We start from the raw sequence: 135,495 nt of genomic DNA on the forward strand, positions 1-135,495 counted from the left end.
GATATGGGCATTATGAGTTCGTGGTGATGCCTTTCGGGCTCACCAATGCCCCGGCGGTATTCATGGACCTCATGAACAGAGTATGCAGGCCGATGCTGGATCGGTCTGTGATTGTATTTATCGATGACATCCTGGTGTATTCGCGATCTAGAGAGCAGCATGAGGGACATTTGAGGGAGGTCCTTGGGGTACTGAGGTCGGAGAAGCTATATGCAAAATTCTCCAAATGTGACTTCTGGTTGCGGGAGGTCCAATTTCTTGGACATATTGTTAATCAGGCAGGGATATTGGTCGATCCGGCCAAGGTTGAGGCAGTGATGAGTTGGGAGGTACCGAAGTCACCTTCCGAGATCAGGAGTTTCCTTGGGTTGGCGGGGTACTATCGGAGGTTTATTAGAGACTTCTCCAAGATCGCAGTACCGCTCACCAGACTGACCCGGAAGGGTGTTGCATTCTCATGGGGACCCGAGCAACAAATTTCTTTCGAGACACTTCGCCAGAGATTGTGTGAAGCCCCGGTATTAGCTCTCCCGGAAGGGATGGAAGATTTTGTCGTATATTGCGACGCATCGATTTCGGGACTGGGTGCAGTGTTGATGCGGAGAGGTCATGTGATAGCTTATGCATCGAGGCAGCTAAAGCGTCACAAGGCGAGATATCCCACGCATGACTTAGAGTTGGGGGCAGTAGTGTTCGCTCTCAAGATTTGGCATCACTACCTGTATGGGGTTCGATGTACGATATATACGGACCATAAGAGTTTGAAGTATTTGATGGATCAACCCAACCTAAATATGCATCAGAGGAGATGGTTGGATGTGGTCAAGGATTATGACTGTGAAATCCTATACCACCCGGGCAAGGCTAATGTGGTAGCCGATGCATTGAGCCGCAGGGCGGAGAGCACTCCATTGCGAGATGTATGTCTGAGACTGACGGTGATGACTCCGGTATTGGATGCTATTCGTGGGGTACAGGCCGAGGCTGTGAGATCTGAGATGCAGAAGAAAGAACGGGTCGTTGGGTTAATTTCAGAGTTCGTTAAGGATGGACGAGGACTTCTGACGTTTCAGGGTCGGGTTTGGGTACCGTTCGTGGGCGGTACGCGTGTTACTTTGATGGAGGAGGCTCACAGATCGAAATTCTCGATCCATCCCGGTGCTACGAAGATGTATTTGGACTTGAGGAAGGAATACTGGTGGCCCTGTATGAAGAGAGACGTCGCCTGGTTCGTTGAGAGGTGCTTGACCTGCCGTAGAGTTATGGCCGAGCACCAGAGACCGCATGGCAAGTTGCAGCCTTTGGAGATTCCTGAGTGGAAGTGGGAACAGATTACCATGGACTTCATCACTAAATTGCCGAAAACTGCCAAAGGAGTCAATGCAATTTGGGTGATTGTGGATAGATTGACGAAGAGTGCACACTTCCTTGCCATCAGCGAGAGTTCATCAGCGGAGAAGTTGGCGGATTTATATGTGAGAGAGGTGGTATCTCGGCATGGAGTGCCGATCTCGATTGTTTCGGACCATGATGTACGCTTCACTTCCAGGTTCTGGAAGAAATTCCACGAGGAGCTGGGTACTAAACTGCATTTTAGTACCACATACCACCCCCAGACATACGGCCAGAGCGAGCGGACGATTCAGACATTGGAGGACATGCTTCGAGCGTGTGTGTTAGACTTCGGGGGTAGCTGGGATGCGCATTTACCCTTGGCAGAGTTTTCCTAAAACAACAGCCATCATTCGAGCATTGGTATGCCACCTTTTGAGTTGTTGTATGGTAGGAGGTGTCGGACCCCCATTTGCTGGGGAGAGGTGGGACAGAGAGTGATGGGCAGTACAGAGATCGTACTTCAGACGATAGAACAGATTCAGCAGGTTAGACAGAGGTTATTGATCGCCCAGAGCCGACAGAAGAGTTATGCGGACAGACGCCGGTCCGAGCTTGAATTTCAGGTTGGCGACTTCGTTCTCCTGAAGGTTTCTCCTTGGAAGGGAGTGATCCGGTTCAGGAAGAGGGGCAAGTTGGGGCCCCGGTTCATAGGTCCATTTCGTGTGATTGCAAGGGTAGGCCGGGTAGCTTATCGGTTGGAGTTGCCAGCAGAGTTGGGACAGATCCACAATACCTTTCACGTATCGCAGTTGAGGAAGTGTATAGCCGATGAATCAGCAGTAGTTCCATTAGAGGATATTCAGGTGGATGCGAGCCTGAATTTCACCGAGAGACCAGTAGCCATCAGGGATCGGAAGATCAAGGTTCTGAGGAACAAGGAGGTACCTCTGGTGTTGGTTCAGTGGCAACACCGGAAAGGATCGGAGATGACTTGGGAGCCAGAGCGTGAGATGCGGGAGCAACATCCGGAGTTATTTGCAGAGTGAGACTTCGAGGGCGAAGTCTAGTACTAGTGGGGGAGAGTTGTAACAGCCCGAAATTTCAGGTATTGTTATAATATTGTTTTTGGGGTTTTAGGAGGGGACTCGGCGAGTTGGAGCCAGACTCGCCGAGTAGGACCACAGACTTGGTCGCGGGTTCGCGACTGGACTCGACGAGTCCATTATGGACTCGGCGAGTCTACGCTGGCTGATCGTACACACGTTTCCTCCTGGAAAATCTTTTACTCTTAGAAAATTTTGGTTTTATTTTGAAAACATCTCTTCAATTCCTCAGTTTGAGTTCAAATACCCCCGAAGGTGTACCCGAATCCCTCAAACCAAGGCTCTGATACCAATTTGTAACACCGAAAATTTTCAAACAAATTTTTCAATTTATATAAAACATAATTCCATTGATATTCATAAAACAACCATTTTAATTATCCAAACAAGACAATACAAAATCCCAAGATCATGATATCAAGCTCCGAATATGTGTGTGTACGGATCAAGCCGGCGCCTTCCCGCGGTCGTCACTAGTACCTGAAACAATAACATCAACACTGTAAGCACAAGGCTTAGTGAGTTCCCCAAAATACTACATATAACACATATTAGCCACTCGAGGCTATAACTCTGTGGGTCCGTGCACCCAAACTCTGTGAACCCTCAGGTTCTAACTCTGTGAACCCTCAGGTTCTAACTCTGTGAACCTTCCGGTTCTAACTCTGTAATCATGCACAGCATCAATCACATAGAAGTAATGCAGTACAACACATAACATACATGGCATACAAATACTCTATCACATAACTCTGGTTACCTACTCAAGGTAAAGTATAGTGAGAAGACTCACCTCGCGTGTCTCGGTAAATCGTAAACCTGAAATCGCTAATCGCTCGACCTGTCGAGCTGTCGTCCCCCTATAGCACAATACACCTCTAATTAACACTTTCCCAACTAGGGTTGACCACACTATAACAAGTCAATCTAGGTCAACGATGGTCAACGGTCAACGGTCAACTTTGACCGGACTCGGCGAGTGCACTATAGCGACTCGGCGAGTCTGAGCGCATGCACCAATTTCCCTGGAACCCTCCCCTGACACGTCGAGCATTTCCTTCAACTCGACGAGTTCCACCTGGCACAAGTTGTGGGGCCACCACGACTCAACTCGCCGAGTCTCAAGAACAACTCGGCGAGTCCAGTTTGACTCGGTCCACCTGTCCATTCTGACTCCCCCTTGACCCACTGAGTTCACCTTTCCCAACTCGGCGAGGCCACTCACAGAGTGGTCGGGCAACATTCATGCTACTCGTCGAGTCTGTTCTTCGGACTCGGCGAGTCCATGCCATGCACTGACTCAATCTTGCTCTAAAGGTCAGATCCAGTTCATTAATCCATAGATCCAGTCCCTCCAAGCTCATTTAGCACGTAAAGTTACAATCTTGATGCACATACAATCTCTATATGACTATATATGATGTTTATGACTCAAATATTACAACACAAGGTCAAAGACTCTATTGCCACTCATAAAGCTTGATGAGTGAGGCTCTCTGGACCTCTATGGATCCAGATCCATGGCCTCAACTCAAAGAGGGAACCAATGGGCATCAAATCATCCCATAAATGACCATCACAAGCCCTAAATTGCATCATGCTTCATTAAACAGAAAATGGTCCGAGATAATACCTCTAGAGTGATGATCTAAGCTCCAAACCCACGAAATAGCAACCTCCTTTGCTTCCTCTTGCCTAGGGTCTTCTTCTTCTTGCTAAACAACACACACAAGATCAAGAAGCTCTCTTCTCTTCACAAATCGCTCAAGAACTCTAGGGACACTCACTGAGGGTTGGGTGAGCACAAATGACGGCCATAAGGCCCTTTAAATAGGCCTCAAACCCGGAGATTTAGGGTTTCATTACCCAGTGCAGACTCGCCGAGTCCATATCCTGGACTCGCCGAGTCCAGGCGCGCTCCATTGCCCAAACCCGCGTCCCTACTTGGCGAGTCTGAGCTCCAACTCGCCGAGTCCCCTCTCACAAAACAACAAAATTAGATTTACAAGATACCTGGTAAAATCCGGATGTTACAACTCTCCCCCACTAGAACTAGACTTCGCCCTTGAAGTCTCGCTCTAAAACAGCTCTGGATGCTGCTCCCGCATCATACCCTCCGGCTCCCAGGTCATTTCTGAACCCTTCCGATGTTGCCACTGAACCAATACCAGAGGTACCTCCTTGTTCCTCAAAACCTTGATCTTCCGATCCCTAATGGCCACTGGTCTCTCAGCATAATTCAGGCTTGCATCTACCTGAATATCCTCTAATGGAACCACTGCCGACTCATCGGCTATACATTTCCTCAACTGCGATACATGAAAAGTGTTGTGAATCTGCCCCAACTCTGCTGGTAACTCCAGCCGATAGGCTACCCGGCCTACCCTTTCGATCACACGAAACAGACCTATAAACCGGTGCCCCAATTTGCCCCTCTTCCTGAACCGGATCACTCCTTTCCAAGGAGAAACCTTCAGGAGAACAAAGTCGCCGACTTGAAATTCCAGCTCGGACCGGCGTCTATCCGCGTAACTCTTTTGTCGGCTCTGAGCGGTCAATAACCTTTGTCTGACCAGCTGTATCTGCTCTGTCGTCTGATTCACGATCTCTGTACTGCCCATTACCCTTTGCCCAACCTCTCCCCAACATATGGGAGTCCGACACCTCCTACCATACAACAGCTCAAAGGGCGGCATACCGATGCTCGAATGATGGCTGTTATTGTAGGAAAACTCTGCCAAAGGAAAATACGTATCCCAACTACCCCCAAAGTCCAATACACATGCCCGAAGCATGTCCTCAAGTGTCTGAATCGTCCGCTCACTCTGGCCGTCGGTCTGGGGGTGGTATGCGGTACTAAAATGCAGCTTAGTACCCAGCTCTTCATGAAATTTCTTCCAAAAACGGGAAGTGAAACGCACATCGCGGTTTGAAACGATCGAGATCGGCACCCCATGCCGAGATACAACCTCCCTCACATAAATCTCTGCCAACTTCTCCGCTGAAGAACTCTCACTGATGGCAAGAAAGTGAGCGCTCTTCGTCAACCTATCCACAATCACCCAAATTGCATCGAATCCTCTGGCAGTCCTCGGCAATTTGGTGATGAAATCCATAGTGATCTGTTCCCACTTCCATTCGGGAACCTCCAATGGCTGCAACTTGCCATGCGGTCTCTGGTGTTCGGCCTTTACCCTTCGACAGGTCAAACACCTCTCGACAAACCATGCGACATCCCTCTTCATACAAGGCCACCAATACTCCTTCCTTAGGTCCAAATACATCTTTGTAGCCCCGGGATCGATCGAAAATTTCGATCTATGAGCCTCCTCCATCAATGAAGTACGTGTACCGCCTACAAACGGTACCCAGATCCGGCCCTGATAAGTCATAAGGCCTCGACTATCCGATACGAACTCCGAAACCAACCCAACGACCCGCTCTCTCTTCTGCATCTCTGGACGCACAGCCTCGGCCTGTGCCCCACGAATGGCGTCCAGAACTGGAGCTATCACAGTCAATCGCAAACATACATTTCGCAGTGGAGCACTCTCCGCCCTGCGACTCAATGCGTCGGCTACCACATTAACCTTGCCCGGGTGGTACAAAATCACGCAATCATAATCCTTGACCACATCTAACCACCTTCTTTGCCGCATGTTTAGGTTAGGCTGATCCATCAAGTACTTCAAGCTCTTATGGTCCGTGTAAATCGTACAACGAACCCCATACAGGTAGTGCCGCCAAATCTTGAGGGCGAACACCACTGCCCCCAACTCCAAATCATGTGTGGGGTACCTCGTCTCGTGAGGCTTCAACTGCCTCGATGCATATGCTATCACATGACCCTTCTGCATCAATACCGCTCCCAGCCCTAGAATCGATGCATCACAGAATACCACAAAACCTTCCATTCCTTCCGGAAGGGCTAATACTGGAGCTTCACACAACCTCTGGCGAAGCGTCTCAAAGGAGGTTTGCTGCTCGGGACCCCATAGAAATGTAACACCCTTCCGGGTCAATCTGGTGAGTGGAACCGCAATCTTGGAGAAATCCTTAATAAACCTCCAATAATACCCTGCCAACCCAAGGAAACTCCGGATCTCAGAAGGTGACCTTGGCACCTCCCACCTCATCACTGCGTCAACCTTGGCCGGATCGACCAATATCCCCTTCTGGTTAACGAGATGTCCCAGAAACTGGACCTCCCGCAACCAAAAATCGCACTTGGAAAACTTTGCATACAGTTTCTCCGATCTCAAAACTCCAAGAACCTCCCTCAAATGCTCCTCGTGCTGCTCTCTAGATCTCGAATATACCAGAATATCATCAATGAACACAATCACCGACCGATCCAACATCGGCCGACATACCCTGTTCATGAGGTCCATGAACACAGCCGGGGCATTGGTGAGCCCAAAAGGCATCACCACAAACTCATAATGCCCATAACGCGTCCTGAATGCTGTCTTCTGGACGTCCTCGTCCCGAACTCTCACCTGATGATAGCCCGACCTCAAATCAATCTTGGAGAACCAAGATGCTCCCTGTAACTGATCGAATAAATCGTCGATCCTCGGCAACGGGTAACGGTTCTTGACCGTCAACTTATTCAGTTCCCGATAATCAATACACATGCGATGCGAGCCATCTTTCTTCTTCACAAACAGGATGGGTGCTCCCCACGGCGAGCTACTCGGCCGAATAAACCCCTTCCCCAGCAACTCCTGAAGTTGCGAGGATAACTCTTGCATCTCGGGAGGCGCAAGGCGATATGGCACCTTAGCGATAGGCGCGGCTCCCGGAATCAAATCAATACTGAACTCCACTTGCCTCACGGGAGGCACACCTGGTAACTCTTCGGGAAAGACATCTGGAAATTCACGCACCACCGGGACTTCATCCACTGAACTCGATCTCTCGGCGATCACCCGTGTATCCATCACATACGCCACAAAACCTTTACAGCCCTGCTGTAAACACTGTCTCGCCCTAGCAGCCGAACAAAAGGCAGATCCAGAACGTGTACCCTCGCCGTAAACCGATAGAACTCCCCCACTAGGATCTCGTATCGTCACCAGCTGACGCTCGCAATCGATAACCGCACCGAATCGGCTCAACCAGTCCATGCCCACTATAACACAGACATCACCCATCGCAATAGGAATCAGGTCGATTGGGAACTCAACCCCAAAAATCTCCAATACACATCCCCGGAGGACCTCTGTGGCACGAATCACTCTGTCGGCGGCTATGGAGACCCGCAGGGGACGACTCAGTGCCCCACGACTAACACTGATATGCTGACTAAATGTCAAAGATACAAAAGATCGACTCGCACCCGAGTCAAATAACACTAAAGCAGGTACAGAATTCACAAGGAAGGTACCTATGCATAGCTTAATATAAGCATAATATCTCAACACCATAAATAAATAAATAATAAAAAGGAAACGTACCAGCCACAACGTTGGGTGCAACGCGGACCTCTTCCGCAGTCAGCTGAAAGGCTCTCCCCCGAGCCCTCGGTGCCTCGGCCTTCACGGGTCGACTCTCTGTAGCAGTAGCTCTGATGGCGGCGGGAGCAGACCCCTGAGATGCTCCGCGCAGCAGCGGACACTCTGCCTTCCGGTGTCCGGTCTGGTTACAGTGGAAGCACACCGTAAACCCCTTGGGGAAGTCCTTGGCCATATGCCCCTCCTTGCCACATTTGTAGCAAGACCCCGCTCGACAGACTCCATCGTGACCCTTGCCGCACTTTCCACAAGTGCGGCCCTTCTAGCTCCCGTGTCGGGGATCAGCGGGCTTGGCCCGCTTGGCTGCCGGTTGGGACTGTGCCGGCCGCCGATCCCTCCCTAGAGACTCCGCCTCCTCCCTGGCCTGAGTCTCAAGCTCAATCTCCCTCTTCCGAGCATTTGCCTGAAGCTCGGCAAATGTCCGATACGAGGAGTTCGCAGCGAACTCCCGAATATCCCGTCTCAGAATGCTAAGGTAACGGCTCATACGTGCCTGCTCAGTGGACACGTGCTCAGGGCAGAACATCGCCCTCTCATGAAACATCCTCGTAATCGCTGTAACTGACTCGATACCCTGCTTGAGGGTCAGAAACTCCTGTGCCAGACGTTCCCTCTCCACCTGAGGAACGTACTCATCTCGGAACATGGTAGTGAACCTCTCCCAGGTCACTGCCGAAAGCTCAGTCGGTGTGAAATGTGCCGTCACAAACTTCCACCAGTCCTTCGCTCCCAAGCGAAGCTAGTTCAGCGCGAACCGAACCTTCAAATGCTCAAGGGACGAGCAAGTGAAGAAGCATCCCTCCATATCAGATATCCATTTCATAGCTGCCACCGGGTCCTGCGTACCATCAAACTCTGGTGGTTTGGTGTTGCTGAACTCCCTAAACAATGACGCATCACCTCCCTGGGGCCTTGCCGCAGCAATCGCTGCGGTAGCTGCTGCAATCGCAGCCTCAGAAAGAGCGGCATAGCGCTCGTCAAATGTCTCAATCAACGCGGTCTTAATAGACCCGAACATCTCTGGTAACTCAGCTCTGATGACCGCAGCCACCTCCTCATGAATGATCTGTCGAATCTCCTCATCGCTAGTTCCGGCATCCTCCGGCATGTGACGTGTCCTCACCATGATCAACCTCTGAAATACAACATGCGATAATTAGAATTTACTCGGACACTCTTACATTCGACAATCCACCCCTCCTTGATTCTCGGTATCCCAAGATTCTTATTTGGACTGTGTACCGCACCGGTGCCTTCAGTAGTACGGGCCCAATACTACTGTCCGCACCGTCTCAGTACACACCCCAAATCTTCCTCTTCGGATCCCAATCCCCAAGTACTCTACTACTCTTAAATCACTTTGTAACAGATTTCACACAAAGTCCTAGCTGCTACCTAGATACTCTCAACACCTCATAGCAGCTCACCCTTTCCTAGGCTAAGGCATCACAAAACAGGCCACTCTAGTCCTATTAGCAATACCTCGCCTAATCTAGCATGCAAATACATCACATTAATAATAATTATCACATAATATAAAGGTATTTTGGGAATTCACCGTTCGGGCGCTGGCTGATCGTACACACGTTTCCTCCTGGAAAATCTTTTACTCTTAGAAAATTTTGGTTTTATTTTGAAAACATCTCTTCAATTCCTCAGTTTGAGTTCAAATACCCCCGAAGGTGTACCCGAATCCCTCAAACCAAGGCTCTGATACCAATTTGAAACACCGAAAATTTTCAAACAAATTTTTCAATTTATATAAAACATAATCCCATTGATATTCATAAAACAACCATTTTAATTATCCAAACAAGACAATACAAAATCCCAAGATCATGATATCAAGCTCCGAATATGTGTGTGTACGGATCAAGCCGGCGCCTTCCCGCGGTCGTCACTAGTACCTGAAACAATAACATCAACACTGTAAGCACAAGGCTTAGTGAGTTCCCCAAAATACTACATATAACACATATTAGCCACTCGAGGCTATAACTCTGTGGGTCCGTGCACCCAAACTCTGTGAACCCTCAGGTTCTAACTCTGTGAACCCTCAGGTTCTAACTCTGTGAACCTTCCGGTTCTAACTCTGTAATCATGCACAGCATCAATCACATAGAAGTAATGCAGTACAACACATAACATACATGGCATACAAATACTCTATCACATAACTCTGGTTACCTACTCAAGGTAAAGTATAGTGAGAAGACTCACCTCGCGTGTCTCGGTAAATCGTAAACCTGAAATCGCTAATCGCTCGACCTGTCGAGCTGTCGTCCCCCTATAGCACAATACACCTCTAATTAACACTTTCCCAACTAGGGTTGACCACACTATAACAAGTCAATCTAGGTCAACGATGGTCAACGGTCAACGGTCAACTTTGACCGGACTCGGCGAGTCTGAGCGCATGCACCAATTTCCCTGGAACCCTCCCCTGACACGTCGAGCATTTCCTTCAACTCGACGAGTTCCACCTGGCACGAGTTGTGGGGCCAGCACGACTCAACTCGCCGAGTCTCAAGAACAACTCGGCGAGTCCAGTTTGACTCGGTCCACCTGTCCATTCTGACTCCCCCTTGACCCACTGAGTTCACCTTTCCCAACTCGGCGAGGCCACTCACAGAGTGGTCGGGCAACATTCATGCTACTCGTCGAGTCTGTTCTTCGGACTCGGCGAGTCCATGCCATGCACTGACTCAATCTTGCTCTAAAGGTCAGATCCAGTTCATTAATCCATAGATCCAGTCCCTCCAAGCTCATTTAGCACGTAAAGTTACAATCTTGATGCACATACAATCTCTATATGACTATATATGATGTTTATGACTCAAATATTACAACACAAGGTCAAAGACTCTATTGCCACTCATAAAGCTTGATGAGTGAGGCTCTCTGGACCTCTATGGATCCAGATCCATGGCCTCAACTCAAAGAGGGAACCAATGGGCATCAAATCATCCCATAAATGACCATCACAAGCCCTAAATTGCATCATGCTTCATTAAACAGAAAATGGTCCGAGATAATACCTCTAGAGTGATGATCTAAGCTCCAAACCCACGAAATAGCAACCTCCTTTGCTTCCTCTTGCCTAGGGTCTTCTTCTTCTTGCTAAACAACACACACAAGATCAAGAATGGCTCTCTTCTCTTCACAAATCGCTCAAGAACTCTAGGGACACTCACTGAGGGTTGGGTGAGCACAAATGACGACCTTAAGGCCCTTTAAATAGGCCTCAAACCCGGAGATTTAGGGTTTCATTACCCAGCGCAGACTCGCCGAGTCCATATCCTGGACTCGCCGAGTCCAGGCGCGCTCCATTGCCCAAACCCGCATCCCTACTCGGCGAGTCTGAGCTCCAACTCGCCGAGTCCCCTCTCACAAAACAACAAAATTAGATTTACAAGATACCTGGTAAAATCCGGATGTTACAAGTATATTGGGGAACTCAATAAGCATTTATGCTTACAGTTGTTATGTTATGGGCCGGAAGGTCAGGGCCTAGAAAGGCGTATATGCGTAAGTAGTATACTGGGGAACTCAATAAGCATTTATGCTTACAGTTGTTATGTATGTGTTTCAGGTACTAGCGAGGACCGTGGGAAGGCGCCGGCATGACGCGTACACACTGTTGATGTTTTGAGATCTTGGGGATGTTATGATTGTATTTTGATATGAAATTTGGAATAATTATATTTGGTTGAAATAAATCACTTTATTTTAAATGAAAATTTTGTTTGAAAATTTGCGTTGTTACAACTAACCAGGGACTTGCCCTCTGCATCGGACCGAAGTTCGGAAACTGCATCGGACCGAAGGCCGGAACTGACTGGGACCTTGTCCCTTGCATCGGACCGAAGTCCGGAAAAAAAAGCATCGGACCGAAATCCGAAACTGACTGGGACCTTGTCCCCTGCATCGGACCGAAGTCCGGAAACTAACTGAGCATAACATAGCATAGCATAAACATATCAACTAGCATAAGCACATATACTGCATAATGCATCAGACCGCAGTCCGGAACACATATCACAAAACATGCTTGAATCACAAAGACATCAAGCAATCTAACTACTGCATCGGACCGAAGTCCAGAAACCGACTGCTAACTAAACGGGTCGGCATTGTGGCCGTAGAATCGTTCCTACTGGAAGGAAAACTCACCTCATGATGCTGACTGCTGAACTCCTGAATGAGAAATCCCTGACTGCTGCTTCCCAACTATCATGGGAAATAAAATACTAAATCAGAATAGGGATTCCATTTTACCCCTGCTATGGCATGGGTCACAACATGGCCCAAAACCCTCAATTCCTTCTAAGTCCATCCATGGCCCCACTATAGGCCTACTAATGGCCCAATTTGCTATATTGGCCTAGGACCCCTTCATTGGGCCTTACTCAAGCCCAATACTAAATCCTTGGTCCTTAGCAACTGAATTCTGATGGGCCATAAAGGCCTAAGGACCCTAAGCCTGAAACCTAGCCCACATCAAGGTCCAACACTCGAAGCCCAAACTGGCAGCGTACGCGGGGCGTACACCAAGGTACGCTGAGCATACTGGCTGCTGGCTTGTACGCGGCGCGTACCTCCTTGTACGCCCAGCGTATAGCTCTGTTAAGCCAAAATCTCATAAAGTGCTTAATAATCCAATCCAGAAGCTACAAATCAAGATCCTAAGCTTATTCCATGACTTAATCCATAAAGTTGCTTACTTGATGTCTTACAAGTCTCATAAAGGCTCAAACTTTCACAAATAACATTCTACTTCCATGTAGCTAACTAGATCTCATGCATGGTTCCATATAAGCCACAAAGATAGAAACTTTATTGATAGGAAGATGTTTCTGAGCCTTAAGGATGGCAACCCAAGCTCCAAATCCGACTTACAAGATCAAGACTCAACCTTTGGACCTGAAAAGTTCCAAACTTCCACAACCTAGATCTAGAAGGAAAGAGGAAGAAAGTTCAGAACTTTATACCTTCCTTTGATGACCAAGAGGGTGCTAAGTCCAAATCTCTGAGCTCAAGCTTCTTCTCCAACTTCTTCCCTTTCTTCTTCACTACTTCCTTTCCTTGAAACACTCACAAAAGCTTCTTCACACACAAAGAGAGGATAATAACGAATTAGGTTTTTCTTAAGAGTAAGGAGGCTGATGGGGAAATAGTGAAGGAGGCTATAATGGGGTTTATATATCCTTAAACCCCTAAAATTAGGGTTTTTCTTCTGGCCGCGTACGCTGGGCGTACCATATGGTACGTTGCGCATACGCTTCTCCTCCCCGCGCTTCATTTAACCATTATGCCCAACGTACTACGAGTTACGGCCCGCGTACCATTTATGGGCAGGCTATGACTTGGCCTAAAACAGAAGACCCACTCCCATATACAATTCAATTATAGCCCAAAAATAAAACTTGAGAATTTAAATAAACTTATACCTCGGAAGACGATCGTTACAAATCTCCCCCACTTGAATCAGACTTCGTCCTCGAAGTCCGCTGCTACTGAATCTGAAAAAAAAAATTCCGGATAATGCTCCTGTATCTCCTCCTCTGATTCCCACGTCCACTCTGAACCCTTCCGGTGCTGCCACTGCACCTTCACTAGCTGAACTACCTTGTTCCTCAAGGTCTTTGTCTTCCGGTCCAAAATTACGACCGGTCTCTCAATATAATTCAGGCTGCTATCAACTTGAATGTCCTCTAAGGGTATAATTGCTGACTCGTCCACCAAACACCTCCTCAACTGGGAAACATGGAAAGTGTTGTGGATCTGGCCAAGCTCTACCGGAAGATCCAATCGATAAGTGACCCGATCCACCCGGGCCAAAACCCTAAAAGGACCGATGAACCTGGGGCCCAGCTTTCCCGTCTTCCGAAACCTAATGACACCCTTCCAGGGTGATACCTTCAGGAGGACCATGTCGCCTACCTGAAACTCCAAGTCTGATCGCCTCCTGTCGGCGTAGCTCTTCTGCGCAGTCTGCAGTCTACTGCGAACCTGTTGGATCAACTATGTTGTCTTGAGCACCACTTCCGTGCTCCCAATGACATACTGAATGACCTCTCCCCAACAAATCGGGGTTCTACACTTTCTCCTATAGAGCATCTCGAGTTGAGGCGATCAATACTCGCATGATAACTGTTGTTATATGAAAATTCCGCTAACAGAAGATATGTATCCCAACTGCCACCGAAACCTAGGACACATGCCTAGAGAATGTCCTCATGAGTCTGAATCGTCCTCTCGCTATGCCCGTCCGTCTGAGGGTGGAAAGCAGTGCTGAAATGGAGACGAGTACCCATCTCATCATGAAACCGCTTCCAAAATCTGTAAGTAAAATGGACATCTCGGTCTGACACAACTGAAACAGGCACTCCATGCCGTGCCACAACCTCTCGCACATAAATATAGGCTAGCTTCTCAGCCGATATGCTCTCCTGGATCGGTATAAAATGAGCACTCTTCGTCAACCGATCCACTATAACCCAAATTCAATCCACTCCACGTGCGGTCCTGGGGAGCTTAGTGATAAAGTCCATAGTGATATCCTCCCATTTCCACACTGGAATGTCTAATGGCTACATCTTGCTGTGAGGCCTCTGGTGCTCCACCTTAACCTTCCTGCAGTTCAGGCACCTCTCCACATACCAGGTGACATCCCGCTTCATGCAGGGCCACCAATAGTCAGGTCGAAGATCTCTATACATCTTCGTTGCCCCTGGGTGGATGGAAAATCAAGACTTATGAGCCTCGTTCATCAACACTTTCTGTACTCCACCCCAGTACGGTACCCAAAATCTCCCATGAAGGGTCAAAAATCCTCGACTATCATAGTCGAAGGAAGCTACTCGGCCCACAATCCTATCACACTCCTGCCTCTCCTCCTTGAGGCCCTCGACCTCAGCCTCTCTGATCTGCTCCAATAATGGAGTAATTACTCCCATCCTCATACATATGTCCCTGATCGGGGCCGCTGCCGCCTTGCGGCTCAGGGTGTCGGCCACTACGTTGGCCTTCCCTAGGTGATAAAGGATCTCACAATCATAATCCTTTACCACATCTAACCACTACCGCTGCCTCATGTTAAGATTCGGATGATCCATGAGGTACCTCAGACTCTTATGATCCGTGTAGATGGTACAACGGACCCCATAAAGGTAGTGCCTCCAAATCTTGAGAGCAAACACCACTGCCCCCAGTTCTAAATCGTGCGTATGATAGTTAGCCTCGTGAGGCTTCAACTGTCTCGAGGCTTAAGCTATCACACGGCCTCGCTGCATCAACACTGCTCCCATACCTGTGATTGAAGCATCACAGTAGACTAAAAAATCCTCCACACCCTCTGGCAGGGTAAGGATCGGTGCCTCGCACAATCTCTGCATGAGGGTCTCAAATGCTGCTTGCTACTCAGGCCCCCAGCGAAACACCACCGACTTCTTAGTCAGTCGGGTGAGCGGTACTGCTATCTTGTAGAAATCCTGGATGAATCTCCTGTAGTACCCTGCTAAACCTAGGAAGCTCCAAATCTCATATGGATATCTCGGGACCTCCCACTTCATCACGACTTCTATCTTGGCTGGATCTACCAAAATACCCTTCTGGTTGATGAGGTGTCCAAGTAACTGCACCTCACGCAACCAGAACTCGCACTTGGAGAACTTTGCGAAAAGTCTCTCCCTCCTTAAAATCTCTAGCACCTCCCTCAGGTGCTCCTCATGTTGCTCCTGGGTCTTGGAATAAATCAAGATGTCATCAATAAATACTATTACCGACCGATCCAACAATGTCCTACATACGTGGTTCATGATATCCATGAACGTGGCTGGAGTGTTGGTGAGCCCAAACGGCATCACCATGAACTCATAATGACCATACCGGGTCCTGAAAGCAGTCTTCTACACATCCTCATCTTTGACTCGCATTTGATGATACCCGGAGCATAAATCAATCTTGGAAAACCAAGATGCTCCCTGCAGATGATCAAACAAATCATCTATTCTCGGGAGAGGGTAACGGTTCTTCACCGTTACCTTATTCAACTCCTGGTAATCTATACACATACGGTGCGACCCGTCCTTCTTCTTTACGAACAGAATCGATGCTCCCCAGGGCGAACTGCTCGACCTGATAAAACCCTTGTCTAGCAGCTCATGCAGCTGCGTAGACAACTCCTGCATCTCTGGGGGAGCCAACTGATACGATGCCTTAACTATCAGAGCCGCACTAGGGATCAGGTTAATCCTGAACTCGACCTGTCTCTCGGGAGGTATTCCTAGCAAATCCTTTGGAAATACATCCGAGTAATCTCGCACTACCGGAACATCATCAATTGTCGTCTTACCGTTCTCCCGAGCATCTAAAACATAAGCAATATAACCGGTGCAACCCTACTGGAAATAACGGCTCACTCTCACTGTTGAACACAGAACTGGTCCACATTGTGGCCTCTCGCCCTGAATCACTAACTCTCCCCCACTGGGAGTGCAAACCCTCACTAACTGCAGCTCACAATCTATCACTGCCCCATTGGGGCTCAGCCAATCCATGCCTACTATGACCTTATTCCATCGCAGGGGAATAAGGACCAAGTCTACCAGAAACTGCTCATCGAATAACTGTAGAGAACATCCTCTGTGTACTCTCGCCACCCTAACGGTCCTGTCAGCTTCTATCTCAACCTCAAGTGGACAATCTTGCTCCCCTGGAGCTTAGCTAAACCTCTTGCTAAGCGCAAGAGAGATGAATGATCGGGTAGCCCCCGAATCAAACAATATTGTGGTTGAAATTTCGTTCACTGAGAATGACCTTATACAAAACATATAACCATAAGAAACAATCAATAATAAATGCAGAGATAAGAGAAAAATACATAGCCATCACCACGTCAGGAGTCGCTCGCGCCTCCTCTGCTGTTAACTGAAAAGCCCTACTCTTCGCCACTAGCGTCTCAGCTCGGCCCTGACGGCCATCTGTAATCCTCAAGGTAGCAGGAGCAGGTGCTGACACCTTCCCTGCAGCAGCTAAACTCGGATACTGGGACTTTTTATATCCCCTCTGATTGCACTAGAAGCAAATCAGATCTGATGTCGCAATGGCGGTAGTAGTGGTTGTATAATCTCTGCTCATATGCCCAGTCCAACCACACTTGTAGCAGCCAGAACTCCCTGCCTTGCACGCCCCGTCGTGCAATCTCCCACACTTGCCACACCCACCGTGGCTCTGCTGACTCCTGGATTTGTGATCTGAAACCTTGGGCTTTTTGCCCGAACTCCCGGAACCCGAAGCCACCTCCGGCTTCCTTTTTCTCTCCATCTCAAGGTCAATCTCTCTCTCTCGAGCCCTAGCTATCATGTCATCCGCCGTTTTAGAGCTGGACTGGCTCACAAACTGGCTGAAGTCACTTCGCAGCATCTCATGATAACGGGCCTTCTTCATTTCCTCATCAACTGCGTACTGAGGAACAAGAAGCGCCCTCTCCCTGAACTTGGCGGTATTCTCCACTACTATCTCTGTAGTCTGGGTGAGATCCTGAAACTCCCTGGATAACTGTTGCACCTCAATAACCGGTGCGAACTTAGCTTTGAACCTGGCAGTAAAGTCATCCCAGGTCATAGCATCCAAAGTTGTGCCATCTGCAATGACATGTCCGACCTCCTCCCACCAATCCCGTGCACTGTCCTTCAGAAGACAGGATGCCAATCTGACCTTGTCCCCCTCAGGACACCCGCTCGTGCGGAAAGTGTTGGCCACATCCGCCAACCATCTAGTACTCGCTATGGGGTCCCGCGCCCCGTGATAATCTTGAGCTCCACATGCCCGGAACTCCCTAAATGTAAGCGTGTGCGACCCCATCATGGCCGCCACCTCAGCACGAAATGTGCCTAGTTTCTCCTCCATCAACTCTAGTATACCCTCCTTGATCGAACCAAATATCACTGGAGTCTACTCAAGAATGATATGGGTCACCTCTAAAGTGAAAAACTCTCTAGTCTGCTCATCTAGATGCTCGGCTCCCGAGCCTGATCCTGATCCCTCTCCGGCACCTGAACTGTCAGCTGCTGGTCTAGGTCGCAAAACCACCATTCTGAAAACATATCATGGCAAACGTTAGTACACTCGAATATCTCAAGGGATCGCTGCTACTACAAGCTTCCCAGTCTCATCTCAGCCTTCCTTGATTCGAGTATGCATCCTCTTCTTTCAGTAGTACGAGCCCATACTACCTTTCAGTAGTACGGGCCCATACTACCTTCCACATCTATCCATACTTTCCTCAAGAACTACCATGACTCCACCAAGTCACTCTACTGCTACTGAATTCTACTACTCACATCCTAGGCTTGCCCTAGGCAAACCTTTGACTCCACCCAAACCAGTCCTCAGCTGATGAAGGCCTCCTTGTAATGCCAATTAGCCACCACCTGAATACCATCACATGCAATGAGGCTCAGATAATCCTTCAAGTAAAAGACTCATCCCTACAACGGTTAGACTCAAACGAGAGCTGCGCAATAGGGTCAAATCTGGCACTCTGATATTATTCAAACATGACCACATGTGATGTGATGTATTCACCTAATGGCTAACTCCCATCACTCAGAGTCCCACAAAGCACAAAGCAAGCAACATTCGGATAAAGGGAACATACTCATGCAAACTATTCTCATAAAAAGAAATTGTACTAGCATATAATGCTAAGATCATACTATCAGGCATAACCTACACAGGCTATCCTACTATTGTCTACTCACTACTATCATGCAATTCTCATCAAGCTGAAACACATAAAGCAAGCACATAAGGCATCCTCCTAAATCCTTAGTCCTATACTAGCATGTTGTTCTACTAAAACTGAAACTCGATAATATAAACTTGCATGGGTAATTTGGGAGTACTTACTTAAGCTCGGCTGATCGCACGCACCACACCTTTTTCTCTTTATCAAAACACTTTTTCTTTCTAAGTTCTTTTCCAAAAATTCTTTTCAAAAATGTTTTTCCTTTCAAAATCTTTTACTGTTTCCTTAGTTTGAGTTCAGACACACCCGAAAGTGTATCTGAATCCCTCAAACCAAGGCTTTGATACCAACTTGTAACGTCCCAAAATACGACCCAAAAATTTTTGTTTAATAATTACTAAAACCATCATATCAATATCATAAAATAAAAACCCATGCGTCAATATCTCAAAAACCATAACAAAGTATCACGAGAAAACTGTATCAAGACTATATCAAATCATATCTAGGAAAAGCTAAATCAACTCCCAGGACAAAACTGAAGCTGCGGTGTGTGTGATGCCATCATCCCAAGCTCTTCCCTTTACTTGCGAAAGTACCTAAAACCAAAACTGAAACTGTAAGCATGAAGCTTAGTGAGCTCCCCCAGACTACTACATACCGTACAATAACATATAAACACATACTATGCCTACCCATTGCATCAAACCGAAATCCGGAACTAACCAGGGCCTTGCCCACTGCATCGAACCGAAGTCCGGAAACTGCATCGGACCGAAGTACGGAACTGACTGGGACCTTATCCCGTGCATCGGCCGAAGTCCGAAACTAACTGCATCGGAACGAAATCCGGAACTGACTGGGACCTTGTCCCCTGCATCGGACCGAAGTTCGGAAACTGACTGAGCATAACATAGCATAGCATCAACATATCAACTAGCATAAGCACATATACTACATACTACATCGGACCGCAGTCCGGAACATATAACACAAAACATGCTTGAATCACAAAGCCATCAAGCAATCTAACTATTGCATTGGACCGAAGTCCGGAAACTGACTACTAACTAAACGGGTCGGCATTGTGGTCGTAGACCCATTCCTACTGGAAGGAAAACTCACCTCGTGATGCTGACTGCTGAACTCCTGAATGAGAAATCCCTAACTGTTGCTTCGGCTGCTTCCCAACTATCATGGGAAATAAAATATTAAATCAGAATAGGGATTCTCCTTTGGGTAAAATGACCATTTTACCCCTGCTGTGGCATGGGTCACAACATGGCCCAAAACTCTCAATTCCATCTAAGTCCATCCATGGCCCCACTATAGGCCCACTAATAGCCCAATTTCCTATATTGGCCCAGGACCCCTTCATTGGGCCTTACTCAAGCCCAATACTAAATCCTTGGTCCTTAGCAACTAAATTCTGATGGGCCATAAAGGCCTAAGGACCCTAAGCTTGAAACCCAGCCCACACCGAGGCCCAAAACTCGAAGCCCAAACTGGCAGCGTACGCGGGGCGTACACCAAGGTACATTGAGCGTGCTGGCTGCTGGCTTATACGCGCCGCGTACCTCCTTGTACGCCCAGCGTACAGCTCTATTAAGCCAAAATCTCATAAAGTGCTTAATAATCTGATCTAGAAGCTATAAATCCAGATCCTAAGCTTATTCCATGACTTAAACCATAAAGTTGCTTACTTGATGTCTTACAAGTCTCATAAAGGCTCAAACTTTCACAAATAACATTCTACTTCCATCTAGCTAACTAGATCTCATGCATGGTTCCATATAAGCCACAAAGATTGAAACTTTATTGCTAGGAAGATGTTTCTGAGCCTTAAGGATGGCAACCTAAGCTCCAAATCCGACTTACAAGATCAAGACTCAACCTTTGGACCTAAAAAGTTCCAAACTTCCACAACCTAGATCTAAAAGGAAAGAGGAAGAAAGTTCAGAACTGTATACCTTCCTTTGATAACCAAGAGGGTGCTAAGTCCAAATCTCTGAGCTCAAGCTTCTTCTCCAACTTCTTCCCTTCATTCTTCACTACTTCCTTTCCTTGAAACACTCACAAAAGCTTCTTCCCACACAAAGAGAGGATAAGAACGAATTAGGGTTTTCTTGAGAGTAAGGAGGCTGATGGGGAAACAGGGAAGGAGCCAATAATGGGGTTTATATAGCCTTAAACCCCTAAAATTAGGGTTTTTCTTCTGGCCGCATACGTTGGGCGTACCATATGGTACGTTGCGTGTACGCTTCTCCTCCCCTCGCTTCATTTAACCATTACGCCCAGCGTACAACGGGTTACGCCCCGCGTACGGCTTATGGGCAGGCTATGACTTGGCCCAAAACAAAAGGACCACTCCCATATACAATTCTATTATAGCCCAAAATAAAACTTAAGAATTTAAATAAATTTATACCTCGGAAGACGATCGTTACATGTGGATGCCATATGGGTGATTCTGGACAGACTGTCGAAGAGTGCCCATTTCATTTTGATATCCGAAAGAATATCTGGAGAGAATTTTGTGGATATTTACGAAGGTCCTTCGGAATAAGGAGGTAAGACTGGTGAAAGTGCAATGGCAGCATCGAAAGGGTTCCGAGTGGACTTGGGAACTGGAAGAAGAGATGTGAGAGCATTACCCCAATTTGTTCGAGTCAGCAGACTTCGAGGATGAAGTCTAGTTAAAGTGGGGGAAACTTGTAACACCCCGTTTGAATTGGAAAGGATTTATGCATGGACTCGGCGAGTTGGGAGGTCAACTCGCCAAGTAAGATCGTAAGATCATGAAACACAGAACGGGACCGACTCGACGAGTCCGAGCTGCTTAAAGAAAACCCTAAATTTTGGGTTTGCCGCCTATATAAAGATCATTATCCGCCCCAGTAGCCTCCCTTAGCACCATAGAAGAACGTTTACGGTTGCACACCCCCTTGTGAGTGAAGTAAGACCCATTGGGATCTTATGCTTGAGATTTTTGGGAGGATTCCAAGCTTGAAGAAGAAGCATCAAGGGGAAAACACTAGATCTAGCATCTAGTTCGTCTTGGGAATTGATTTGAGGTATGAATCTGTTACCTTAAGCATAAATTCTATTATAGAGTTATGACCAACTTTGAGGAAATGGATGCAAGCTTAGATCTAGACCTATCACAATGATATGGTTCCAGATCTAGACCTTTTTAGGCCCCAAGTATCATAAAGTTGCATCTTTTATTGAGCTCATTCCCTCTCCATGAATAAGAACCTTGTTTGAATGTTAGTTTTAGTGTTATGGCCATGTGAGACTATGCATGCACGTAAAGTTTGCAACTTTATATGATATCTTCACTAGGAGAGTATGGATTTGAAGTTTGAAACCTTAAAACCCACTAGAAAGAACTGATTACGTGAGAACTCATCAAGTCCCTCTGGTGACTCGGCGAGTTGAGAAGGTTCACAGCCAAGGGTTCATGGTCAGGGTGTACGGTTAGTGGTTTACGACTGTGAATGTCAAGGAACTCGATGAGTCTCTCGAGCAACTCGGCGAGTCGAAGAGTTAAGCAGGGAACTCGGCGAGTAGCCGATTGTACTCGATGAGTCAAGGTCAATATGGACTGTTGACCTTGACTATAGACTTTAACTTTGGCCAGGGTTGATCCCAGGGGTATTCTTAGGATTATGTTGAGTTATTTATTCATCGAATATGGGCAGTTGAGAAGGACCAGTGTGTGGGATATACTTAACTTCAGCTTGTCAGTTCAACTTTTGAGAGGTGAGTATTCTTACCATACCAATGGGTCTAAGGCACCAAGGCCGACCCATTTTATGATAGTTGGTATACTTGTTATTTAGAGGTGTGTGATATATATGTATGTGTGATATGCGGTAAAGATAGCCTTTGTGGCTAACGGTAGAGACAGCCTTTATGGCTGATGGTAGAGATAGCTTTGTGGCTAATGGTAGAGACAGCCTTTATAGCTGATTGTAGATATAGCCTTGTGGATAATGGTAGAGATAGCCTTTGTGGCTAACGGTAGAGATAGCTTGTATAACTAATTGATATGTACCAATGGTAGAGATAGCTTTTATATCAAAATTAACATGTGATATGTGGTAGAGGTAGCTTTATAGCCAATGTGATATGTGGTTTGTGTGGGGTATGCTCTAGGGGACTCACTAAGCTTTCAGCTTACCGTTTATGGATTTGTTTCAGGTACACCGGAGCCCAAGGGAAAAGGCAAGGCGTGATGATGCAGTGTGCACTCTATCTCTGTTTTCCGATTTGAAAACAAAAAAATACTGTAATGTTGGTGGTTTGACAATAACTATTGGAATCTTCATGTTTTATGAAATATGGTTGACTATTTAAAAATGAAAATTTTCTTTGTAAAAATTTTGGGTCGTTTCAAATCATGTGATTCCAGATTCAAACCATAGATCTGAATATCTTAACAAATCTCTTTAAGAAAAAAACTATATTCAAAAGAAAAAAATGTGATGTGTACAGTCAGCCAAAGCTCGGAAAGGAAAGTGATTCCCAAAATATACATATATTATATGTTTAAATATTTATGAAATGTTAGAAATACATGCTAGTATCTAGCCTAGCGATCTTTTTGGGGATTTCCGGTTAGAATTCCCTGAGAAATTAGATGCCTTATAACCTAGGGATTTACTTGTTATTTGTTTCTTAGAACCTATATCAGTATTAATTATTTATATGACGAATACATTGGGTTACATGCTCCCATAATTAAATAGTTTTAAGTTGCCTGATTTGGCGCTATTACACAGCTCTTGTTTAAGTTTAACCGTTATAGTGTCAGATCATTAAGTCAATAGATTGTTTGATCTTAGGGTGTGTTTGGTAAAAGTAGTTGTTAGCTGGAAGCGGGTAGCAGGTAGCTGGTAGTGGATAGCGGGTAGAGGGTAGCTGATAGCGGGAAGTTGTAACTTTTATTTGTTATATGAGTTTTTGCCAAAAGTAGTTGGAAGCTTCTGAAAGATATAAAATTACATAAAAGGACAATTGATTAAAAATAAATAAATAAATAAATAAAATTTTAAGGGTAATTATGGAAATTGATTTCAAAAGCTCATCAGCGTTTTGTTAAACGCTACATGAAGTAGCTTTTAGATTTGGAGCGTTTTGTTTACACTAAAAGCTAAACGCTCTACCTACCAAACAAAGCTTTTTGTTTAAACTATGGCGTTTTCTCAAAAGCTAAAAGCTAGAAGCTCCCAAAGGCTTCCAAGAGCTCTGTGACAAACACGCCCTTAGAGGCATGCAATTGTATTCATAAGATAATTAGTTAGTATTGGTAGAAGTTATTCATCGAAAAGTAGTAGGGTAGTGTAGAAGTAATCCAAGAAAGAGAGTCCAGGGAATTTAATAGATGCTCATTAGGCGTAACACTTGTACTATGGTATGTACCATATTGTAACAACCCGTTATTTCAAGTCAGTAAAAATCGAGTCCTGTAACCTCTTTGAGAAAAGAATTAGAATATCATCGAAAAATGAAGTATTCAAAAACTCTATTTGGAGTACACTATGTGGTAGTTATCGTCTTAAGGTTTACAAACATATAAATAACACAAAAATCCGAGTTATAACGAAGAAGTTATGATCATTCTAAGTTTTCCGACAAAAACCAGCAATACGAAGTTGCGTAAAAACGCAAAGTTTCAATAAAACACTTTCCGACCTTAGGTGTCTAATGAAAGTCGTAGATATCGTTAAACTACAAACATGCATAAAAAGAACGCTCAAATCGGACATCGTATGAATAAGTTATGAATTTTTAAAGAAATTCCTTAATCACGTCATTTTAATAAATAAATAATAAAAATAATTCTGGAATTTGCCAAAGGAATCTAAATGAAAGTTGTAGATCGTAGTCTCACCTTCGCGGGGATATAAAGAACGTCAAAAACGGAGTTCGTATGAAGGAGATATGAATTTTCGAAGTTTGATAAATAATTTATATATAATTTTTATTAAAACTTCGGTATTATCCGAAGGGGAGTCAGCGTCCTCATCCAAGGTACGCGCTGCGTACCCCTGTATGCCCCGCGTACCCGAGGAACTTGGCCTCAAACCGTCCACGTCGCCCTATGCGAGGCACCCGACCCGCCCATCCGACCCGCCGTCCCATCCGACCTGACAGCCTGAGTCGTCCCCTCCGAGGCCGAGGCAGTCGAGGCTTCGGTCACGCATGACGTACGCGTACGCCCGGCGTACAAGGCCTCTCAGGCCCCCCTATAAATAGCATGCGAGGGTTCCCGGGAAAATGGCCCATTCTCTCTCCTTTTGCTTGCGTTTTACCTCGTTTTTCGTGCTCGCACTACCCCGAAGCCCTGGTCATTTTGTGCAAGTCCCGAAGATCAACTTTACTCCCGAGGAATCCCGATATTTCCGAGGAAAATCCATTTCCCAAGACGAAACTCTGCCCGGTTTTCCATCTTGCTATCTTCAAACTTTCAAGTGAGTTCATACCCCTTTCAAACACACTTTAAATACATTTAAATGCTTTTATACTCTTTTAGGGGGGGATACAAGTAAACATACGGTTATTATCGTGTATTTTATAAAGTTTTACTTCACTTGTTTTATCGAATAAATCACTTGGAACTTATTTCTATTATGGAAAACTCTTGTCATACTTTGTGTGCATTAGACATTATACAAAGTATATAATGATTTCAAAGTACCTTTCATTGTTAAGTCTTTTTATACATACTAAAAACTTATCATTTTGCTTTGTTAAACATTGTGGAAAAGGATAAACTTTGCATACAAACCTATCACTTTAATACCGACTTAGTTGAGAATCCATGAGACGTGTATATCTTCAAACGTTACTTTTCTTTATTAGAAAGTAATGTTGCAAGTCCTGTCTATAACCAGAGTCTCCCGTTCGGAGAATGTGTCAAATGTGTATAGATCTATACGGGAAGTCATGATCCCACGCCCTGACTGTTAGCTACAGTCCGTCTTTTGGGGTGACAGTTGTCATAACGCTGCGACGCCTAAAGAACGTCGTTACAGGCATATTATGTTTAGTATGGTTATAAAACTCATCGGATATACAATTATTATGGTATTATGCTTTTATGAACGAGTAGCTATTAAATCTATTCTTCATCTAACAAATGCGATCTTCGTATAGCTTTATTATATAAAACTATGACACAACTTTTGAACGTCGGTTTCTTGCAAAGTTTTGGTCTTAGAGACTGCCATTTATGTTAGGAAAATAAGGGATTTTCCTGGTGCAATTATTTACAACTTATAACACGAACATTCATATGCATTTCATACTTTTATAAGAAAATAAGGGTTTTTCTTGGGAAACACAACAACTCATATCTCAACCATTAGGGAAAATATGGGATTTTCTGGATTTAATACATTCACTTTCAACAAAACAAATCACAACTCTTTACATTTGAAATGCTGCGTTTTCTGGAAAATATACACCCATTTTGGAATGGCATCCAATTTTTCTAAACTACTTATGAACTCACCAACTTAATTGTTGACACTTTTTCTTTGAAATAACTTGTATTCTCAGGGAACCGCTAAGCAGGTTTGGGAATCAACTTTTGGGATTAACGCGCTGGCGTTAATTACTTCTTTTGAATGATGTTTATGTATTTATCTTTTGAACATGTAATGAATAAAATTATGTAAACATCTTGGAAACTTTAATATATATGGTGGTGTGTACTTTCCTTTCTATGAACTGTTATGATACTGAATATGACGTCCTCCGCCCCCAAACGTTTCCGCCGTTCTGGTTTGGGGGTGTGACAGATTGGTATCAGAGCTTTGTTTATAGGGAATTAAGTATATCAAAACCATTTCTTTTGATATACAACTATAAACTCAACTGGGCAAAAACACTCTGAGAAAAATTCATACTTTTGAAAGTAAACCTAATTAGTTTTAAGGTAAGCATGCACTCATTTATACTAATAACATTTTCATAGTAAATAACTTTAGAAGTATTATAAATAAGTTGTGCAGTACAGGTACGCCTTGGGACATGTAATCGGAACTGGGAAGAATATAGCCTGATCAACTATATTTGTCCAAGAGCCGACTAACGTATGCCAAGGAGTGTCTGCAATGGACAACAAATTTAAAACTTACCAAAAGCATATCGCTAAAGAATACTGAGGGAGTATTCGAGTGCCGTCAACCATTAAACTTAAGGGTAAGTTTCATGTGCTCTAGCTTATAGTAAACTTTTAACTCTATTCTCGTACAGTCTAAATGGCGGGATTCCATCACCCCAATGACCCCTACTACCCCAACCAAGGTAATGGAGGGTGGATCGAAGAAGATCCTGAAGAAAACGAAGAGCCTATAGAGTTGGAGGGAGGGGATGACTCTGGCACGGATTCGGAGCCAGAAATTATAAATCCACCAATCCCACAATCTCCCGTCCACGTGAGGAATTTCCAAGGACCCACTCCAGTATGGGGAAGTCACCTCCATCATTGGAGCCAACAACAAAGCTTACGCCCTCCCTACGGCATGTGCCGAGACTTCTATGATGTGAGAGGCGGGGGATCAGCCGACCGAGCACTTCCGGTCATGGTTGGCAAACTCGCCAACCAGTGCTATCAATCCGGAGTGCAAGCCAACCGAATCCGAGAGGTCAATGTGGAAGTACAAATCCACACGGCCGATATCAACCGCCTAGAGTTGTTGCAGAACGACATCCACATTCGCGCCGAAGCATTTCAAGCACAAGCAAATGCGGCCTTCGCAGAATTAAGAGAACAACAAGCTGCGTTTGATAGATGCCTCATGGAGTCGAAGCAGTCCGACACGGAGTCGAGCTCCAAACGCAAAGCGCGCCGCAAGTAGTACTTGCCCGACTCTCAAAATTTTGTTATAAATTAGGACTTCGGATAAAAGTATTATTTTCTTTAAATTGTTCTGTAATCGGAGGCCTTTAGAAAGGCCAAGAACTTTTGTCTAGACCCCGCTGTAACACGACTATATGTTTAATATATATAAGGGTATACCCCTTTTCTTGTTGTTGTTAATCATGCGCAATTCGTTCGATTCATTGGTACATCTATTCAAACTTTACTTTCAAGCTCAAAACATTGTGTCAGTCAAACCCAACTTCTTAGAACTATTAGAAGTTAACTCAATATCATTCAACTCTGAACTGCCAAAACTTATAAATTTTTCCATATTTTTTTTCTTTTGGCAGCACGATGCCTCCTCGTCCAAACCTAAGGCCCAGGCCGGGCACGGTACCACCACCACCTCCACCACCAGCTTATGATCCAGCCATGGTCCAGGCTGCTATCACAGCAGCAGTAACTGCAGCCCTCTCGCAAATAAACTCTCACGGAAATGGAGGGGCGGGAAGCAGCACGAATCATCCAAATCATGGCACTGGTCATGGCCAAGGAAGAGAATGTACTTACAAGGAGTTCTCTAACGCTAAGCCAAAAACTTTTAATGGAACTGGGGGAGTCATTGCACTAATGCAATGGTTCGAGAAGACCGAAACGGTCTTCGAGATCTGCTCATGCCTAGAAGCAAGCAAAGTCAAGTTCGTTGCTTGCACTTTCGTAGATCGAGCCCTCACTTGGTGGAAAAGCCATGTGAATTCAGTGACGCTCACTGTCGCCAACGCCATTAGTTGGGACGATCTAAAGGTTCTACTACTGGAAGAATACTGCCCAAGGGGCGAAGTGCAAAAGCTGGAGCAGGAGCTCTGGAATCTGAAAATGACTGGGTCTGACCTAGTCACCTACACAGCTAGGTTCAACGACCTCGCTGCACTGTGCCCTACCATGGTCAACCCAGAATCAAAGAAGGTTGAAAGGTACATTTGGGGGTTGTCACCCAAGATTCAAGGGCATGTCCTAGCTTCCGGCCCTGTTACCTACAACAGCGCTAAACGCCTGGCTCAGTGACTCATCGACCACGGAGTAAAACCCAGTATCATTTCAGCAACCGCAAATCCACCTAGGGAGGCTCAGGGCCAGAGCAGGCCTTGGAACAAAAGGAGGGGACAAAATCTCCAGGAAAACCCCAAGAAACAACAAGTAATAGCGACCCACGCTATGACTGTACCTGTGAACCCTGCCCCCACAAGCTCATATAATGGGAAACTTCCTAAGTGCAACCGATGCAGCTTCCACCACCATGGTCCTTGCCATGATCTTCAATGCACCAAGTGTAATAAAAAGGGACATACAACCCGCTATTGCAAAGGGCCAACCCAACCATCCGTCCCCACTACTAATACCGGGGTAAGCCGCGTCTGCTTTGAGTGCGGAGACACGGGGGACTACCGCAGGGACTGCCCAAAGGCAAACAACCGAAATACCGGCGGAAGGGGCCGAGTTTTCGCAATGGGACAAGATGAATCCATTGCGGACCCTACTGTTGTTACGGGTACGTTTCTTCTCGATAACTCGTATGCATGCATTTTGTTTGATAGTGGAGCGGAAAGGAGTTTTGTGAGTCACGACTTTAAAGGCCTGCTAAAATCAATACCACAATCATTAAGTGAACCATTCATAGTAGAAATGGCCAACGGGAAAACCGAAGGCACTAAGGAGATATACTTAAACTGCACCCTAACTTTAAACGATAATCCCTTTTCAATCAACCTCATGCCAGTCTCGATTAAGAGTTTCGATGTCATCATTGGCATGGATTGGCTAAGTTCTCATCATGCGGACATTCTATGTTACGATAAGGCCGTTCGCCTTAATCTGCCAACCGGCGAAACTTTCATTGTCTTGGGCGACAAACCAAGTACCACTCTTCGTATCATCTCAAGTATCCAAGCTCGGAAATGCCTACGCAAGGAGTGTCACGCGTTCTTGGCACATGTTGTAGATGTGAAACGCGAAGTCCAAGACATCAAGAGTGTGCCCGACGTACGCGATTTTCCCGACGTTTTTCCCGAGGACCTTCCGGGAATACCACCCGCGAGACAAGTTGAGTTCCGAATCGATCTGGTTCCCGGAGCTACCCCAGTAGCCAAAGCACCCTATCGATTAGCCCCGGTAGAGATGCAAGAGCTATCCAGCCAACTGAATGAACTACTTGGAAAAGGATTCATCAGGCCGAGCTTCTCGCCATGGGGAGCACCCGTACTGTTCGTGAAAAAGAAGGATGGATCATTCAGAATGTGCATCGACTACCGAGAACTCAACAAACTTACCATCAAGAACCGATACCCCCTACCCCGAATCGATGACTTATTCGACCAACTCCAAGGAGCCAACTACTTCTCCAAGATCGATCTGAGGTCGGGATATCACCAGCTGCGAGTCCTAGAGAGTGATATTTCCAAGACGGCCTTCCGAACACGATACGGACATTACGAGTTCGTAGTGATGCCGTTCGGACTAACCAATGCCCCGGCCGTATTCATGGACCTAATGAATCGAGTATGTCGTCCATTCTTGGATAAATTCGTGATAGTATTCATAGACGACATACTCATTTATTCAAAGAATAAAGAAGAGCATGGTCAACATCTGAGGCAAGTTTTAGAGACGTTACGGACTGAGAGACTGTATGCAAAATTCTCAAAATGTGAATTTTGGATTAGAAAGGTGGACTTCCTCGGTCACGTGGTCAGCAAGGAAGGAATCCACGTGGATCCATCAAAAATCAAGGCTATCAAAAACTGGTATGCGCCAACTACACCAACAGAAATTCGCCAATTTCTAGGTCTTACTGGTTATTACTGAAGGTTCATCCAGAATTTCTCCAGCATCGCAAAGCCTCTTACCGCCTTAACCCAGAAAGGTGTGACCTACAATTGGGGAGAAAAGCAAGATGCTGCATTTCAAACATTGAAACAGGCCCTTTGCAGCGCGCCCATCCTTTCTCTCCCAGAAGGGACCGAAGATTTTGTGGTGTATTGCGACGCTTCGAAGCAAGGGTTGGGTTGTGTACTAATGCAGAGGGGAAAGGTTATTGCATATGCCTCACGACAACTGAAAACGCATGAGGTCAATTACACCACTCATGATTTAGAACTTGGGGCGGTGGTCTTCGCTCTTAAAATCTGGAGACACTACCTATATGGTACCAAATGCACTATCTTTACAGACCACAAGAGCCTACAACACATCTTCGACCAGAAGGAGTTGAACATGAGACAGCGACGTTGGGTCGAATTGCTCAACAACTACGAATGTGAGATTCGCTATCATCCAGGAAAGGCTAACGTCGTGGCAGATGCCCTTAGTCGTAAGGAGTACTCTGGCCGAAGAGTGAAGTCATTAGCCATGTCAATCCATTCGCACCTATCGACACAAGTCAAGGAAGCTCAAATAGAGGCCTTGAAACCCGAAAACGTGACAGGTGAGACCCTTAGGGGAATGGACAAGAATTTAGAAATCAAGAGTGACGGAGCACGCTACCTCATGAACCAAATATGGACGCCCAAGTTTGGTGGACTTAGAGAGGTAGTTATGAGCGAGGCACACAAGACTCCATACTCCGTACACCCCGGGTCAGACAAGATGTATCAAGATCTCAAACAACTCTACTGGTGGCCAAACATGAAAGCAGAGATCGCTACATATGTGAGCAAGTGTTTGACTTGCGCCAAGATCAAAATAGAACACCAGAAACCCTCAGGACTACTCCAACAACCTGAAATTCCTGAGTGGAAATGGGAGCAGATTTCCATGGACTTCATAACGAAACTGCCCAAAACTCAGTGTGGCCAAGATACTATTTGGGTAATCGTCGATAGATTAACCAAGTCCGCTCATTTCCTACCGATCAAGGAAACTGATAAAATGGAAAAGCTATCGAGAATCTACATCCGAGAGATCGTACGACTCCATGGAGTGCCAATGTCTATCATCTCGGATAGAGACAGCAGATTCACGTCTAGATTCTGGCAATCATTGCAAAAATCCATGGGAACAAGATTGGACATGAGTACAGCCTATCACCCCCAAACTGACGGACAGAGCGAAAGAACGATCCAAACCTTGGAAGACATGTTGCGAGCATGTGTAATCGACTTTGGTAAAGCATGGGATGTTCACTTACCTTTGGTTGAGTTCTCTTATAACAATAGTTATCATACTAGTATCAATACTACTCCATTTGAAGCCCTTTACAGTCGTAAGTGCAGATCACCTCTATGCTGGACGGAAGTGGGAGACACACAACTAGCAAAAGGTCTAGTCCCTGATAGCACCCTCACTGGTCCAGAGATCATCAGAGAAACTACTGAAAAGATCGTGCAAATACGAGAACGACTGAAATCCTCGAGGGATAGGCAAAAGAGCTATGCCGACAAAAGACGTAAACCCTTGGAATTTCAGATTGGCGATCGGGTACTACTGAAGGTCTCACCCTGGAAGGGAATGATACGCTTTGGAAAGCATGGGAAGCTAAATCCTAGGTACATTGGACCCTTCGAAATCATTTCAAGGGTTGGTCCAGTAGCCTACAAACTCCGACTTCCAATAGAGCTTAACAAAGTACATCCAGTATTCCACGTATCAAACCTGAAGAAGTGTTTGTCCGACGAAACACTTGTAATTCCACTCGATGAGATCGAACTAAATGAAAATCTTAACTTTGTGGAAGAACCCATCGAGATCATGGATAGGGAAGTTAAACGAACTAAACAGAGTCGCATTCCAATAGTAAAGGTCCGATGGAATACTAAGAGGGGACCTGAGTTCACGTGGGAACGAGAAGATAAAATGCAACAGAAGTATCCACATCTCTTTCCCAGCCCCTAAGACTCTTCTTTTGTATTAAAATTTCGGGACGAAATTCCCTCTAACGGGGGGATGATGTAACAACCCGTTATTTCAAGTCAGTAAAAATCGAGTCCTGTAACCTTTTTGAGAAAAGAATTAGAATATCATCGAAAAATGAAGTATTCAAAAACTCTATTTGGAGTACACTATGTGGTAGTTATCGTCTTAAGGTTTCCAAACATATAAATAACACAAAAATCCGAGTTATAACGAAGAAGTTATGATCATTCTAAGTTTTCCGACAAAAACCGGCAATACGAAGTTGCGTAAAAACGCAAATTTCAATAAAACACTTTCCGACCTTAGGTGTCTAAATGAAAGTTGTAGATATCGTTAAACTACAAACATGTATAAAAAGAACGCTCAAATCGGACATCGTATGAATAAGTTATGAATTTTTAAAAAAATTCCTTAATCACGTCATTTTAATAAATAAATAATAAAAATAATTCCGGAATTTGCCAACGGAATCTAAATGAAAGTTGTAGATCGTAGTCTCACCTTCGCGGGGATATAAAGAACGTCAAAAACGGAGTTCGTATGAAGGAGATATGAATTTTCGAAGTTTGATAAATAATTTATATATAATTTTTATTAAAACTTCGGTATTATCCGAAGGGGAGTCAGCGTCCTCATCCGAGGTACGCGCTGCGTACCCCTGTACGCCCCGCGTACCTGAGGAACTTGGCCTCAAACCGTCCACGTCGCCCTATGCGAGGCACCCGACCCGCCCGTCCAACCCGCCGTCCCATCCGACCCAACAGCCTGAGCCGTCCCATCCGAGGCCGAGGCAGTCGAGGCTTCGGTCACGCATGATGCACACGTACGCGCTGCGTACGAGGCCTCTCAGGCCCCCCTATAAATAGCATGCGAGGGTTCCCGGGAAAATGGCCCATTCTCTCTCCTTTTGCTTGCGTTTTACCTCGTTTTCCGTGCTCGCACTACCCTGAAGCCCTGGTCATTTTGTGCAAGTCCCGAAGGTCAACTTTACTCCCGAGGAATCCCGAGATTTCCGAGGAAAATCCATTTCCTGAGACGAAACTCTGCCCGGTTTTCCATCTTGCTATCTTCAAACTTTCAAGTGAGTTCATACCCCTTTCAAACACACTTTAAATACATTTAAATGCTTTTATACTCTTTTAGGGGGGGATACAAGTAAACATACGGTTATTATCGTGTATTTTATAAAGTTTTACTTCACTTGTTTTATCGAATAAATCACTTGGAACGTATTTCTATTATGGAAAACTCTTGTCATACTTTGTGTGCATTAGACATTATACAAAGTATATAATGATTTCAAAGTACCTTTCATTGTTAAGTCTTTTTATACATACTAAAAACTTATGATTTTGCTTTGTCAAACATTGTGGAAAAGGATAAACTTTGCATACAAAACTATCACTTTAATACCGACTTCGTTGAGAATCCATGAGACATGTATATCTTCAAACGTTACTTTTCTTTATTAGAAAGTAATGTTGCAAGTCCTGTCTATAACCAGAGTCTCCCGTTCGGAGAATGTGTCAAATGTGTATAGATCTATACGGGAAGTCATGATCCCGCGCCCTGACTGTTAGCTACAGTCCGTCTTTTGGGGTGACAGTTGTCATAACGCTGCGACGCCTAAAGAACGTCGTTACAGGCATATTATGTTTAGTATGGTTATAAAACTCATCGGATATACAATTATTATGGTATTATGCTTTTATGAACGAGTAGCTATTAAAGCTATTCTTCATCTAACAAATGCGATCTTCGTATAGCTTTATTATATAAAACTATGACACAACTTTTGAACGTCGGTTTCTTGCAAAGTTTTGGTCTTAGAGACTGCCATTTATGTTAGGAAAATAAGAGATTTTCCTGGTGCAATTATTTACAACTTATAACACGAACATTCATATGCATTTCATACTTTTATAAGAAAATAAGGGTTTTTCTTGGGAAACACAACAACTCATATCTCAACCATTAGGGAAAATATGGGATTTTCTGGATTTAATACATTCACTTTCAACAAAACAAATCACAACTCTTTACATTTGAAATGTTGCGTTTTCTGGAAAATATACACCCATTTTGGAATGGCATCCAATTTTTCTAAACTACTTATGAACTCACCAACGTAATTGTTGACACTTTTTCTTTGAAATAACTTGTATTCTCAGGGAACCGCTAAGCAGGTTTGGCAATCAACTTTTAGGATTAATGCGCTGGCGTTAATTACTTCTTTTGAATGATGTTTATGTATTTATCTTTTGAACATGTAATGAATACAATTATGTAAACATCTTGGAAACTTTAATATATATGGTGGTGTGTACTTTCCTTTCTATGAACTGTTATGATACTGAATATGACGTCCTCCTCCCCCGAACGTTTCCGCCGTTCTGGTTTGGGGGTGTGATACATATGGCCCATTATTTTTGAATTTTGTTCATTTTAGTCCTTGAAGTAGTACGCGGGACATACCACTTGGTACGCTTAGCGTACTAGTTGTAAAACCAGTGGGTGGGGTGTGTCACTTGGTACGATTAGCGTACTGAGTTGATGGTGAGTCGAGACCTAGGTCACTTATGTTAGCGTACGTGTGCGTACGTTGGGCGTACGTGGACTTTAATGAAACCATAGTTTAGGGGTTTTGCACCCTATATAAGCATCATTATTCATTATAGTTGGCCTTCTTACCAGCCCTTAAAGCCCCAAAACCCTATAAACGAGTCGTAGCCTCCATTGTTGGGTGTTTGAGCCCTTACAGAGAATTTGTTGTTCATTTTGTGCATTTTGAAGGAGTTAAAGAAGCTTGAAGTTACTTAGCTTGGAGAGAAGGTCTTGGATCCAGAATCACCACCCTTTTTGCAAAGCTTTTGAGGTATCAAGTTTTCATCTTGACTTCTAGCTGTTTAGATCTCTTTTTGGGATGATTTGTCATGCTTTTGGCCATTGTTGGGTGGATTGTTGAGTTAAGTCATCCCAAGAACTTATCCTTTCATATCTAGGTTTTTCATGGGCCCCTTATGCTTAAAGGTGCCAACGTTATGGAGCTTAGGGCCTCATGCATGCATTAAATTACTTATTAAGTCCTTGTTGAGCTTAAGAGCTTCATTAAACCATGCATGAACGTAAAGTTAGAAACTTTACGTGGTAATCTAGCTTAAGGAAGTCAGATCTACATTAATGGGTTAAGAGCTGAAACTAAAAGGTGGCAAAACTGGAAGAGTATGCTGGGCGTACAAGCCTGTACGCGTAGCGTATAAGCCCTTGAGCCAGTACGCTTATCGTACATGTTAAGTAAGCCCTGCGTACTCAGCCATGTGGCTTTGCGAATTTGGGCTGTAACTTTGGGCCATGTTTTGGGCTTAGAAGGATGGGGTTTAGTTGGGCCATCTGAATTTGGGAGTTTTGGGCCTTGGTGGATTATTTGACTTTTGGTCCTTCTAGATTGTAAGATTAGGCCTTAGTCTTGTTGTAATTAATAATTTATTTAAAATAATTAATTAATAATTTTGAGCTTCTACTATAAAAGTTTAATTAGTTTTATAACCATGATTTCCATGGGTTAGAAACTAGTAGTTGATAAATACGCTATCTTTCACATTATAAAAATCGGATAAAATAAAATATTTCTAAAATATTCTTTTTAGCATTAATAAGTATAATATAAATGGTCAGAAAGAATTTAGTTGTTGTATTATCTTTTACATTATATTTATCACTTTGTGTAAATATATAATGTTAAGGTTGGGGATGGCTTATATGATATCTTAACATATAACTACCCTTTTAATACCCCTTTAATGCTAAAAAGTATTATTTTGATTTTCTTTCTAATATTACGATTGGAAATACGAAATGGATTATGTTAATCTAAATCGAACAAATAAGACAACTATTTTTGGATGGTTTCTCTAAAAGACTAGAACTGAGTAGATCAGTACAAAAAGATTGATCCCAAAAAAGACATAATCGTTGTGAGACCAACACAAAAATAATCCGGTTTTAAAAAAGACCAGTAACTAAAATTTATAAACATATCATTTTTGTGTTAATTTATATAATTATTAATCACACGTCATCTAACTTTTTTTTCTTTTATCAAACTTAATATCATTTTAATAATTTACTTTACGGAAAAATTTGATATCAAAAATACTGAAACTGAACCCCAACAGAACCAAAAAAAAAATGTGCACGGGAAGCCTATAAGACTGGATCGAAAAAGTCCAATCCTAAACCGTTCGAGACAGAGACCGAATCGTTTTTAAGACAGAATCCAAAAGACTTAACCATTTCAAGACATTGGGCTTTAAAAAGCCCAATAAAACTGAATTTCTTTGAGACAATCACAAATGCAAAATGGAATCAAAAATCAAAATAAAGCTTTAAAATGTCCATTTCTGCGCTTATTCCGATCGTCTCATCGTCGGCGGTTCGTCGGCGATTGCCATTAGTGGGTGCCTTTTGTTTGCTCAGCTTAGGTCTCCACAATCTTCAGCCATCACTTTCTCTCTCTTACAATCCCCTATCACGGTACCCTTCTCTCCGCTCCTCCAATTCCTAGGGTTCTTCTTTGCCCTAATTCGCTTTTGTATAGTGACTTGAAAAAATTGCTAACATCTTCAATCGGTTTAGGTTGAGTTTCGGTAGCAAAACGCAGGGATTTCGTAGTAGCGGTATAAGAATGGAAGCATCAAATCAAACGACTGTGCCAAGTATCGTTGTGTACGTGACTGTACCAAACAAAGAGGCAGGTTCGTTGCAGATAATTCGATTCTCTTGTTATTGTTCACTGCGAATTTTGCATTTGGATGAAACTGATTGATTTAAGCTTTATAAATTTATGATGGATGCTATCGAGGTACTTTCTTAACATTACAAACTCTATACAAGGGTTTATTTATGCTGATTATAAAAATGTTTTCTTCCAATCATGGTATGGAGACAGTAACAATTTTTCAAGGCTTTTTTGTTTTGATTTTGGAAAGGAATCAAAGTTGCTTTAAAACGGATACAAACTCTTTTACAGTTGCATTGTTTCTTTGTTCCAAACTTCTGAATGCTGATTTTGTTATGCTTCGTGCGTTCCTTTTGTTTAGGTAAGAAATTAGCAGCAAGCATTGTCAAAGAAAAACTTGCAGCTTGTGTCAACAGGGTACCAGGTATTGTTGGATATAAATTTTTAGAATCTTTTCTGCTATTTTATGAATTTCAACTTCAACAAGTTCAAATATTTTATTGATATTTTGATTGCTTTAAATAGCATATATCATAAAAGTTTGACCTTTTGACCTTTTATTTTCAATCACAGGCATCGAGTCAGTATACCTGTGGGAAGGAGAGGTACGATTTCTATTTTGGCTTATGCCCTATTTTTTTTATGTCCCATTTAGTGTTGTTTGTTAATAATATATAAAATATTTGAGAAAATATAACGACTTATATTCACGATACATAAAAGTGAGTTGAATATTCTTGTGTTGAATTTTCAGATACAAACGGATTCAGAGGAACTGCTGATAATTAAAACTAGAGAATCACTTTTGAGTGCTCTAACTGAGCATGTGAAGGCAAATCATGAATACGAGTAAGTGATTTTTTTTTTATTTTTTTTTTTTCTATTAGGTGTGGTAAGGATGAATGATGTTTAAAGATTATTTGAGAAAAAATAAATAAATAAGGTTAAATATATATAAAAAGTTATTTGATGTTGAAACTTGAAACAGAGTGCCTGAAGTGATTGCAATGCCTATAACCGGAGGCAGTGTCCCCTACTTGGAATGGCTCAAAAACAGCACAAGGGAGTGAATGGTAGTTGTGATTTTCTTTATATTATTATATATTATATATCATATGGTGTGAGAATGATGTCTGTAAAAATGGTCTTACTATGAATATGGTTTTAACCCTAATTAATCTGGTAGGTAAGAAATAAGATGATTGGACTTGTTATTTACATGGTCTTCCATGCTATATATATATATATATATATATGGACATTGTGATATCGTATTACCAAATTTTATGTGGGTTGTGGATCCGGGCGGGTCAGCGGTCTGGATTTTGTGACCCGCATACAAAAAAAGGGAAGGGAGAATGTGATTGATGGTAAGCAAAGCTGGATATGGTTTACTTTAAAAAACGCCAGAGTTTATGAACATTGCTTGAAATTATTAAACAAAATAATAAAATCAATATTTGTAGTAAATTAAACGAATGGTCTTTGTGGTTTGAGGTAAGTTGCCTATTTAGTCTTTAAACTTTTTTTTTTCAACTTTTTAGTAAGTTATGTTTTTTTGTAGCATGGTTGGTTGTGTCTAACTTAAAAAAAATACTATTTTGCCCTTAATAATTCTTTTTTATCTATTATATTATTAATTTATTAACAAATTTGTTTAATAAAATACCTTACACTTACATCTAAATCAGTTGCAAAAGAATAATAAATATATAAATAAATAAATAAAAATATGTGAAGCAAATAACCTACTACAAATTAGATGATAAAAAAAAAGGTCTTTGATGCAGTACACCAGATGCAAGTGGATTCAACAAACCCAAGATGCAAGATCGATTCAACCAACCCTAAACCTTGAATAATAGGCGAATTAAACTAAAATTCCCGTATATATTCGACTTATATAATACCCATTAATTGTTTGATTTTTTGACGAGGAATTTCATTGTAGAATAAATTGCACCAATGGTTTTGTTGTTTGTTGGTTTGCTTTCCAATTTCAATTCTATCTTTATGTATAACACAACCCCCAAATCACAAAGCAATAACGATTGTTGTTAAATTGTACTTTTTTCAGAAAAAAATTTGCGATTTGGGGCAATGGGTTGATGAAACTTCTGGTTTTGGGGATATTTGCTGTTTGGTGGGTTTTTTCATATGTTGATCTAGAAAATCCAGACTTATAGGACCCAAAGATCAATCCTTGAGCTTCAATTTTTTACTTTTTTCAAACGAAGCTTCAAGGTGCCTACTTTTTGGGTTAGAGCATCAGTATATGGTTTCAAGATTAGTATATTTTCATCGTTTTTTGGGTATGTTTTTCTTGGTTTTGAATTTTCGATTCCCCACCAAAGATAGTTCATGGTTTCACTTGTATGTATAACTCAAACGAGATGGAGGTGACAATCTACATTCTTGCAATCTGGATTTATGATTTCCGAATGTGAAATAGCCCAAATTCTTGACACAACATTCAATCCTAAATGGAGGGTCTGTTCATCTTCATCTAGTATTATGGGTGGTTTTTTGAACTAGATTTGGTTTCGGGTTTGGTTAAGTGTTGGAAAGTTGAGGATGTTGGAAGGGGGTGTAGTGTTGGAAAGTTGAGGATCATCCAACCTTTTTTTAAAAAGAAAAATATCATTAACCCTAACTGACCCAAGCCCTGGATAGTGATTGTGATTTGTGAAAGATGTCTATCATTCCATCATCCATTCTTTCTAATTTGAAATCGGCGTAGAGCATGGCTAGAAAGAACTCCATTGTTAGATAAATCTTCTCTAATTTTACCTTCGAATCATCCTTAATATTATTTATTATTCCTTTCATAATTTTTAACACCATCTAAATGTTAAAAAAAAAGTGTTATATTTTGCGGGTTGGATTGAATTTACACAAGAAAGAGATTGAAAGTAGAATGCAATAATAGAAAGAAATGAAAGTATGATGCTATAGTACACAAATAAATACAAGTATGTCGTTATTTCTTGCATTTAGCAAACAATTTCAGCATATAAAACAGATAATGTTGACAGAATAAGTTAGCATCATAGAAATGAGTCAATGACATACAAGTTCCAGTCTTCAACAGCATAAGTATTTAGGGCTCATCCAAGTCCTGTAGTACACCCAACATAAAAGTGTCTCAAGTCATTACACTATAGTACATTATTTAAAATTATAATTGATCTATTTCTTTTATAAAAATAATATATTAAACATAACAAAAATTTATTGAAACCTGTGCATCTGAAGTCCAAAGAGTGAGATTGTCCCTCAATAGTTGCATAATCAGAGTGCTATCCTTGTACGAGTCTTCACCCAAAGTGTCCAGCTCAGCAATGGCTTCCTCAAATGCCTACCCATATGGGAAATATATATATATATATATATATATATATATATATATATATATATATATATATATATATATATATATGAAATTAGTGCAATGTAACCTCTTAAAGAATTACTATTTTTGACCTTTCCACTAACCATGGTATAACTTTTTCAAAAGCTTTTCTTAAAAATTAACTAATCTATTTTTATTTTTAACTTTCTCATATGTTATACAAATGAGTGAATTATTGAAATCGTCCCTATGGTTTGGTCAAAATTACATGTTTGGTCCCTAAATTTTTCGTTGCACTTGGATCGTTCTTTTGGTTTGATTTTGTTGCATTTTTCGTCCCTAACATATATAAAGTTAGGGACCAAACATGCAATTTTGACCAAACCATAGGGACGAAAAATGCAACAATATCAAAGTACAAGGAGGATCCGACTGCAAAAAAAAAAGTTAGGGACCAAAAGTGCAATTTTGATCAAACTATAGCGACGATTTCAGTAATTTACTCTATACAAATACCCCTCATGATTTTTCAATTTTTAAGTCTCATCGTATTTTTGAAACAGATTAACTAATAACAAAATAAGAAAAATTAATATCTAAATATAACTAGGGTGTAAACTCAAGTGTTATGTAATGTAAGGGCGGAAGGGCCAAAATGGAAAAAACCTATAAGAGTATTATTAAGAGGTTGGAGCACCCCTCAAAAAAAGCTACTTAAAAAGCTTTCCAAAAGCTTATTCAAACAGTAAAAAGCTTTACAAAAAGCTAACATGCTATTAGGGTGCTATAACCAACAAATAAATACAATTATCAATTATGTTGCTATTTCTTCTATTTAGCCCATTAATTTATGAATCCTCTGTAATTAGTTTTGAATTACCCCTGCAGAATCATCATCTGCAGGAATCATTGAATGTGAAATTGATGCAACAAGCAATAACAGACATTAAATCCTCACAATAGAATAGAAGAAAATCAAGAAAAGCAATTCAAATTGGTATCCAGTTTACCTGTTTTGCCATGCTACACGCCTTGTCAGATGAATTCAGAATCTCATAGTAGAACACCGAGTAATTAAGTGCCAGACCCAATCTTATTGGATGTGTTGGAGCCAAATCCACCAGTGCAATATCCTTCACCACACAACAATATGTTAACAAGATTATATAATCTACTGTTCTTCAAGTTCAATTAGAAGATTCGAACATATGTAAAGCAGAAAAGTGAATCTATATACAAAATTGAACAAAGTAGAAGATTGGTAAATCAAATTATAGAACAGATCTTGAGGATTGAAGAGAAAACCTACCTGAGCAGCTTTATAGGAGTTCATAGTAGCCTCTGCTGATGCCTTTCGCTCATCTCCAGCTTTAAATTCAGCCAAATAACGATGATAATCTCCTTTCATCTTCAAATAAAATACCTTCGATTCACCGGTAGATGCCGATGGCACCAGATGCGAATCCATGAGCTTCAATATTCCCGAGCACACATCCGATAGCTCATCCTCGACCTTAGATCTGTAGTCCTTGACAAGCATGACGTGGTCATCGTTTTTTCGGGACTCCTCCTTTTGTTCGATCGATGAGACGATTCGCCAAGCCGCTCGAAGAGAGCCGATAACGTTCTTGTAGGCGACTGATAAAAGGTTACGCTCCTCGACAGTCAGCTCAGCCGCCGGCGTCGTTGCAACGACGAGCTTTTCCATGGATTTCACCATCTCTTCGTACCTCTCGGCTTGCTCCGCAAGCTTCGCCATGTACACATACTGCTCTCTCGTTAAATTTTCCGGCATGGTGATGTTGGTTGTGAAAGAGAAAGAGAGGCGACTGAGAAAATACTGTGGGATTAGGTGTTTGGCGGTATGTATTGGATCGGGTCCCAGCAGTCGCTGTCAGACCGATTAAAAACAATCGACGCTGGAGAAGAAGACAGCGCGACTGCTAAATATTAGCCACACGCACTCTCAAAAGAAATCCCAAACCACCATGGCTACACAAACACAAACACAAACACAAACATTTGATAAAAACTCTTCCTCTAATTCATCCTTTATCATTGATTCCTAAGACAAGCGAAGCTTTGAATTTCATCAAATGGCTTCATCTGCTGCTGCGTTATCAGCAAACAGCTGTAGCACAAACATGAGGTTACGATTCTTTAACAACGATCCTTATAGGAAGCAACAGAAGCAGAATCTCAATTTTTTTAAAATTCGAGCTTCCTCCTCCGATGAGCAAGAAGACTGCAATGTTGAAGAATGCGCCCCGGACAAAGAGGTATTCTCTTATTGAATCTGTTTTGAGGTGGATTTTGTTTTAGAATTGTTTCATTTCATAGTGTATGAATACAAAAATGACTTTTCATTTGAGTAATTTTTTGATACTAATGATTTTAAATTTAAATTTTAAGTATGCATTTTATCATGAATTTAACATCTACCCTAATATATCTCTGGCAAAATACCTACGTTAGTTTATTATTCGTGAGAACCATCTTTATAAAAATAATTAATTTTTATAGTAAAAATTTATAATTATTAATCACTTTTTCAATAAATTATTAATTAAACATGATTCTATAGGATTTTCAATATAGAAATACAATTAATTATCTATCGACAATCATAATCAAAATTTATTCAAGACAAATTTAAATTTCTTCTAAAAATCAATGATCAAATAAATAATTGTTTAATTTATTATCAACATTAATGTTTTTTAAAAAATAAAAAAATAATGAGAAATGACAAGTGTCATTTTTATACAGCATTTGAAAAGAAAACATAAATTATGAGAAAATTACAAACGATACTAATAACTATTCTTTTATTAGTAAAGGAAGATATTATTTAGTATGAGCCATTATCAAAATTTACTTCCATAATTTTAAATTCCTATCACCTTTGAAAGTATAAAAACGGTTAAACAAAAGAAATAACAATCTACTTTCATTAGAAAAGTGTATTATAGTATCTACTTTCATCTTATAGCATTCTATTTTGAAAAAAAACTACCAATCAATACTTCTATATCAATGTCAACCTAATACTAAGCACTTTTCATTAGGGGAAAACAAAATTTGCAAAAACCGTAAAAAAAAACCGAAAAATTGAAACCCAACATAAAACTGATGGTTTGGGTTCCAATTTTTCAAAAACCAAAATATCCAGTTTGGTTTCGATTTTAGGAATTAGAAAGCCGCAAAAAAAACCGAACCTCACAGTATAAATTGCTTAGAAATATATTTAATTTATAGATGTTATATACAAATATGTGTAGTTTTATAACAATTAGTAGCATGGCTAGTTGGTTAAGGTAATGAACATATGCATTTGAGGTCTAGGATTCGAATCTCTTTAGCTTATTTTACTTGATTTTTAGTTGTTTTAGTTTACTGATCCCACATGGATGGGGTAGTAAAAATCAGTCTTCCTCTCTCCTAATAAATATATTGGTCTATTTGCAAACTTCTAAACTACATTACATCTAATCCCACAATACCTTTAATCTATATACAAGTAAAGTATTGGCCTCCAGTGTAAATAAGAGACATCATATGATATCTTCCTACAAGGTATTTGTTTCCATCAGGTGACATGAAAAAATAAGCAAGGAACATTTGAAGTGATGGATTCTTGCTGTACTAAATGTGTATTAAATGGCTTCTTGTTTTAGCTAAATTTCTACTCTAAACAGTTATAAAACTAATAATGTCATGGGCTTTGTGTTGTCATTCATCCAATCAAATTTCTTTTTCCTTGTACTTGGTGAGTCTCTCATCACAGTTACCCATTTGATTATCCTCAAGCTTCCTACCACTACATGCATATTATAATTCAGACGAGTTTCAAATAATATCCAATGTCGTTCTATATATCTAAGAATTAATGTATTCATTTTGTTTCATTTGGGTTGTGTTTGTTACATAGGAAAGGAGTTAACAAGTTTTCTAGTGCTAGTTTCTATGAGAAGGGCATTCATGTCTTTTTTACATATAGGAGATCGAGCCCGTGTCCCTCTCCCAACTTGTTTCACTACAAAAAATGCAATAGGTGTCCTATTCGGTCCCCAGTCCATTGTTTACCAAGCCCCAAACACACCTTTTTCATATTTTTCAGTATATACGTAACATAATAGACGGGGTATTGATGTTAACCTTTATTTGTGAAGTAAAGGTTTAACATAATAATAATAATAATAAATATTGAAATTTTAATTTTTACAAGGCCAACATCTTGGAGCCTTAGGCCCCAAAAAATGACAGATGGTCTTGTACTGTGTTTGACATGTGTTGGATTGAATATGTCAATGGAACAACTGTTGTCAAATGCCATCAGTGTAAGAAACAAGGTCTAACAAATTCACACATGTTTCGGTTTTTTTGTAAAAGAAATATATTGAAATCGGTTTTTTTGTAAAAGAAATAAATTGAAATCAGTTGAAGTTTGATAGATTGCATGATAATTTATAGTAGCAAATTGTGATAAATATCGGTTGTGGAAAAATAGGTGGGGAAAGTGAGCATGGAGTGGTTAGCCGGGGAGAAAACCAAAGTGGCGGGAACATTCCCACCTCGTAGACGTGAATGGAGTGGTTATGTTGAGAAGGACACAGCTGGTCAAACAAATATATACTCAGTTGAGGTTAGTTATTCCAAGGTTTTTTTTTTACCACTTACAAAAACAATTCATGTAATGAAATGAAAATTCACAATTTGCTTTAATTTTATTTGTAGGTAACTTTTATTAACATAAATTTTAAAATTATAATTAAATTTCATGTACTGTACTTCATTTTTTTTCAATTCTAAAAAAATACTTCGTAAAACTTCGAATTCTATAAAAACCACTATAGTTTGGAATTTGTTTGGACTAACCACTCAGAAGGGAAAAAAAAATATCGTATTTAACCATTAAGAATATTTTTTTCTACAAAACCATCTTCAACCAGAAAAATCATCTTCCAATTGCTTTTTACAGTCAATTACCGGAGAAAAAATTGTGGTTTTTTTAAAAAAACAATCGGTGAATATTCTTTCAGTGGTTCAACTAAAAATAAAGTAGAGTGGTTTTTAATTTTTATGGAGTTCGACCAAATTATAATTCCAATTTCTACATGTTAATATATATTTTGTTATTACATTCCTAGTTGAGTTTAATGGGGGGTTTTTTATGCTTAATTTTTATTTTTGTCACGAAACTCCATTGTAACATATAATATAAAAAAAATGGTTCATATCCTACAATCTAAACCAAACATGAGAGCATGTGATAAAAATGAATAATAATTTGATAGTGATGGTGCAGCCTGCAGTTTACGTGGCAGAGAGTGCAATCAGCTCAGGGAGTTCGGGTACATCTGCAGATGGAGCCGAAAACACAGCAGCCCTAGTTGGTTTCTCAGGCATTATTGCTGTTGCTGCTGCATCTGTGATACTCCTTCAAGTTGGGAAGAACTCGCCTCCTCCAATAAAAACATTCGATTATGCGGGCCCCTCCCTTAGTTACTACATTACCAAATTTAAACCTTCAGAAATTGTCCCAACACAAGCTTCGGCTGAAACACCAGAGAGCTCAGTCGCAACGCAAACTTCAGATGCTGTCATGTCATCAACTTCAGCTGAAACACCTGAGAGCTCAGTCTCAGTCCCAGTCCCAGTCCCAGTCCCACAAATTGATTCGGAAGCTTCTATTGATTCTACCACGGATGCAGTCACATCAACTTCAACTGAAAACTCGGAAGAGACTGCTATTGCGACTCCACAAGCATTAGAGGTTGAGGTAGGATCAGGATAAATTATAGCGACCTATTATGGTTGTTCAATTTTTTTTCTTTCTTATATGTAAGTTAAATGAAGTTTCCATGTATGTGTTGTATACTTTCTGCTTTCTTCATCTTACCGATCCTAGCATTTTCTAGTATGATTTAGATTTACCTCACATTTCGGTAAGTAAGACTAGAAACCGTTGCACTAAAATTGATATACATAACCAACAATAATGACTCTACAAGATTTGGATTTTTTTTGGTTTTGGATTCGTACTTTTGTCTTTATTTTGATAGATCTAATTTCTAATAAGCACGATTTGGTAATAATATCATGTTATGTGAGGTCCTGGTTTCATCAAGGGTTAGGGGTGAGCATAGGCGGGTATCCGTCATATTTGACTGGAATTGGAACCACAACCGGAACCGACGGTTTCTAGAAAGTTGGAACCGGAACCGGTGATACCGGTTCCTAAAATATTGGAACCGGAATCGGAGCCGGCGGGTAGCGGTTCCAAAATCAGGTATCCAGTTCGTTAGTTTTTTAGACTTTTAATATCTTAGAAAACCTATATATTTTGCATACTTACAAAAAAAATAATTATCAATAAAATCAAACTAGTCATTCATTAAGCATCAAGAAGTAAGAATCGAACGATAAATGTAGCATAACTCTAAAAAACATGTGTGACCCATTTAGATAAAAAAAAAATTAATCACGCAGACGTACTAACATTTTTTGTGTGCAGACATCAATTTGATGTTAAATTTGAAAGTAATTAATTTACATCACAGTAACAATTATATAATAACAAATCAAACTACTCACTAAGTCTTTCATAACTGTGTAAGTCGTTTAAATTACCATATATATATATATATATATATATATATATATATATATATATATATATATATATATATATATATATATATATATATATATATATATATATATATATATATATTTAGGGTTTAGGGTGTTTATAAAGGGTTTAGGGTTTAGGGTTTAGGGGTTAGGGTTTAGGGTTTAGGGTATAGGGTTTAGGGTTACCCTAAACCCTTTATAAACATCTAAAGTTAAAGGTTCTTACGGTTCTTAACATTTTTTTGTTCTCATTTGAACCACTCCATATATATATATATATATATATATATATATATATATATATATATATATATATATATATATATATATATATATATATATATATATATATATATATGGCGACAATTACCCAACGGTTAACAGTTCCAAAAAACTAAGAATTGGAACTGGAATCGCATAAGGCAGTTCCAAAACTTTGGGAACCGGAACTGGCAGTTCCGGTTCCTAAAGCGGGTACCATGTTCCGATGCTCAACCCTATCAAAGGTCGTGTTAATTATACCTTCTATTATTATTAAATATCATTTATATAGATTTGACAAAATTACATAAATGGTCTGTGTGGTTTCTAAAACTTACATGGTTGATCCTAAACCACATGAAATGACTTATTATTCCATTTTAATTTCTTTTATATTTTTTCTTAACGAAATAGAAATTGACAAAATTGAAAAAGCAACCCATCCTAATCTCATGATCCATAAAATTTATGGAGGCTCACATGAAAAGATGACATTTGAGCATAAAAATTTTAGTTTCTCATCTCTCTTGACTAACTCCTTAGTCGATCTCTATTATTCTAAAGGTTAATCTTCTAACATCAACAATTTTGAAATGTTCGGCGTGAACCATTAAAGATAATTTAATTTGTGACAACCCGATATTTCAACTCTTTGTAATGGCTTAATAGGTCAAGTATTGTAAACATTTTTGAATTAATAAAATTAACTTTGATAATAAAATGTCCAAAAAGTTTCTATTTAAATTCTTCTATGCTTAAATATCATTAAACCATGATCGTACGTAAAAAGACGCCAAAATCCGACTTCGTATATTGAAGTTATGATTTTTCTAAGTTCGGCTTAGCAACAGACAACTAAAAACTCGAATCGGATATCGAGCGACTTTTGGCCGGAATGACCTAAACGAGAATTGAAGGTCTCGACAATAGTATTTCAGCGGTAAAAGGTCTGGCAAAAACCGACGTCAGATAAAGAAGTTATGAATTTTTAAAGAAATTCCTTAATCACGTCATTTTAATAAATAAATAATAAAAATAATTTCGGAATTTGCCAACGGAATCTAAATGAAAGTTGTAGATCGTAGTCTCACCTTCGCGGGGATATAAAGAACGTCGAAAACGGAGCTCGTATGAAGAAGATATGATTTTTTGAAGTTTATTTAATAAGTTATAATTAAATTTAAATAAAAAATGTTGGTAATATCCGAAGAGGAGTCAGCCTAGGGCCGAGGTACGCGCCGCGTACCCTCGTACACCCCGCGTACTCGAGGCCACGGCCTCGGATCGTCCACGTCTCCCCTATGCGAGCCTACCCCCCCGTCCCGTCAGAAACGCGTTGCAGCCGAGGATGCGGTCAGCAGTGACGTCCTGTACGCGCCGCGTACGTGGGACTTTCAGCACCCCTATAAAAGGGATGCGAGGGCTTCCGAAAATTTTGCTCATTTTCTCTCTTTCTCTCACGATCTTGCCTCGATTTCCGTGCCCGTTCAAACCCGAAGCTCTGGTCTTTTTGCTCAAGTCCCGAGAGTCGATTTTACTCCAGAGATTCCCGAGAAAAATCCGTTTCCCGAGACGAAACTCTGCTCGGTTTTCCATCTCGCTATCTTCAAACTTTCAAGTGAGTTCATACCCCCTTAAATCAACCTTTGAAATGATTTTAAATGTTTAAATACTTTATGGGGGGATACAAGTTAAATACTTATAGTTATTGCTTCGATCACATGTGATTAATAACTAGGAAACCAATGATTTTATCACTGTTCAAACTGTTTTACTTCAAAATGTTTTACAAACTCTTTTACTTATCAAATGCTTTTATTTAAACTTTGTTTTACTACTTATAAATTGCATGCCCATATATGTATAGATATATAAGTAATGTTTAAAGGGCTTAGGAAGGCCATCCGCCCTATTTCCTTTTCGCGCACTGAGATGTGGTCTGGTGGGATTTCGGGTGACCATCCGAGGGTCGTTTCAATATTAGTTATATATCATATATACATGTACAGACATAAAAGTACTTCCATATTCATACTTATCAATACATCAATAGCTAGTTACCATCGGGGTAACACAGAACATATACAACTATACTAGAAACAGAACATATACAACTATACTAGAACGAGAAACATTACATATACATGAACACGTTAACAAGTGTGATCCACTGTATCGGTGCATGCCTTAAATGTCATGGCCCGAGTTGTAGCCAGAATTCTCTTGGAGGGAGAGCGTTGAGTTTGTGTATAGATCTATATTGGATTGACTATCCTACACCTTGCTGCTAGCTACAGCCGGACCTGCAGGTCTGCGGGTGCCAAACGTCATTCCGTTATTACGACCGTTCTTTATGTCGTTGTTTTCAGTCGATAGTATGGTGCAATTATCACATTATACCTTAATATAAATCCGGTTTAAGGTAGTTAGTACAGCAGTAGTTCCTATAAAACAAAACTACAGTACTACAATGATTTACCCATTACATTTTAGTGATAACCTCACTTAAACTATAATGTACAAACTATATTTTGTTAAAAGATAGTTACACTGGGGAAATTACACACTTTTACATCAAACGAGCATACGAAATAGTTAAGCCTTGGTAGAAGGCTACTTTAATAGAAAATATAGGTTTTTCTGAGAGATTCAAACTTTTACAAACATATACATACAATTTACAACTTATACTTACGACAGGTTCAAACGTTTTGATAACAAACATCGACACTAAAATACTTATGAATTCACCAGCTTAATGCTGATAAACTCTTTCAAAATAACTTGTATTCTCAGGTCATCAGTAGACAGGTACCGATGCCAGCTTTTGAGAAGATAGAGCGCATTCAAGACTCATCATATTATTTTGATTTACATTATATTTTTGGTGTCTAAAACTGTACAGAACACGCTTGTATTAAAATTATATATTTAATGCAATGGATGATGTTGTTTGCTTATTTACATTTACTGTGTTGTGATACTTTACATGACGTCCTCCGCCCCAGAACGTTTCCGTCATTATTGGTTTTGGGGTGTGACAGATTGGTATCAGAGCATTGTTTATAGTGAATCAAGTATATCAACCCATAAAAGATATACTAAACTATAAACCCATTTGGGATTAAAACACTCTGACCAAGAGTCTATACTTTAACTACTAAAATAGTTAATTTAGTATACTAGTCTGCATTCATACTAAAACCAGTGTCACAACGACAAGAGCAAAAGTATTACGATTGTTAAATATCACAGGTAAGCTAGGGGAAGTATGGTCAGTCCTGGGAATGGCATAGCCTGATCAACTATGCTGGTCCGGGGAGTGATTAGCATATGCCCTAGAATGGTTGTGATGTGTTAACAAGTCTAAAAACTTACCAACAATTCCACAAAAAGATCAGTAGAACTTAAACTTTAAATACTATAGGTGTATTTTGTACTACTAGTTACACGTATACTATATTCTTATACCTCTCTTCTCACGTAGATCTAAATGGCTGGAGTCCATCACGACGACCTGTACTTTACAAACGAAGGCAATGCCGGGTGGATCGATGAAGAGCCCGAAGTTGAGCATCCAATCCCTTTGGATGATCACCTCGCAGAAGGCTTTTCTAATGGATCCGACTCCGAGCCTGAAGTCAACAATCTACCGCTTGTAGGTCAAGCCCCGAACAATAACCCTCGGCCAGTTTTTCCAGGTCCTACTCCCTTGTGGGAAAACAACTTGAATCGTTGGAGTGATGAACAGGGTCAACCCTTACCATACTGTGGGGACTGAACCTTTTACAACGTCAGCGATGGTGGCTCTGCTGACCGAGCTCTGCCAGTCATTATCCGCAGAATAGCTCGTAATGTTGAGCAAGGTCTAGCAGCCATCGACCGGGTCATGGAGATTGATGCCAACTCAGGTGTCAACACAGTCCGCATCCGCCGTCTCGAAGAAGACATGGAACGGACCCGGAGAACCAATGAAACCCTACAGCAACATCTGGTTGCCTCTCAAGCAGAAGTCATGGTACTTCGAGCTCGTCAAAGGGCTCATGAGCGACACCTTCAAGAGGTGGTCCGTCAAATGAGAGACCTTAGGGTTCTCCCGAGGAATATTCATCGTCGTTAGATGATGTCTTGTACATCATTATCTTTTGGGTTAAGGATTAGCCTTTAACATCTGTGCTCTAAGTAGCACTTATCTGTAAAATATTCCTAACTTTCAGTATTCTAATTAGGAATCTAAGAACTGTCAAACTTTTCTATATGGTATGATGTAAGACCTACTGTTAGGTCGATTTTCCTTGAACTTATTACATCAGTAATACCAGTATTATTGAAATCTATCTCATCTGTGGGAAAAATCTATACACTAGTGCTTTCCTACTAGTATTTCTTATTGTAATTTCAAACACTCATTCAACTGTTGGGCTATGGTTAGTTAGTCCATGTGTCACTCTCACGTTGCTTACAAATTGATTCTTACCATTTTTCTTATATTTATAAACTTATAGCTGAAAGATGCCTCCTCGCAAATCTCCCAGGAATAATCCTGCACCACCACCTCCTCCGCCTCCGGTCATCGATTCTGTAGCCCTGAATGCTGTCGTAGCTGCAGCAGTGGCAACTGCCATGGCACAGTATCACTCTACTGATGCCAGCAGAGGTGGAACCCTTGTTAAATCCATTCCGGTTGAAACCCCTGTGCGCTCGCGAGAGTGCTCTTACAAGGATTTCACCAACTGCAAGCCGAAGTCCTTTCATGGGACCGGCGGAGTCATTGCCCTCTCGCAATGGTTCGAGAAGACTGAATCAGTCTTCGAAATCTGTTCATGCCCTGCTGCGAGCAAAGTGAAATATGCCGCATGCACCTTGGAAGGAAAGGCCCTGATGTGGTGGAACGGCCACGTTAAATCTCTAACTCTCGTCGTAGCCAACGACATAGGCTGGGAAACGATGAAAGACCTCATGATTGAGGAATACTGCCTGAGGGGCGAGATCCAGAAACTAGAGCAGGAGCGTTGGAGCCTGACCATGAAGGGCACCAATATTGTTGCTTATACCGCCAGATTCAGCGAACTGGTGGCCCTCTGCCCTAATATGGTTCCCACTGAAGGGAAAAAGATCGAAAGGTACATATGGGGGCTAGTGCCTCCGTATCAGGGGAACGTCCTATCATCAAACCACGCTACCTTCGACAGTGCCAAACGACTGGCACAATGACTCATTGACCATGGGGACAAAACCCCTACAACAACAACAACGCTAGCCATCTCAGAACCCTCCAAACCCGCTGACACAAAGCGGAAATTCTGGGATGAAAAGAAGAAGCAACAGGCTGCCAAAAAGCAGCAAATTATGGCAATACATGCCGCAATAACCCCTGCTGCTGCTACTACTGCTCCGGTGGGTGGGTATGCTGGAAGTTCGCCCAAGTGCAACAAATGCAACTACCACCACAACGGCCCCTGCCGTGAAATGCAGTGCTCTAACTGCAACAGGAAAGGACACACCGTCCGTTTCTGTAAGTCCCCGGCACGACCTATCAACCAAGTCCCTGGCTCTGGCGCGAGCCCGACCTGCTATGGATGTGGCGAAGCAGGCCACTATAAGAGGGACTGCCCCAAAGCAAAGAATGCTGGTGGAGCGGGAAGGGTACTAGCTATAGGCCACGGGGAAGCAGTTGTTGACCCGACAGTGGTGACTGGTACGTTCCTCCTCGATAACTCCTATGCATGCATTCTATTCGATAGTGGAGCGGAGCGAAGCTTTGTAAACCATAAATTTGCTCGCATGCTTAATCAACCACCGCACGCACTCAAAGAACTATTCACGGTAGAAATGGCTAATGGAAAAACTGAAAGTACGAGTAGCATACACGTAGGTTGTACCCTAACTCTAGATAACCATTCATTCCCAATCGACCTCATGCCAGTCTCAATAAAAAGTTTCGACGTTATCATTGGCATGGATTGGTTAAGCCTTCATCGCGCCGACATCATGTGCTACGAGAAAGCAGTCCGTCTAAACCTTCCGTCTAACGAAACTCTTATAGTCTACGGCGACAAACCCGGTGCAAGTCTTCGCATCATATCAAGTATTCAAGCACAGAAGTATCTGCGTAAGGAATACCATGCATTCCTTGCTCACGTCGTCGACACGAGCCTCGAAACGAAAGAACTAAAGAACATCCATGTAGTGAGCGACTTCCCCGACATTTTCCCAGAAGAACTACCCGGGTTACCTCCGAAACGATAGGTCGAGTTCAGAATCGACTTAGTCCCAGGAGCAACCCCAGTAGCCAAGTCGCCCTACCTCTTAGCACCGGCTAAGATGCAGGAACTCTCTGGTCAACTTAACGAACTGCTCAGCAAGGGCTTAATAAGACCAAGCTTCTCACCTTGGGGAGCACCGGTCTTGTTCATTAAGAAGAAAGATGGATCATTCCGTATGTGTATTGACTACAGAGAACTGAACAAACTGACGGTCAAGAATCGTTACCCTCTGTCTCGCATAGATGATCTATTCGACCAACTGCAAGGGGCGAACTATTTTTCTAAGATTGATCTGAGATCCGGATATCACCAGTTACGAGTGCTAGAGGAGGATGTGCCAAAGACAGCCTTCCGAACTCATTACGGACATTACGAGTTCGTGGTGATGCCATTCGGATTGACCAATGCGCCCGCAGTCTTCATGGATCTGATGAATAGAGTATGCCGACCTTACTTGGATCAGTTCGTCATCGTTTTCATTGACGACATCCTGATCTACTCCCGAAGTAAGAAAGAGCATGGCGATCACCTGCGACAAGTTCTAGAGACATTACGAAAAGAGAAGCTTTATGCGAAGTTCTCGAAATGTGAATTTTGGATCCGGAGAGTCGAATTCTTAGGACACGTGGTAAGCGAAGAGGGAATCCACGTGGACCCATCCAAAATTAAAGCCATTGAGAACTGGTCAGCACCTAAGACGCCTACAGAAATTCGTCAATTTCTAGGTCTCGCTGGCTACTACCGCAAATTCAGTCAGAACTTCTCTCGAATAGCGAAACCTCTTACAACCCTAACCCAGAAAGGCATGGCCTTTGACTGGGAAGAGAAACAAGAAAGAGCGTTCCAAACACTCAAATGAGCCTTGTGCACCGCACCAATACTATCCCTTCCCGAAGGGATAGAAGACTTTGTAGTCTATTACGATGCATCGAACCAACGGTTCGGGTGTGTCCTGATGCAGCGAGGTAAGGTCATCGCCTACGCCTCGAGACAGTTGAAGACACACGAGGTTAACTACACGACCCACGATCTTGAACTAGGAGCAGTGGTGTTTGCTCTGAAGATCTGGAGACATTACTTGTATGGAACGAAGGGCACTATCTTTACCGACCACAAGAGTTTACAACACATTTTCGATCAAAAGGAGCTCAATATGAGACAACGATGGTGGGTCGAGCTACTCAGTGATTACGAATGCGATATTCGTTATCATCCGGGTAAAGCCAACGTAGTAGCTGACGCCCTAAGTCGGAAGGAATATTCTGGTCGCAAAATCAAGTCATTGTCAATAACCATCCATTCACACTTGTCTAAGCAAATTCAGGAGGCTCAACTTGAAGCCATGAAACCTGAAAATGTGACGGATGAATCCCTTAGAGGAATGGACAAGAATTTAGAAGCCAAGGGTGACGGAGCCTTATATTTCATGAGCCGGATCTGGACACCGAAACACGGTGGTTTTCGAGACTTGGTCATGACCGAGGCGCACAACACTCGGTATTCCGTCCACCCAGGTTCAGATAAGATGTATCTGGATCTTAAAAAGCTATACTGGTGGCCTAATATGAAAGCAGAGATTGCTACCTTCGTGAGTAAATGCCTTACTTGCGTAAAGGTTAAGGTCGAGTACCAGAAGCCCTCTGGTTTATTGCAACAACCAGAGATCCCGGAATGGAAGTGGGAGCGGATCACTATGGATTTCATAACCAAGTTACCCAAGACAACGGGTGGACTTGACACCATATGGGTCATCGTTGATAGATTAACCAAGTCTGCACACTTCCTGCCTATCAAAGAAACCGACAAGATGGAGAAACTTACGAGAACATACATTAGGGAAATCGTACGGCTACATGGTGTACCTATGTCCATTATCTCCGATAGAGATAGTAGGTTCACCTCAAGATTTTGGCAATCACTACAACATTCCCTAGGAACAAGGCTGGACATGAGCACAACCTACCATCCTCAAACCGACGGACAGAGTGAGAGGACCATCCAAACACTGGAAGATATATTGCGAGCCTGCGTGATTGACTTTGGGAAGGCATGGGATACTCATTTACCCCTTGTTGAGTTTTCCTATAATAACAGTTATCACACGAGCATCAAGGCTGCTCCATTTGAAGCTCTCTACGGCCGAAAGTGCAGATCCCCTCTATGTTGGGCTGAGGTGGGTGATACCCAATTAGCTAGGGGACAAGCTTCCGACAGTACTCTCACCGGTCCGGAAATCATTCGGGAAACGACAGAGAAGATCGTCCAGATCCATGACCGATTGAAAGCCTCTAGAGACCGACAGAAGAGCTACGCTGATAAACGAAGAAAACCTTTGGAATTTTAGGTGGGATACCGAGTCCTTCTCAAAGTCTCACCCTGGAAGGGCTTGATACGCTTCGGTAAGCATGGGAAGCTTAATCCTAGGTACATAGGGCCTTTCGAGATTCTTGCGAGAATCGGTCCTGTAGCTTACAAACTCAATCTACCGCAAGAACTCAATAACGTACATTCTACATTCCACGTATCTAACTTGAAAAAGTGTCTATCCGATGAGACTCTTGTAATCCCACTCGACGAGATCGAGATCAACGAGAGCCTCAACTTTGTGGAAGAACCAATAGAAATCATGGACCGAGAGGTCAAACAAACAAAACAAAGTCGCATACCCATCGTGAAGGTTCGTTGGAACGCCAAACGGGGACCTGAATTCACATGGGAACGCGAAGATCAGATGAAACAAAAATACCCTCATCTCTTTCATGTTCACTAGTGTCTTTACTACTTTGAATTTCGGGACGAAATTCCCTCTAACGGGGGGATGATGTGACAACCCGATATTTCAACTCTTTGTAATGGCCTAATGGGTCAAGTATTGTAAACATTTTTGAGTTAATAAAATTAACTTTGATAATAAAATGTCCAAAAAGTTTCTATTTAAATTCTTCTATGTTTAAATATCATTAAACCATGATCGTACGTAAAAAGAACGCCCAAATCCGACTTCGTATATTGAAGTTATGATTTTTCCAAGTTCGGCTTAGCAATAGACAACTAAAAACTCGAACCGGAGATCGAGCGACTTTTGGCCGGAATGATCTAAACGAGAATTCAAGGTCTCGACAATGGTATTTCAACGGTAAAAAGTCTGGCAAATACCGACGTCAGATAAAGAAGTTATGAATTTTTAAAGAAATTCCTTAATCACGTCATTTTAATAAATAAATAATAAAAATAATTTTGGAATTTGCCAACGGAATCTAAATGAAAGTTGTAGATCGTAGTCTCACCTTCGCGGGGATATAAAGAACATCGAAAACGGAGTTCGTATGAAGAAGATATGATTTTTTGAAGTTTATTTAATAAGTTATAATTAAATTTAAATCAAAAATGTTGGTAATATCCGAAGAGGAGTCAGCCTAGGGCTGAGGTACGCGCCGCGTACCCTCGTACGCCCCGCGTACTCGAGGCCACGGCCTCGGATCGTCCACGTCGCCCCTATGCGAGCCTAAACCCCCGTCCCGTCCGAAACGCGTTGCAGCCGAGGATGCGGTCAGTAGTGACGTCCCGTACGCGCTGCGTACGGGAGTACGCCCCGCGTACGTGGACCTTTCAGCACCCCTATAAAAGGGATGCGAGGGCTTCCAAAAAACCCGAAGCTCTGGTCTTTTTGCTCAAGTCCCGAGGGTCGATTTTACTCCCAAGATTCCCGAGAAAAATCTGTTTCCCGAGACGAAACTCTGCCCGGTTTTCCATCTCGCTATCTTCAAACTTTCAAGTGAGTTCATACCCCCTTAAATCAACCTTTGAAATGATTTTAAATGTTTAAATACTTTATAGGGGGGATACAAGTTAAATACTTATAGTTATTGCTTCGATCACATGTGATTGCATTAATCACATGTGATTAATAACTAGGAAACCAATGATTTTATCACTGTTCAAACTGTTTTACTTCAAAATGTTTTACAAACTCTTTTACTTATCAAATGCTTTTATTTAAACTTTGTTTTACTACTTATAAATTGCATGCCCATATATGTATAGATATATAAGTAATGTTTAAAGGGCTTAGGAAGGCCATCCGCCCTATTTCCTTTTCGCGCACTGAGATGTGGTCTGGTGGGATTTCGGGTGACCATCCGAGGGTCGTTTCAATATTAGTTATATATCATATATACATGTACAGACATAAAAGTACTTCCATATTCATACTTATCAATACATCAATAGCTAGTTACCATCGGGGTAACACATAACATATACAACTATACTAGAAACAGAACATATACAACTATACTAGAACGAGAAACATTACATATACATGAACACGTTAACAAGTGTGATCCACTGTATCGGTGCATGCCTTAAATGTCATGGCCCGAGTTGTAGCCAGAATTCTCTTGGAGGGAGAGCGTTGAGTTTGCGTATAGATCTATATTGGATTGACTATCCTACACCTTGCTGCTAGCTACAGCCGGACCTGCAGGTCTGTGGGTGCCAAACGTCATTCCGTTATTACGACCGTTCTTTATGTCGTTGTTTTCAGTCGATAGTATGGTGCAATTATCACATTATACCTTAATATAAATCCGGTTTAAGGTAATTAGTACAGCAGTAGTTCCTATAAAACAAAACTACAGTACTACAATGATTTACCCATTACATTTTAGTGATAACCTCACTTAAACTATAATGTACAAACTATATTTTGTTAAAAGATAGTTACACTGGGGAAATTACACACTTTTACATCAAACGAGCATACGAAATAGTTAAGCCTTGGTAGAAGGCTACTTTAATAGAAAATATAGGTTTTTCTGAGAGATTCAAACTTTTACAAACATATACATACAATTTACAACTTATACTTACGACAGGTTCAAACGTTTTGATAACAAACATCGACACTAAAATACTTATGAATTCACCAGCTTAATGTTGATAAACTCTTTCAAAATAACTTGTATTCTCAGGTCATCAGTAGACAGGTACCGATGCCAGCTTTTGAGAAGATAGAGCGCATTCAAGACTCATCATATTATTTTGATTTACATTATATTTTTGGTGTCTAAAACTGTACAGAACACGCTTGTATTAAAATTATATATTTAATGCAATGGATGATGTTGTTTGCTTATTTACATTTACTGTGTTGTGATACTTTACATGACGTCCTCCGCCCCAGAACGTTTCCGCCATTCTTGGTTTTGGGGTGTGACATAATTTGTTTGTTATCTTCCTTGGCTTGGTGATTTCGATTTCTACATCAAAGGCTCTCCAAGAAAATTAGTGTTGCTAAAGGTTAGTAATTCTTGATCCTTCTTGTAGTTGTTCATATTATTTAGATTAAAGGTCTTTGTAGGTTTTAGTTGTTTGTTTGCATTAGATTAAAATACATGTTTCTGCCGCCAATTGATAATCTAGGGAAGTATATAGAAAAACTATCAGATAGAATTGTAGATAATGATTAGAGTTTGAGTTGGAGACTATATCTAGTAGGACTCACAACTCACAAGTTCTCAATTAACGTGCTTAATTGATTTATTAGTGCATGTGAATTTCTCTAATAGTCTAAATCGTTGGATTTAAGATATGACTCTGGATGGTGATTATTCGGTGGTGAAAGAGACTAAACTTGTTATTGAAGCAATTTATTTACATATTGTTGCTATGTCGATTTATTGGAGTAATAAGCTATATATTAAAGTTAACATTCTTGTTGGATGGTTATTCTTAATCATTTAGCAACAAGAGAAAATCTTATGTTGAGAGGGTTAGAGTCTCATTCGATTTTATGTCCGATTTGTTCTTCGTCTATGGAGTCCGTAAACTATGTTCTTCTTGGTTGACAATTGGCGGAAGATATTTTTGTGGTTGGGGTATGTTGCGAAGTGGATTTTTCAAGCCTCGTGTTTGTTGCGGATTTCCATTATGTTATTGAATCTTTGGTATTGTCTTCGGTTTACTAAAGTAACTATCAAAGCAATGTGGTGGTGCATTTGGAGATTTTGAAATAAGTTCATGTTTAATCTTTCAAAACCAAGAAAGGATAAATTGTTTGACGATATAATGACATTTTCTTTTTTCTTGGGTTTCTCATAGGAAACATAAATTTCATGTCAAGTGGAATTTATGGACCCCAAACCCAATTTTAAACCTAAAATTGTAATTTTGTTTTTTGCTCTAGCTTCTTGCTAGAGCTTTCTTTTTATTTATATATTCGACCTTAAAAAAAATAGATTTTACTCACGTTAGTTATTGTTCATTTGGTTTTTCTTTTTTCATATTAAAAATGACTAATTTAAGGGTGAATCTAAAAAAATCTTATATTTTGTGTTTTTTCTGGATTAAGCGTTAAATTTATTTTTTGTTTGAATAAACCCTTAAGTTTTTTCGTTTTTCCAGATTTGACCCTTTTAGTATTTTTTGCAAAAAAAAATTGTAAAATGTGTGGGTTTTTTTTTTGAGAAAAACTAAAAAAAAATAGTGTTTATCTAGAATAATTTAGAATGTTTAAAGGTTTTTTTTTCAGAAAAAAAAAATACAAAGTTGATGGCTTTTTCGAAAAAAAAAGTACAAGGTTTTTTTAGGCAAAATAAAGTCGGAAAAAACACAAAATATAAGTTTTTTTTTCTTTTTTCTTTTTTTTTTATTTAGATAAGCCTTAATTTAAAGTTAAATTATTGGTATTTATCAATTGCAATTTTGATATCTTACTATATTTTAAATTTATGTTTTTGGTCATTTACATAATTTATTTTTATAGTTTTCGTTTTTATGAATATTACTTTTTATTATTATAATATCTCTCAATTAATTGGGATTCATTAATTTATTTAAACCTTATACACTTACTATTTATTTCATATCAACTCACAAAATTTATAGGTTCTTACTATCAATATCATTTAATATGTTTGGACAATTAATCCAAATTGATTTATATTATCTTGTAATCCTCATTTATATAAATTTTATAAACTTTTATTGTATCTATTGTTGCTTTAACTTACAAAAATTGTACTTTGAATCAATCAATACACATTTTCAAATCTTACTTTCGTATGTTCGAAATTTTATTTTGATACTTTTATGCTTGTAATCAACATTCTATATATAAACATTAAAAAATTACGTTATATATCCTATCATTATCATTATCGTTATCATTATCATACATATTTATAAAACTAACATTCTTTTTCTTGAATCTCATGTTTTTGAAACCCTCATTTTTAACTTGCTCACACGACATTCATTTGAAACCCTTTTTTTTTAACTAATGTAACTCAAAAGTTTTCTTAATTATGATTTAACACTTAAAAACTTATATTATATTTAATTAGCATTTAGTGCAAAGTTTACTATAAAAATGTCAATCTTTTGGGAAGACATGCATACAAATCATATACAAATTGCATAAAGAAAACAAACTTAAAAGTTTTTGTGTTGGGTTGAGGTCTTATGACCACTTTTGGAGATATGTTATTATATTAGAGCTTTTAATTTGTAAGTTTGTTATAATAATTCGTTTTTATATTTTTTTCGTTTTTGGATTATTGTAATACAGTCATTACATATTGTGGTTTAATCGTTAATATATTGATCATATGTTATATAGGATGATGTCGAAAATATTTAATTAAATATTAATATGTTTTTTTTGTTTTGTAATTGTACCATTTCAAAAATATAATTAATTAAAACACATACATATGGTATACTTTCCATCTCTCTCTCTTTATATATATATATATATATATATATATATATATATATATATATATATATATATTATAATAGAGGTCAAAACACTTCAACCAAAATTCATTTAAAATCTAATATTTCAAATGCTTTTTAATAATGATTGTAAAAGTTTCAACATGTATTACTTAATTGATTGATTAATAAAAATATTAATGTGTTGAAACTCCTAACTCTTAAACTTATATTATTTAATTTGTTAGTTAACTAAAATATTTTTCCTACATAAAGATAACATTTTTATGTTTGGTTGCTCATATTTGTTTATGTAATTAGAAAACAATGTGTACATAGAATAACTACTTCAATTTCACATAGGAATCAATACCACTAGAGAGGTATGTTGTCTTTAACCGGTGGTAAGAGATCCACATACCCTTTTTAATTATTTATATTAATGTTTAGTAATATCTATTTTATATTTCTATTCACCTTAATTTTTTAGGTACAAATTAAGGAAAAGGATTCTCGGCACACCAACATAAAGTCAAACGTAAACCTTACAAAATATGTAATTAAAATTAATTATATTTACTAATCAACTTATTTTAAAACTCTTGATGACATTTATGTATAATGATATATTTTGTATAACTTCATTCTTATTTTCAATGTTTAATATTTGAAAGTTCATATATGAAACCTTGGATGTTTTGGTGTAATATAAATAGTGTAATACAAAGTTTATTAGTTCAATATTGTTTATTAATAGCTCATTCAAAACAACTTATTTCTTATTTTATCCAAAAAAATTATCGGACACAAGAAAAGTAGATTATATTAATGTTATACAAAAACTTATAATATATATTAGATATTATAAAAGTAAAAGTAAAGTTTATAAGGTATGGACTATATTAGATTGTATCAAAATATAAATTGATGGATTTTTATGTTATTTGATAATTCGATTAATGACCAAAATATAACTAAAAACGTAAATTTCAACATATTTCTATTTTTTTCATAATTATTTTAACCACTTAAATGCATTCTTGCGCAACGCGCGAGGTTACACCTAGTATATACTTATAAATAAAGCATTTTCTCTTTCACTACATTCATTTGAAACTTCCATTTTTTTCACCACATTCATTTGAAACTCTATGACTTTTCAATTTCTTTCTAATAATGATTATAAGTTGGTTAATAAGGTTAAATAAATATAAAACCTAAATTGTAATCATATATAAACTAAATTTCAATATTAAAATAATGTATTTTCTTCTACTTATAAAGTTATTTTTTAACTTTTAACATATTATTCTTAGTTTATTAGGTATAATATGTTGTTGTATGTAAATCATTATCATTTTAAAGATACAGCTTTTGAACAATTTGTATAAAATACTTAAACTGTTAATTTAAATATAACCTTACACGATCAACTTAAATATAAATTTTATTTCAACTTAAATAACTTAAAGAATACTTTGTAAATAGTTAAAAGTGATAAATTATAGTGTTTTTCTAATAATGATTATAAGTTGGTTAATAATGTTAAATAAGTATCAAAACTTAAGTGTTATCATTAGTAAACTAAATTTCAATATTAAAATGATGTTTTACTTCTACTTATAAAGTTGTCTTTAACTTTTAACATATTATACTTAATTTATTAGATTTAATATGTTTTTGTATGTAAACTATTATCAGTTTAAAGTACAGCTTTTGAACAATTTGGACAAAATACTTAAATTGTTAATTTAAATATAACATTACAGTGTAAAGTTTAATATAAATCCCAGTTACACTTAAAAAACCCAAAGACTATTTTATGAATAGTTAAAAGTGATAAATTGTAGTGCTAAATACAAAAACTAAATTGTAATATCAATTTATTAAAAATATTTCCTAAATATATTTTTATAATCATTAAAAGTTTTCAAATAAGTAGCTTAAAATAACTTACAATAACAATAGTTAAAATAACTCTATATAAATGATTATATTTTTACCTTTAAAATCAAAAAAAAAAATTTGTTTGATGTTTTAAATAATTACAATGATAGAAATTAAAATGTTAAGCAAATAAATTTTAAAAAATTAATTAACAATAACAACAACTATAAATAATATTAAACTATATATTATATTTAATTTTATTCATGAGTAACCCGCTGGTAGAGGTCATTCAAAAGATTGAGATTATGCAGTTTTAATAGATGTCACACCCCCAAACCAAGGATGGCGGAAACGTTTGGGGTGGAGGACTTCATGTACAGTATCACAACAACGTGTATAATAGTGCTCAAAGTAAAAACAACCACCATATATATAATTGCAAAAGTTACACCAAAGTATATGTTTATATGTTTCAAAAGCAATTACATTATGATGACAAAATAAATTGTTGACGGTTTAACGTCCCATCCTCAAAGCGATGAAGTTTTCCTGTTTCACTGATTTCCTAAGAATACAAGTAGTTTTAAAAGTGTCAACAATTAAGTTGGTGAGTTCATAAGAGTTTTGTTTGAAGTAGAAACCGTTTTCCTTGTAAAATCGATATAGTTTGATTTCCAGAAAATCCAATATTTTCTTAGTTAAGTGTGAATAGAAATATTCCTATATGATGCATTAATGAACCCTAGAATGACCCGTAGAGTTCCTCTATAATCGTCCAACGTATATAAGTTATATAAGGTTTAAATTAGATAAAACGTTGAATATAGTGGGTCTGCCCTAGGTCCACAACCAAACAAGGAACAGGAGATAAGGCAGGCATCACTAATTCTAGGCCAATCGAGACAAATTCTTATAGGACTCAAACATGTACGCTCAACGATTATAGTTGAAGTCTAACAATTCTAGATGCAATATAGTTTTAATATCATAATAACTAACTTAAGTGAACCTGGTACTTTGTATCGGTACCCCCTTTCTTTATAGAGACCTGGCACTTTGTATTTGTACCCCTTTTTGTATAGAGACCCGGCACTTTGTATTTGTACCCCTTTTTGTATAGAGACCTGGCACTTTGTATTTGTACCCCTTTTTGTATAGAGACCCGGCACTTTGTATTTGTACCCCTTTTTGTATAGAGACCCGACACTTTGTATTTGTACCCCTTTTTGTATAAGTGTGTTGAGTGATGTATCATAAACTATACCTATTATAGTTCATCTAAAATGTATATAATATGTATGAATTCTTTTATGGAAATGTATTAGTGTTGTGAATTTATCAAACTATACTTTTATAGTTACATAATACGTGTTCTAAATGAATGAATAATATTGATATGAATGACTTAGTTTCAGTTCATAATGATAAACTAGCAAGGAAACACATTCAAATATTAGAACTTATGATTATACACTTTGCTCAACATAATACAAAGTGTTATGATATTTACATGCTGTTGGCAAAATTTAGCAATTCTACCCTGTTTTGGAAAAATCATAGAAAAATCATACGAAGTCGAAAACTAGATCCGTAAATTCTGAGAGTTCACAAAATGTGTCTAGTTTGCTCATAATTTTTATCACAATTTTTAATGACCTCTAACTTGGAAGAAAAAGTCCATAATCACAGACTGGTCCGGATTGTTGTTTGAAATGATAGGCAGTTTTGTAAAAATCACCATAAATTGTAGAAAACTCGTATGGAGATGTGCAAGTAGTCATTTTAAAGCTACAAACTTGATCTATTTGCACCTTGTACAGTTTTGAAAACAAAAATGTTTAAGATGCCCAAAACAGTCCGTGAATGGAGTTGAACTTTTCTGATGAAGGCTGTTAGAAAATTTTAATTATGTTCTTAGTGTTTTAACTTGTATCCCCCCTCTGAAAACTTGAGAAAACATGAAAATGTAGGGGTATGAACTCACCTTAAGTGATTTCAGTAGGTAAGTGTTGATGAAGAGAAGTGTTCAACCCAAGAACACTTGAAGAATCACTTGAAGATTCGAAGCTCTAACGTAAGAGTGGAAGAACACGTGAAGATCATCCTTGAATCTCGAGTTTGGAGTGGGAAAAGTTTGAGAGAAAGTGGTGTTTGATACTTAGTGAAATGAGGGCAAATGAGAGAAAATGAGGAGAGAGGATGTTTGTTCCAGCTCTAAAAACGTGGGAATGAGTGTAAATTGAGTGGAAATGACATTGATGTGCCCTAGGTAAGGTGGGGAGGTGTGGTTAGTCAAAGAGTGGGTGTAGGGTGGTTGCTTGTGACATTGGATAAGGCAAAGTCAACACTCCACCTTTAATAATTCACCCATTTGATTTTTATTATTTAAATAATGATTTTCATCAAAATATGTTTAAATTATGAATATTTAGAGTTTATTATGTTAAAATATAATTTCTGGGGAAAATCCCGCTTTAAAATCATGAAAAACGGGCTTAAAATGTTAAAAATATCAAAAATGGGCTAAAAGTGGCAAATATGCGAATTCTGGCCGAGGCTCAGCCTTCTGGTGCTGAACCGAGAGAGAGAGAGAGAGGCAGAAACCGAGAGGGAGGAAGAGAGAAGGAAGGAACCGAGAGGGATAGAGAGAACAGAGGGAAACGAAAGGGCGAGGAGGTGAGAAACGAGAAGGTGCGAACCGGAAGTGAGAGGCGAGGGCGAGGGTTCGGTCCGGCGATGAAAGGCGAGAAGTCAGAACCGAACGAATTGTAGTGAACAGTGGTGAACAGTACCTTCGGTTCGGTTCTTCCAGGGCGAGGTTCGGTTTCGGTTAGTGGTGAACAGTACCTTCGGTTCGGTTCTTCCAGGGCGAGGTTCGGTTTCGGTTAGTGGTGAACAGTACCTTCGGGTTCGGTTCAGCTCAGGAGGGTTCGGTTCGGCTCAGGAGGGTTCGGTTCGGCTCCTCTTGCTCTCAGTCCCTAAGAGGACCTTCGGGTCATAAGAAGCATCTCTCTTGGTTTCGGTTCCTAAAGCCTATTTTTCTCGTTTTCGCCTCGTTTTGTGCCGTTTTTGACCCGGTTAAGGGTCGGAATGACCCGAATGATTCCAAAAAGTTACGGGAAACTTTTGAGAGAGATTTGGGAGAGATTTCTCACACTTGGAGAGATTTGGGAGAGATTTGACATTCTTGGAGAGATTTCTCATACAAAGAGATATTTGAGAGAGGTTTCACATACTTGGAGAGATTTGAGAGAGATTTGACATTCTTGGAGAGATTTCTCATACAGAGAGATATTTGAGAGAGATTTCACATGCTTAGAGGGATTTGGGAGAGATTTGACATAGAGAGAGATAGAGTGAAAACGATTGAGAGAGGTTCCGTGTGGGACAGTTGTAAGTGTCCGGCATCGCAATGCATGGTTCGTAAACCCTGTTAAGCCTCGTTTAAGGATCTTACACACTCCCGATGAGTAAGCATCATTGTTTTATCGGTTTGGCTCGCCACGTACTACAGTTTTTAGGTTAAAGAGATCTAGTTGTAACTACTTTTCGATTTATGTTTTCTTATCAGAATAGCGAGTTGTTTAGTAAATACTGAACGTAAGTCCAAGTACACAAGGGTTAGTTGAGCTGATCGGTTTGACTTGTTGACTTTATTTGACTTTGAATTGACCAGAATTTGACGGTTGTCACAATAGATGTATATATATTATCATATAATTAAACATAGAGTAAATTACACGAATGGTCTCTATGGTTTAGAGTAATTTACGTGTTTGGTCTGTAACTTACTTTTTTTTAACTCACAAAGCCCATATTATTTGTTTTTGTTATGCACTTGGTCTCTGTCTTACCTAAAAAGACTATTTTTTTTCCCTTGATTTTTTAATTTATTTAAATAAACACACCCCCAACCCTACTCATCACCTTACCTTACCTACCTCACCATTTTTTCTATTTAAATAAAAGTCTTTTTAGGTAAAACAGAAGAAAGGAACTCCCTAGTCTGCTCATCCATCTGCCCGGCCTCCGGGCCTGATCCCGATCTTGATCCCCCTCCGGCATCTGAACTGCCGGCTGTTGGCCTCGGACGCAAAACTACCATTCTGAAACATATCATAACAACATCAGAACACTGAAATATCTCAAGGGATCATGATACTACTACTAGCTTCCTGGTCTTGTCTTGGCCTTCCTTAATTCAAGTACAGATCCTCTGCTTTCAGTAGTATGGGCCCCTACTACCTTCCACATCTATCCGTACTTTTCTCAAGAACCGCCTTGACTCCACCAAGTCACTTCTACTACCGCCATTCTCTGCTACTCTCATCCTAAGCTTGCCCTAGGGAAACTTCAAGCTCGACGCGACTGGTCCTCAGCTGCTGTAGGTCTCCTCATAATGCCAGTTAGCCACCACCTAAACACCATCACATGTGATGAGGATCAGATAATCCTTCAAGTAAAAGATCCGTCCCTACAACGGTTGGACTCAAACAAGAGCTGCGCAGTAGAGCCAGTTCCAGCACTCTGGGATTATTCAAACCTGATCACATGTGGTGTGACGTGTTCACCTAATGGCTAACTCCCACTACTCAGAACCCCACTAAGCACGAAGCAAGCAGCATTCGGACACGGGAAATAGACTCAGGCAAAACTATTCTTATAACAAGAAACTGCACTAGCATAGGATGCTAAGCTCCTACTATCAGGCATAACCTAAACAGGCTATCCTACTGCTGTCTACTCAATTCTAGCATGCAATACTCATAAAGCTGTAACACATAAGCAGGCACATAAGGCATTCTCCTAGATCCTTAGCCCTATACTAGCATGCTGTTCTACTGAAACTGAACTGAACAAATAACTTGTATGGGTAGTCTGGGAGTACTTACTTGAGCTCGGCTGACCGCATGCACACACCTCTATCTTTGTTAAAAACAATTCTTTCTTTCCGAGTGCTTTCAAAATTCTTTTTGGTAAAACATTTTTATTAACATCTTTTATTTCCCTTAGTTTGAGTTCAGATACACCCGGAAGTGTATCCGAATCCCTCAAACCAGGGCTCTGATACCAACTTGAAACGACCCAAAAACACGACCCAGAAATTTTCGTTTTTCCATATAATCAAAACCATAATATAAGTATCATAACATAAAACATACGCGATGTATCCCCAAAACATAATAAAATATTGTGCGGAAAACTGTATCATACTACATCAATCCAAAACATCAAGAGACATCCCCCAGGATAAAGCTATGTTGTGGTGTGTGCGATGCTGTCACCCCGAGCTCTTCCCTTTGCTTGCGGAAGTACCTGAAACCAAAACTGAAACTGTAAGCACGAAGCTTAGTGAGCTCCCCCAAACTACCACATACCATACAATAACATATAAACACATATTGGGCCTTGCCCACTGCATCGGGCCGAAGCCCGGAAACTGCATCGGACCGAAGTCCGGAACTAACTGCATCGGACCGAAGTCCGGAACTGACTGAACATGGCATAGCATAACACATCAACTAGCATAACACATATACGACATGCTACATCGGGCCGTGGCCCGGAACACATAATACTTAACACATAAAACATAGCACGCAAATCCTGTTCGAACCACGAAGGCATCGAACATACTAACTGCTGCATCGGACCTAAATCCGGAAACTACTGCTAACTGAACGGGCCGGCATTGTGGCCTTAGACCCGTTCCTACTGGAAGGAAACTCAACTCGTAAGCTGGCTGCTGAGTGTGTGGCTCGGGAAGCTAACGGCGGCTGCTCCTGAATCTCCTCGGCTACAAGTCCATAAACACACTCAATCAAATACTAAACACTGTGCTTGGGGTAAAATGACTCTTTTACCCTTGGTCAAAGTCAACTCTCTTTTGGGCTGACTCGCCGAGTTGGCCACCCAACTCGCCGAGTCCTACTCTCACTTTTCACTTCTGCTCACTGCTACTCGTCGAGTCTGGCATCGACTCGACGAGTACCCTCTTGATCCAAGAACCCAGACAATCTTCATCCGACTCGCCGAGTCGTATGAACAGACTCGACGAGTTGTTCTTGATCCCAAGAAGATTGCCTTGGACTCGCCGAGTTGTATGAACAAACTCGTCGAGTCCCTCCATCACTGAGTCCACTCTCAACTCGCTGATTCCACTCTCTAACTCACCTCGTACACTCGACACTGATAAAACTGAAGGACTCGGGACTCGCGACCCGACTCGTCGAGTCGTTCTTCCGACTCGCCGAGTCGCCGCCATGCAACTGATTTCTACTTGATTTTGTTTGAATCCAATGCATACAATTGATAGATCTGAGTCCAATAAGCTGTTTTACCACGTAAAGTTTCCAACTTTACGTGCACAACCTCATGAATAAGGGAAATAAGGCTAAAAGATACATAAAATGGGTAGATCTATGGTTATCATGCAATATAACTCCAAAAAGACAGTAGATCTGGGCTCTACAACACCCCAACATTCAGATCCATAGATATTCCGACTTAATAAGACATTCATGCAAGTGTAAGGCTTGGAACAAGCATCAACTAGCTCTTAGGAGAGCTCTAATGGAAGTTTAAAGCATATAACAAGATGGAACTCCGAAAATACCTCTATTAGCTCTGATTTGGCCTTGGATCTTTGCACTACAACACTTCTCCTTGCTTCTTCCTTCTTCTCCTTCTTCACACCTTCACAAAATGGCACCAAAACACATATAAGCTCTTCAATGGAGGTTTGGGGCTCTAACACTGTGTTCTCTGGGTGAGGGAGGCGAGAATGGAGGCTATAAGGTGGTATAAATAGTGGGCAACCCGGGAAATTTAGGGTTTCACCCAGACAGGTGGACTCGCCGAGTCGGGGATATGGACTCGTCGAGTCCCCGGCTCACGCGTGCCCTCAGACGCGACCCGACTCGGCGAGTCAGGCTAGAACTCGCCGAGTCCCTCTAGAAAAACTCACTACAATTACCAATAAATCAACATACCGGGAACGGGTCGTTACAATTCTCCCCCACTTGTCTCAGACTTCGTCCTCGAAGTCTGCTGCGGCTGGATCTGCGAATAACTCCGGGTAGTGCGCTCTCATCTCCTCCTCAGCCTCCCACGTCCATTCAGACCCCTTCCGGTGCTGTCACTGCACCTTTACTAGCTGAATTACCTTGTTCCTCAAGGTCTTGGTCTTCCGTTCCAGAATCGCGACCGGCTTCTCGATATAATTTAGGCCGCTATCAACCTGAATGTCCTCTAAGGGAACGACTGCTGTCTCATCCACCAAACACTTCCTCAACTGCGACACGTGGAAGGTGTTGTGTATTAGACTAAGCTCCTCAGGAAGATCTAACCGATAAGCAACCCGACCCACCCGGGCCAAAACCCTGAAGGGACCAATAAATCTGGGGCCCAATTTGCCCCTCTTCCGGAACCGGATGACACCTTTCCAAGGTGAGACTTTCAGAAGAACCATATCTCCCACCTGGAACTCCAAGTCCGAACGCCTCCTGTCGGCGTAGCTCTTCTGCCGACTCTGCGCAGTCTACAGCCTACTACGGACCTGCTGGATCAACTCAGTCGTCTTGAGCACCACTTCGGTGCTCCCGATGACTCGCTGACCGACCTCGCCCCAACAAATCGGGGTCCTGCACTTCCTGCCATATAACATCTCAAAAGGAGGTCGATCAATGCTCGCATGATAACTGTTGTTATACGAGAATTCCGCTAACGGAAGATACGTATCCCAACTGCCCCCAAAATCTAGAACACATGCCCTAAGCATGTCCTCGAGAGTCTGAATCATCCTCTCGCTCTGCCTGTCAGTCTGAGGATGAAAAGCGGTGCTGAAATGGAGACGAGTACCCATCTCATCGTGGAATCGCTTCCAGAATCTGGACGTGAAACGAACATCTCGGTCCGACACCACCGATACCGGCACTCCATGACGTGCCACAATCTCTCGCACATAGATATCGGCTAACTTCTCCGCCGATATACTCTCCTGAATCGGAATAAAATGGGCACTCTTCGTCAACCGATCCACTACTACCCATATCGAGTCCACCCCGCGTGCGGTCCTAGGGAGTTTGGTGACAAAATCCATGGTGATGTCCTCCCATTTCCACACGGGAATGTCTAACGGCTGCATCTTGCCGTGAGGTCTCTGGTGCTCCGCCTTGACCTTCCGGCAGGTCAAACATCTCTCCACATACCAAGCGACATCTCGCTTCATGCAGGGCCACCAATAATCAGGTCGAAGATCTCGATACATCTTCGTCACCCCTGGGTGGATAGAAAACCGAGACTTATGAGCCTCGTCCATCAATACTTGTCGTACCCCACCCCAGTACGGTACCCATATCCTACCATGAAGTGTCAACAAACCACGACTGTCGTAATCAAATGAAGCTACTCGGCCCACTATCCTTTCACACTTCTGCCTCTCCTCCTTGAGGCCCTCCATCTGAGCCTCCTTGATCCGCTCCAACAACGGAGTGATCACTGTCATCCTCATACACAGATCTCTGATAGGGGCCGTCGACACCTTGCGGCTCAGGGCGTCGACCACCACATTGGCCTTCCCTGGATGATAAAGGATCTCACAGTCATAGTCCTTCAGCACGTCTAACTATCTCCTCTGCCTCATGTTCAAACTCGGCTGATCCATAAGATATCTCAAACTCTTGTGATCCATGTATATAGTACAGCGGACCCCATAAAGGTAATGTCTCTAAATCTTGAGGGCAAACACAACCGCCCCCAGCTCCAAATCGTGGGTAGGATAATTAGCCTCGTGAGGCTTCAACTGTCTCGAGGCATAAGCTACCACATGGCCTCGCTGCATCAATACTGCTCCCATACCTGTGATCGAAGCGTCACAATAGACTACGAAATCCTCTACTCCCTCTGGCAAGGTAAGGATCGGGGCCTCGCACAATCTCTGCCTGAGAGTCTCGAACGCCGCCTGCTGCTCAGGCCCCCAACGAAAAACCACCGACTTCTTGGTTAGTCGGGTGAGCGGCACTGCTATCTTGGAGAAGTCCTGAATAAATCTCCGATAATACCCTGCCAACCCCAGGAAGCTCCGAATCTCAGATGGAGACCTCGGGACCTCCCACTGCATCACGGCCTCAATCTTGGCCGGATCTACCAAAATACCCTTCTGGTTGACGACATGACCAAGAAACTGCACCTCGCGCAACCAGAACTCACACTTGGAGAACTTTGCGAAAAGTCTCTCCCTCCTCAAAGTCTCCAACACCTCCCGCAGGTGCTCCTCATGCTGCCCCTGGGTCTTGGAATACACCAAGATGTCATCTATAAACACTATCACTGACCGATCCAGCATCGGTCTGCACACGCGGTTCATGAGGTCCATGAACGCGGCTGGGGCATTGGTGAGCCCAAATGGCATCACCACGAACTCATAATGACCATACCGGGTCCTGAAAGCAGTCTTCTGTACATCCTCATCTCTAACCCTCATCTGATGATAACCGGAGCGTAGATCGATCTTGGAGAACCAAGACGCTCCCTGAAGCTGATCAAACAAGTCATCTATCCTCGGAAGTGGGTAACGGTTCTTTACCGTCACTTTGTTCAACTCCCGATAATCAATGCACATACGATGCGACCCATCCTTCTTCCTCACAAATAAGATCGGCGCTCCCCAAGGCGAACTGCTCGGCCGAATGAAACCCTTGTCTAACAGCTCCTGAAGCTGTGTAGACAACTCCTGCATCTCAGGGGGAGCAAGTCGATACGGTGCTTTGGCTATCGGAGCCGCACCAGGAACTAGGTCGATCCTGAACTCAACCTGCCTCTCTGGAGGTATCCCCGGCAAATCCTCGGGAAATACATCCGGGTAGTCACGAACAACAGGAACATCATTAATCGCCGTCTTGCCCTTCTCCCGGGCATCCAAGACGTAAGCTACAAAACCGGCGCAACCTTGTTGAACATAGCGCCTCGCCCTCGCGGCGGAACAAAAGATCGGTCCTCGCTGGGGCCTCTCGCCCTGAATCACTATCTCTCCCCAACTGGGAGTGCGAACCCTCACTAGCTGTAGCTCACAATCAATCACCGCCCCATTGGGGCTCAGCCAATCCATGCCCACAATAACTTTATTCCCACGCAGGGGAATAGGAACCAGGTCCACTGAAAACTGCTCATCAAATATCTGAAGGGAACACCCTCTATGTACTCTGCCGACCCTCATGGTCCTATCATCTGCTATCTCAACCTCTAGTGGGCAATCCAGCTCCTCGGGAGCTCTGCTAAGTCTCTTGCTAAGCGCAAGCGATACAAATGATCGGGTAGCCCCCGAATCGAACAATACCAAAGCAGGGATGCCGTTCACCGAGAACGACCCTAAATAAAACATATCATCAAATAATATACAAACGATATAATAACAAAAGATGAAGGAAAGATTCATACCCGTCACCACATCAGGAGTCGCTCGCGCCTCCTCTGCTGTCATCTGAAATGCCCTACTCTTCGCCACTGGCGCATCAGCTCGGCCCTGCCGGCCATCCGTAATCCTCAAGGTGGCAGGGGCAGGTGCAACCACCTTCCCTGCTGCAGCTAAACTGGGACACTGGGACCTTTTGTGTCCCCTCTGATTGCACTGAAAGCAAATCAGATCTGATGCTGTAACCGTAGTGGCAGGGGTCGTACAATCTCTACTCAAATGCCCAGTCCGACCGCACTTGTAGCAGCCGGAACTCCCTGCCTTGCACGCCCCCTCGTGCAACCTCCCACACTTGCCACACCGACCGTGGCTCTGCTTACCCCTGGACCTGTGATCTGAAACCTTGGGCTTTTTGCCCACACTGCCTGAACCCGAAACCGCCTCCGGTTTCCTCTTCTTCTCCATCTCGAGATCAATCTCCCTCTCTCTGGCTCTAGCAATCGTGTCGTCCAGTGTTTTACAACTGGACCGGCTCACAAACATGCGAATGTCACTCCGCAGCATCTCATGGTAACGGGCCTTCTTCATCTCCTCATCAGCTGCATACTGAGGAACAAGAAGGGCCCTCTCCCTGAACTTGGCGGTGATCTCCGCCACTGTCTCGGTAGTCTGGGTAAGATCCTGGAACTCCCTAGCTAACTGTTGCACCTCGATGACCGGTGCAAACTCCGCTCTGAACCTGGTAGAGAAATCAGTCCAGGTCATGGCATCCAGTGCCGCACCATCCCCGATGGCATGTCCGACCTCCTCCCACCAGTCTCGTGCCCTGTCCTTCAGAAGACAGGACGCCAATCTGACCTTGTCCCCCTCGGGACATCTGCTAGTGCGGAATGCGTTGGCCACATCCGCCAACCACCTGGTACTCGCTATGGGGTCCCGCGCCCCATGATAGTCTGGAGCCCCGCATGCCCTGAACTCTCTGAACGTAAGTGTGCGCGACCCCATCACGGCCGCCATCTCAGCACGGAAAGTACTCAATCGCTCATCCATCAGCTCTAAAATACCCTCCTTGATCTAACCAAAGATCACAGGAGTCTGCTCTAGTATGATGCGGGTAACCTCAGAAGAAAGGAACTCCCTAGTCTGCTCATCCATCTGCCCGGCCTCCGGGCCTGATCCCGATCCTGATCCCCCTCCGGCATCTGAACTGTCGGCTACTGGCCTCGGACGCAAAACTACCATTCTGAAACATATCATAACAACATTAGAACACTGAAATATCTCAAGGGATCATGATACTACTACTAGCTTCCTGGTCTTGTCTTGGCCTTCCTTAATTCAAGTACGGATCCTCTGCTTTCAGTAGTATGGGCCCCTACTACCTTCCACATCTATCCGTACTTTCCTCAAGAACCGCCTTGACTCCACCAAGTCACTTCTACTACTGCCATTCTCTGCTACTCTCATCCTAGGCTTGCCCTAGGGAAACTTCAAGCTCGACGCGACTGGTCCTCAGCTGCTGTAGGTCTCCTCATAATGCCAGTTAGCCACCACCTAAACACCATCACATGTGATGAGGATCAGATAATCCTTCAAGTAAAAGATCCGTCCCTACAACGGTTGGACTCAAACAAGAGCTGCGCAGTAGAGCCAGTTCCAGCACTCTGGGATTATTCAAACCTGATCACATGTGGTGTGACGTGTTCACCTAATGGCTAACTCCCACTACTCAGAACCCCACTAAGCACGAAGCAAGCAGCATTCGGACACGGGAAATAGACTCAGGCAAAACTATTCTTATAACAAGAAACTGCACTAGCATAGGATGCTAAGCTCCTACTATCAGGCATAACCTAAACAGGCTATCCTACTGCTGTCTACTCAATTCTAGCATGCAATACTCATAAAGCTGTAACACATAAGCAGGCACATAAGGCATTCTCCTAGATCCTTAGCCCTATACTAGCATGCTGTTCTACTGAAACTGAACTGAACAAATAACTTGTATGGGTAGTCTGGGAGTACTTACTTGAGCTCGGCTGACCGCATGCACACACCTCTATCTTTGTTAAAAACAATTCTTTCTTTCCGAGTGCTTTCAAAATTCTTTTTGGTAAAACATTTTTATTAACATCTTTTATTTCCCTTAGTTTGAGTTCAGATACACCCGGAAGTGTATCCGAATCCCTCAAACCAGGGCTCTGATACCAACTTGAAACGACCCAAAAACACGACCCAGAAATTTTCGTTTTTCCATATAATCAAAACCATAATATAAGTATCATAACATAAAACATACGCGATGTATCCCCAAAACATAATAAAATATTGTGCGGAAAACTGTATCATACTACATCAATCCAAAACATCAAGAGACATCCCCCAGGATAAAGCTATGTTGTGGTGTGTGCGATGCTGTCACCCCGAGCTCTTCCCTTTGCTTGCGGAAGTACCTGAAACCAAAACTGAAACTGTAAGCACGAAGCTTAGTGAGCTCCCCCAAACTACCACATACCATACAATAACATATAAACACATATTGGGCCTTGCCCACTGCATCGGGCCGAAGCCCGGAAACTGCATCGGACCGAAGTCCGGAACTAACTGCATCGGACCGAAGTCCGGAACTGACTGAACATGGCATAGCATAACACATCAACTAGCATAACACATATACGACATGCTACATCGGGCCGTGGCCCGGAACACATAATACTTAACACATAAAACATAGCACGCAAATCCTGTTCGAACCACGAAGGCATCGAACATACTAACTGCTGCATCGGACCTAAATCCGGAAACTACTGCTAACTGAACGGGCCGGCATTGTGGCCTTAGACCCGTTCCTACTGGAAGGAAACTCAACTCGTAAGCTGGCTGCTGAGTGTGTGGCTCGGGAAGCTAACGGCGGCTGCTCCTGAATCTCCTCGGCTACAAGTCCATAAACACACTCAATCAAATACTAAACACTGTGCTTGGGGTAAAATGACTCTTTTACCCTTGGTCAAAGTCAACTCTCTTTTGGGCTGACTCGCCGAGTTGGCCACCCAACTCGCCGAGTCCTACTCTCACTTTTCACTTCTGCTCACTGCTACTCGTCGAGTCTGGCATCGACTCGACGAGTACCCTCTTGATCCAAGAACCCAGACAATCTTCATCCGACTCGCCGAGTCGTATGAACAGACTCGACGAGTTGTTCTTGATCCCAAGAAGATTGCCTTGGACTCGCCGAGTTGTATGAACAAACTCGTCGAGTCCCTCCATCACTGAGTCCACTCTCAACTCGCTGATTCCACTCTCTAACTCACCTCGTACACTCGACACTGATAAAACTGAAGGACTCGGGACTCGCGACCCGACTCGTCGAGTCGTTCTTCCGACTCGCCGAGTCGCCGCCATGCAACTGATTTCTACTTGATTTTGTTTGAATCCAATGCATACAATTGATAGATCTGAGTCCAATAAGCTGTTTTACCACGTAAAGTTTCCAACTTTACGTGCACAACCTCATGAATAAGGGAAATAAGGCTAAAAGATACATAAAATGGGTAGATCTATGGTTATCATGCAATATAACTCCAAAAAGACAGTAGATCTGGGCTCTACAACACCCCAACATTCAGATCCATAGATATTCCGACTTAATAAGACATTCATGCAAGTGTAAGGCTTGGAACAAGCATCAACTAGCTCTTAGGAGAGCTCTAATGGAAGTTTAAAGCATATAACAAGATGGAACTCCGAAAATACCTCTATTAGCTCTGATTTGGCCTTGGATCTTTGCACTACAACACTTCTCCTTGCTTCTTCCTTCTTCTCCTTCTTCACACCTTCACAAAATGGCACCAAAACACATATAAGCTCTTCAATGGAGGTTTGGGGCTCTAACACTGTGTTCTCAGGGTGAGGGAGGCGAGAATGGAGGCTATAAGGTGGTATAAATAGTGGGCAACCCGGGAAATCTAGGGTTTCACCCAGACAGGTGGACTCGCCGAGTCGGGGATATGGACTCGTCGAGTCCCCGGCTCACGCGTGCCCTCAGACGCGACCCGACTCGGCGAGTCAGGCTAGAACTCGCCGAGTCCCTCTAGAAAAACTCACTACAATTACCAATAAATCAACATACCGGGAACGGGTCGTTACAGACAAACGGGAAACGTTATTACCCTCCTAAGTTATTATCACCGTATGAAACTATAAACCCCTATAGTAAATTTTTACTTTTTAAATAAGAAAACTTGTAGGTCTTGGGCTTGGTAGTTTGGATGCTTTTAACCTCGGGGTTCTTTATAAATGGAAGTGGCGGTTTCTTAATGACAAGGGAGCTCTTTGGGTTAAAATTGTCAAATTTTGTCATGGGGAAGGTGGTGGTTTTTTCGGACGATTCGAGAATAGGAACTGGAGGGGGTGTTTGTCAAAAGATTGTAGGATCTATTAATCATCTCCATAAGAATGGTTGCATTCCTTCTAATTCCATGTATAGAGTGGTGGGGGATGGGACTCAAACGAGGTTTTAGAAGGATGTTTGGTGCTTGGATATTTCTCTTAGGGAGTGGTTCGGGAGGCTCTGTGCTTTGGCTTTTAATCAAGATGCTCGAGTAAGTGAATAATGGGATTTAGGGGGATGTTATTTTCATTGGCGTCGGGGATTAGAGGAGGGGCTGAATCGACACAATTTGATTATCTTGTGGAGATATTAAATCCTATTCGCATAGGGGAAATGTCGGATAAGTGGTATTAGGAGCTTGAATCGTCGAGTATCTTTATTGTTAAATCAGCATGGAAATTGAGTTAATGATATGACGCTTCTTATGGGTAGTATGCCTACTAGGTGGAACCGTTTTATCCCTATTAAAATTAATATTTTTTATGGTGTGTGCTTTTGGATCACATTCTGGTAAGAGCTAAACCGGTCGAAAGAGGGTGGTGATAGATTCCTTATTATGTCCTATGTGTCATAATTCTCAAGAAAGTGTGAAGCATTTGTTGTTGTAGTTTCGGTTGCTGATCAGGTTTGGAGTCGGATTGGGCATTGGCTTCATTTGGACCTTCCTGTGTTTTCATCTATCCGTGATGTGGTTACAAAATCCAATCCAACCTTCATTTGTTTTTCTCTCTAGCTCCTTGCTAGAGGTTTTGTTGTGATAGATGTTAACCAGATGATGTGGTTACAAAATCCAATCCAAACGTTTCTACTTTTTATTCTTTTTAATTTCAACAACTTTATATGAAATACACATATAAAAATAAATACTAAAAATCTTAAAAATATATATTCAAAATAATAAATACTAAAAATCTTAGGAGGGTAATAAGGTTTCTTGTTTGTCCATTTTAGATCCTTATGTATTTTTTTTTTTTTTTTTTTTTGTGTATTACACCAGGTTATTCTAACTGTTTACAAATAATCATTTTAACAGAAAGAAACCGGTAAAAAATATTATTTATAAACGATTATAACAACCTTAATTATGTAATACAAACAAAAAATACGTTAGAGACCTAATATAAACAAACGAAAACGTTGTTACCTCCTAAATCATTATCCCATATAATATTTTTACACAACGCAAGCGTGGTGTATTTATCAACTTCAACAATAAAAACGAATTACAAAGGACTTCTGTTAAATGGTTAATATCTCACTTTTTGTTAGAGGTAATTATTATCCAAACACCCCCATCATCTTCGTCCAAATCTCAGGATGTTTCTTTCCATTTACGCAGTTCCATAGGTTCGTCACTTCGTCCAGTACTCCAGTTCCATAGGTTCGCCCTAATATCAGGATGTTTCTTTCCACTTACGCAGTTACGCTGGTGGAATCAGGATCTTCCCCTGCTCGAATTTTCTTGTCTTTAATCCTTCTTTTCTCAAGTTTTGTCATCTGGTAATACAAGCTACTGTTGCAACCCTCTCATCCGATAATCAAGGTAAAATCACATCTGCTTCTACTAACTCTGTATATACGCAATAGAAACGAAATTATCCACACTATATTCGGTTACGATTCCTTATTCTTCTTATATGTGCTTCTTCAGTTTGTAGTTTATGGTTTCTTTCATTTTGTTCATAATATAAAAACCCTAGCCATAGTATTGTATCCGCCACTGTTGGTAACAGACAATGTAATCGAGCAATCTAGAACGGCAATAGAGCGATCTCTGTTGATACTTGATGCCATTTTAGCCTCTCAACTTTCAATTTCGTCTATTGTTGTAAAAGAAACTTTTGCTCCATTGCTATGAATTTTGTGTTCTTTTTTAAGTATCCAAGTTTCAATTGGAATTTTACCTTGTATCTTGTGTAACCTTGCAGGACTCTAGATTATTAGGACTTGAAGTTGGTGTGTTTAAGAACTGTCATCAAAACCCTAAACCCTAAACCCTTAACATGGATAAGATACGATGGTTCTCTACTTCTTTTTCTAAAGAACCTTCAATGGTTCCATGGATCTCCCCCCTTGTTTATGCAAAATCCAGATCCCAAAAACCAGACCCTTCAACCACCATCACACAAACCCCAAAAAACCCTAAATACATTTCTCATGAATCAGCCATCAGATTAATAAAACGTGAGAAAGATCCACATCGAATCCTTACAATCTTTAAAACAGTTGCTAATCAAAGAGGTTTCAATCACAACCACTCCACTTACGCCATTACCCTTCACAAACTCGCACGCTCAAAACACTTCAAAGAAGTCGATTCCATTCTTCATCAAATGAGCTATGAAACCTGCAAATTCCATGAAAGTATATTCCTTGATCTCATGACACATTTCTCAAAATCTTCACTTCATAAAAGGGTTATTGAAATGTTCGATAAAATCCAACCAATTGTTCGCGAAAAGCCCTCTTTAAAAGCCGTGAGCACATGTCTAAATCTTTTGGTTGATTCAAATCAAGTCGATTTAGCAAGAAATTTCCTCTTAGATTCCAAAAGGACCCTCGATTTACATCCTAACACATGCATCTTCAACATTTTGGTCAAACATCATTGCAAGAATGGAAATCTTGACTCTGCTATTGAGGTCATAAAAGAGATGAAACTTTCAGAAGTTTCTTACCCTAATTTGATCACATACTCAACTCTAATGGAGGGTTTTTGCCAAAGTGGAAAACTCGAAGAAGCAATCGATCTTTTCGAACAAATGGTTTCAAAAGAGCGAATCACACCCGATCCTTTGACTTACAACATTTTAATTAACGGGTTTTGTAAGTCTGGAAAGGTTGACCGAGCCATGAAGATAGTTGACTTCATGACAAAAAACGGGTGCAATCCAAATGTATTCAACTACTCAACTTTAATGAACGGATTTTGCAAAATAGGTGATTTAAAAGAAGCGAAAAATGTTTTTAACGAAATGAAACGGGTCGGGTTACGACCCGATAAAATCTTGTACACCACTTTGATTAATTGTATGTGTAGAGCGGGTGAAATTGATGAAGGGATTAGGGTTTTGAAAGAAATGGAGGAAAATGATTGTAAAGGGGACACGATTACTTTTAATGTGATTCTTGTGGGGTTATGTAGATTTGATAGAACTTATGAAGCTTTTGAGATGCTTGAGAGGTTGAGTTATGAAGGAGGTGTTTATTTGGATAAATCGAGTTATAGGATTGTGTTGAATTCATTGATTAAATTAGGGGATTTGGAGAAGGCAACAGGGTTGGTTGGTGTGATGTTGAGTAGAGGATTTGTGCCTCATTTTGCCACGTCAAATGAGTTGGTGGTTGGGCTTTGTGAAGGTGGAAGGGGGGAGGAGGCGGCGGCGGTGGTGGCGGCATTGGCGGTGATGGGGTTTAACCCGGAGTTGAGGGTGTGGGGTCGGGTTGTTGAGGTGGTGTGTAGGGGGAGAAGATTGTTGGGTACCTTTGAAGTTCTTGATGGGTTGATTAATAGAGGGAATCAAGAATAATGGTGAAAATTGAGATTGAATGTACATGTTTTGATGCATGATGTATAAGTAAAAGCAGCATTTGAACTTGTTGATATATTGACAGGTTTTGATGCGTGATGTACAAATGAAAGCAGAAGAATGTCGTGCATGTGGAAGTAGTAGTAGCATTTGAAGTTTTGAACACAATAAATATGGCATATTTTGACATGTTTAGATAGTGTTGGAATAGTTTATTGAATTTTATTTTTTGTAATTCAAATAGTTTACGTATTCTAGATATTATAAATGTGACTTCATTTCTTTTCAACCAAAATAAATACCAACAACCTTTTTAACTTTTTTCCATTCAAACGTTCATCTCATTCAAACATTCAACACTTATAAACCTCTGAATGGCTCATTCTTGAACCAGCTTTGACCTGTATATGGGTCGATGTACAAGAGGACCTGATGGTCAACGACTATGTAAATGGGTCATCTTTTTGGTTTCACAACTCAATGAGTCAGGGTTGCTAGTGAAGCAAAGAACAAATCTACACCAAGTTGAAGCACACTAACAAAGTTGTAGAGTTTGATGTTTTATTTAATAGAGCAAATTGTGAAAATGTTGGAATATTATTTAACAATGTTCTTGAAATATTACGCCATGAGAATAACAAATCTTTCCAGGAGTGCTCACAAGTTGTCAAAGAGTGCGCAAAATGGTATCAATATGCACTGTGGACTGAAGTGATGTTTATTTTTATGTTTTATAATTCCTATGTTTTAATTTTAAAATGTCTTGTCTTTTATGTAATTTGAAGTGTCTTGTTTTCTATAATGCACTTGTTTTTAGCTTAATGAAAATTTTAATTTCATATAAATTATATTGTTTTAAATAATAATCAAAACAAAAAACAAATATGACATCTACATGACAACAAAAAACTATCTCTAGCCTTGACGTTTTAATATTTATATATATAGATGTATTTTTTTTTGGACTATTGTTTTGCTCCCGTAATTGTATATTGGATTACTATGCTTTTTCCATTTAGTTTCTATTTTCTTAGGGTGGAGGAAGTCTATCTTTACCAAGGCCAAATGTTTTGGTGGAAATTCAACATTAAAATACAAAATTTCAAAGATGATCCTTAAGTTTTTTCCATTTGTCCATAAAATAGTCCATATGAAACATTTTTTTACATGAATGCTCCACCTTGCATACAAATGATGTCCATTAGATGGATCCAAGTTGAATTTTTTTTGGATAAGGACCATTTCTATCATTTTGTGAAGCTTGTGTGAGGATTTAAATATATCTATTAAATCTTGTATTTATTACCATAATAAATACAAGATTTGATGTAAATTACTTTGTGATATCAACCGAAACTTGCTTTTATACACATTATAGATTAGGCATACACCATCACACTATAGATGACACACCAATCCACATTGGAATTAAAACTCTTACGCTACTGCTATATCTCATAGGGCTACTTAACTTTAGTAAAAAAAACAATCAAATAGGGTGTTAAAAGATTTTTTAACCATAAAACTAGAGTCGATTGGCATGATACAAAGCTTTACATAATAGTCGCAGTAGTAAGTAATAAATCTAAAACTGCAAATTCATTACTTCTTGCACCACCATAAGATCAACAGCCTCAAGAACCAACCATATGTACCAAAGTGTGCGTGTGTCTCTCACAAGATTGATGTCTTCATCCCGAGGCCATTGCATGTTAAGATAAGACCCTTGTAACGGTTAAGGTAATCCTGCATTCCATTCCATTCCATTCAGTTTATTGAAGAGGAACTATGGAATCAAAGTAAAAGTAATGAATGATGATATGCTTATTGCTTACCACAATGTTGTAATCATAGAGGTATAGCATTCCTGTCTTGTCATATTCTTGTTTACGGATTGGATCACTCAAAACTGCAAAAATGGAAATGCATTGAATAGATATCTCATTGTTAGGAAATAAAATTCATATGATCATTTGTATCAAAACTGCAATGTCTAGTTTCTGATGATACGCATTGATTGGCTAAGAAACCCTCATATATAGATCCCAAAAAAGTTCGCTTATCAGCTAAATAAAGTGAAGACTGCAAAACATATGTGAAACTGACATTGAACATGAAAAACAAGAACGGAATTTCAAGATAGTTATAGAGATGCCAACCTTTGTATGCCTCGTTTATCTCTTGAAACCTGGATGTGGCACTATCCTCACCTTTTTGCTTGTCTGGATGCCATTTCTGTCCAAGAGAAAAGCACTTAAAATCAAGATCACATATCCAAAACCAAAAACATGGAAAACAACGGAATCGGGTGTTTAATCAATAGGTAAATACCAATTGAAAGATTAGGGTTTCTCAATTCATAAATGAATCAGACACAAAATCAGAAGCTAAGATTTCGGTACCGATCAATCGGATTTCGATTTTTGAAGTAAGTACAAAAAACATTCCGAAATCCAGATGATTTTAAAGTCGGAAATCAGTATGTTTCATCTCAAGGATCAAAGTACAGAAAGGGGAGTAGAAGATAACGAGGGAGAGAAGACGAACCAGAGCTAAACGAATATAGTTGGACCGAATTTCTTCTTCCGTAGCTTCGTAATCCACCTCAAGTATTCGATAATAATCCTAAAATCGGTCAAATAGCATATGAAATTAACAAAAAAAATCAAAAGAAGTGATAGAATCAAGTAAAATTCCATAAACAGAAACATCAAAAACGACGAAGTGATAAAGAAAATTTTACCTTGGGCTTAGAAATGAGAGAGAGGGTATCGAAATTGAGATACGAAGAGTCTTGTTGGTCTTGTTGTTGGGGTTCTTGTTCGTCGTTGTGATGCATAAAATCGCCTTCCAGTTCGTCCCATCTCATTGTCGCCGTCGCCGTCGCCGTTGCTGTTGTGGCGTTGAAGATTTAGTGCGTTCGTGCGCCGAGAAAGAGGGATGGATAAAGAGAGATGCGGCGGCAGAAAGATGAGATTTTTGGGTTCCCGACGAGATTTGTTTGATGATATGTGAAGGGGGTAATTCTCTTTGGGTGTTTAACTGCTTGTTTTTGTTGTGAAATATACGTTGCCACGGCGACCAACTTATCACCATTATTGCAACGTTGCAATAATAACTTTATTTCTTAGAGATTACGAGTTAAGAAGTCACTTTGTTACCTTATATCATATTTAATATGATTGATATTTATTTGTGATTGATATAAATTAAATTCATAAACTTTTGACTTATCAAAAAATATGAAAAAAGATAGAAAGAGATGTTTATCGTTTTAAATCCAATCGATTTTGACGAAACCGATCCAATCAAATTATTGATTGAATGTTGGATATTGTCAACCAATCTAATTCAATTCTTTATACCAACCGAACCGAACCGATCTAATTGGATATTGAATTAGATAACTTTATCCATTGGATATATTTTATTGGTTATCCATTATTTATCCAATTCAAATCCATTTTGTATCGGGATGATTATAACTAAACTACATACAATCACGCTAAATAAGATTAGCAAATGAACTTCAATCTTCAACTTCAGCTACCATTGTTCAAATATGCAAAATCATTAAGAGAATTGACTATATTTGTAATTTTGTCCGATATTAATTTGATAATAATATTGGATGATAATTGGATATTTATTGGATTAATATTGTATGAACATTGGATCCTTTCGGTTTGGTTATCCATTGGAATTTCAAGGTGATCTATGACGTATTGAAGATATTATTGAAGACACACGTCCTTTCATTGTGGAAGGAATTGTAATTATTTGTTATTATCCATCCTAAAATCTTTTAACCAACTAAACGCAAAAATTGCCCTTAAAGCCATTTCATCAACTAAAGAAAAAGAAGCTATGAAAAAACCATTTGCTCAAAAATTTGCCAGATTATGGGACAACCTCATTTCATACAACAAAGTCCATTCTTTAATGGACTTTTACCCAGTAGCCAAGCAACCAGATCCAAAAGTAGTATTCCTAGCAGATCTCACCAACCTCATGACTTTATGGGACTATTTTCAGCCATGGATTCATAGACACTATCTATCTTGATGGAACAAATTTACATTGCATTAGTGAATTCCCATCAGCTGTTCAAACAGTAATCAGAAGCTACAAAACATGATTTACAATACAAGAAAGAGGATTATTTATCAATATGCATTCCAGTTATCCAATCTTTGATGAAGATTCTCAATTACTTGTTCCAAGCATTACTTTCGCAAATATGGGGATAAGCAACAACTCAAAACCAACAAAAGATGACCTACTCCATGAAATACCTACAAAAGACCATTTAATTTTTGCACTTGCCGGTGTCTATTTAGCATCATCTCGCGTAGGCAGTGGTAAAGATCAAAAGTCAAGAATCAGAGTAAATAATGCTAGTAAAACCTTCGTTATCTATTCTTTAACAGACAGTGAAATAACTCTAGAAGCATTAAAGCAATTAAAACTTTCGAACAACCATTCGAAAAATTTTCACATCACTTAACTGAATTACCCGATGATCTAAAAAAAACAGCTTTGTAAACATATCATGCATGCACCACGACATAATTGCAGCCATTGTAAAGACAATACGGAAGAAACACCGTTCATGGAAGACTAATGTTAGCAATAACCAAAGCACACATCATTCAGAAATATATGTCCTTTCGGTGGCGGGAGGAATGACGAAAACAATGACGTATTGAAGACATTATTAAAGACACGCGTCCTTTCATTGTGGAAGGAATTGTAATTATTTGTCATTATAATTATTTGTAATTTGTCTTTATATGATTATTATTGTCGATAGGAAATGTGATATAAAGTAGTGTCTAGGATATGAAATAAAGTGTGTAATCCTCAATAGTCTAGGGGGTTATATTGTAAATATGTATGTCGTATTGCAATCAAACAATTGCAACTCAATTATTTAACCGACCCTCTTGAGCTTATAAATAGGACATTTGCCCGTATGAATAAACAAGTTAAGTTTGAGTGTCTAAGACTTGAGTTGATCTCAAAGCTCTTCCTCTGTTAAAATAGTTTGTTTACTTCTGAATAGCAGAGCCCTATCCAAACATACCCAAGATTATTCATATAATCATTCTTATAATTTAAACAATCCATCGTCAATCCATCCCGACGCATCATTCAGGTATAATTTCATCCTAATTTTTTATTAATTTCACGTATTTAATTGTGATGGAATGACGAAAGCAATGACATATTGAAGACATTATTGAAGACACGCATCCTTTCATTATGGAATAAATTGTAATTATTTGTTATTATAGTTATTTGTAATTTATCTTTATATGATTATTATTGTCGGTATAAAATGTGATATAAAGTAGTGTCTAAGATATGAAATAAAGTATGTAACCCTCAATAGTTTAGGGGGCTATATTGTAAATATGTATTTCATATTGCAATCAAACGGTTGCAACTCAATTATGTAACCAACTCTCTTGAGCCTATAAATAGGGTCTTTGCCCGTATGAATAAACAAGTTAAATTTGAGTGTCTAAGACTTGAGTTGATCTCAAAGCTCTTCCCCTTTTAAAATAGTTTGTTTATTTATGAATAGCAGAACCCTATCCAAACATACCCAAGATTATTCATATAATCATTCTTATAATTTAAACAATCCATCATCAATCCATTCCGACGCATCATTCAAGTATAATTCCATCCTAATTTTTTTTATTAGTTCCATGTCTTTAATTTTGGTATCATAGCTAAGTTTCGTTCTTATCATTTTTATTATAAATATGAGTATTCATCCGTTTTATTCAAAAGAAAAATATTCCTCATGCATCATTATAAATGTTATTATATTGATGCATGTCATTTGTCATACTCATCATAAAATTTAATAGACATATTAAATGCTATTATCACCATCATTTCTCAAACAAAAATATATTTATGTTTATATAGAATTATAATCATGAGTTTTTCAAATCTAAATAATAATAAACAAGAGCTAATTTTTTTTTCGTAAAACATTGAAACAATCTAAAAAATTTCTTTTAAAATTTAAAATAGATTCTAACATATCAATAGTTAATTGTATATCCAATATTGAAGCAATACATATAATAAATAATAGTATAAATTGGAAACAAGAAAAAATAAAAAATCTAGAAGATAAAATTACAAAACTAATCTGTTAAATATATCTCAAGAAATAGAAAATTCACCAATCATTATTAATAACAAAGAAAATGAATCTAGATACACTTTTGATGCTTTAATTAACAAAAATAATATTAATAAAGATGCTATAAAAAAATCAAATTTTACACTATCAGAAAAACATAATTTTAGACATAACCCATTAAAAAATTTCTTTTCTAGAAAAAATATTATATGTTATGGAAAAATTATAGGAGAAGAACCAATACCTATAGAATCAACTCAAGAAATATTATTATACCCAAAATAAATAAACAACAAATTAGAAATAAATTATCTAATATTAAAGAAGTAGATAGAATAAAAATTACTTATATTCATATATCAACTATTCAAGTAATTTTAAAAAGTACTTTTAGCGATTTAGATACACCTATAGAATTAGAAATCAGAGATGATCGTATAATTAATAATCAAGAAAGTATTATTGCAAAAGGAAAATGTAATTTAATTGAAGGAAAAATAAAATTTAATATTAATATTCAACTAGTATTAAGTCTTAAAGATAAAAATCTAAGTCATAGTATTACTGTACGGTATAAATTATTAAGATAAAATTTTATGTTAAAAGGTAATCATCCGTTTACTATTACATATCAAATAAATTATGCATTAACAAAATTTCATCATAGTATTACATTTAAAATAGAAGATATAATTTATATAGATAAATTATTTACTCCTCTATTATCACTTGAATCACCAAATACAACTAAGAATATAATATTTAATGAAACTAATTTTCAATCAATAATAACTACTCCGTTAATAAAAAGAAATCCAATTATAGAACCTCAAATTTCAACTATAACAGGTAGATTCTCCATCTCGAAATGTCAACCTACAACATCTACTGAAAATCAAAATGAAAAATTATAAGATATTAAAGAAATGATTAGATCATTAAGTTTAAGAATATGACATAATCATCTAGTAATTCTTTAAAATATTTTAAAACACTTGAAGGATCATATCAAAATCCAAAACTGTGACATCCCCAATTTTCTTGGCCAAAAAAGACCGATTTAATTTATGCTTTATAAAATAAAATCAGAGTAATCCTTTTCAAAGATGTTGCGGAATTTGTTCCCAACACAAGACATGATAAAATTTTATCAAAACCTTTCTTTAAGAAATATATATTTTCATTGTATATCAAAACCTCGAGATGTCATGTTTCGATACAGATCAAAAGCATAACAAGACAGTATAAGCCTTACAACAGTTATTTACAACTACTGGCCTATAATCCAAAAATCACTCATCATCATCCGACTATGCTCGGGGTCCACTACCTGTAATATAAAAAGTTGAGTGGGTCAGGCTTAGGAGTCTGGTGAGCATATAGGGTTTTCAACCCACAATAAATAAACTTATTATGCTTAAACATCAAACAATCAACCAAATTACCCCAACCCCATTATCTTATTTATTTCTTAAGGATTTACCCTAAGAATCAACTATCACTCATTCCTAAGGATCCACCCTAAGGAATAGGCACGAAGTCACATCGTTGTCGGGGATTATACAAGAGGCACTAAGTCCATAGCTGTCAGGGTTTATACAACATGTACTAACTCCATAGCTCTTATTTATAATATTATTTACAAGAATCTCCCCGCAATACATGTCAATGGGTTTTTAGAGTACAACCGATGAACATATAGTTCACACACTTACAAGTTGCGAGCCTGCTAGTGTTCCACAAATCATCTAAAATAGTCCATGGTTGTCATCCATACTCTGTTGAATGACGGGGGCCAACGTTTGGGTAAGTGATTCTCTCATATTTCACCACTCACGCTCATCTCATGATCTATATCATCGATCATCTCATTTATCCAACTCATCTTTCATCACATACCAACTATTTCATCTACCCATGTTTTACCCAACATTTTGTAGATAAAAAAAAATACATATACAGTTTAAGTTATTTAACAATCTATATAAATCATTCTTTCAACATCCACCTCAAATAAACAAACAATATATATTCACATAACACGTATTTTATATAAAATACTTCATATCTATGTGTAAGATGAAAGTAACTATACACTCACATGATTTAATGATAATCGGGCAACACTTCGTTTCCTAAAACAATCGTTTCTAATAAAACCGGGAGTTTTATTGAAAAACCAGGCTCTGCGAGGGTTGGGCTTCAAAACCGAAAAGATAAAAAATTTCGGGTCTTCGGGCACTTCGGGGCATGTTTTGGGTGTTTGGTATAATACCGAGGCTTTGGGGGAAGTTGGAATGAAAGAAATATGGGTTTAGGGGTGTAAAATGCCACTTTTCCAAAATATACCCGGGAGGTCTCGCACCCTTCTATTTATAGGCGTGAGGCTTCTGATCGGACGGCTGAGAGGACTCTACGCGGCAACAGATCTGAAGATAAGGCAAATGGATCGCACGTGCGAGGGTCCAGGTGTGGGCTTTTGATTGGGCCGAGGTTTAGGGTTTGAGGGATGGGATGTGGTGCCTATGAAGCTTAGAAAGCTGGTGCGACACGCATCGGTGCGAGGTAAGGCGGCTTCGGATGCGAGGAGTCACATGGGCACGCGTCGGACTCTAGGTTGCACAGCGCATCGGTGACTAAGCTCCTTCGGACACGAGGCGACACACGACCTGCTTCGGTTGGGCTTCCCTTCGGTCAAATCAGCAACGAGTATGTGGCATGCATGCGAGATTCTGGGTGATGTGGCTGAACACCAACCATGCGAAATTCCTCGGTTTTAGCTTTTTTTTTCTCGATTTTTGTGCTAAAACTTCTAAAATCCATAACTTTTGCATACGGGCTTCTTTTTTGATGTTCTTTATATGCACACGTAGGTAAAATTATGCTCTACAACTTTCGTTTAGACTTCGTTGACTAATTTTGAATTTAATTTTAATATTATTATTTTTAACAGACCGGGACAGTAAATCTGTTAAAATTTCATAAACTCTTCATCCGACATCCGTTTTCGTCTGTCTTTTTACCGTTGTACTCTTATTGACGAGACCTATGATTCTTGTTTAGGTTGTGTCGGCTAAAAATAAATCGATCCAAAATTCGAGTTTGTAGCTGTCTAGTGCTAAGCTGAAACTTAGAAAAATCATAACCTCCTCATACGAAGTCAGATTTGGACGTTCTCTTTATACATACTCTCGGTTTAACGAACACAACGACTTCCATTTAGATTACTAAGGCTAAAAAGTAGTTTATCAAAAACTCACTTTTTACGTTGTTCGGCACCGTGCCGGTTTTGTCGCAGAACTTCGACATGTCATAATTTCTTCGTTATAACTCGGATTTCGGTATTCTTTATATATCCGGAATCCTTGTCACGACCACTACAACTTTCTTAATAGATATCGGATTTATCTAATATTTATTTTCGACTCTCATTTTTATTCTTAATTAATTAAATCCTAATAATTAAGCATAAAACACAAAATTCACATAATATTCACATAATTCCTTTTCATTTATTCAAAATGAGTTATAAAGGTTAACCTAGACTATTATGTCAATATTAATCCCTAGCCTAGAAACACGGGCATTACAATTCCCCCCTAGGATGATTCTGTTGGGTTATGAGCATTCTAACACTCCTAAGTGTACATGCAACCCTAAATACCTTGGATCTATGTTTTCTCTATTATACATGCAAATATGAACATCCAAGGTATTATCCTAATCTAGCATACAAAACTATCAATATAACAAGATAGAATACATACCTCTTTGATGTAGAATGTCTTCATGAAGCTTGAGTGCCTAGTGCCCCAAGTGTGACACCTCAAATGGTTCACAATCATCAAAACACTTAGAATAACTTGAGAGAGTTCTACACTTCATGAAAATCGGCTAGCCCTTTCTTACTCTCACTAGTGGCCGATTTTCCTCAAGAATAAGATGCTTATATAGTTATACAATTAGGGTAAACTCTAATTGTCATGACTTTCCATTTCCTTGGATCCATGGGTTCAAATATACCATGGAGCATCATATGGGTTTTGGCCCAACTAGATAATCCATGGAGCATTAGCCCACTATACAATTATGGATGATTTACTCAATCAACCCATATATTTAATTAGTCTTCTTTTGATCACTTAATTAATCCTAGATTAATTCTTGATCAATACTAATTAAATAATCTCATTATTCTTATTATTAATATACTAGAACTTATAATATATTAATAACCATAAGTGTCTTATTTCTCTCATTATAGTCTATCCAAGTGCATGATGGTATGCAACCCAAATGGACCATGCTGGATCGGGTCAAGTCTTACCAATTATAGTTATGGACTTAGACATTAATCCAACAGTCTCCCACTTAGATAAGTCTAAAACTATTATTGCGTATGACTTCAGGAACCAACTAGCAATCGTAGCTCTCAAAAGCTTCTGTCGAACTCTGACCTTGTAGATGAACTCTGATCTTTGTCAACGACTTGTCCATTAGATAAGGGATCATATATTCCTCCATTCTAGATATCATATGGACTGAGACATGGATTATAATCATTCTCTCTGTCCATTAGTTGTTTCCCGATTTCCGATTTTTGACGACTGACTAATTGAACAAATCAAATCAGTCCTGGCCCGGCCGAGCACTTCCATTTGTCATCATCAAATCATCGAGGGGCCCACATATATCGCTTTTATCCCGAAGGTAAAAGGAATGGATAAACTTCGACTCATATGGCTTGTTCTACTACTTGTTGAATCATACACAAAGGCACGTTTTATAGCACCGAGTTACCAAATGCGATTTCGTGCAATCAATGTACAACCAACTCATAGTAACAACTCATATCTCTAGGTTTGAAGAATATAAGATATTATCGTCTCATGATCACTCGTGATAAAATCCATGAAGTGATTCCAATGAGTGCGGGTTGAATCCAATACTCAGAACTTATGAGCACTCATGAGTGTTGTAGCCATTTGTCCAATACCTTAGACCTCTACAAGCCAACCCATGACAATCTTAATTCATATCTACTTCCAACATATGACCGACTGTGGATGGTTTGGATAACTTAGTCATTCCGGAAGAATAACCTAGTTTATTCGGGAAGTCAAAACATGCAAAGTGAAACACAATAATAATTGAATCCAATATGGTCTCGGAACTTATGAATATAAATAAAACACTTTTTATTTATCACCATATGATTACACATTATTCATTGTAACTGTTTCAGCTATCAACTTTATTCTTGAATTTAAAACAATAGTTGTCCCATGCTCCAAGCATGTACACTATGTTTTCTAAACACTAGTCATGCCATACACCAAGTATGCATACTATGTTTGTCTATGATCTTTACTTTGTGAACTAGATCAATTGAACATAACTTCAATGATTCTCTTTTCACACTCCCAAATCCTTACTGCAAATGCAAGAATTCCAAATTCATGTCATTTACTGAAATCTGTTAGATTCTAAACTTATATGCATTGATCCTCTTGTAATGGTTATGCACAAAGTCATAAAGTCTTGACAACAACCATTACAGAGCATTCCAAAGGAGATCGGCTCCTTGGAAACATCCTTCTTGCATTAAGTTTCCTTAATCTTACACAGATTGAAAATTCTAACTTTGAAACATTTCCAGATTCCATTTTGACTATCACTTCTGAACAAGAGTTGCCTCCTTACAGATTATGTCAATATGGTCCTTCTAGAATTATCACTATACTTCCAACTGTCCTTGAGCAACCAATCTTTGGTAAACCTTAGATTATCCTCGACAATTGTTTAATCCTTTTAGTCATATCCAGTTCTAAACCTTTTCCCTTCTTAATGCCCCAGGCATTTGGAAACTTTTAGAACAGATAACTATAGCACATGTAATCGATCCTATATCCGAAGCATATGGGACACGATTCATGATGTCTCACATAAAGACTAAACCAGTCTTTTGCTATAACATTTCCATTTCTATTTGCCAAGTTCTCATAATTCATATTATGAAAAGGGATGCCGTAATCATAATCAAATTTTAGAACGCAAATAATGGAACCATATACAGAATTTCCTTATGTTGAGCCATTCTAACATGAAATTCATATATATCCTTGACTAAATGATTAAAACCTCACGATCTAAGCTTATAGATTTGAGATGAAGTATAAAAGGGATGCCGTAATCATAATCAAATTTTAGAACGCAAATAATGGAACCATATACAGAATTTCCTTATGTTGAGCCATTCTAACGTGAAATTCATATATATCCTTGACTAAATGATTAAAACCTCACGATCTAAGCTTATAGATTTGAGATGAAGTATAATTTCCTCTCCGTTAATTATAGCAAAACAACTTTTTCCCAATTGAAACCTTTTGTTTTCTATAATTAACATTGCTAACTTGCAATACTTATCATAATTATCATGCTCCCACTAACATGATGATTATTAGCATAACACTTATGCTCCCACTAGCTTTGACATGTACTCAGAAATCAGCTGACTTTCTTACAAAAGTTCAGATTTCTGATACTAGTTTGTTTTGATAAAACTTTATCAAAATCATACACCTTACCTTAGATAGCACACTTGTGTGTCTAAACAATTATGAAGAGGGATGCCGTAATCATAATGGTTAGACCTTTTTGCCACTTCCCACAAGTCCAGGTTAGTGTGCCGGTAAAGCACACACGCTCCACTAACGACTTGAGAATGCAAATATCACAATTGCTATCTATCTAAAATCTACTTAGTGAAAGTGTTTCCTCACCATCATTTTCATGAATCGGAGAGAAACCTTATGACACTTAGATTTAATGGTGTATGTGTTCTTATCCATGTGAATTGTCAAAGCCATAGTCACAAGACAAGGATAATGACAAATCTGAACTCATATGGACTGAACTCAATCTTAATTTCTTGCCACCTGGCAGCTCAAGGGCCTGCCATTGCTTCCAAGTTGTTGTGCAACACATTAAGAACTCTAAGAACTCATATGCAAAACCAACTTTAATTGGAATGGGCACAGAATATGTCAACACGATAGGTTATAAACCTCAAGTTGTGTGCTAGTGAGGAACTTCAGGTTTCATTCTTGATTAGTTCTTGAGACTTTCAAGACCTTTAAGACTCCCACTGTCCTCTTGACCTATAAGACTCCCTTGTCAAACATCCAAGAGATAGTGTGGATTCTAATCAAGACAAACACTTCACACAATTGGCCGAAGTTGGTCTTTGTTTTATCCAAAACATCACAACTTACCAATTTCAAATGTACAAGAGTAGAAAACTTTTACTCTTACATTTGTCAAGTGTTTTAAACCTTCTTTAAGACATGTCACTCAAATTACAATCTTGGAGTATGACTCTAAGACTTGTGTTGGAACGAAGTATGACTCATCTTCTTGATTTAACCATTTCAACAATTCAAGATCCCTTCTTCTTAGTCATAAGAATGCATTAAGACTTCCTTAGAGAACTAATTTTGATATGGTTTCTTAATCATTAAGATGATCACAAAACTGATACTAAAGTACTCTCCCATCTTTTCAGATTTGAGGAACTTTTATCCTTCTGCCTAATTTGATTCTTCTTATTCGCTCTGCCATGCATTGGAACCTTTTCCAATGTCTCAGAGTTACACTTACGCTTGTAAGTATAATCATATTTACTAAGCTTTAGTAAACTATGACGAATAGCCTTATATCTTTTGTGGTGGACTTAATCAGTGAACATGACTATGTACTCGATCCCTTAGTCCATTACTTGACTCACACATCCATGTGAACAAGTAATTAGTCTTAATTTTTTCCAATACTTGAAAGTTCTCATTCATCATGCTATACAGCTTGCATGATTCCAAGTCCCGGTCCAATTGAGACTTTGGATGATGAGAATCTTTCCTTATTTGGTAAATTTAGACATTACCACAAATGAAGGAATCAATTTCATATTTCCACTCTTGCTATTAATGGAATCATATAAGCAACAATTTTTCCTCAAATGCCATTGTAAGGATATTTTAAAATATATAAAATCAAAAATTTTTCTTTTATTTTAAAACTATGCGGAAAAACTTATCCTTACAATCCACATGAAAACCTTGTTGTTATCTATACCTAAGCAACATCTCATAACTCCTAAGAATTAGCTCAAGAATCCGATTTTCAAACTACGCGATAGAAATCCATCTATGCGATCAGATTCAGCATATTCTTTCTTTAAGTTCCTTTACTTTTCTTTGATTCTTAAAACATTACCATGTGACCCAGTCACATCATGTATCAGGAATCTCAAAATAGAAACTTAACAGAGTTAGATTAGTGGACTTTACTTGAAGTAGAGTCAACCTTATTGACTTTAACATCCTTAGGTAAATTTGGCAGCTTCGCAACTAATGACCCTTCCTTTGGCAATATAAACATATGGACCCTTTGATAATGGTACACGGGACTATTACAGACTTAGCCTTTTCTCTTTACCATTTGGTCAACCTAGTTGACTATGGTCAATCCCTTTCCTTGGGAAGAGAATGTTTTTTCCGTATTTCCAGTGTCACCATTGTCAATGTCCATAAAGTTTCAGGAAGTTGATCTTAACAAATAGATAAGATCATTAAGGGTCTTGTCATAGTCTGTTTCATAGGTGTTCCAAAAGAACTCACTATGTGACTTAGAAAGTAGTTAAACCTACAACTTTCTCAAGACTTTGACACCCAACTCTCCTGACTTGTCAATATGTGACTACATCTCCAAGATGTGATCACACCTAGACCTTGCCTTGCCAATAGGGCTCGAGTGACTTTAAACTTTTCAAGAACTTGTGGGGTAGGGAGAATAATTGGAGGAGGTGATAGAAGTATGATTTCCATGTGACATCATCTTCATTTAGGAAAACTTGTTTCAAGAGATTTGGGAAGATCATAAATGTCTAAACCAGACATGTTTTGGGAGATATTCAAGATAGTTGATTTAAGTCCTTAATATGACACCCAATATGAAATATTAAGGCTAGGACCCAACAAACTATTTTTATAACTTAGAAGAGGTATGCCGTAATCCAAGCTATAAAATATTTGAAGGTAGGTGAATGACGATTCACCAATTTCCACCAAGATAAACGAAATGTATTATTAGGTTTTAATTGGATTTGAAACTCCTAGATCTTTTTGAGATTCAATGAACTGTTCAATGGCATGTTTCAATCTCGAGTGTGCCCTTCAGGTTTTGTGACTGGGATGCCGAGGATCACAAAACAAGGTGTGAAGTAACCATGCAAATTACTTGGTACCCTTAAGTGTTTACCCCTCAATCGATGTGCCGGTTAACCACACACGCTCCATCGATACTATGATAAATATTAAGTCACCCTTTACCTACCTTGTTAAGTCCAAGTTAGTGTGCCGGTTAACCACACACGCTCCACTAACGACTTAGACAAAGTGTAAAGTGTAATTTCATGGATTAGCACCTTATTCACATTTTTCCTAAGTAACTAAGATTGGGAATTATTAAGAGTTTAGTTACTTAGTATTTATCATTAATACTTTTAATGAAAGGAGAATTATAGTCCTGTCAAACACGTTCGGCTAACGACCCTCCACCGGTCAAGCAAGCAGTGGGTGAGAGTGGACACCCATTAAGTTGCCATTTTATAGGCAACAATCTTATACCCACCTTATAGACCGGCTTCGTGAATGAGGCATACTAGCAGCAAGACTGACTTTACTCTTATACATATATATATATATATATTATTAACTTATAATATTATAAAGTATAAGGGTTGAATTTTAACTTTTAAAATTCTAAGGGCTAACTTGGAATTAAAGTATTCATAAGAGAAAACTTTACAAATTCCAAAACTTGAGGGCAAGTTTTGAAACTATTCAAAACTAATTAATTCCATAACTTATGTGTTTAAAGTAGTTTTAATCCAAAAACTCTTCAAGTTCCATAACTTGTGGACAAGTTATGGAAGACTTTAAACTAATAAAAGAATTAACTTTTCTTTATTTTATAACTTATGGATTTAATTATGGTTACATATTTTATTTATTTATTTAATGAAGAGACTCTTGGTCCTCCATAACTTGAGGACAAATTATGGAGTCATAACTCCAATTAATTAGAACTAGACTCTTCATTTTTGTAACCTTTGCCAATTTTATGAGTTTTATGAGTCTTTAATGTGACTCTTCATGTAACTTGAGGACAAGTTACACAAACACATTTTATACTCAACTCTTAGATTAAAATGGATTGAAAACAACTATTTCAATTAACTTTTCTATTAATCTAAGCAACTCATAAGAACAAGATAATTCAAATCAAACTTTTTCATGTAATTAGTCTAAACCTTTAAACCAATACAAAACATGAATCTATTGACAATTATCTTTGAAAAATGGATTAGCATGAACATTACCACATCAAAAAACAAGTTTATAAGTTCAAAAACAACTTAGGGTAATCTTCCTAGTCCATTTCTAGCCAAAAACCTCGAAGATATGTTGTCTGGGGTCCAACTCGTCGAGTGCATGAACAAAACTCGGCGAGTTGGATGCATTTTGCCTTGGACTCGTCGAGTCCCTTCATGGACTCGGCGAGTCTGCTGGGTAGACAGCAACAAAACTCGATTTTTCAGCTTCTATTGCAAGTATAACAAGAAAACAAGCCTAGGCTCTGATACCACTGTTGGGTTATGAGCATTCTAACACTCCTAAGTGTACATGCAACCCTAAATACCTTGGATCTATGTTTTCTCTATTATACATGCAAATATGAACATCCAAGGTATTATCCTAATCTAGCATACAAAACTATCAATATAACAAGATAGAATACATACCTCTTTGATGTAGAATGTCTTCATGAAGCTTGAGTGCCTAGTGCCCCAAGTGTGACACCTCAAATGGTTCACAATCATCAAAACACTTAGAATAACTTGAGAGAGTTCTACACTTCATGAAAATCGGCTAGCCCTTTCTTACTCTCACTAGTGGCCGATTTTCCTCAAGAATAAGATGCTTATATAGTTATACAATTAGGGTAAACTCTAATTGTCATGACTTTCCATTTCCTTGGATCCATGGGTTCAAATATACCATGGAGCATCATATGGGTTTTGGCCCAACTAGATAATCCATGGAGCATTAGCCCACTATACAATTATGGATGATTTACACAATCAACCCATATATTTAATTAGTCTTCTTTTGATCACTTAATTAATCCTAGATTAATTCTTGATCAATACTAATTAAATAATCTCATTATTCTTATTATTAATATACTAGAACTTATAATATATTAATAACCATAAGTGTCTTATTTCTCTCATTATAGTCTATCCAAGTGCATGATGGTATGCAACCCAAATGGACCATGCCGGGTCGGGTCAAGTCTTACCAATTATAGTTATGGACTTAGACATTAATCCAACAGATTCCTCCCCGGAATCACACATCAACAAACAACTACGGGTAGCGACTCATCATGTCACTCTCCGTTTCCCATGTGAGATTTGGCTCATTCGTATGTTTCCAACGCAGAAGTACTAAATTGACCATCTTGCATCGCAACTTCTTAGTCTTACTATCAACGATTGCCTCAGGCTCTTCAATTAACCTATTGTTTTCATCCGATGTTAATTCAGAAATTGGAATCATGTCGGGCACATCTCCCGTGAACTTTCTCAAATAACACACATGAATGGTGTTATGAATACCCTCTAGTTCTTCCGGTAATTCTAGCTTGTAAGCTTGATTCTCGATTCTCCGAAGAACTTTAAATGGTCCAATAAACCTTGGACTCAACTTTCCCCTTTTACCAAATCTTATAAGCCCCTTCCACGGCGAGGATTTAAGCAAAAACGAATCTCCAACTTCCAATGATATCGATTGTCTTTTCGTGTCAGCATAGCTCTTTTGTCGATCTTGAGTTGCTAACATCCTTTCCCTAATTACTTTCAACATTTCAACAGTCTGATGGACTATTTTAGGTCCCATAAACTGCTTTTCCCCAGCTTTCGGTCAACATGACGGCGTTCGACACTTTTCTCCATATAAAGCGTTATAAGGTGCCATCTTGATGCTCGAGTGAAAACTATTATTATAGGAAAATTCTACTAGAGGTAAGTGTTCATCCCAGTCACCTTGGTTGATTCAGTCTTCCCATTAGCCATTTCCACCGTGAAGGCTTCATTAAGCTTTTGGGGTTGTTGTTTTAGTAAGTATTTGAGCTTATTACTCACAAAACTTCGTTCCGCTCCGCTATCAAATAAGATGTATGCATACGATTCGTTAAGTAGGAACGTACCGGTGACAATGGTTGGGTCCTGCACTGCTTCACCCTGACCCATTGTCAGAACTCTCCCTGTTGTTCTTGTCCCTTGGTTGTTTATGTTGGGGCAGTTTCACCTGATATTCCCCGTTTTCCCACATCCGTAACAGGTATAGCTAGATCTAGTATTAGCGTTGTTGTTGTTACTATTGTTGTTGTTGTTGTTGTTGTTGTTTTTCATCTGGTTCTGTTGAAGCTGAGTCCTACAATACTTGGCGGTATGGCCTTTCCGATTGCACCTTGTGTAACTCATCTCTCGGCACTCCCCTTTTTTTTAGAAGTTGCATTTGTTACACTTGGGGAGATTTCCCGAGTACTGCTTGGAAGCATTTGGTGTGGATGAGGCTGGAGCGTGTGGTGTGGTAGTAGCTTGTGTTGCAGCATGGACAGACACCGTTTGTTGGTTCTTGGATGATTCCGAGCTTTGCTTTCCTTTTCACTTATTGTTTTTCCCCTTCTTGTTCTCTTCCTCTTTCTTAGCCTCCACTACCACTGTCTTGTCACCCTTTTTATTTCCATTATCATACAGTTTCTTGGCCAGTGTCTTAGCACTATCAAACGTCTTAGCGTTTGCTGCAATTACATTTCCTTGAATAGGCTCAGTCATTCCCCAGATAAACCTTTCAATCTTTTTCTCTTCTGAGGTGATCATTCCGGGACACAGAAGAGATAACTCACTAAACCTGGATATGTATGTGTCGATGTTGGAGTTTTGGACCGTGAGATTGCTGGATTAATGTCTAAGTCCATAACTATAATTGGTAAGACTTGACCCGACCCGACATTGTCCATTTAGGTTGCATGACATTGGGACATTTGGATTGACAAGATGAGAAAAAAGGATACTAGTGATTTATATTAATATATTATAAGTTCTAATATATTAGTATATAATCATATTATTTAATTAGTATTGATCAATAATTAATTTATAATTAATTAAGTGATCAAAAGGAACTAATTAAATATGGACTCTTAGATATATATGTGTGATGGGCCAAGTTCATTTAGGTTGGGCTAAGCTTTCATGGATAGTCCATGGAGTGTTTAACCCATGGATCATATGAAATGAAGGGTCATGGGTTTAACCCTAATCTCCACACTATATAAAGAAGTCCTTGGTTTGTGAAATTTGCACTAGTGTGTGTACACAAAAGGGCAAGGTCGATTTCACTAGAGAGAACCAAAGTATCCTTATTCCAAGTGTTCATGGTGTTGTCTGAACCATTTGAGGTGTCACACTTGGGGCACTAGGCACTCAAGCTTCATGAAGACAAGTTACATCAATAAGGTATGTATTCTATCCATTTTATTACCCAAGTATGAAAAGATTGTATGCTAGTTAGGGTAATACCTTGGAATATTCATATTTGCATATATAATAGAGAAAAACATAGATCCAAGGTATTTAGGGTTGCAAGTACACTTAGGAGTGTTAGAATGCTCATAACCTAACAGTGGTATCAAATCCTTTTCTTGTTTTCTTGTTACACTTGCTTAAATTGCTGAAAAATCAAAGATTTATACTATCTAGACAGGGACTCGACGAGTCCATGATGGGACTCAACGATTCCAAGTACAAACTCATCCAACTCGTCGAGTTGTTCATGTACTCGACGAGTTGGACCCCCTGATAGGATATCTTCGAGTTTTAAAGCTGAAATTGGTCTAGAATCATTACCTTAAGCTGTTTTGGTCTTATAAAACCTGTTTTAATGTATTAATGATTATAGTAAACCAATTTCAAGGTTAAAATCAAATTTTCAAGATTTATGTATGTTGAAGTAATTTTTGAAATTGTTGATATGGATTGTTCATGCTTATGAGTTTTGGTAGATCATAGGAATTATTTACAAAAGTGTTTGTTAGTTAATTCTTGATCTAAATGTATTTTAATGGAGCCCATAATTTGTCCTCAAGTTATGGATTACCAAAAGTTTTATGTTTCCTTAATTTATGAGTTAGTTTAGATTAATGGAAAAAAAAATTGTGTTTTAGTTGTTTTCAATCCAGATTAATCTAAAAAGTTGTTCATAAAATGTGTTTTTGTAACTTGTCTTCATGTTATTTGAAAAGTCACATTTATGAATCTTAAAACTCATAAAAATGTCTTAGGTTACAAAAAAATGAAGAGTCTTTTTCTTTAAAATAGTTTTTTAAGGCTCTATAACTTGTCCTCAAGTTGTGGATGTCTAAGAGTCTCTTCATTAAAAGTTTTAAAGCTTTAATTAAACCCATAAGTTAAAAAAATCCAAGAGTTGTGAAGAGTTTCAAAACATGCCCTCAAGTTTTGGAATTTGTAAAGTTTCCCATGAATACTTTAATTCTAAGTTAAGCCCTTAGAATTTTAAAAGTTAAAATTCAACCCTTATACTTTATAATATTATAAGTTTAATAATATTTATATATGTATAAGAACAAAAACCGTCTTACCATTAGAATGTCTCATTCACGAAGCCGGTCTATAAGGGGGGGGGTATAAGGTTACTGCCTATAAAATGGCAGTTTAATGGGTGTCCACTCTCACCCACCGCTTCCTTGACTGGTGGAGGGTCGTTAGCCGAACGGATAGGACAAGGACTATAATTCTACCTTCATTAAAAGTATTAATGATAAATATAAACTAACTAAATGTTTTATAATTCCCAATCTTAGTTACTTTAGGAAAATGTGAATAAGGTGCTAATCCATGAAATTACACTTTGCACTTTGCTTAAGTCGGTTAGTGGAGTGTGTGTGGTTAACCGGCACACTAGCTTGATTTAACAAGGTAGGCAAAGGGTAACTTAATATTTATCATAGTATCGGTGGAGCACATGTGGTTAATCGGCACATCGATTAAGGGGTAAATATTAAGGGTACCAAGTGATTTGCATGGTTACTTCACACCTTGTTTTGTAATCCTCGACATCCCAGTCACAAAACCTGAAGGGCACACTCGAGATTGAAACATGCCATTGAACACTTCAATGAATCTCAAAAGATCTAGGAGTTTCAAATCCAAGTAAAACCTACTTAAATTATTTCGTTTTCATGGTGGAAATTGGTGAATCGTCATTCTCCTACCTTCAAATATTTTATAACTTGGATTACGACATCCCTCTTCCAAGTTATAAAAGTATTGTGTTGGGTCCTAGCCTTAATATTTCATATTGAGTGTTATATTAAGGACTTTAAATCAACTATCTTGAATATCTCCCAAAATATGTCTAGTTCAGGCATCTATGATCTTCCCAAATCTCTTGGAACTTCACTTCCACCACCTCCTCATTCTCCCTTACCCACAAGTTCAAGGTCACTCAAGCCCTAATGGTAGGCAAGGTATATGTGTGCTCACATCTTGGAGATGAAGTCACATATTTACAAGCCAGGAGAGTTAGGTGTCAAAGTCTTAAGAAAGTTGGATGTTTAATAACTTTCTAAGTCACATAGTAAGTTCCTTTGGGACTACTATGAGATAGACTATGACATGATCCTTAATGATCTTATCTATTTGCTTGGTGTTGCTGAATCAACAATGATTTGGAGCTTTGCTAAAGCAAATTTGATTAGTAGATCAACTTCCCAATCTACGATGGACATTGACAATGGTAACATTGTATATCTAGAAAAACCTTCTCTTCCCAAGGAAAGGGATTGACCATAGTCAACTCAGTTGACCAAATGGTAAAGAGAAAGGCAAGTATGAGATAGTCCAGTGCACCATTCCCAAAGAGTCCATATGTTTTGCCCAAGGAATGGGCATTCGTTGCGAAGCTGCATATTTACCTGAAAGATCATAAGGTTGATTAAGTCAAGAAGTTTAATTGTACTTCAGGTAAAGACCACTATCTAATTCTGTTAAGTTTCTATTATGAGATTCTTGTTACATGATGTGACTGGGTCACATGTTGATGTTTTAAGAATCATGCAGAAAATGCAAAGATTTGTGGACCGTTTGCTAAAGCTAAGTGTGAACTTCCTGAGGAGTTAGCGATAGATATAATTTTGCACTCCTTACCTTCATGTTATGATCAATTTCGCATGACATACCACATGAACAAGGAAGAGGTCACACTCAGCAAACTTCAAGGACTCTTAAAGAACACGGAAAGTGGTCTTAAGGGTAAGGTGATTGTTACTCCTACTCCTACCAACTCCGCCCCTGTCTTGGCAATCGGGAAAGGATGAGGGAAGAAGAGAAAGAGTTCTTCGAAGGGTACCAAGGTTAGGGTCCTTGATGGCTCTTCTTCAAGCGGAACCATGAAAGGTTTCATCACTCCTTCCGACCCAAAAGAGGCTGAATGCTTCTATTGCCATGAAAAAGCACATTGGAAGCGGAACTGCCCAAAGTACCAGCAAGATGTGAAGGATGGGAAAGTTAAAACCAACCATGCAGGTATTTACACTATCATTTCTAATAACTCACCCCATTCCAAATCTTGGGTCCTTGATACCAGTTGTGGTATTCATATTTGTTCTGATTTACAGGGACTAAGAAGAAGTGAGAATGTGGAGCAAGGAAGGATAAACTTAATCATGGGGAAAATGAAAGTTACACCTGTCACCAAGATTGGAGTTTATACTTTGTCGCTAAGTAGTGGGTTAAATTTAGATTTGAATAAATGTTGTTATTCGCCAGAAATGGCAAGAAATATTATTTCCTTTCATGCATTGTATAAACAAGGGTTTACCTTTTCATTTAATAATGAAGTTGGTTATATTGATGCCTTCTTTAATAATGTTCTTTATTTTAAAGCATTACCTTGTGATCGCGTGTATGAAACAATATCTGTGGTTGATTACTTAGGAAATAATGTATTGTGTATTGATTCTGTTAATAATAATAACTTGGATAAAGCATCATTATGGCATTGTTGTCTTGGACATATAAGCAAGAAACGCATAGGCCAACTCCAAAAGGATAGAGTCTTGGAGTCGTTTGACCTAAAGTCAGATGATAGTTGCGAATCATGCTTACTTGGAAAAATGACAAAGTCACCCTTCACAGGTTCTTGTGAGAGGGGTGAAGGTTTGTTGGACCTTGTACACACGGATGTGTGTGGACCATTCAAACATGCCACAAGGGATGCTAATCGTTATTATTGGACTTTTACTGATGATTACAGTAGATATGGATATGTCTACTTAATCAAGCATAAGTCAGAGACTTTCGAAAGGTTTAAGGAATTTAAACAGGAAGTCGAGAATCAATTGGGCAGGAACATTAAGATGTTTCGATACGATCGAGGTGGTGAGTATCTTAGTTCAGAGTTCCTCGACTATCTTAGGGAATGTGGAATTGTCTCACAATTGACACCTCCCAGGACACCACAGTTGAATGGTGTAGCAGAGAGGTGTAATCGAACCTTGTTGGACATGGTTCGTTCCATGATGAGTCGAGCTTCGCTACCAATATCATTTTGGGGGTATGCCTTAGAGACTGCCGCCCATATCCTTAATCTAGTCCCTACAAAGAAAGTTGCCAAAACTCCTCACGAGACGTGGACTGGTAAAGTACCTAAACTAGACCACATCAAGATTTGGGGTTGCGAGGCTTTTGAGAGACGCAAGACTCATGACAAGCTAGAACCCCGAAGCGAGAGGTGTATTTTCATCGGCTACCCACAAAGATCCTTTGGTTACCTCTTCTACAGACCCAGTGATAATGTGGTATTTGTAGCAAGAAGAGGAGTCTTAAGAGAGAGAGAGAGAGAGAGAGAGAGTTTATAAGCCAAGGAGACAGTGGGAGGCAAATTGATCTTGAAGAAATTCAAGAGTCAAGTGGTGAAGGAACTTCAAACACTAGCCCTCAACTTGATGAGGAAACTCATGTTGAGCCAATTGACGAATCTGTACCTCTGAGGCGTTCCACGAGAGTTAGGAATGCACCTGAACATTACTATGGTTTCCATATTACTGCAGAAGGTGAGACACTTGTTAGTGATGAGACACTAGTAGGTCTGTATGAGCCTAACAGCTACACGGAAGCCATGGCAGGCCCTGAGGCTGCTAAATGGAAAGAGGTTATGGATAGCGAGATACAATCCATGTATGACAATCATGTTTGGAACATGGTTGAGAATGTACCAGGTCGTAAGACTGTAGGGTGCAATTGGATCTTCAAGAAGAAGACTGACATGGATGGTAATGTACACACTTATAAGGCTCGACTGGTTGCAAAGGGCTTCTCTCAAATTCCTGGAGTGGATTATGATGAGACCTTTTCTCCAGTAGCCAAGATTAAGTCTATTAGGGTTCTGTTAGCCATTGCTGCATTTCATGACTATAAAATATGGCAAATGGATGTCAAAATCGCTTTCCTTAATGGAAATTTGGCTGAAGATGTTTACATGGTTCAACCAGAGGGTTTTGTCAGTTCAGAGTACCCTAATAGAGTGTGTAAGCTTGAGAAATTCATTTATGGATTAAAGCAAGCACCTCGCAGATGGAATCTTTGCTTCGATGAAAAGGTCAAGGAATTTGGCTTTTCTAGGAGTGAAGATGAATCTTTTGTTTATGTCAAGGCTAGTGGGAGCATAGTCAGCTTTTTGGTATTGTATGTGGACGACATACTACTCATAGGAAATGACATCCCAACCCTGCAGGAAGTAAAGTCCTGCCTTGGGAAGTGTTTCGCTATGAAGGACCTTGGTGAAGCTGCCTATATCCTAGGGATAAGGATTTTGAGAAACAAGAGTAAAAGACTAATTGGACTTAGTCAAAGCACCTATGTGGAGAAGGTGTTGAAAAGATTCAACATGCATAACTCCAAGAAAGGTGAGTTACCTATTCAGAGTAACGCCAGATTGAGTAAGACACAAAGCCCTAGTACTGAGGCTGAGATAGCAGAAATGAGTCGACTACCTTATGATTCAGCTGTAGGATCGATCATGTATGCTATGACGTGTACTCGACCTGATGTAGCCTTTACTTTGAGCATGGTTAGCAGGTATCAGGGGAACCCTAGCAAGGAACACTGGATTGCGGTAAAGAATATCCTCAAGTACCTACGAAGGACTAAGGACTGGGTCCTTACCTTCGGTGGGAGTGATGACTTGAGATTCGTAGGGTATAGTGATGCTAGCTTCCAGACTGATAAGGATAATTTCCGCTCTCAGTCGGGCTGGGTCTTTACCTTAAACGGAGGAGCAATCACTTGGAAGAGTTCCAAGCTGGAGACAGTGGCTGATTCCACTTGTGAATCAGAGTATATAGCAGCAAGCGAGGCAACAAAGGAGGCTATATGGCTAAAGAACTTCATCGGAGACCTTGGAGTTGTACCAGCTATAAAGGAACCAATGGAGATTTTCTGTGACAGCAATAGTGTGGTTGCCTTAGCCAAGGAACCAAGAGATCATGAGAGATCCAAACACATTGACAGAAAATATCACTTCATGAGACATCGAATAGACGAAGGAATCCTCGTGGCAAAGAGGGTATCATCGGATGAGAACCCAACAGATCCCCTCACGAAGGGACTGAGTAGGGTTAAGCATCTCCAGCATGCTCGGAGCATAGGGCTGAAGGATGATATAAGTTTTAGTAGTTAGATAAATTATGAAATTTGTAAAGTGTAATTGATATTAGATGATGAATAAAAGGTGTTTTATTTGAGAGTAAAGTGTTGCTATCTCTTGTTAATCGTTTACTATATTTCTTTTGCATGTTTTGACTTCCTGAATATTTATGTTTAGTATATCATATTATTCAAACCTCCACAGTCGGTCATATGTTGGAAGTAGGTATGAATCAAGACTGTCATGATTGGTTGCAGAGGTCTAAGGTGTTGGACATGGCTACAACAATCATGAGTGCTCATAAGTTCTGAGCATTGGACTCAAGCCACGCTCACTGGAATTACTTCATGGAATTTTATTTCGAGTGATCGTGAGACGGTAATATCATATAAGTCTTCAAACCTAGAGATATGATTTGTTACTTACGAGTTGATTATGCATTCATTGTACTAAAACACATTGGTAACTCGATGTTATAAAACGTGTCTTTGTGTATAATTCAATGAGTGGTAGAACAAACATATGAGTCGAAGTTTATCTGTTCCTTCTAGGATTGGAAGCTGATATATGGGCCCCTCGATGATTGTGTTTTGACCTATGTACCAGGCCCGATCATAAATAAATTGATGTGTTCAGTTAAGTTCTATGTCAAACAAATCGGAAATCGAGAAACAAATGCTGGACAATAAGTAAGACCATGTTCCATGTATTTGTCCGGCTGATATCTAGAACAGAGGATTATATGATCACTTATCTAAAATGGCGCGTTCTAGTTCAACAGAGTTTAAATAGCTACGATTGTTGATCGGTTCTTGAAGTCATACTTGCAACTATAGTTATTTGACTTATCCAAGTGGGAGTCTGTTGGATATAGTGTCTAAGTCCATAACTATATTTGGTATGTACTTGACCCGACCCGGCATGGTCCATTTGGGTTGCACTTCACCCGAACAATTTATGGATAATATTTGAGAATAGTACAAGTTATGATTTATTAATATATTATAAGTTCTAATATATTAATATAAGATCATATTATTTAATTAGTATTGATCTATAATTAATCTAGGATTAATTTAGAGATCAAAGATATTACTAATTAAATATGGGCTTCTATATTTATATAGTGTGTGCTAATGCTTATTTGGAATGGGCTAGGCTTGCATGGAAAAGTCCATGGATACTCCATGGAGCTTTAACCCATGGATCTCATGGAAATGAAGAGACATGGGTATTAGGGTTTACATGGATGTAACCCTAATCCACCACACTATATAAAGGAGGCGTTGGTTCTTGAAATCACACTAGTTGAGGTGAGGGCCGATTTCAAGATAAGTAGTGACTATTCTCTCAAAGTTCCAAGTTTGTGGTGATTTGTGATTTCCATTTGAGGCATTCACACTATTGGTGCTAGGCTCTAAAACTCCAAGCAATCAACTACTACTACAAGCTAAGCATTTCTACTAGCCTTATTTGATTCATGTTCCCCATGCCATGCTAGTTAGGATATGAACCTTGGAAAAATAATTATTTGCATGTATCTTAGACAAACATAGATCCAAGGTTTATTAGGGTTGCATGTACACTTAGGAAGTGTTAAAATGCTCAAAACCCATCACAACCATCTCCTCTGACGCATATTCAGGTTGGGCTGATCCATCAGATACTTCAAACTCTTGTGGTCCATGTATATGATACATCGAACCCCATACAAATAATGGAACCATATCTTGAGGGCGAACACTACTGCCCCCAACTCCAAATCGTGGGTGGGATACCTCGTCTCATGAGGCTTCAGTTGCCTCGATGAGTATGCTATCACGTGTCCTCTCTGCATAAGCATCACACCCAACCCCGATATAGGCGCATCGCAGTAAACCATAAAAGCCTCCATTCCCTCAGGAAGGGCTAACACCGAGGCTTCGCATAATCTCTGTCGAAAAGTCTCAAACGAGGTCTGCTGCTCAGGACCCCAAGTAAAAGCAACGTCTTTCCGGGTCAATATGGTGAGCGGGACGACAATCTTGGAGAAATCTCGGATAAATCTCCGATAGTAGCCGGCCAACCCCAGAAAACTCCTGATCTCGGTGGGGGACCTCGGCACCTCCCAACTCATAACAGCCTCAATCTTGGCTGGATCAACTAATATCCCATTCTGATTAACAAGGTGCCCCAAGAACTGGACCTCTCGTAACCAGAAATCACACTAGGAGAATTTGGCATAAATCCTTTCCGATCTCAATACTCCGACGATCTCCCTCAGATGCTCCTCATGCTGCTCTCTGGATCTCGAATACACTAGAATATCATCGATGAACACAATCATTGATCGATCCAACATCGTCCTGCATACTCGGTTCATGAGATCCATGAATGTTGCTGGTGCATTCGTGAGCCCAAAAGGCATCACCACGAACTCGTAATGCCCATAACGAGTCCTAAACGCCGTCTTCTGAATATCCTCATCACACACCCTCATCTGATGATATCCATACCTCAAGTCTATCTATGAGAACCAAGACGCACCCTGTAATTGATCGAACAGATCATCGATCCGCGGTAATGGATAATGGTTCTTGATCTTCAACTTGTTCAACTCCCGGTAATCAATGCACATCCGGTGTGAACCATCCTTTTTCCTGAAAAAAAGGATTGTCGCTTCCCACAGCGAGCTACTTGGTCGGATGAATCCCTTCCCCAATATCTCCTGAAGTTGCGAGGATAACTCCTGCATCTCCGGTGGCGCAAGGCGATAGGGTGCCTTGGCGATAGGCGCTGCCCTCGGTACCAAATCAATGCGGAACTCCACCTGCCTCTCGGGAGGCACACCCCACAACTCCTCGGGGAATACATCCTGGAACTCCCGCACTATCTGAACATCACTGATAGAACTCGGCCTCTCTGTGGCAACTCGTATATCCATAACATATGCTACAAACCCTCTACAACCCTGCTGTAGACTCCGTCTCGCTCTGGGAGCTGAGAAAAATGCTGACACAGATCGGGTACCCTCGCCATACACCATAAGCACTCCCTCACTAGGGTCTTGTATGTTCACCAACCGACGCTCGCAGTCTATAACGGCTCTGAATCGACTCAACCAATCCATGCCCATGATGACACAGATATCCCCCATTGCAATTGGTACTAGATCTATCGGGAACTCAACACCGAAAATTTGAAGTACGCATCCCCGGATCACATCAGTAGCAAAAACCGTGCGCTCGTCAGCTATAGAAACTCGCAGAGGTCGACTCAACGCCTCTCGCCAGATACTGATGTGATGGCTAAACGCTAGTGACACGAAAGATCGACTCGCACCTGAGCCAAATAATACCAAAGCAGGTACATAATTCACAAGGAAAGTACCTATGTATACCACAATATAAGCACAATATCTCAAACTCAGCATAAATAAATAAAAGAATACATACCAGCCACCACATCGGGCGTTGTGCGGACTTCCTCCGTTGTCAACTGAAAGGCTCTCCCGCGAGGCTTCGGTGCCTCGGACTTCACTGGCCAGGCCTCGGTAGCTCTAGTAGTAGCAGGTGTAGATCCTTGTGCCGATCCCTGAAGCAGTTGTGGGCACTCGGCCTTTCGATGGCCAGTTTGGTTGTAGTGAAAGCAAACTACAAACCCCTTGGGGCAATCCCTCGTGAAATGCCCCTCCTTGCCACACTTGTAGCACACCCCCACTCTGTATACCCCATCATGGCTCTTGCCGCACTTCCCACAAGTGCGGACCCTCTGACCTCCAGATCTTGAATCAGCGGGCTTTGTCCGCTTGGCTGCCGGTTGAGACTGTACCGGCCGCCTATCCCTCCTTTGAGACTCAGCCTCCTCCCTGGCCTGAGTCTCTAGCTCAATCTCCTTCTTCCGAGCATTTTCCTGGATCTCGGAAAATGATCGGTATGTTTAGTTTGCCACGAACTCCCGAATGTCTCTCCTCAGTATGCTCAGATATCGGTTCATACGTGACTACTCAGAATACACATGCTCAAGGCAGAACAACGCCCTCTCATGAAACATCCGCGTGATCACAGTCACAGACTCCATCCCCTGCTTGAGGGACAAGAACTCCTAGGCCAACCGTTCCCTCTCCACCGGCAGAACGTACTCATCTCGAAACATAGTGGTGAACTTCTCCCAAGTCACCATGGTAAGCTCTGTAGTAGTGAAATTAGTCGTCACAAACTTCCACCAGTCATTCGCTCCTAAGCGAAGCTGGTTCAACGCAAAACGAACTCTCAGATGCCCCGAACAAGAACATGTGTAGAAGCATCCTTAATGTCAAAGATCCACCTCATCGCGATTATCAGATCCCAAGTTCCATCAAACTCTGGTGGCTTCATGTTGCTGAACTCCCGATACAGCAACAAGTCACCCCCCCTGTGGCCTGGCGGCAGCGACAGCTACGGTGGCTGCAGCAACAGCCGCCTCAGTAACAATAACATATCGCTCGTCAAATGTCTAGATCAATGTGGTCTTAATATACACAAAAATCTCCGAAATGGCCTCTTGGATCGCCGCGACCACCTCATCATGAATCATCTGACAAATCTCCTCATCTCTAACACCGTTGCTCTCCGGGGTGTGGCGTGTACCAACCATAATGTCTATGAAACACAATACAAAAGCAATCAGAGACTCGCTTGAGTATACTCGTACTCAATCACTCAACCCTACTTGTTCCTCGGTACCCTAAGGATTCTTACTTGGACTGCTCACTGATCCGATGATTCCAGTAGTACGGGCCCTATACTACCTTCCATACCACATCAGTATTCACCCCAAGTCCTCCTCCTAGGATTCCAGATCACAAGAGATATCTCGCTGAACATAGGCTACTCTCCAGTAGACCCCTCATAAGCTCCTCGCTGCTACCTACTCACTCTCGAAGTAACTCATAATAGCAATAATCTCCTAGGATAAGGCATCACAAATCAAGCCACTCTAGTCCTAAATATGAATACCTAGCCTACTCTAGCATGCATAACATATCTCATAACATATAATGTAAGGGTATTTTGGGAAATCACCGTTCGGGCGCTGACTGATCGTACACACTACTCCTTTCTGCTTTCCTTAAATTCTTTTACTCTTTTTAGAAAAATCATTTATTTTGAATTTTTTTCTCAAATCCTCAATCTGAGTTCAGATACGCCCGAAGGTGCATCCGAATCCCTCAAATCAAGGCTCTGATACCAACTTGTAACAACGTAAATTTTAAAACAATTTTTCATTTTCAAACACAACAAAACTCATATAATAATTCTCAAAATCTCATGTATATCAAATTTTATCAAAATAAACATATCCCAAAATCTCAAACATAATCCTCTGCTAGTGTGTACAATCATGCCAGCACCTTCCCGCGATCATCGGAACTACCTAAAACACATAACACATAACATAGTAAGCATAAATGCTTAGTGAGTTCCCCAAAATACCACATACAACACTTTGCCACTCGAGGCTATACTATGTAGGACCCTCCGATCAATGTGTCTCAGCGGGACCCTCCAGTCCCGTAGCTCGTTGGACCCTCCGGTCCGATCTAAATCATTGGACCCTTCGGTCCGGTTTGATCGAGGACCCTCTGGCCTCGTAAGTCGTTGGACCCTCTAGTCCGGTCTATATAGCACATAGCATACATATATCATAATATACATAATCTCAAACATACACATAACACATAAGACCCTCCAGTTTGCACACAGATACCACTCTAGGCAATGGCTAGTGAGAAGACTTACCTCGTAAGATGTCTAGTAACTCTCGTGCTCGATATCCTCGATCTAGCCTCCGTCTAGCACAATTATAACAATTCTAATCAATACTCTCTTTACATCTTCATTTCCAGAGAATGGGTGGAAGACCATTCTACCCCTCCCTGACCCCTCTTAATCAGTTTGACCAAACCATAAGGTCAACTGAAGTCAACTCCAGTCAACAGTCTAATTTTGACCAGACTCGCCGAGTGCACTCGTGTGACTCGGTGAGTTCATGCGTATTCTCTGAATCTTTATGAGGCCTCACTCGAATCGTCGAGTTAACCTCCCAACTCGATGGGTTACCACTAGTCACGAATCGTGGGGCAACTCGATCCGACTCGTCGAGTCCTCTCATGGACTCGACGAGTTTGACCTTTTAAGGTCAGATTTGTTTCTCTAACTTCTAGATCTGGCCTTCTAGCACCCAAAAGTCACGTAAAGGTTCAATCTTTATGTCCATGCACCACACATTTAGCTCTATTTGATAAAATAACCCTTATAATGGTGTCTTAGGCTCAATACTCTTATGTGACAGCATAAAGCTAGGTTGTTAGGACTCTCTGTGTAACACCGTAAATTTCAAAACAATTTTTCATTTAAAAATAATTGTTTAATTCTTAAAAACACTTTTCTTAAAATCCCAATCGTAATCGAATTACAAAACATAACTCCATTTTCACTTGCATAATAAACCAGGATCCTCAAAACATGACTCTTTCTCTGGTGTGTACAATCGAGCCGGTGCCGTCCCGTGATCCTGAGAGAAACCTGAAATGCATAACACAAAACACTATAAGCACGAAGCTTGGTGAGTTCCCCAAAATACCACACATAACACATATTAGCCACTCGAGGCTATAACTCTGTGAACCTTCTGGTTCTAACTCTGGGAACCTTCCGGTTCTAACTCTGTAAACATGCACAACATAAATCATATAGAAATAATGTAGTACAACACATAACATACATAGAATACAAATACTCTGTCACATAATTCTGGTTAACTACTCAAGGTAAAGTATAGTGAGAAGACTCACCTGGCAATCAGAAAGCAATTATCTGCACATGCGAACCTCGAACTCGCCACCGCCTAACACATAAGGCAAATATCTCTAACTAATACTCGAAGTCCCAACTCTAATTAACCGGAGATTACTCTTTCCCTCTCTAGTAAGGTAATGGGTAAAAGACCATTTTACCCCTCCCTGACCTCTATTACCTCTGTTGACCAAAACTCCCAAAGTCAACATAAGACAACTCAAGTCAACGGTCAACACTGACCAGACTCGACGAGTTCACAAGAGTGACTCGGCGAGTCCATGCGGGTTCTCTAAATCCTTTTTAAACCTCTTAGACACGACGAGTTCCCTCTCCACTTGTCGAGATACTCGACAACGAATCGCGGGGCAACCCCGACTCGACTCGTCGAGTCTGCCTATGGACTCGGCGAGTTGCTCCCATGACAACCCTCATATGACCTTCTGAGGTCATATCTGCTTCGCCAAAACATAGATCTAACTCCCTCAAAGCCAATAACCATGAAAAAGGTCGAACCTTGGGCACTCATGCAAGGTTCTACAAGCTCATTTGGGTGAAACCCTTCATTACATAACAACCCTAGCTCAAAACTCCAAATAGAATGCATAAATCAGGATGGAAGGGACTCTCTGGACCTCTTTGGGTCCAGATCTATGGCTTCACACTCAATGGGACACTATACTCCACAAATCAAGCCATAAAAGAAGCTAAAAAACCCTAAAATCACCAATCTTACCCAAAACAGAAAAGGGAGAACAATTTGATACCTCTATGGTGAAGATGCAAGCTCAGAAGCTCTGAATCGACACCCCCCTTACCTCCCTTTGCTGGAAATGACTACTCCATTGCACAACCACCTCAAGAATGCTCCAAAATGGCTCTTCTTCACTCTCTCAACTCTTTGGTTCAATAGGAGTCTCTCAAAGGTGTAGGTGGCTACCACTGAAGTCCATAAGGGCCTTTAAATAGGTCCCAAACACAGACAATTAGGGTTTTCCTTGACAGCACCGACTCGGCGAGTCCAAATACCCGACTCGTTGAGTCCCTTTATTAAACTGGTCCGCAAAACGCGATCCTACTCGACGAGTTGAGGTGTCAACTCGCCGAGTCTCCTCATTCCCCAATATAAAATACTCAAATTCCCATACCTGGATATCCAGATGTTACACTCTGGACCTCTAAGGTCTAGATCTAATGTCTATGCCTCAAAGGGTCTCCCTATACTCCATAACTCAACTAAAAAGGGGGAAAAGAAACCGTAGATTCATGAGATCTACTATTCATACGAAAATAGGCATGGATTCATACCTTAAGCAACAACCTTGAATGAAATGGTAGAAGATCTGAGCCCCCCAAGTCAGCCTAGCTTGAATCCCCCTCCCCCCCCCTTTTCCTTCTAAGAATGCACTAAAGTGATGAAATTAGCTCCCTCTCTCTCTCTCTCTCTCCCCCTCTCTCTCTCTCTCTCTCCCTCTCTATGCTCTCTAGTTTGATTAGGGTCTCTCAAAGGTATGTGTGGCCACAAATGAAGGCCATAAGGACCTTTAAATAGGTCTCAGGCCCAAAGATTTAGGGGTTTTGTCCATAGCGCTGACTCATCGAGTCCATTCATTAATCCGAGTCATCAGTCGCGACCCTACTCGACGAGTTAAGGCATCAACTCGTCGAGTCGCTCCTCATATCTCAAAAAGAAATACTCAAATTGTCATACCTGGAAATCTGGATATTACATTATCCCACTCGATGAAATCGAGATCAATGAGAGTCTCAACTTCATGGAAGAACCAGTAGAGATCATGGATAGGGAAGTCAAGTAAACCAAACAAAGCCGTATCCCGATAGTGCAGGTTCGCTGGAATGAAAAACGGGGACCATAAGTCACTTGGGAGCGAGAGGATCAAATGAAACATAAGTATCCTCATCTTTTCCCTTAGTCCGTGTGTATCTTTTAGACTTAATTTCGGGACGAAATTCCCTCTAACGGGTGGATGATGTGACAACCCATAATTTCAATCCTGTAAAAGTCAAATTTGGTCAACTGAAGTCAAACTTATCCAATGAAGGTCAAACTTATTTCTTTAATTATCTTATGGTTAGATTAATGAGTCATAAGGTGTATAGACCTTATATTCAAAAGGTGTTGTGTGTTTAACTGAGGGAAACATTTGGAACCGAGGACCTTCACCCGAGCCGCAAACCCTCGCATGGGCAGTAAACCTTCGGACCACAAACGGTTTGCAACTGTAAACCGCAGTCGTGAACCCCTTCTGACCACAAACTCTACCTTACATATATATATATATATGTGTATGTGTGTGTGTGTGTGTGTGTGTGTTTGACTGAAATATTCCTCACTTCTTCACTTCTAACCATAAAATCAAGCTTTTTCTCTCAAGATCTTCAACCGAAAACCCCTAGTTTTCTCTCAACTATCATCCGAGGATCATTGATTCACCTTCGGATCTTGATAAGAACATCAAGTGTTCTTCTTCTTCTCATCGATCAAACACCCTTCATTTATGGGTTTACAGTCGTAAACCTTTAAATCTTCAAGTGGCCGCGAACCTTTTACGACCGTAAATATGGAAGCCAGCCGTGAACTCCAAGCAGTCAATTGATTTCGCTTCTAACACCTCTTTTGTAAGTAATTCTTACATACTAGGTTGTTTCCTTAACACTTTTGAGGTTCTATTCACTAATTGTATACATATATACTATGTGAAATGCATTTTAGGACTTGTTTTGTCTTGGGATCTAACTCGGGGAAATTATCATCCTATATCGAACTGTGAGTTCATACCCCTACAATTTACCTTTTTAAATTCTTTTTACTGCCGGGGGGGGGGGGGGGGGGGGGAGAGAGATACAAGTAGAACACAATATATTTGTGTTAATCATTTATATGTGAAAACAAACAAACAAAGGATTCTTATGCTTTTATAAGTTGTTAAAATTATTTCAAAAACTCTTTTAAACTATTTTAGATTGATGTTTATTATCAAAATCACATTCATTTATATATTTTTGTATAAGTATGATTTAACAGACTTAGGACTAGTGCTAAATACCTTGACTCCTGTTCGTTGTTTGGTCGTGGTCTTTGGGTATGATCACGAGTCCGACGGTCGATTAAATCATAGTTATACTTGCTAAATATATACATGGATATTAAAATTTCCTTTCAAGGTACACACTTAACTCAGTTGCAGACATTAGGTAAATGAGTCTTTTCTCCAAATCAGTAACAATTTAAACAAACATACTACTAAACTATAATAGGTATAGTTTAGAGGATCACTACACACTATTTACTAGAACGGAGAAACATTACATGAGTCAATACATACATACTACTACTATTCATTACAAAGTATACTATTCATTTACAAGAACAAGAAGGAACTTACATACTATAACAAGAACAAGATAACTAATTGTGAGATACTATTTCATGGCATATCAATATTCTTGCTATGTCACGTTTTGTAACCAGAGTCTCCTGGAGGGAGAGTGTGAGTTTGTGTATAGATCTATACGGGATTGTCCATCCCACACCTTGCTGCTAGCTACAGTGGGACCTGCAGGTCTATGGGTGACAAATATCATTTCATTTTTGATGCCTGAAGAACGTCGTGTTTTATACTAGTCAATCAAACATCTTTATAACCTAATCACATTTTTACCTTAATTAACCTGTTGTTTACAAGGTAGTTAATGCATCAGTAGGTTTTTTTTTATACAATACTACTGTAAACCTTCATTTTTCCATTACGTTCTTACAGTGATATTCTCTCATGATAAATGCATACTATTTTCGAGTAAAGATAGTTCTAAAAATATGGAAAACATAATTTTATACTATTTCAAGTACAAACATACATTTCACACCATTTTCAATTGAACAGAACATACAAACAGTTGAGTCTTGGTAGAAGATTACTTTTCATTTTAAAGCAGAAAATATATGGTTTTCTGGGAAGGATACAAACATTTTCACTAGACAAATACAAACATTTTTACTATACATATACAAACATTTTCATGAAACAAATGGAAACATTTAACACTTAAATATTTATGAGCTCACCAACTTAAATGTTGATACTCTCTTTCAAAATGACTTGTATTCTCATGTCACCAGTAGACAGGGTCACTGGATTAGGTTTTGAGAAGACGGAGCATGTTCAAGACTCGTCTTTTATTTTGATATATATATATATATATATATATATATATATATATATATATATATATATATATATATATATATATATAAGGTGTATTGAAACTATTCAAAGAACACACTTGTATTAACTATTCTATTAATGTAATGGATGTTGTTGCTCGTTTTACTATTGTGCATTGTTATGATACTGTACATGACGTCCTTCGCCCCCGAATGTTTCCACCGTTCCGGTTTGGGGGTGTGACAAAGAATTTAACAAAAGTGGATCTTTTGCCCAGGAAGCACGACACAACTAACTCTTGATTGCGACATGAAGTGTGGCCTTGTTCGAGACTATTTTGGACCGTATTTGTCACGATGTGACCATGAGCTGGTCGTTGCGCATTGATCGTTGACCGTTGACTTTTGACCACTTTGAGTTTTGGTTAAACTTTGATGAACATGGAGTTTTGGATTGATATTTGACCTTTTATTGATAATAGTTGTCTAATAGTGATTTTGGGTGGTTTTTTCTAGTTTATTTGTTTTAGGAGTCTTGCGTGTGAGACTTGGATTTCTAGCTTGAAGTGAGTTTTTTTTTAGTATACTATGTGTGACATGATATGTCCTTTATCTGGTAGGATGTTTATGTGACCGATTATACTAGCGTAGTCTTATGTTAGGATAATTAGAAGGTCATATAAAAGGATCATATACCTTCGTATTGGGCCATGAGCCTACATGCCCGATGAGATGATGACTGGAAGCCTATATGTCCGATAAAATGATGGTTGGGAGCCTATAAGTCTAATGGGATGATGGTGAAAGCCTACATTCCTGATGAGATGATGGTTGGGAGCCTACAAACCAAGTATAATGGAGGTATTATAATGAGGTTGTAAGCCTCAGTTGATATACATTGTATATGTGATGAGATATATGGTATATTGAGGAACTCAATAAACTTTGTGTTTACTCGTCCTGTTTATATGCTTTTAGGTTGTTTTGGTGAGAAGGGTAAGGGCGTGTATGACTATACTCGCATCTACATCATGTTTTTGAGACTTCAGTTGAACTCTACGTTATGTTTTATGATATTTGAATAAAATGGATATTAAGTTCCTTTTAAAAAAAATGGTTTACGTGTTTTCTAATTATATTCAAAAGAAAAAAATTTGGTTGAACATTATGGAAGTTACACCAAACTTTTTTTTCTATAGTAATATAGTTTACTTAATAACAGACCTTGAAAATTCATTTAAGTTGGAAAATCATTATATATTATTGTGAGACATGTAAGACATCACTTATTATCACTTATATGACTTTACTTTATGAATTTTCTTGATGAGCAACCAATAATATAATAACAACTAGGATAACCACATGATAGTTGTTATAACCATTTGCCTCACTAACTTACACCTAGAGGTTAGGCGCATTACGACTCATCACATGTCCAATATTAAAGGAGTATTGCAAAGCTCTACGACTTTTGTATATTAAAACATAACCTTACAAAGTACATATTCATATGTTTAAGACATCCACAACAAAAATTACACTTAAACAATCTCCCTTTGTGGATAGAATTTAAACCTTACATCATTTGAACACCTTATCCATTCGACAATAAGGGCCAAAGGTCCTACAAAAGATTTTCTTTCAGTTCTTCCAACACGTTTTCTTCATGTGTTTTAAAAACACTAAAAAATCGAACCACGTATACGAGCCTATGTTCTCATGTCCTTTTACCGTATTGAAATAAAATTCTATTATGCCCTTAATGAATACATAAAAAATACATTGATTTCATACTAAGATTTATGTATTCCTGATATTTCTAGTTTGTACAACATGATATTTCTAGTTTGTACAACAACATACTTACTTTACAAAAATCCAATCAATAAATTCTTAGGTTTTTGTTTGAAATCACGAGATTCAATAAAAAAAAGTAATAACTTTGTTTTCCTTTTCTTATTTGCATTTTCATACATATCTCTTAATTAAGTCCACATCTCTTTTGTTGTTTTGCATTTTTGAATATGAATAAAACAGTTTGTTGGAAGTTGATACCTCAATTCTTGTTTACAAAGAAAAACATTTACGATTTTATTATTTTTGGATGAAAGATTGTATAATCTTGATTAGAAACCATAATTCGAGCTATAAGATTCATGAGACTAGTTAATCAATGATTGTGAGGTGCAACTTCAGTTGATCATCAAATATCGCTATCAAGAGCATATAGATAATCTTCTATGCGAATCGCCAACTTTCGTATTGCTCTAGAAAATCAGAGTACGAGTGTTATAACCAACACTTATGAATTGTAATTGTTTCCCATTAACAAAAACATGATTTGAATTGCCAAAACTTTAGTATCTTAAGATTTCAAATTAAAAAATAGATTTGCAACAAAGATAAATCTAAAGAATGAAAAATAAAAAGGAACCCCCCCCCCCCCCCCCCCCCCCCCCAAAGTTTGAACAATATATCATACCATTTGTTCTGTTAAGGATCCATGACAAAATATAGTGCAAAATTAAATGAACATCAACACGAAAACAAATACGCTCAAATGTTGATTGGAAAATGTTACGGTTCAAATATTACAAGCATATAACACGAATTGATAGAACATTACTAAACACTATCTAACCTTCTGTATTTATACTAACAAAAAAACTAAGTCGACGAAAGGTAACAACCAATAATATAATGACAAGTAAGATGGCCCACGTGCTATAACTGTTTGCCTTCACTAACCTATGTGTGGAGGTTGTGTATGTTCAACTCATCATATGTCAAATACCGAAGAAGCATTACGAACTCTCCAATTTCGGTATATCAAAAACACAACCTTACAAAGTACATCTTCACACGTTTTAGATAGTCACAACAAAACTTGTACTTCAACACTATTTGAGATCGAGCACATGTTGGTCTTGCTATGATCTTTTCTCTTAAATTTGCTTATATACAAATAGAGATAAAGATAGAGAACTTGATTTCTCAACTTTGAATTATGATATTTGAGAATTTATGTTGATTTTCCTATGTTCTCACTTGCTTCTTGATTTCCTCCTATGATGACCCTGACTTAATATTGGGTTTTCTCATGTGTGTATATTATCGTGTTGTGTGAATTTTGATATCCTCATATAACCAACACATATATACATATTCTAAAAAGCTTATTCGAAGCTATTGGACCCACCTTTCACAATTGGATGCTACCTTACACACATGTTCCATGTGTTTGGCCTTTGATGTTCGATTGAATGGGAAAGTGGGTTTGTCTCATGTTGTTTTGGATGCAAGCACAAAGAACCGCTTTAAAAGTTTTTTTTTGGAATTTTACTATCAAATAAGTTGCTTGTAGTATTAAATATGACATTGGATACTTAAATTAAGTTATTAATCATGTTAATTCACTTATAAAAATAAAAATAAAAATACATTTTGTATTTAAGTTATACATCTATCCATACTCACGAAGAGTCATTATTGATGCACCCTTTATGTCACGAGTCATGATTCATGAATCACGAGCCATGTATGTTTGCATTGACTCGAGTACAAAGAAAGAAAATCCCAAGGGACTCCTCCGTCCTTTCGATATTCTCAAAGGGTTATTCTGCAATAAAATAAATCTCCCTCCACCAATCAACGTAGGTAAGAGAGAAGATACCACTGCGTTTTCAGGGTGTTTTTGTGTGAGAGAGAAAGTGAAAAGAGTTGAAACTTCATCAACGACCCACTTACCATTACTATACAAGGTTCCAAAAACCCCTCCTCAAAGAGCCTGCCTCATTGCCATGGCAACAGCTTTCTCTCTCTAAAACACCCCCCTCGGTTTCATCGATTTCTGTCACTTGCCTTGCTCTCCCATGGCGTCGATATCGGGGTTGTGTTCATCATCATCGAATTTGATCCCAAAACCCAACTTACCATCATTATCAAGAATCCAATCGCCATGGATGATCTCGTCGCCGCTTCGAATAGAAGACAACTTAAAAATTTCCTTTTCAGGTATCAGTAGCAAGAGTAGCCACAGTTTGTTGACGCATTCGGTGGCGCGTGATGCTCCATCAAGTCTGTCAAAGATTGCTGCAACCGGTGATGGGGTACCAGGAAAGTCAGTGGCGAAGAAAGGGTTGGAAACAGACCCGAAAGTTCTTTGGGAGAGATACACAGAGTGGTTGTACCAGCATAAGGATTTAGGTTTGTATTTGGATGTGAGTCGGGTCGGGTTTACCGACGAGTTTGTGAAGGAAATGGAGCCTAGGTTTATGAAGGCTTTCCAGGCTATGGAGGATCTGGAGAAAGGTGCAATCGCTAATCCAGATGAAGGGAGAATGGTGGGGCATTATTGGCTTAGGAACCCTAAATTATCGCCGAATTCGTTCTTGAGGTTGCAGATTGAAAACACACTTGAAGCCATTTCTACATTCGCCGAAGACATCATCGTGGGTAAGGTTAGTTTATTTTCTCTACCGATCTTCATTTTCTTTTGTATTCAGCATTTCAAATCTCTCAACTTCGATGAAGCAAACCCTAAAGTTGACCGAAATATGGCAAATAGAACACTCAAATTGGGATCCCAAATGTTGTTTTCACGATAATTCGATTTCTTGATCATTGATAGCAACGTGTACTTTGACTTGGAACTTACTCACTTCGCTTTGACTTTTATAGTCAAGATTATGTTGCTACTACTTCTATAGCTACACATACATGTAAAAGTTTGCGAAATCATAAAATCGATAACTGATACGACTTTATTCTTTCAATACATATAAAATTGTGGATTCAAAATGTTTTATATTTTTATGATTTCAGATAAAACCTCCTTCTTCTCCAGAAGGTCGATTCACACACATACTCTCAGTGGGAATCGGAGGCTCTGCTCTTGGACCACAGTTTGTCGCTGAGGCTTTAGCACCTGATAATCCTCCTCTCAAGGTAATATTTATTTTTTTATGACATAATTTTAGTTCTTCTATTTTAAACTTGTATAATAACACATAACTTTTTTTTGAATGTGGACTGATTTTCAGATAAGGTTCATCGACAATACAGATCCAGCAGGAATTGACCATCAAATTGCACAACTTGGACCAGAATTAGCATCTACACTTGTAATAGTAGTTTCAAAGGTCTGAATAGATTTTTTATTTTATTGGTTTAATAATATCAAATTGCTTAATGTTGATTCTGAATTTTGAGTCAGAGTGGAGGCACTCCAGAAACAAGAAATGGTTTATTAGAAGTACAAAAGGCTTTTCGTGATGCTGGGCTGAATTTTGCAAAACAGGTTTTGATCTTCAGGTTCTTCTTTCTGCTTTTATGTGTAAATAATAAGTTGGTTAATTATAGCTGAATAATGTAAAGCCTAGAGTCAAAACTGTATAATGTATCTACATATAATATATAAAATTTGTTTATGCTAATTAAAGAAATATTTACAGGGTGTTGCTATTACTCAAGAGGGATCATTATTAGATAACACTGCAAGAATCGAAGGGTGGTTGTCTAGATTTCCCATGTTTGATTGGGTTGGTGGAAGAACTTCTGAAATGTCTGCTGTTGGTCTACTTGCTGCAGCACTTCAGGTTCTCATTTCATTTTTTATAAAATAAATAAATAAATAAATAAATAAAACATTCCCTCTAATCTAAATACAAATATTAAGATGTTGTAAATTTGTATTGTTGTATTCAGGGAATCAACATCAAAGAAATGCTTGAGGGTGCATCACTAATGGATGAGGCAAACAGGACTAATGTGGTACAATAATAATATTAATAATAATAGCTAATAGGGTTAAAGTTAGCAATGTACTTCATTTTATTTTATATTATTTTGATATGACATTGTTAAAATCGGGAATATTTTTCAAAATACGAAGATGTAATAAACAATTTAACGAAAGTACATTGCTATTTCTTGCATATAAAATCCGAATGTTGTTGGTGTTATTGTTAGGTGAAGAACAACCCTGCAGCTCTTCTGGCGTTATGTTGGTATTGGGCTTCTGATGGTGTAGGATCAAAGGTACTTGTAAATAGTAATTAGTAAATCATTTTTTTTTTTTTTTAATTCAAATCTAACATTAGATTTTGGAAATTATTATGTTTTGTTCCAAAAATGAATGATTTTTTTTACATATATTTGAACAGGATATGGTGGTACTTCCCTACAAGGATAGCCTTTTGTTATTTAGCAGATATTTGCAACAGCTGGTGATGGAATCCCTTGGGAAGGAATTTGACCTTGATGGCAATAAAGTATGCAATGAGCAAAAACAATTATAAACTTGCACTTTTTTAACCAATTTAGGCAATAATGTTTTGTCTTCTCTTTTCTCATAGGTAAATCAAGGGCTTACTGTGTATGGAAATAAAGGGAGCACAGATCAACATGCGTAGGTTTCCACAACCATCATTATGATTATTATTATTTTGATAATTGTTATTTAAATTTGCAAATTGCAATGGGACTACAGATACATTCAACAGCTTCGAGATGGTGTGCACAATTTCTTTGCAACATTCATTGAAGTATTACGTGATAGACCCCCTGGTCACGATTGGGAGCTTGAGCCAGGTGTCACTTGTGGTGACTACTTGTTTGGAATGTTGCAGGTAGTAAATGACCGTTTTACCCTTGTTGTGCTAAGAAGAAGCAAAAGTGATGTGGAATAAAAGTAGATTTTTTTTTGGTTAGGGAACAAGGTCAGCGCTGTATGCAAATGGGAGGGAGTCGGTTACTGTGACTGTGCAAGAAGTGAACCCACGGTCAGTGGGAGCTTTAATTGCACTTTATGAAAGAGCTGTTGGTATTTATGCATCACTTGTCAACATCAATGCCTACCATCAACCTGGTATTATTTAACTCTTATTTATTTATTATTATTTAAGTCAAAAAAATAAAAAACAATAATATATAATAAGCATACTACATCAGGAGTTGAAGCCGGAAAGAAAGCAGCAGGAGAAGTGTTGGCTCTACAAAAACGGGTTCTTTCCGTTCTCAATGAGGCCAGGTATACTGTATGTCTGTATGCATATGCTAGCAAAATGTCTTAAATACCCTTCGGGCTTGAATTCAATGATAACAAAATAAGAGGCAAATACGTAAATTCACAAGCATTTTGTGTGTATGATTTCCCAGTTGTAAGGACCCTGTGGAACCATTATCAATTGAGGAAGTAGCTGATCGGTGCCATTCCCCTGAAGATGTATGTATTTATTTATGTCATCTTAAACATTTATAAAATGATGATGCACTTGAAAAATGAAAACAGCAGATAAATTCTCTATTAATATGAACTAGTTGTTTCTGGATTAAGTAAAAAAGAAACAACTATATATAGGTGAGGTGGTGTTATTAAACCATACAAATCACTTTTTTTTATTGGCAGATTGAGATGGTGTACAAGATTATTGCACACATGGCTGCTAATGATCGAGCTATCATTGCAGAAGGTGATTGTGGTTCCCCTCGAAGTGTTAAAGTTTTTCTTGGAGAGTGTAATGTTGATGGTTTGTATGGGTAACCGTGTAACAGATTCTCCTTTTCCCTTTTCTTCATTGAGATATTTTCAAAGATAAATTCTCATTTTAAATGAAATAAGAATAAATAACGCTATATTTTGCTGTTTGGAGTTGAGATCCTCTAGTTCTTTTTGAAGTTTTTTATTTTGAGAAAAATGGATATGTAAGTGTTAAATTGAATAACTGTTCGTCTTTATTTCTTATTTATGCATACAATGGGTTTTCAGATGAAGTACTGTTCGATTCTTTTGCCAAAATATGCAATATTGTAAGTGGAAATCCATTACCAGTTTTATGTTTATTTATGCAGTACTGTTCGATTCTTTTGCCGGTTTATGTAATATTTTTTTTTTTTTTTATTACCAATTTATCTAAAAATGCTTCCTATTCCTAAAACTTTGTGCAACTAAACGAGTAAGTCGTCACATGTTTGCATCTTTTAGTCATAAAATAAAATGTCACTGCATATTTTGTGTAAAACCTTTTTGTTGCTAAAATTGGGAAAATTATATATACTTTGTTGCATAAGGATGCACCGAGTTGATGTTATCTTGCCATAGATCAGGCCGGTATCGGCAGCACCAACATTTCGCCACGTATGTAGTCTTTCTCCCCCAACCATAGGAATTAAAGGGATTATAACCTTTTGGGAATTTAGAAGAGTTCAAAAATTTCATTACCGCAGCAACTACCATGCTTTGAATCTACACACTCTCCATCAACTACTAAAGCGGGAAAAAACTCGAATTTAACTCTTTTCGGAGAATCCACACACTCTCCATCAACTACCATGCTTTGAATCGCCAATTGTTTTTTTTTAATCTAAAATTCCATGAAAATGCTTAGGTTGTGTTTAGTTACGGAAAAATAGTTTTCATTTTCTGTTTTTTGTTTTCCCTTTTCCGTTTTCATTTTTCATTGAAAAATTTAGAAAACGCGTTTAGTTAAAACTTACTTATTTTTCGTTTTCAGTTTTAGAAAATTAGAAAACGTGTTTAGATGTGTATTTTTCTATAGCTTTTCATTTTTAGAAAACGGTAGCGACGAAAGGGTGTGGGTGGGGGCGGTTACGGTAGCAGGTCGGTGGCGGTGGTGGTGATGACAAACGATGGTGGTGGCGGCGGCAATTGTATCAGTGGTGGTGATGGTGGCGGCGGTGGTGCTAGTGATGAGTTAGTGGTGGTGGTAGGTCGGTGATTGTGTGGTAGTGGTGTTGGGTGGATGGGTGTACGATTGTGTGTTTGTGGATGTGTGTGTGTTTGTGTGTATGAGTGTGTTTGTGGGTGTGTGTGTGTGGGGTGGGGGTGGGGTGTTGATGGGTATGTATGTGTGTGTTTGTGGGTGGGGGCGTGTGTGTGTATGTGGGGTGAGGGTGGGGGGTATGTGTGTGTGTTTATGGGTTGCAGGGTTGGTGTGTGTGTGTGTCTGTGTGTGCGGGTGTGTGTGTGTGTGTGGGTGGGTGAGGGGTGGGATGTTAAAGTGGAGGTAGGGAGAGGTGGATGAGATGAGAGTGGGTGTGTATTTACATTTTAGAAAAAAATTGGAATTAGAAAAATATGGAAAACAATGATTATCAGTTTTCTAAAAATTTCAAACTTCTTTGTAATTTTAGAAAACCGAAAATTTTCATTTTCCGTGAAAAATTTAGAAAGATAGACGAACTAAACGCGTTTTTAAAATTCTCATTTTTCTTGGAATTTTTTTCCGAAAAACGATCTATTTTTCCGCAACTAAACGCACCCTTAGTATTTTCATCCCCTTCAATAACCCATCTAATCTTAGCTTTTTGAGGAATTTACATCGCCTCTACCCAATCAATAGCATCGATACTCGATATCCTTAAGTAAGGATACATTATTCCATAACATTCTTGCTAATTCTTATAATTGGTTTGCTTTTAGATGTTAATTGGTTTCTAGTTTCTTGTTAGTTTTTATTTATTTGTTTATTTATTTATTTATAATGTTTTATCGTTTCTAAAAGAAAATCTGAAATTTATTATATTTGTAGTAAAACTTTAAAATATGGTGATGTATATGGAATATATATATATATATATATATATATATATATATATATATATATATATATATTGAACTTTGTGACATGTATCTATATGTTTTTTATTAGTATTTGTGAACTTTGTGATATATATATATATATATATATATATATATATATATATATATATATATATATATATATATATATATATATATATATATATATATATATATAGGGGAGGGTTCAATTGAGAAAAAAAAAAGGTTGAGAATGGGGGAATTATTCTCAGCAAATCATTTATTTTTGCTACAAAAGCTTCCAATGTACCGGCGGAAATGGAAAACGAATACACATGTGTTTTCCAACATAACATATTTCCTTAAACTATGCTAATTATTACCTTAATATATACCAAAACATAGTTTTTTTCGTTTTTTTTTATTTTTATAAGCTATTTTTATCAAAAAATGATTTTAAATATACCAAAATTCATAATTTTTTATTCTCTACAAAATTCATAATTTTTTATTCTCTACAAGTGAATATACTCTGTAATATTAACATAGTATATTCACTTGTGAATATTAGATGTTATATTCACTTATGAGTAATGATATTTCATATGTGAATATTACATAGTATTACATCGTATATCACATGTGAATATTACAGAGTATATTCACTTGTGAATATTAGATGATATATTCACTTATGAATGTTACACAATATATTCACATATGAATATTACAAGGTATATTCACTTATGAATATTGAAGGTATTTTGACAAATATATATAATTTTTATATGTTATTCACATATGAATAACATAGAGACTTGCATATTTGTTTTGTGTTTTTAATAATCATATATTGATTCACGTGAGAAAACATATTCATATGTGAATATAACGTGGTAATTTAGTTTATGTATTTCATCAAATAGTTGGAGTGCAAACAAGTCAACTATTTTAAAAATGTTAAAAACGTCAAGTTATGAATTCCAAATCATCATATACTTCTGATTTCGACTTCAGATGTGACATCCTATCTCTGATCGATTTCTCAATTTGATTTTGATTTCCGAAAATCCGATTGGGAACCTGTGAGTACCGATTCTAAGTCCCTCAATGTCGACTGTGACTGCGAGTCCAGAACTCCGATTCCAATTTTATGAACAGCGAAGAAATTCCGGTTTAGTTGAAGAAATCTGGATGATTATTGAAGGTTGGAGGAAAAAGTTTGATGATGAACGAACAGTTTCGAATTTTCTATAGTTACGTATTTGAGATTGAAGGTTATTACGATATTTACAAGTTTGCCACCGTGTCTTTTATGTTTAGATTAAATGAGTGGCTGAGAATGATTCCCCCATTCTCAACCTTTATTATTTTCTCAATTGAACCCACCTCTATATATATATATATATATATATATATATATATATATATATATATATATATATATATATATATATATATATATATATATATATATATATATATATATATATATATATAGAGAGAGAGAGAGAGAGAGAGAGCGGGGGGGGGGGGGGGGGGAGAGAAAGAGAGAGAGATGATCATTTGAGAATTCATAATTTCATGAGAACCCGAGAACTAAAGGTGGAGCGTTAGATCAAATTTTTGAATGACTTAGATTAATCATGGTATTATTGTAAATATCAAATTTTTTAATGACTTAGACTAATCAAGTAAGTGTATAGTCACTTTCATCTTACACATAGATATGAAGTATTTTATAAAATACATGCTATGTGTGTATATATATATATATATATATATATATATATATATATATATATATATATATATATATATATATATATATATATATATAGTTGTTTATATGTGTGAGTGTGTAGTTACTTTCTTCTACCGTATAGATATGAAGTATTTGCTATGAAATACGGGCTATGTGCTTATACGTTGTTTGTTTACTTGAGATGGTTGTTGAATGAATGTTTTATATAGATTTTTAAATGATTTAAACTATATATGTAATTTATATCTACAAATATGTTGGGTAGAACATGAGTAGATGAAATAGTTGGTGTGTGAGGAAAAATTAGTTTGAGGATGAGACGAAAGATGATATAGATCATGAGATGAGGGTGACAAGTGAAAAATGAGTGAAACCTTTACCCAAACGATGGCCCCCGTCATTCAGCAGAGTAGGGATGACAACACGGACTATTCTAGACAGTCCTGTGGAACACTAGCAGGCTCGCAACTTGTAGGTGTTATGGACTTGATGTTCACCGGTGTACTCTAAAAACGCATTGATATGTATTGCTAGAGGATGTCTCAGAACCAATACTATCTATAAATGACATAAACCTTAGTGACTATGGAATTAGCGCGTGTTACATAATCCTTGGTGACTATGGAGTTAACGCCTGTTACATAAACCTTGGCGACTATGGAGTTAGTGCCTGATAGCTATGGATTTAGTACCTGATAGATAAACTTTGGCAGCAATGGACTTCGTGCCAATTCCTTAGGTAAATCCTTAGGAATGAATGAAGGAAGGATAGTCAATTCTTAGGGTAAAACCTTAAGAAATAAAGAAGATAATGGGGATGGGTAATTGGGTTGATTGTTTGATGATTAAATATATAATAAATATATTATTGTGGGTTAAAAACCCTATATGCTCACCAGGCTCCCAAGCCTGACCCACTCAGTTTTCTTTGCATTATAGGTAATGACACAAGAGTATAAGTTGGTGGACTTGACGAGAGATTTTTGATTATAGATCAGTAGTTATAAATAACTGTTGTAAGGTCTATTTTATATTGTTTATGCTTTTGTTCTGTATCGGAACATGACATTCCGAGACTTTGTTATTTAACGAAAATACGTTTCTTTAAAGAAATGCTTGGATAAATTATTATCATATTTTGTTTTGGGAACAAATTCTGCAACTCTTTTAATAAAAAGATTAGTCTGATTTTATAAAACAAAACATAAACAAATCGGTCTTTTCTGGCCATGAAAATGGGGATGTCACATGGCCCAATACATTAAGTTTTATGAATATGGGTGCATTTAGAGCCCATTTAAGGGTTTTAAGTCCAAAGTAGTCAAATTGGAAGCTTATTGGCCCATTATGCCAAATAAGAAAATCCTAGCCCATATAGGACTTAAATCGGAATTTTTAGGATTTCCAACCCCTTGTTGACTATAAGAAAGATATTGAGTAAGCATAGAGTATGATATTCATTTAGAGTACAAGCCTTACAATGGATGATGTTTACATGAGAATAAAATTTCATAGCTAGAAATGCTAGTTGTGACAAAATGCTTTTTTTTTTATTCTCCCAGTTCGATTAATGACATTAACGTTCTTAATCGTTCACTTATATTTAACAACATATACGGCGGATTTGCATCGGATTCTTTTTTTGAAGTGCATGGAACACCATATAAGTATGATTATTATCTTGTTGATGGGATCTATACTGACTATGCTGTGTTTGTTAAATTATTTACGTGTCCACGTGGTTCTAGACGAAAAAAAATTCAAGAGACTCTAAGAAAGAGCTAGGAAGGATGTCGAACGTGCTTTTGGAGCTCTTAAAAAACGTTGGTTCATATTGAAAAAACCAACAATTTATTTCGACGAGGAAAAACTTCAAGAAATTATTTATTCATGTCTTTTATTGCATAACATGATTATTGAAGAGGAACGAAGAGCGATATGTGCGTTTGACGAGAAAGAAACCATACCCGATACACAACCAATAGGAATTGGTGACGAAGAGGATATGAACAAGAGAGCAGAGATACGTTGCACTGAAACATTTCATAATCTTCGCACAGACTTGGTGGAACAATTTATAGGCTTCAACACATTAACCATAATTTGGATCCACCAGATTAGGGGTGTTCGCGGTATGGTTTTAAACAGTGAAACCGGCCAAACCGGTCAACGGTTTGGTTTTACGGTTTGTATTTTTCTTTATGGTTTGGCTTACGGTTTCTAATTTTTCAAACCGTAATGAACGGTTTGGCTTACGGTTTCTAATTTTTCAAACCGTATAAAAACCGGACCGGACCGTAGGGTTTGTAATATATATTAAACAATTTTTTATATATGTAATTATTATTATTATTATATAGATTAATTTTATATATAAATAATAAAAGTTAAAACCGATAACTCATTTAATTACACAGCCCAATTACTCTGTTACTTTGTTTTGTGGATTGTGAAGCCCAAGTGTAAAGTCTTTGATTGGAGTCTGTCCATTTTCATTCCAAGAGTCCAGACGTGAGAAGAAGTAAAGAAACGATGACCTAACCCTAATCATAATTGCAAATCGCAGTCATTTGTTTTTTCCATTCTCATTTCTCTGTCGTTCTCTTTCATACTTCATTGAAAGCAATTGTCGACAACTGAGTAAAGCACCAGACACAACGCAACAGGTCGGCGCCTCCACCTACAGTTCTCGTTGCTCTCTGCATCTCTGTTCGATAAGGTATGTTCTGACCTCTAGCTTGTGTTTTGTATCCGAAATCACCGATGTATCGGAAATCATTTGCTACTTCTACTCCGCCTGCAGCTCTCGTTGCTCTCTCACCTAAATTTTTTTACTGGATAAACATTTAGGAAGAATATCAATCACACCAACTGCAATCAGCTTCCTATTAATCAAATATTGTTGCTGAAAAGAACCAATTGCAGGTCCGCAGGTCCGCTTCTCTGTCTGATAAGGTCCGCTTCTCGTCTAGAATGTGGAATTCGTTTCTCGTTCTTCCTTTTTGAATTGCTTAACATCATACTTTCTGTTTGCTTAACTAGTTTACAGGTATTGTTCCCTCCTATGAGTCATTTCACTTGTTTACAGGTACGGTTCCCTCCTCAGTTTCGAATCTTTTAGTTTCCTCCATTCTAAAAAAATCGACTGTCAATCTATCAAATGGAATCACACTTTCTAATTGCTGGGATTATTTTGGAATAATGTTATTGATTATGGATCGTACGTTCTGATTGTTGGCTCTTTTTGGAAACGGTTAGATTAAAAAGTTTACTTGAATATTTCAAATAATTGTCATCTCTAGTTGTAAATTACTCTATTTGTTCTTTTATAGAGATAAGAACTATGTGATTCTTCATTGATTATTAACTTTTTGAGCTAAGAGGGTGACGAGTTCTTTTCATTTGTGGTTTATGCAGCAAGTTTGATGGCATATTCTAGGATTATTCACGACAATGTGCCACTCTTGATACAATGTCTAAGCTCTTTAAACTTGTTAAGGTAGGTTGTCTTTTTTTTTTTTTTTTTTTTTTTTTTTTCTTGATTAAGGATATTATAGTAATATCATCATTGTATAAAATACAAATCAAGGAAGTTATGAGTTTGAACCTCCAAAGACCCAAAATAGAAGTGTAGTATTTTCTGATCACCTCATTTTTCCTAATGCAGGCAACACACTTACACACAACACCATCAGTCCGTCGTGCATCTCTCATTGAGTTTATTTTTATTAATTCTTCATAATGGATGGTGGTGTTTTATTTTGAATTCAATTTTTGATGAGTGAGAAACTTAATGTAATTTGACTAAAATGGGCCTAAAAAGCCCAAACCGTGAAACCAAACCGGAGCCAAACCGTTAGTAACGGTTTGGTTATGTTCGGTTTTAATTTTTGAATGGTTCGGCTTCGGTTTTGGCTTGATAAAAACCGTAACTAATGGTTTGGCTACGGTTTGACCTAAAAACCGAAAAAAACCGGACCGTGAACACCCCTACACCAGATGACTCAGAAGACGAGTTCTCGGAGAACGACTTTGTATAGTATGGTTTAGTTATTTTATTTGTGTTTTTTAAGTTATTTTAATCGTTTGATTTGTGTTTTTTAAGTTTGTAGGATTTTTTTAATGTCATGTGTTTTTATTTTTATTTTTTTTATAGTAATGTAATGTAATGTTTTTTTATTTTCAAGTAATGAAAAATTATGTTTTTTTAATTAATTTTTTTTTATTAAATTAAATTATTAAAAAAAATGCGACACCACTCCCTGGATGTGGCAAGAAACCACACTTATATGATAAAAAATAATATGATGCATATGTAACAGTGAAAAAAGTACGATTTCGATAGCACCATTCCTGAGTTTGTTGCAACCTCAAACACTTGTACATCTGCAATCCTCTAACTGGTTCCGTTATGAAGAACTTACGGAGTATAATAAAAAAAACGATAGAATTTAAATATTCCATAAAAATAATAATAAATTTGATTATATATTATAATGAAATAAAATAAGTTTGATGGTAATGGAAGGTGGGCGCCACTATATTCATGTGACGCCTTTTGCTTAAACAAGCGGGAATCGCCATCAAATGTGTCTCCGCTCCAACGTTCTCATTTTTTTGGTTGCAAGCAACATAATTTATTTTTTCTACATATTTGAAAAATAAAATTGAATCTAAAGAAATAACAACCATCCTTATTTAGCCTTTTCTTTTATCATAATATTTTTTATTTTTATATTTTGGCATTGTTTTTCTTTCAAAATAAATTATATTTCAAAATATTTATTAAATTATAATATTATATAAAAGCTTTTTTTAATTAATACATATTATATTATGAAAAACTGAGTCAATATTACAGATGGAATTGTTTTATATCTGAATGATATTATTATAATTAGATATATCATATTATAGAAAGCTGATGAAATTTTTTGGAATTTGGAAATTTTAATTAAGATATATTGCATTATGGAAAATAAATTTATACTAAACAAACAAATAAATATATTATTGTTTCTTATAATTAGCCTTAAAAATATAATATTTAATGAGGTTTACAATAGTAATGTGTTTTTAAGTCTAATCGTTATTGTTTGAATTCGTTTAACCGATTATATAATCTACACATTTTTTATCCAAATTTTCTTATATATTTAAGATATTGTACTGATAATCAATATAACTAATTAAATGATTAGAGCATTTAGTTATTTATGAAAGGTTAAATACACATCTATGCAATAACATATTATATTTTTTATAAATTTATATAATAAAATGGTTTTACCGTATTCTAGGACCAAAATATTTGTAACTCAAAGTTGGTTAGGAAGAAATGTGTAACTAATATTTGACTTTTTACTACCTTATACACCATTGTTTATATTTTTGATTTTTTTTTATATTAACATTTTATTTTTGATCTTAAATGTGAAATATCATTAAACATTTCT

The 135,495-nt window shown here is 39.0% G+C and overlaps 6 protein-coding genes across 6 annotated transcripts; 4 read left to right on the plus strand and 2 right to left on the minus strand.

Moving 5' to 3' along the window:
• The first annotated feature begins 36,850 nt into the window (after nt 1–36,850).
• On the plus strand, nt 36,851–38,449 carry CUTA (Nitrogen regulatory PII-like, alpha/beta). The gene is made up of 6 exons (XM_078972351.1): nt 36,851–37,026; nt 37,129–37,247; nt 37,593–37,655; nt 37,805–37,836; nt 37,986–38,080; nt 38,220–38,449. The coding sequence occupies exons 1-6, from the start codon at nt 36,884–36,886 to the stop codon at nt 38,299–38,301; spliced, it is 534 nt and encodes a 177-aa protein (XP_078828477.1). The 5' UTR covers nt 36,851–36,883; the 3' UTR covers nt 38,302–38,449.
• Nucleotides 38,450–40,157: 1,708 nt separating this feature from the next.
• On the minus strand, nt 40,158–42,432 carry LOC145014498 (14-3-3-like protein G-BOX factor 14 kappa). The gene is made up of 4 exons (XM_078972880.1): nt 41,893–42,432; nt 41,594–41,716; nt 40,473–40,589; nt 40,158–40,349 (listed from the first exon to the last, which is right to left on the minus strand). The coding sequence occupies exons 1-4, from the start codon at nt 42,376–42,378 to the stop codon at nt 40,332–40,334; spliced, it is 744 nt and encodes a 247-aa protein (XP_078829006.1). The 5' UTR covers nt 42,379–42,432; the 3' UTR covers nt 40,158–40,331.
• A 132-nt stretch (nt 42,433–42,564) lies between these two features.
• Nucleotides 42,565–46,506, plus strand: LOC145014497 (proline-rich family protein). Its single transcript, XM_078972879.1, has 3 exons — nt 42,565–42,862; nt 45,094–45,228; nt 45,892–46,506. Exons 1-3 carry the CDS (start codon nt 42,680–42,682, stop codon nt 46,378–46,380), a joined length of 807 nt encoding a protein of 268 aa, XP_078829005.1. The 5' UTR covers nt 42,565–42,679; the 3' UTR covers nt 46,381–46,506.
• Nucleotides 46,507–79,406: 32,900 nt separating this feature from the next.
• Nucleotides 79,407–82,007, plus strand: LOC145017590 (Pentatricopeptide repeat (PPR) superfamily protein). Its single transcript, XM_078975589.1, has 2 exons — nt 79,407–79,699; nt 80,085–82,007. The coding sequence occupies exon 2, from the start codon at nt 80,160–80,162 to the stop codon at nt 81,684–81,686; it is 1,527 nt and encodes a 508-aa protein (XP_078831715.1). The 5' UTR covers nt 79,407–79,699; nt 80,085–80,159; the 3' UTR covers nt 81,687–82,007.
• A 1,084-nt stretch (nt 82,008–83,091) lies between these two features.
• On the minus strand, nt 83,092–84,704 carry LOC145013867 (dnaJ-related protein SCJ1-like). Its single transcript, XM_078972209.1, has 5 exons — nt 84,430–84,704; nt 84,234–84,311; nt 83,846–83,921; nt 83,522–83,595; nt 83,092–83,432 (listed from the first exon to the last, which is right to left on the minus strand). Exons 1-5 carry the CDS (start codon nt 84,553–84,555, stop codon nt 83,361–83,363), a joined length of 426 nt encoding a protein of 141 aa, XP_078828335.1. The 5' UTR covers nt 84,556–84,704; the 3' UTR covers nt 83,092–83,360.
• Nucleotides 84,705–122,403: 37,699 nt separating this feature from the next.
• On the plus strand, nt 122,404–126,359 carry PGI1 (phosphoglucose isomerase 1). Its single transcript, XM_078973303.1, has 14 exons — nt 122,404–123,172; nt 123,537–123,659; nt 123,755–123,853; nt 123,928–124,011; nt 124,166–124,309; nt 124,419–124,484; nt 124,683–124,751; nt 124,877–124,984; nt 125,069–125,121; nt 125,203–125,341; nt 125,424–125,580; nt 125,664–125,742; nt 125,871–125,937; nt 126,121–126,359. Exons 1-14 carry the CDS (start codon nt 122,585–122,587, stop codon nt 126,253–126,255), a joined length of 1,911 nt encoding a protein of 636 aa, XP_078829429.1. The 5' UTR covers nt 122,404–122,584; the 3' UTR covers nt 126,256–126,359.
• Nucleotides 126,360–135,495: the final 9,136 nt, after the last annotated feature.

This window comes from Lactuca saligna, chromosome 9 (assembly GCF_052625555.1).
Source record: "Lactuca saligna cultivar CGN05327 chromosome 9, ASM5262555v1, whole genome shotgun sequence".
Classification (NCBI taxonomy): Eukaryota; Viridiplantae; Streptophyta; class Magnoliopsida; order Asterales; family Asteraceae; genus Lactuca; species Lactuca saligna.

What these genes read in the sequence shown, in the direction of transcription:
- LOC145014497 (XM_078972879.1), top strand. Translation starts at nt 42,680, where the DNA reads ATGGCTTCATCTGCTGCTGCGTTATCAGCAAACAGCTGTAGCACAAAC. An exon ending in AATGCGCCCCGGACAAAGAG is followed by an intron (nt 42,863 to 45,093) that starts GTATTCTCTTAT and finishes GTGGAAAAATAG; the next exon opens with GTGGGGAAAGTGAGCATGGA. An exon ending in CAAATATATACTCAGTTGAG is followed by an intron (nt 45,229 to 45,891) that starts GTTAGTTATTCC and finishes GTGATGGTGCAG; the next exon opens with CCTGCAGTTTACGTGGCAGA.
- LOC145013867 (XM_078972209.1), bottom strand. Translation starts at nt 84,555, where the DNA reads ATGAGATGGGACGAACTGGAAGGCGATTTTATGCATCACAACGACGAA. An exon ending in ACTATATTCGTTTAGCTCTG is followed by an intron (nt 83,922 to 84,233) that starts GTTCGTCTTCTC and finishes TCTCTTGGACAG; the next exon opens with AAATGGCATCCAGACAAGCA. An exon ending in GATAAACGAGGCATACAAAG is followed by an intron (nt 83,596 to 83,845) that starts GTTGGCATCTCT and finishes CCATTTTTGCAG; the next exon opens with TTTTGAGTGATCCAATCCGT.
- LOC145014498 (XM_078972880.1), bottom strand. Translation starts at nt 42,378, where the DNA reads ATGCCGGAAAATTTAACGAGAGAGCAGTATGTGTACATGGCGAAGCTT. An exon ending in ACTCCTATAAAGCTGCTCAG is followed by an intron (nt 41,717 to 41,892) that starts GTAGGTTTTCTC and finishes TGTGTGGTGAAG; the next exon opens with GATATTGCACTGGTGGATTT. An exon ending in CGTGTAGCATGGCAAAACAG is followed by an intron (nt 40,590 to 41,593) that starts GTAAACTGGATA and finishes CCATATGGGTAG; the next exon opens with GCATTTGAGGAAGCCATTGC.
- LOC145017590 (XM_078975589.1), top strand. Translation starts at nt 80,160, where the DNA reads ATGGATAAGATACGATGGTTCTCTACTTCTTTTTCTAAAGAACCTTCA.
- PGI1 (XM_078973303.1), top strand. Translation starts at nt 122,585, where the DNA reads ATGGCGTCGATATCGGGGTTGTGTTCATCATCATCGAATTTGATCCCA. An exon ending in TTGTAATAGTAGTTTCAAAG is followed by an intron (nt 123,854 to 123,927) that starts GTCTGAATAGAT and finishes ATTTTGAGTCAG; the next exon opens with AGTGGAGGCACTCCAGAAAC. An exon ending in ACTTGTTTGGAATGTTGCAG is followed by an intron (nt 125,342 to 125,423) that starts GTAGTAAATGAC and finishes TTTTTTGGTTAG; the next exon opens with GGAACAAGGTCAGCGCTGTA.
- CUTA (XM_078972351.1), top strand. Translation starts at nt 36,884, where the DNA reads ATGTCCATTTCTGCGCTTATTCCGATCGTCTCATCGTCGGCGGTTCGT. An exon ending in TCTTACAATCCCCTATCACG is followed by an intron (nt 37,027 to 37,128) that starts GTACCCTTCTCT and finishes CAATCGGTTTAG; the next exon opens with GTTGAGTTTCGGTAGCAAAA. An exon ending in TTGTGTCAACAGGGTACCAG is followed by an intron (nt 37,656 to 37,804) that starts GTATTGTTGGAT and finishes TTTCAATCACAG; the next exon opens with GCATCGAGTCAGTATACCTG.